Here is a 144,179-nt window from a genome sequence, read left to right on the forward strand (position 1 = left end):
GGGAAGTAGTAGAGTGTGGGGTAGTAGAATAGAAAGGTCAGTAGTAAAGTGGAGTGGGAGGAGGGGTGACATCAAATGGTGAAGGTGAGAACAAGGAGGATTGAACAAAATACCCATATGAACCGTTGTTACCAAAAAGCAAAACCCCTATGCACTCTTGTGGGGTGGAGAACCTCCTAAACTTTATTAATAGATACAAACACTCTATTCATAGTTCTTATGTTAAACACTTCATTCCTACTTCTGTCTTTTCACCAGAGATATCTTTTTGTTGGCAGATCAAAGACACTGCACAACAATTCTCCAATTTTCATAAAACAATATTTACTACAAATTCAAAAACACATGTAAAACAATGTGTAAGCAACATTACAATCAGTCGTCATAGTTCCAATTTCACCATAACAGACCTTTTAACCAAGTTGATTTGAACTAATAGTTTCTCATCAAACCAACGTTCGCTTATTTTTTGTCCATTAAACCAACAAGTTTCTTTCCTTGGTATGATTATAGTACCATTCCTGGTCTTTGTCAGAGTCCCAACATTCAGTTTCTGGTCTACGCGTTTCGGATGTCAAATCCATGTAATTATCGATGATGCGGGGCAAGCCTATACGGAAGAAGTACGAGGGGCTTAGTACTTCTTTTAACAGTCTTGCTCACACATACACGCCCAGGGTGAAGGAGACAATACAGAATTGGTCAAGGGAAAGGGGCCCATCAGAGAGAGGAGAGGGAGATTTAAGGTGAATCAGCGAAGCAGGAAGTGGGGTTTTTCCAGGTGAAGGTGGAGAACAACCAAAAGAGCAACAGGAGAAAGGAAGAAGAAGCAGCCTGTGAAGGAGACTATTGGAAAGGTATTAGTATCAGGGTGGCAGTGGTTCTGCCATGTGAATGGGTGTGGGTATGAAAAGAGTGGGTAGAAAAGACAGAGTAAGGAATGAGTGTGAGATGACCAGTACATAGTGAAAGGATATTTGTGTAGAAGAAGGGTAGTAGGAGGAGAGCATGGGTAAAGCACAAACCTGATTCCCTTAGAACGCTAACATATGGATAGAGCAGGGACAACTAGGAAAGCCCTGAGGGAGTCAGTAAGCCAGCGCCTTAGGGAGAAAACTATTAGTAAAGACAGCCCTTTGACAGTAAGGGTTACTGATCGTCGGTAGCATCAACCTGAGATTTAGGACGCCTGGACTAGGCATGGAATCTTGAGGTGTACGAGAGAGAGAGGGGGTGGACACAGGGCCTACAAATCAATAATAAAAACTTTTGGACCATCCTTGAGACTCTGATACTGTGCAGCTCTGCCAGAGATGGTTTCAGAATAGGATCAGACAACCCTGAAACTGAGGTCAACTAAAGCTGAAGGAATGGACAAGCTGACAGCACACACCCAGTCTTTGGTTATAGTTGATTCTAGACCCTGGGACAAATAGGTCTGGGAGCAAGTCTGGACCCCGAAGGAGGTGAAGGCCAGTTCAAGGCAAATAGAGACGGATAATTTAACATGTCAGTCCACCCTATTTGAAGGAAAATCCATTTTGACAAAAAGGAGTGGTAGGGAATTGAGGGAATCAACATCACAGATCCAAGAAAAACCCCATCAGGCAGGCCAGGCCCAAGTGGAGGGGACTCAAGCATCAGATCTTTGCTGAGACAACACATTCAGACCAGGTCAACTGAAATCAGAAGAACAAATATTTGTTACCACACCAGTGGTCATAGGAAGAACAACCCAAAGGGATCCTGGCCAAAAGAGGATGGCAGGCCTACTATGAGCCCTAGTGAAGGGCTAGTTACATATTAGTCACCAGCACAGGGAGACATTGGCAGCCGTACAGAGTATGATGGCAGAGAAACATGAACAATGCACAGTACCCCTGTCTATCCCACGGAAGATCAGACCTGGTGAGGAACCAACACCCTTCTTTATTAATTTTGAGAGGGTAGCATGACAGCGGGGTGGCACCCCAATCACTGGACCAGATATATCACTACATTACTAACATGAGACAAGCATTTTAACTATAACACCTAAATTGAGATTTCAATCTCTACCCTGAACAAACCTGACAGTAGGAATTCTGATTCTTGATTTTTGATTAGCATTGCTTTGATGTCGGTTAAATGGCGGTTAAATCATAGGGCATTAATTTGCCCTGTGTTTTTCCTTCTAGTTTTCATAGTATTGATTTGTTAAGGTCTAAACATTCTCCTGGTGTTGCTTTGATAGATGAATTCTTAAGTTGGTCCAAGTGCTTTCTGGGTGTGCCTTGCTAAGAATTCTCTTTGGAGGCAGGTTGGGTTGCTAATCTTGCGAGCCAGAGTGTGTGAAGAGGGAATTATAAGGGTCAGTGTTTTGGTCTAACTCGATTCACTTCTTTCATAATTTTGCTGATACAGGTGGCGTGTGCTGAATTATTGAGGACAGCAGGGGAGCAAGGGTGTAGAGGTCTGCGGTTGATTTTCTTTGCTTGTGTTTTCTGTGGATTCATGATTCAAGGAGATCGAAGGGGAACTTTTGGTTTCAACATTAGACATGGAACTATAGTGGTTAACCAATAGTGTTCTAGAGTTTTCTCGTCTGGTGGCCAGTTTACGGTTTTTTGATCGAATTATTTGAGGTCAAGTTGAGGGGGCATATTATTTTGAGCCCATGGTAGCCCAGTTTCTGCAACTTTTCCAAAGTGCTGACATATTGTCATGTTGAGGCTTTGTTTCTATAGTATATGGTGATAAAAGCGCTCCTGTTTAGAGGTTTCAATCAGGGCTTGAAGTTATATATAGCTCTGAGCCTTTTTTGGTCTGCACGGCAGGTGAAGTCATATTTTTCGTAAATGTTCCTGCTAAAATCAATGGACTCACTTTTTGATGGTTGTTGATTTTCCTCCGGCTAGGTGATCCTATTAGAGTGCATACCCAGACATGAGTCCTGCGCCTGATTTACCTAGAGAACTAAGCTACACCTCACTGATGAAGCCAAAACATGTGCAGGGTTGCTTGTGATCTTGTACAAAAGGTATGTGACCTGGCAGTTCAGACTGGACTGCCCCTTTTGGGGTGGGAGCAAGCCTGGTTAGCATATGGTATTTCCTCTTCTGTAATGGCATGGAAGGCTGAAAAACAATGGTCTGAAGGGTTGCCCTGATCAATGCCAGAAGTTATGGCTGCTCCAAAACCTTGCAGTCACCAACATTGCTGAGAAAATAAAAAACATGTGTCAGATGTAAATAAATATTATTTGGTGCAACAAATCTGAAGTTAATTCTATTGGCCCAAATACAAACCCCTGCTCTCAAGAATTGAATTTGGAGGAAAACCTAACTTTGAAATCTTGTTAGATCCTAAATCCTGAAAATTAGTGCAAAAATGGGGGAAACAGAATACTGTCATTTCTCAAATTGTTTTGTAATAGGTGTCTGCCTGATTTTAAAATGGACACCAAATTGGGCCTTATCATTTGTGTCTAGCTATGAGCAACATGTTGTCAACCGGTGGAGAAATATGTACCAGACTGTAGAAGACCATACATAAGTCGCCCGACAAGCTTTGCTCTCAGTGATGAAGAAGTCACGGGAGGAGGAGGACATACACATAAAAATCAACTCTGGCATTGACATTGCTTTGTTTCTACTTTTCTCCAGATACAAGAATATGGAGTGATGCAGAGAAACTCAATTGTTTGGATTTGAATAGAATGCCTGCTCTTGAAATGGCTCCCACCATTGTATGGAAATGGATTTCTGCTTGAGTGACTAATTATAAAATGTCCCCTCCTGTTTTTGGGAATAAGATCCTCAACATCAAATGGACAAATAGGACCTGACATTAAAATGGCCACCAGGTATTGCTTTATAGCCTGTCTATGCCTGTAACTGAGAATTAGGAAGCCCAATTAAAAATGGCCCATTGGGGGAATCAAAGTCATGCCACACACAGGCAAGGTTAATAGAAAATAGACCTGGCATCTGAATGCCATCTTCCCAGGGAACTATATAACCTGGCACCACAGTGAGCACATGCACCTACTGTTAGAACACAAAGAGGCGTTGCTGGCAGTCCTTTTCTTGGCAAAAGCTAAATCTACTGCTCTCAGCCAGTAGTAGCCCATCTGCACCCACCGAACAGTAACAACCTGCTGCTCTCAACTCTCTAAATCAGACGTGGCGTGGCCCACTAGAACCGCTATAGTTTGCTGACCAGGACACAGGCATGCAGGATCAACTCAGAGTCTCTCAGTGTCAGTCCGAAGAGGCAAAATGAAGCCTATTCAATCACCTGGGCCAAGTCATAATAAATCCTGTCTCAATTTTTGCTGATCTAGCATCTTTGGAATAACATATGGCCACAGGAAGTTCTCCCGCCCCCCCATCCGATTCCGGGATGCACAAATAAAAGGAATCATATGGATGTATATGTTATCATGACGTTTATTTATGTATTTATTTATTTATTTATTTATTATATTTGTTTGTAGCACCCAGACGCGAAGGTATCACAGCGCTAAAGGTACAACGTTAGGATTCGATGGACACAGTATGGTAAAAGCATACATCATAGAACGTGAGTCATACAGAGCATGGTAGTTCCGTTACATCATAGATTGTGAGTCAGGTTCAGAGAAAGTAGGGAAGTCCATCTTAATTACAGATATTTGTTGAACAATGAAGTTTTTACTTTCTTATGGAAGAGTGCATAAGCAGGTTCGTCTTGGATCTGCTGAGGGAGAGCATTCGAGTGTGGGAGCGATGGTGGTGAAGCAGGAGCCCCAGCTCTCTTTTGAACAAATCTGGATATGTTCAAGGCTGATGTGGTGGAAGAGTGGAGATTGCGCAGGTTGTGTTTCCTGTTGATACAGTCGGTGAGGTAAGAGGGGCAGTGTTGTGTAAGCAGCAGTGGGTGATGGCCAGGAGTTTGAATTCGATGCAGGCTTTGATGGGAAGCCAATATGCCTCCCGTCTGATGTGGGAGATGTGGTCGGAGTGCTTCAGGCCCCATACTGCTCTGAGGGCGTTGTTTGGAGCAGTTTAAGTTTATTGATGTTTTTGGTGGAGGTCCCTATTAGGATATCATTGCAGTGGCCTAATTTGCTACCTATGATGGCTCTCGCTAGGGTGAGACATTTGTTAGATGTGAGGAATTTCCTGGAAAGGTTTATAAGTTTGTTAGAATAGGCTGCAGAGGAAGCTATAGCTTTGACATGTTTTTGCATGTTAAGTTCAGCCTAGTATTTTACATGGGCGGAGAAGGGGATGGTGTTGCCATCTATGCAAAGGAAGAAAAGGCGGGGCTGAGGAGTCTGAGGCGGTATGGGGAGCCCACAATGAGGAGCTCTGTTTTTCCATCATTCAAGCAGAGACGATGGGTGGCCATCCAGGCCTGTATGATGCTGAAGACGTGATTGATGTTGGTGGAATCTAGGTCATGGTTGCCAGTGATTTTGAGGAGGACCTGCGTATCATCGGCAAAGTTCGTATATGGGATGTTGAGGCTGTCAAGGTGGTCAAAGAGGGGTTTGGTATGCATGTTATAGAGGGTGAGGGATAGGCAGGAGCCCTGTGGGGCAGTGTAGGAGACAGGTATGGGGTCATCAGACTCGTGGCCCGCAAAGACCCTCGTGGATCGGTCAGAAAGAAAGGATTGGAACCATAGGGTGGCTTCAGGGGCGAGGTGGAAGGTGGTGGCGAGGTGTTTACAAAGGATTTCATGATCTACAAGGTCGAAAGCTACAGGGAGGTCTAGCAGTAGGAGGATAGCGAGCTCACCATTATCCTTAATGTGGTCCAGCTGGATCTTGAGGTTAAGGAGGGCAGATTCACTGCTGTTTCTAGATCTGAAGCCTGATTGGTGGGTACCTAGTAAATTATGGCTTTCCAGATGTAATTGCAGTTGCGAGTAGGCAGTGCGGTCGAGGATTTTGAGGAGGTATGGAACGGTGGTGATGGGGTGGTTGTTGGTAGGGATGGCAGGGTCTAGAGTGGGTTTCTTGAGGAGAGGCGTGACCCATGCTTCTTTGATGGCAGTGGGAATGGAATTGGACTTGAAAGATGCTTTGATAAAACTAGCTATGGTAGGGGACAAGGGTTCTGTGCACATTTTGACGATGTTGCCCGCACAATTGGAAGCTTTCAGGTGCTGAATGGTGGTGAGGAATTCAGGGGTGGAGATGGCAGAGAATTGAAATTGGGGAGGAGGAGTTGTAGTTGTGGAAGCACTGACAGGGGGCAAGGGTAGCAGGGGTCGTAGGAGGGATTTTTTATGGATAGCTTTGTTCTTTAGCGTCCGTGTTTTGGTGTCCAGGGAGGATTGGATGAGAGTGCACCAAGCTTTATCCTTTGGGAAGTTGTCAGAAGGGGGTACTAGGGAATTGAGCTCTCTAAGAATTTTAAAGAGTTCTTTGATATCGGAACTTGCATGGAGATTTTGGTGTTAAGGATGTTAGCTTTAGTGTCCGTGATGGTTAGTTTACAGATGTCAGCTGAGCGCTGGAAGGTTGCTTTGTTAGCGGGAATAGGGTTGTTTCTCCAGAGATGTGCAAAGGCACATTTCATTTTCCAGAGGTAGGCTATGTCCTTGGTGAACCAATTATTATTATAATTCTTTTCACAGGAGGTGTTTTTGAAGTGTGCAAGTTCAACAATTGCAGAGAGCGAAGTGGAATTGTAGGATGCTAAAATGACTTTGGGGGGTGAATTGTTTGGGACTGGTTTGTGAGTATTCTTCCTTTTTCGTGGGTTGCAGAGTGGACTAATAGAGTGAAATTCATCTCCTCAAGGAGATACAAGGGCGGATGCCATCTGGTCGAAGGGGTCGTTGTGGCCAAGATTAAAGTCACCTAGGAGGAGAAATTTGGTATTAGGCTTGAGGTGAGGGGAGATGAGGATGGGGATGTCAGTTTCAGGATTACCAGAGTGTGAGGGTTGGTGATAGAGGAGACGTATGTTAATGGTGGACTGTAGGGAGGATTCAAGTTTGGCCAGGAGGATTTCATAACCTAAGTCTGGTATGTCTACCCTTGAGACTAGTTGGGAGGGTTTGAGGTAGGGTGTATCCTGTTTGTAGATGGACACTATCAATTGGTAGTGCAGATTTGCTTATAGAGGCAAAAAGCATGGGACGAACGCTAAGTGGAATGAGCTGGTCATGGGGTATAGGCAGGTGGGATGTTTGTGCATGAAAACGGCGAGGATGAAAGTATGTGGGGTCCTTATTCCTAAGGTAGTGCTGTGAGTGGGCAACACTGTGCTTATGGAAATGGCAGTGGTTTGGGGGTGAGCCAGAAGAGGGCAGAGCTATCATAGTAAGCTGACATACAGGAGCCATGACAATACGTTCTGGGGCAGATGGTGTGGCGAATAGAGTTTTGAGTGGCCTCTTGTTGCATGGGAGTTGTAGTGTGGGGTCAGGGTTAGTTTCGCCATGCAATAGCGGAGTGTATCTGGAGCCTGCAAGGGCAGGCAAAGTTGGGGCTAGCCGCGGGCACGGCAGTTCAGCGCGGGTGAAAGTGTGGGAGCTGGCACCCTCATGCAGCGAGGCGGGCGGGCTCCCGCGGGACTGGTGGTGAAGAAAAACAGTGTCATCTGTGCTGCGCTGGGTAGGAGGAAGGCCCCTGCATGACCCGGCGGGTCGAAAGAGCTCAAGCACGCCTGGTTCCAGTAAGGGAGCAGTGCTGAGTCTGGGCAATGACGTGCAAAGGTTTGGCATTGAGGTTGTGTTCGTGGGTGGTCTCGGTGGGGTGCGTATTTCTTTTAGGTTTCTCGTTGCAATGTTCTTGATATATGCTAGAGGGGGAGGGGCATGAGGTGATTGTTGATAGCAGGCTGTAGGCATGGGATGAATCACTACGTGTGGATACCTGGGCTGTGGAAAGAGGTGGCAGGGGGTCTCATAGATATATAGTGTGTGCGGGCATAGCAGAGTCAGTCAGTGTTCACTTAAGTGTTGCCTAGGATACTGCGCGGCATGGCTTGCAAGGCAGGGGGTTGAGTGGGCGGGTAATTCAACGAAACAATAGAAGTCGGCTTCGGACAGATGGCCGGTTTGGGGAAGGAACTTGGTCGAGGTGGGTTCATGTAATTACGGCAGTGCAGGCCAACAGAAGTACTGTTCAAATCAACACAGCGTTCAGTACAGATTTGTTCATGTTGTGCATGCAAAACGTTAGCTATGCGCTGAGCGCTGAGTGAAGCAAACTCTGCAGTGTACAACAGATGAGTGGGGACTATTTGAGTAACACAGTGTGGATAGTAATGTGAAGCATCACTAGTTGTACACAATGAAGGCTGAACAGTACACGTGCCTATGATAGCAACATCATTCTTATCTTGGCAGGCTGCAAGGGAGATATCTTAGGGTGGAAGCTCATATAAATTAGTGACGTCAATACCGTGCAATAAGTACATTAGGCAAATATTATTGTCAATGTGGGTCTCAACCCAGGGTTCAATATCAGTTTTGGACAGTACCTGATGCTAAGCTTGTCTAACTTCGCGGTCAACGTGGCTGAGACCAGCAGAGACTGATGGCAAAGGCCTTGAGTGTAGGCCTTCACTGGGGGCTGGCTTCGCCTGCCGGCGCAGGTGGTTGGCTCCTTCTAGTGGGGACACCAGCCAATCAAGGTGTTGCAGGCCCAGGGCAGCCTTTGATTGGCTGGTCTCTGCTCTCAACCCCTCAAGTTATAAACGACATGTTACAGTATAATACTAGGATACGTTTTCATGACTATCCATATTATATGAAAATTAGAACAGCAGGATATTCACAATGGAAAAAAAAAGATTACTTTGTATGTGTTACAATCATTTTCAGAGGCTTTCGTTTCTACGAAACATGGAAAATGGCCATGATTCTATAAACTATGTATAAGTAAATGAAGAAATAATTGCAAATCAGCTTATCCTAATGATTGTGAGCATTTTCATTCAAAAAGCCTCCTGTGGTTTCTATTAGGGTATTTATGTCCAGGTGTTGTAATGGAAGACTTTCCTTTAAAAAATGACACACTAGCATGCTCTCTAAATAACACGTTGAATAAAAGAGTATTGCAACTATGTACTTTGGTTTAGAAAGAGGCAATCTACTATAAAACATTAATTTTTTGAATAAGCGGCTGGGTCTGCATGCCACATCCTTTATGATCTCACCTCACAGCTATGTGTGTTATAGATTTATACTTCCACATATGCAAGGTTTTATGTTTCCTTCAAGGACCATAAAATGCTCTAATTGGTTTGAAGGTCAAGGTTGGAATTAAAATGCTCACTGGGTTATTTCGGCATCACGACAAACCGGATGTACATGTTGTCCTGTAGCTGTTAATGAGATAATTATGTGCACTTGTGCTTTCCCTGCTCCCAGCCCCTCGAGTAGTAAACTACATGTTAGAGTATAATACTAAGAAACAAGAAATAGACCCATGGAAACTCGGGGCCACGTGTGTACTTTTAACTCTTTGGCGTGGATGTTTCGTAGAAAATGCACCCTAAATACCCTTTTCACAGAACCCCACTGGAGAGAAATGCGCAAAGGAAGCTTTTGGTGTTTGTGGCAAAGTGGCATTACTAAAACAAAGCCTTACATACTTTGTCTCAAAGCGTTGTTCCTTCTGATCTTGTAAAACCAGGTTTCTTGCATATGGCTAAGCTTCGTCTCGCTTTCGTCTCGCACTGACTAATCTTCCACCGCTTTACTCCTTTCTCGATGTTGCAATGTCTCTCTGTCTTTGCAAGTCTTTTGCAATTCTCCGCCCCCGAGGCCCAGAGGGGAGTCTGTAGCCCAGGACATCTGGTCTGCTATGGTGCGCTAAGCAGAGCCATGAGCTACCTGGGGGCTGTGCAGGGTGGGAGCTGCAGAGACCACCGTCCCCTGGCCCCCAACTTCATGGCCCTGCCCAGACCTAAGTGATCCCATCTTGGACTCTGAAGAGAGAGTTTTGCCTGTAATGTGTGGCCAATACTCCATCCCTAATGGTTATATGTAGATCTTGAAGATACAGAAACTCATCACAGAGCTATAGGCTTTGGTAAGAAATGCCAGTAATGTGCGATATAAATACCAGTAACATAACAATAGTGGGGAAGCCAGATACCCAGGGGATCACATTTTATCCCAGACCCTGTCAATAGGGAAGAGCCAAGCATAACATCATCTAGGTGGACTTAAACATCACAGGAAGTGGGTGTGGCAGTGGGGGGGTGGGGGGGTGAACACTACCTGGAAGGTGTCATTGGCAAGGAGGAAACAGTGGCAGAGAAGGCACGCAAGGCCCTGTTCTCTTGCTGGGTGGCCAGCGCAAACAAAGTCATATAGCACAGAGGATATGATGACAGGACTCAGTGGAGGGGACCAGCTGAAGAGTAAGCCCCAAAGGTGGATGGAAATCTAGAGCTCGGTTTCTAGACTGCAAGGAGAGGCCGAGGCAAGTAAGAGTCTGGACTGGACTTTAACAAGCTTGTCAGGAGTTGTATCACATCACTCAGCTGTGGAACCTCAGCAAGAGGGTCTACTGACATTGGCATGAGGCTCAGCCAATCACAAAAACCTAAAAATGTTACCAGCACTCTGGGCCAATAGGTAGAGGAACATAGCCACCGCCAGCCCTTGGCTCGGGAAGGCTGAAGCCCTCCCAGTTTTAGGCAGAAGGCAGCACTGTGGGGCAGCACTGTGAGGCTGCGAGGCAAGAGGCTGTCAAACCTTTCACCTTGGAAAGCAAAGCATTTGAATTTGCACGGACATAAACATGGCAGCAGCAGCAACAAGGTAGAGAGGCCGAGGACAAACACCTGCCCATATCCACTACGATGAAGCAAAAGGTTAACCACTGGGCTCGGCTTTTAGAGACCCTACGCCCCCAACGATTAGCATCTCTTTGTGACTTAGATAGACACTGAATTGGGGTGAAAGATGCATCTAAAGGACCACAAGCAGCTGTACAAGCTATCAAGACTCCTGTGTCTCATAGGAAGGGGGCGAGGGGGGTGACAGGGAGGTGGACGGCCCAATGGGTTAATGACCCAACTCATGATCAGCTTTCAAAACAGTCATTCAGCCCCCTCCCCAAACCCCACAATGTTTAGGCTTGATCGCCCCCAGAAGAGGAAGTTGAATTACTAACCATCAGAGAGGCTTATAAAAGGTCAATAGAATAAGGCAGAGTGCATGGTTAGAGAGGGCATTACAGGAGATAGGTGGGAAGAGTATTGGACAGGGGAATTGGAGAGAAACAAGTCAGGGACGATCAACCATCACGAGAAACAAGAGGAATCCCAGGAGGACCAGAGGGGCCTTTGTACAGCAGCCAATGGGAAAGGAAGTCTCACGAAAGACCAAAGGACAGGCCATGAGGGCTGAATATGAAGACCAGGACTCTGGAAACAGCGCTGGGAGAGTCTCAAGAGTCACGCCCCCTTGAGAACTCTGACAAGAGCTACAAGACTTTCTGGTAGTAAATAAGGCAGTAAAACCCTAGTGAGTAAGAAGTTAATCATATATAACCCGGAGAGGGGCGGGAGATCCCTAATATGGTGCGAACGGCACCATACCCCTTGCAGGGGTAGAAGGCATCTAAACCCCAAGTTATGTTGCAGAGAATCAGCTCACCACTGCACCCCTGTGAAGGGAACCTATGGCAGAGAATCAGCTGGGTGCTATATCCCTGAGACTCTGAGTTTTGAGCCAAGAAACAGCTGGGTGCTATATTTCTTGACACTATATTGTATTTAGAGAAACTGGGGAGAAGATATTGTAAATGGAGTTAATACCATGACATTTCATGATTTTACCCTTCCTGACAGTGTTGCTCGAGAATAGTGCCAAGATGGGGCTTCTCATTCTGTTATGAACGCCCAGACCTCACAGGCGTTTGTCCAATGACATTCTACTTGTAAATAAAATTGCGTTGGAACTTTTGTTCCTTACGTCAAATGTTTTGTCTATACACCACAGTGTATTTCAGTATTTTCAGTGCCCTACTCAGGCTTTTAGTGCTTTCTAAAACTTCCCACCACCTCGTACTGCAGGTGTTGTCTTGCAGAATTCTTAGTGCCCCTCACAGTCTCTCAGCAATTTCTAAAACTTCTGCCTTTCAGATTCTAGGCACCTTCCAGACTTCTGAGCTCTCTCCGCAGAATCTAGCCATTATATATTTGAGTTCTCAGCAGCCTTATATTCTAATGACTTTTCAGGGTTCTCAGCACCTCTAGGTTCTAGGTAATTCTGAGGATTCTCAGTAGTTTCTTTCAGCATCTGCCTTCCTGCGTGGCACACAGGTGCTGAGAGCAGCCAACAACTTTTCAGTACAGCTGCCCAATGTTTCCTGCGGCTGCTCCGGGTCATAAATCACCCTCCTTCAGCAATCCTGATCTTATACCAATCCTCTTGAGCCCTGCTTGGTAGTGAGCTTTCCTCCTCTATTGTTCAAGTTCCAGTGGCTCTTGTCTTTCTAGCTCTGCACAGTTTACCATCATGCTCTTCTTTCTGGCAGGTGAAACTCAAGTGGTATAAATCAGGCCAGCCAGAAATTGTATTTTCTGAGCCATGATCTTTTGCAATGGTTGCACTTAAAGGAAGACCGAATTTAAATACTAAGATATTGACAGGCCGATTCATGGAATAATTAGTGCGGCGCAAGTGGCCAAAAACGTGCGAATCGCAGTGGAATAGCGAAAATCGCAGTGCAAGTGCGAAAATCGCACGAAAAGCAGCACACATCGATTCATGGAAGGCCGTGCGCGAGAAAACCATCGGATGTGCGATAATAAAGTGCGTGGCGCACGTTAGCGCACAGGCCATCTAACTGCGTGCGCCAGGTCACAGCGAAAATCGCACAGGCCACAGCGAAAATCGCACATAGCGCGGCGCACGCAACAAAAGTAGGCGGAACACGGGGCGTAACACTCGGAATGGGGAACAACTTGCCAAAATGTGGGCGTCACGGGGGAAGTACAGGGTACAAGTGCGTGGAACGCCCACACGCTCGCCTACAACACGTATTCATGGAATAGAATAGGGCAAAAAAGCGCACGCTCAAACCAGCGCACAGGCACAAACACGACCGCCACAAGAAAGCAGGCGGTAGCGTCTCTGCGCCTGTAAGAAATGTGCGCCAAAAGGTGCCGCAAAAAATAGCACCTATATACTGCCATGATGAATGTCCCATACTGTGGCCCTCCAGGACAAATGACGTGCAAAGGGGTACCCACAAACACGGACACCCGCTGACAAAAAATACGTGTGCGTGTATACCGGGGTGCGTGGGAAGTCTCACACGCGAATTGGCAGGGCATGTGAATTCCAGGGGTTTGCGGGAAGTTCCACACGCGATTTGTCAGGGTACGTGGATTACAGGGGTGCGCGGGAAGTTCCACACGCGATTTGGCCGTGTACGTGGATTCCAGGGGTGCGCGGGAAGTCCACACGCGATTTGGCCGGGTACGTGGATTTCAGTGGTGCGCGGGAAGTTCCACACGCGATTTGGCCGTGTACGTGGATTTCAGGGGTGCGTGGGAAGTACCACACGCGATTTGGCCGGGTACGTGGATTTCAGGGGTGCGCGGGAAGTTCCACACGCGATTTGTCAGGGTACGTGGATTTTAGGGGTGCGCGGGAAGTTCCACACGCGATTTGGCCGTGTACGTGGATTTCAGGGGTGCGCGGGAAGTCCCACACGCGATTTGGCCAGGTAAGTGGATTTCAGGGGTGCGCGGGAAGTTCCACACGCTATTTGTCAGGGTACGTGGATTTCAGTTGTGCGCAGGAAATTCTACACGCGATTTGGCTGTGTGCTCCCAGGTATTCCCTGTACACCCTGCACGGCCCCTGCAGGCAGCACACACGACAGGGGACTACCCTGCACACCTGCTCATGTCACCCAGCACCCCCATCCCCCAGCATCCAGGGGCACCCTCCACCAGGCCCCCACTCATGTCTCCCACCACCCCCACCCCCCAGCCACCATGGGCAGCCCCCACCAGGCCCCCACTCATGTCTCCCACCCACCCCCACCCCCCAGCAGTGCAGGGGCACCCTCCACCAGGCCCCCACTCATGTCTCCCACCACCCCCACCCCCCAGCCCCCAGCCACCAGGGGCACCCTCCACCAGGCCCCCACTCATGGCCCCTATCCCCCCCACCCCCCCGCCACCAGGGGCAGCCTCCACCAGGCCCCCACTCATGTCGAGCACCCACCCCCACCCCCCAGCCACCATGGGCAGCCCCCACCAGGCCCCCACTCATGTCTCCCACCACCCCCACCCCCCAGCAGTGCAGGGACAGCCTCCACCAGGCCCCCACTCATGTCTCCCACCACCCCCACCCCCCAGCAGTGCAGGGGCACCCTCCACCAGGCCCCCACTCATGTCTCCCACCACCCCCACCCCCCAGCCACCAGGGGCACCCTCCACCAGGCCCCCACTCATGTCCCCCTGCACCCCCACCCCCCAGCATCCAGGGGCACCCTCCACCAGGCCCCCACTCATGGCCCCTATCACCCCCACCCCCCCGCCACCAGGGGCAGCCCCCACCAGGCCCCCACTAATGTCCCCTATCACCCCCACCCCCCAGCCACCAGGGACACCCTCCACCAGGCCCCCACTCATGTCTACCACCACCCGCACCCCCCAGCCACCAGGGGCAGCACCCACCAGGCCCCCACTCATGTCTCCCACCCACCCCCACCCCCCAGCCACCATGGGCAGCCCCCACCAGGCCCCCACTCATGTCTCCCACCCACCCCCACCCCCCAGCCACCATGGGCAGCCCCCACCAGGCCCCCACTCATGTCCCCTATCACCACCACCCCCCAGCCACCAGGGGCACCCTCCACCAGGCCCCCACTCATGTCTCCCACCACCCCCACCCCCCAGCAGTGCAGGGGCACCCTCCACCAGGCCCCCGCTCATGTCTCCCACCACCCCCACCCCCCAGCCACCAGGGGCACCCTCCACCAGGCCCCCACTCATAGCCCCTATCACCCCCACCCCCCCGCCACCAGGGGCAGCCTCCACCAGGCCCCCACCCATGTCCCCTATCACCCCCACCCCCCAGCAGTGCAGGGGCACCCTCCACCAGGCCCCCACTCATGTCCCCCTGCACCCCCACCCCCCAGCATCCAGGGGCACCCTCCACCAGGCCCCTACTCATGTCCCCCTGCACCCCCACCCCCCAGCATCCAGGGGCACCCTCCACCAGGCCCCCACTCATGTCTCCCACCCACCCCCACCCCCCAGCCACCATGGGCAGCCCCGACCAGGCCCCCACTCATGTCTCCCACCACCCCCACCCCCCAGCAGTGCAGGGACAGCCTCCACCAGGCCCCCACTCATGTCTCCCACCACCCCCACCCCCCAGCAGTGCAGGGGCACCCTCCACCAGGCCCCCACTCATGTCCCCCTGCACCCCCACCCCCCAGCATCCAGGGGCACCCTCCACCAGGCCCCCACTCATGTCTCCCACCACCCCCAGCCACCAGGGGCACCCTCCACCAGGCCCCCACTCATGTCCCCCTGCACCCCCACCCCCCAGCATCCAGGGGCACCCTCCACCAGGCCCCCACTCATGGCCCCTATCACCCCCACCCCCCCGCCACCAGGGGCAGCCTCCACCAGGCCCCCACTCATGTCTCCCACCCACCCCCACCCCCAGCCACCATGGGCAGCCCCCACCAGGCCCCCACTCATGTCCCCTATCACCCCCACCCCCCAGCCACCAGGGGCACCCTCCACCAGGCCCCCACTCATGTCTACCACCACCCCCACCCCCCAGCCACCAGGGGCAGCCCCCACCAGGCCCCCACTCATGTCTCCCACCCACCCCCACCCCCCAGCCACCATGGGCAGCCCCCACCAGGCCCCCACTCATGTCTCCCACCCACCCCCACCCCCCAGCCACCATGGGCAGCCCCCACCAGGCCCCCACTCATGTCCCCTATCACCCCCGCCCCCCAGCCACCAGGGGCACCCTCCACCAGGCCCCCACTCATGTCTCCCACCACCCCCACCCCCCAGCAGTGCAGGGGCACCCTCCACCAGGCCCCCACTCATGTCTCCCACCACCCCCACCCCCCAGCCACCAGGGGCACCCTCCACCAGGCCCCCACCCATGTCCCCTATCACCCCCACCCCCCAGCAGTGCAGGGGCACCCTCCACCAGGCCCCCACTCATGTCCCCCTGCACCCCCACCCCCCAGCATCCAGGGGCACCCTCCACCAGGCCCCCACTCATGTCCCCCTGCACCCCCACCCCCCAGCATCCAGGGGCACCCTCCACCAGGCCCACCCTCATGGCCCCTATCCCCCCCACCCCCCCGCCACCAGGGGCAGCCTCCACCAGGCCCCCACTCATGTCTCCCACCCACCCCCCAGCCACCATGGGCAGCCCCGACCAGGCCCCCACTCATGTCTCCCACCACCCCCACCCCCCAGCAGTGCAGGGACAGCCTCCAACAGGCCCCCACTCATGTCTCCCACCACCCCCACCCCCAGCAGTGCAGGTGCACCCTCCACCAGGCCCCCACTCATGTCCCCCTGCACCCCCACCCCCCAGCATCCAGGGGCACCCTCCACCAGGCCCCCACTCATGTCTCCCACCACCCCCACCCCCCAGCCACCAGGGGCACCCTCCACCAGGCCCCCACTCATGTCCCCCTGCACCCTCACCCCCAGCATCCAGGGGCACCCTCCACCAGGCCCCCACTCATGGCCCCTATCACCCCCACCCCCCCGCCACCAGGGGCAGCCTCCACCAGGCCCCCACTCATGTCTCCCACCCACCCCCACCCCCCAGCCACCATGGGCAGCCCCCACCAGGCCCCCACTCATGTCCCCTATCACCCCCACCCCCCAGCCACCAGGGGCACCCTCCACCAGTCCCCCACTCATGTCTACTACCACCCCCACCCCCCAGCCACCAGGGGCAGCCCCCACCAGGCCCCCACTCATGTCTCCCACCCACCCCCACCCCCCAGCCACCATGGGCAGCCCCCACCAGGCCCCCACTCATATCTCCCACCCACCCCCACCCCCCAGCCACCATGGGCAGCCCCCACCAGGCCCCCACCCATGTCCCCTATCACCCTCCACCAGGCCCCCACTCATGTCTCCCACCACCCCCACCCCCAGCAGTGCAGGGGCACCCTCCACCAGGCCCCCACTCATGTCTCCCACCACCCCCACCCCCCAGCCACCAGGGGCACCCTCCACCAGGCATCACTCATGGCCCCTATCACCCCCACCCCACCGCCACCAGGGGCAGCCTCCACCAGGCCCCCACCCATGTCCCCTATCACCCCACCCCCCAGCAGTGCAGGGGCACCCTCCACCAGGCCCCCACTCATGTCCCCCTGCACCCCCACCCCCCAGCATCCAGGGGCACCCTCCACCAGGCCCCCACTCATGTCCCCCTGCACCCCCACCCCCCAGCATCCAGGGGCACCCTCCACCAGGCCCCCACTCATGGCCCCTATCACCCCCACCCCCCGCCACCAGGGGCAGCATCCACCAGGCCCCCACTCATGTCTCCCACCCACCCCCACCCCCCAGGCACCATGGGTAGCCCCCACCAGGCCCCCACTCATGTCTCCCACCACCCCCACCCCCCAGCAGTGCAGGGACAGCCTCCACCAGGCCCCCACTCATGTCTCCCACCACCCCCATCCCCCAGCCACCAGGGGCACCCTCCACCAGGCCCCCACTCATGGCCCCTATCACCCCCACCCCCCCGCCACCAGGGGCAGCCTCCACCAGGCCCCCACCCATGTCCCCTATCACCCCACCCCCCAGCAGTGCAGGGCACCCTCCACCAGGCCCCCACTCATGTCCCCCTGCACCCCCACCCCCCAGCATCCAGGGGCACCCTCCACCAGGCCCCCACTCATGTCCCCCTGCACCCCCACCCCCCAGCATCCAGGGGCACCCTCCACCAGGCCCCCACTCATGGCCCCTATCACCCCCACCGCCCCGCCACCAGGGGCAGCCTCCACCAGGCCCCCACTCATGTCTCCCACCCACCCCCACCCCCCAGCCACCATGGGCAGCCCCCACCAGGCCCCCACTCATGTCTCCCACCACCCCACCCCCCAGCAGTGCAGGGACAGCCTCCACCAGGCCCCCACTCATGTCTCCCTGCACCCCCACCCCCCAGCATCCAGGGGCACCCTCCACCAGGCCCCCACTCATGTCCCCCTGCACCCCCACCCCCCAGCATCCAGGGGCACCCTCCACCAGGCCCCCACTCATGTCCCCCTGCACCCCCACCCCCAGCATCCAGGGGCACCCTCCACCAGGCCCCCACTCATGGCCCCTATCACCCCCACCCCCCCCCCCGCCACCAGGGGCTGCCTCCACCAGGCCCCCACTCATGTCTCCCACCCACCCCCACCCCCCAGCCACCATGGGCAGCCCCCACCAGGCCCCCACACATGTCTCCCACCACCCCCACCCCCCTGCAGTGCAGGGACAGCCTCCACCAGGCCCCCACTCATGTCTCCCACCACCCCCACCTCCCAGCAGTGCAGGGGCACCCTCCACCAGGCCCCCACTCATGTCCCCCTGCACCCCCACCCCCCAGCATCCAGGGGCACCCTCCACCAGGCCCCCACTCATGTCCCCCTGCACCCCCACCCCCCAGCATCCAGGGGCACCCTCCACCAGGCCCCCACTCATGTCTCCCACCACCCCCACCCCCAGCAGTGCAGGGGCACCCTCCACCAGGCCCCCACTCATGTCTCCCACCACCCCCACCCCCCAGCCACCAGGGGCACCCTCCACCAGGCCCCCACTCATGGCCCCTATCACCCCCACCCCACCGCCACCAGGGGCAGCCTCCACCAGGCCCCCACCCATGTCCCCTATCACCCCCACCCCCCAGCAGTGCAGGGGCACCCTCCACCAGGCCCCCACTCATGTCCCCCTGCACCCCCACCCCCCAGCATCCAGGGGCACCCTCCACCAGGCCCCCACTCATGTCCCCCTGCACCCCCACCCCCCAGCATCCAGGGGCACCCTCCACCAGGCCCCCACTCATGGCCCCTATCACCCCCACCCCCCGCCACCAGGGGCAGCCTCCACCAGGCCCCCACTCATGTCTCCCACCCACCCCCACCCCCCAGGCACCATGGGTAGCCCCCACCAGGCCCCCACTCATGTCTCCCACCACCCCCACCCCCCAGCAGTGCAGGGACAGCCTCCACCAGGCCCCCACTCATGTCTCCCACCACCCCCATCCCCCAGCCACCAGGGGCACCCTCCACCAGGCCCCCACTCATGGCCCCTATCACCCCCTTCCCCCCGCCACCAGGGGCAGCCTCCACCAGGCCCCCACCCATGTCCCCTATCACCCCACCCCCCAGCAGTGCAGGGCACCCTCCACCAGGCCCCCACTCATGTCCCCCTGCACCCCCACCCCCCAGCATCCAGGGGCACCCTCCACCAGGCCCCCACTCATGTCCCCCTGCACCCCCACCCCCCAGCATCCAGGGGCACCCTCCACCAGGCCCCCACTCATGGCCCCTATCACCCCCACCGCCCCGCCACCAGGGGCAGCCTCCACCAGGCCCCCACTCATGTCTCCCACCCACCCCCACCCCCCCAGCCACCATGGGCAGCCCCCACCAGGCCCCCACTCATGTCTCCCACCACCCCACCCCCCAGCAGTGCAGGGACAGCCTCCACCAGGCCCCCACTCATGTCTCCCACCACCCCCACCCCCAGCAGTGCAGGGGCACCCTCCACCAGGCCCCCACTCATGTCCCCCTGCACCCCCACCCCCCAGCATCCAGGGGCACCCTCCACCAGGCCCCCACTCATGTCTCCCACCACCCCCACCCCCCAGCCACCAGGGGCACCCTCCACCAGGCCCCCACTCATGTCCCCCTGCACCTCCACCCCCAGCATCCAGGGGCACCCTCCACCAGGCCCCCACTCATGGCCCCTATCACCCCCACCCCCCCCCCCCCCGCCACCAGGGGCTGCCTCCACCAGGCCCCCACTCATGTCTCCCACCCACCCCCACCCCTCAGCCACCATGGGCAGCCCCCACCAGGCCCCCACACATGTCTCCCACCACCCCCACCCCCCTGCAGTGCAGGGACAGCCTCCACCAGGCCCCCACTCATGTCTCCCACCACCCCCACCTCCCAGCAGTGCAGGGGCACCCTCCACCAGGCCCCCACTCATGTCCCCCTGCACCCCCACCCCCCAGCATCCAGGGGCACCCTCCACCAGGCCCCCACTCATGTCCCCCTGCACCCCCACCCCCCAGCATCCAGGGGCACCCTCCACCAGGCCCCCACTCATGTCTCCCACCACCCCCACCCCCCAGCAGTGCAGGGGCACCCTCCACCAGGCCCCCACTCATGTCTCCCACCACCCCACCCCCCAGCCACCAGGGGCAGCCCCCACCAGGCCCCCACTCATGTCAACACCAAATCCAAAAAAAATGTACTTCAAAGTCACATTAAAAATGAAATCAATCCGACAGAAAAAAAATAAAATCCAAACACCATTGCTCCATGGAGAAGAAAAAATAAAATTAAAAAATAAAACAATCCAATGAAGAACTATGTACAAAATATCCAAGGGTCCATGAGCCCAACTGAACAAAGGAAACCTACTAAAAACCCTAACAAAAAAGCAACTATATACAAAAAGTGGAGCTGTGTCCGTCGACTCCAAATCATAAGAATAAACAAATGAAACCTAAAACTAAAGAACTATATACAAAGGCGGTGGGCAACTCCAGCGGCTCACTCCGTAGTGTTCCGGGCCAGGGCATCATCAAACTCCTCCTCTATGTCCCGGAGGCGGTCCTGTTCCATGGCCCGAGGGTCCGCAGGGACGACGCCATCTGCTCCTCCAACCCCCTGCGGATTGCCTCGAGGCACTCGGCCCGCCTCAGGGCCCTCCGCATGGAGTTCTCCGCCCTGACCATCGTGAGCCGCTCCTCTTCCGCCTGCCGCCGCTCCGCACCTATCTGCTGGCCCAACCGCAGCCACACGGAAGACACTTCCTGTCCTGGGTCCTCCTGCCCTCCGGCCGATGCCTGCCCCTCCGATGTTGATGGCCCCGAGCCATGATGCCTCCCACGTTGACTCTGCTGCTGCCTCCGACGCAACTGCCTCTGCCAGCACAACGGCATCCAGGCTGATGGAATCCACCGACGCCGTCGTGCACGTGCCCTGCCTGATGATGCCGGCACATCCTCCATCTGCTGGGGTACAGTTGCTGTGGTGTCCACCCCTGCTTGACCTCCGACTCCCGACTGTGGCAGGGATGGGATCCCCACCGAGCTGGCTGCATAGGTCAGGGCAGGTCCACAGGGGGCCCTGGTGGCATCTGGGCCGGAAGACGGCAAGGAGAACGACTGGCGTATAGCCTCCACAGAGGAGGAGAGGGCCGCCAGATTGGCCGACACATGCAGGAAACCCCCGAACATGGAAGATCCCAATTGGGCCACGTCGGCACGGTGCTCTTCGTGATGATGTGCGTGCTCCTCCCGGGAAGCACGCATGTCATCACGAATTGCACCCGCGCGCATCGCAACCCCAATCAGGACCTTCTCCATACGGACACGGGTCCCCTCGTCCGCAGGTGTAGGGGAGTCAGGTGACATGGACATCCCCTCTACCTGCGGACGGGCCTGGGACGGGGCAACCCTGCTGGTGCATGGTGGTGCACTCACAGGGTCAGGGACAGCGACATGCACAGGCCCCTCCACGGTGACCTGTGCTGCCTCCTGCCCCTGGCCCTGGACTGCACCACTTGCACCAGCAGGGATGCCCCCACCAGGCCCCATGTGTGCCCCTGTGGCGGCCTCCTCCTCCTCTGTGGAAACCACCAACCTGGATGGCTCCTCACCGTCTTCCACCGTAGCAGGCCCCTGTGGGGGCTCACCCACCCCTTCCGCTGCAGCCGTGGGGGCATCCCCGCCCCCTTGCTCCACAGCGCCGTCTCCGCCCTCTTCTTCACTAGCCGCTGCGTAGAGGGAGACAAAGAACACAAGCATCAGGGTACTGTACAATGGTCCCCTAGACAGGAAGCAATAGCAGATGAGTACCACTGTCAAAGTACACTTCCATCATGTCCCTCCACAACACATGGGTCAGTCCAGGCAAAACACACACAGTAACAGGCATGGTGCATGCCATGGACATTTCCATACATGTCCAATGGACTCTTGAAACATACAATGATATGGAACTCACATGCATCATGGGTCATGCCTATCACATGCACACACTTCACCTCAGTCACATCCATCTGGCCCCATACACCCCAAACACAGCGGATACAAGGGTAACTAGGCTGCATCAGTGAATCTGTGCATTGTCACACACATGTGTCATGCATCCATGGCATGCACAAGACACAGACACGCAGGTCAGGCACACAGACATGGCTACCATATATGTACCTGCCATCAGCACCCATCCCTCACCCCCACCCATGTCCAGGAACAGAGACTGGCATGCTCTCATGTCTAAAATCTGCATAGGGCTCCCCATGTGGCATTTAAACACATGCAACAACCATGTGGTTCACACATCACTGGTCGCACAGGCATTACCATGATGTCCCTGCACACATACATGCATACATGGCCTATGTCACACATACAGGCAAGTATCAGAGAACCAGCACACCGCAACATGCCCTGTCTCACACAGCAATGCTTGGACACTTACCGCTCAACTCCAGACGGGTCTCCCTCTCAAGGATCTGGGTGTGGAGAGCTGGGCGTACGCGTTCCAGGACCCTCATCTGGATGGAACTCATGCGGCCCCGGCCCCCCTCCACGAGGCGCCGGGCCTTCACGAGGGTCCTGGACCTCAAGTCCTCCCAGCGCTTCTTGATCTTCTGGACGTCGCGGGTTGCCACCCCCTCCGCGTTGATGGCAACCACACAGTCGGCCCAGATCCTCTCCCGTCCTTCCTTGCTGGCGCGGGACGATCCAAAGAGGGCATCATACTGCCCCAGGACATGCTCCACCAGGACACCAACTTCGGTGGCAGTGAAGCTGGTGCCCCTCTGCCCCTCTGGCCTGGGGTTGCCACTGGTGCCAGATGTGGAAGTGCCCGACATGGCAACCCCAGAGGCAGGTGTGGGTGGGCAACTGGGTCCTGGGGCTGGGCTGTGGAGCGATGTAATCCCAGTCGGGAGTCTTCAGTTCCAGCAGGGGTGGACACAGCAACTGGACCCCTGCAGATGGCTGATGTGCAGGCACCAAATGGCAAGGCACGGTGGCAGCAGGCAGGCAGGCAGGCAGCAGCAGATGGCACGTGGGAGGCTGCTCGGGGCACTGGGGGGCAGTAATTCGGCCTTCTGGGCAGGAGCGTGGTCTTCCGTGTGTTTTCGCGTGGCCAGCTTGATACGGAGTGATTTGGCACGTGAAAATCCTGCACGTCAGCGTGAAATTCGAGGAAAGGCCCTTAGCGCGTAAGCGCGTCAGCACGCATACGCGATTCTATTGGACCAAAGGCCCTCAGCGCGTAAGCGCGTCTGTGACGTGACCCGCACGGGTGTTTCCCACACAGCACGTGATGACAGAGCACACGTGGAAAGACTGCACGTCAGAGTGTCATCGCGTGTAATTGGACAGCACGTCAGAGTGTCATCGCGTGTAATTGGACAAAAGTGCGCGTACACGCGATTGGCCTATGTACGTGTATATCAGGGGTGCGCGGGCACTTACACACGCAAGTACGTCAGCGCACCTGTATCCTGGGGTGCGCGGGAATTTCCACACGCTATTGGACTGGGTACTGGATTTCAGGGGTGCGCGGGTCACACGCTCGCCTACAACACGAGCAACGCATAAATTTGCGCGCTAACAAAATAACAAGCTCAGACCCAGGATGAACATACCGTTCCTAGCAGCAGTGGGCGTGGGCTACCAAAGGAGGAGGAGGAGGATAGTCAGGGCCAGAATATTCACACCCAGAACCAGCCTTTTCGGGATGCCTGATGACCAGGTGTATGGGAGGTACAGGTTTCCACCACACATAATACTGGACCTGGTGAGTGAGTGGGGGGATGACCTCACATCACCCACCCTGTGCTATCAAGCACTCAGCCCCCTGGAAAAGGTCCTCAATGTACTGCACTTCTTAGCCACTGGATCATTTCAGCGGACAAGTGCCATTGTGGGTGGGGTATCACAGGCCACCCAGTCACGCTGCCTACACCAGGTCTTGAACATCATCACTGCACGCCCATCAGTCCGCAGGCACATATACCTGCCCAGAACACCTGCAGAAAGGCATGCTGCCGCCCTGGATTTTTACGGTGTGGCACGATTCCCCAAAGTGCTAGGTGCCATCGACTGCACCCATGTGGCTCTACGTCCCCCCAGGGCATCAGAGCACATCTATAGGAACCGCAAGCACTGGCATTCCATCAACGTGCAGTTAGTATGTAATGCCAAGGGAATCATCACCTCAGTATATGCCACATATCCCGGGTCCACCCACGACAGCTTCATTTACCGAATGTCCACCCTAAGCCGGGACCTAGAAGCTGGGCGGCATGGCGATACATGGCTGCTTGGTGGGTATGAATGCCACTGCACATGCATGCATGTCAGATACTGAGCAAGGTCACAACCCCACCAATGATACCAATCACCACCTCCACAGGGGACAGTGCCTACCCTCTCAGCCCCCACATGATGATGCCAATTCGGAACCCCACCACGCCACCCCAGGTAAGATATAACACAGCCCACATTACAACCCGGGGCATAGTGGAGCGCACATTCGGAGTGCTAAAGTCACGCTTTCGCTCCCTTGACCGTTCTGGCGGCCAGCTGTTGTACGCTCCCCCAGTAGTGTGCAGGATCATAGTGGCAGCATGTGTCCTGCACAACGTTGCAACACGCTGGGGCCTGGCCGTGGACATGGTGGTGGCCCCACATCCCCAACCACATGCACAGCCGCTGCGCATGGGAGGGGAAAGGGCACGGGGGGAGGCAGCCCGTACACAGCTAGTGGCTAATTACTTCACATAGAAATCACACCCCTGTGGAGTGCACACTGCCCTGGCACATTCCATCTGACAATCAATGATGACTCTACCTGACACTGATCCTGAATGTCTGGAGAATCAACCGTGAAAACCATATCAGCCTGAGATTGTTCACCTGGAAGTGTTACAATGTGTGCATCCCTACCCACACAGACACCACCAATGCAGTTTTGTGAAGAAACACATTCAAGCAGCTAAAATGAATACCCACTTGCAAAATGCAACAAGAGGACAGTGCCATGTCAGCCAACCCATCCCCAGCACCGCCACACAACACACCGTGCCATGTCATGCTATTTGCAGGTAAACGAAGTAATCCCCACAACATGACACTAGTGTCACAATGTACAGTGTCCCTAATTGAAACTTGCAACACCTGAAATGCTCACAGTAATGCAGGACCAACAACAAACTTGAGCAGGTACTACCATTAACATGACATCACAAATGTAATAAATTAGTAGTCTCACCACCTGAAAATGCCTGCACTCCCACCACTACCAACTGTGCAGTGTTGGCGCCATGTAGAGTTGTAGGTGCACTGCTGCCAACATGGACCCCATCTCCAAACTAGAGGGCCTTGTGTAGACATGAGGAAGGGACCTGCAAATTGGGAGGTAGACACAGATGATGAGTTACACATCAATGCAACATGCAGTGTACAACACAACAGCAATATGCACTAGGAATGTATACACAGTATTGACTAGACTACCCACACATGTAGTGGGAGTCCAATGTCACCATGTACGTCAATGTCACTTGGGCACACCCTTTGCAAGCCCATGGAAACGGGAAGCAGGAGGGGTGTGTGTGACTCAAACCCAAGCATCTGAACCAAATACATGAGAAGCCTGCATGTGCCCAGCCACAATGCAGCGTGTGCCCACAGGAACCACGGAAGGCAACAAATTGTCCCAAAAAAATTGGGAAAAAATAATTAAAAATAAAAATAAAAATAAAAATAAAAAAAAATAAAAAATGGCCATTGATGGGCCTGGGGGGGTTGGGGAGGCCACCCAGGAGGTCCGAGGACAGGGTGCACACCAAAACCCACCTGTGTGGATCCTGGGAAAAAAAAACACCTCCATGGGCTCATGGCCCACACGGCTACCCTATTGTGGGAGTATCACTGCTGTCGCTATTATCACCCTGTGCAGCTGCATCCGGAGGTGGTTGCACTATGGGAGGCAGCCCACGCAAGGCCCTAGTCTGCTCCTCCATGGCTGCAAGCATGCGGGTGTGGTAGGTCTCGTTCTGGAGGATGAGTGTGCGGAGGTCCCGATGCAACAACTCACGGGATGCCCGGACCTCCGCCCTCGTTGCCTGCATCTCAGCTGAGAGCGTACGGGTGAGACGCTCCAGCTGCTGTTCTGTCCTTTGGTGTGTTGAAGCCTCAAGCTCAACAAGAGTCGTCCTGAGGTGAAGGAGCTCCTGCCTCAGGGCTTCCCTGTGGCCCTGGGACTCTATGGAGATGGCCTCCTGCAGAGTCGCCAGTGCCGCCCGCCTGTCCCTGTTGGACGCCAACATGTCCTCCCTGTGTGACTGGCAGATGGGGTCGGTTGCCTGCTGTAGTCACTCCATCAGCCTTTCAGGGGGGACAATGGAAGTGGCCACCCTATCCATGGCCTGAGCCATCATCTCGGATGATGCTGCCTGTTGGGTTGCCATACCGTAAATGGATTGCTCCCATGCGGTATTGCCAGGTGGCGTACGGCCACCACGTCGGCGGGCACCACACCTGTCTGGGTCACACGCAGCCTAGAATGACCTCTGAAGGGGTAGGTGACACACGGGGCAAGCACAGATGTTAGATACGTGCGTGACTCACCGTCTGCCAGGTAAAAGAGCGTGAAAAAGGAGCGCGTTTGGTTGGCAACACCCCCGCCAAAAGAAGATTTGTACGCTGTCTGAGGAGACAGGACAACAGTAGAAGGGAACACTGTTTGAGGGAACAGGCCCAGGTAAACCAGTAAAAGAGAAAAAAGAGAAAAAGCTGTCAGAGGTAACAGGGAATACGAACTTGAAACGCCGTGAAGTAAATCGCGTGTGAAACGACAAGAAGTACAGAATTCACCCACTCGCTCTCCACGAAAAGCACGTACAAGGAAATGGTGTTCTACACGTACCATTTATACAGGCCCACACGTCCAGCGTCACTTACGCGGCGTGTACGCGCTAGGGCCATTTCCACCAATTACACGCTTTGTCACTGCCGCGTGTACGCGCTAGGCCCATTCCCACCAATTACACGCTTTGACACTCGGATGTCTCTTTCATTTTTTTAACACGCAACATTTTCAAACGTGTGCCCAATTCAACGTGCATGTGACTTCATAGACGCGCATACGCTGGCGACGCCTTTACGCGCTAAGGGCCTTTGGTCGAATGACATCGCATATGCGTGCTGCCGTGCATACGCGCATGGCCCTTTGCTCGTATTACACACGGACGTGCAGTTTTTCACGCTCGCTGAAATGCACATGCACGTCTGTACGCGTCACGTCACAGGGGCGCTTGCGCTTGAGGGGCCTTCTGTCCAATGAAAATGCGTATGCGTGCAGACGCGCTTACGCGCTAAGGGCCTTTCCTCGAATTACACGCTGACGTGCAGATTTTTCACATGCCAAATCACTCCGTATCAAGCTGGCCACGCGTATGCACACGGAAGACCACGCTCCTGCCCAGAAGGCCGAACTACTGCCCCCCAGAGCCCCGAGCACGCTCCCACCTGTCATCTGCTGCTGCCTGACTGCCTGCTGCCCACGTGCACTGCCATTTGCTGCCTGCACATCAGCCAGGGGTGCTGTTGCTGTGACCACCCCTGCTGGAACCGAAGACTCCCGACTGGGATTCCATCGCTCCACAGCCCAGCCCCAGGACCCAGTTGCCCACCCACTCCTGCCTCTGGGGTTGTCATGTCGGGGCAAACACCATCTGTGACCACTGACAACCCCCGGCCAGAGAGGCAGAGGGGCACCAGCTTCAGTGCCACTGAAGTTGGTGTCCTGGTGGAGCAAGTCCTGGGGCAGTATGATGCCCTCTTCGGAAGTTCCCGCGCCGACAAGGAAGGACGGACTTGGATCTGGACTGACATCGTGACTGCCATCAACGCGGAGGGGGTGGCAGTCCGCGACTTACAACATGTCAGGAAGCGCTGGGAGGACTTCAGGTCCAGGACCCTGAACAAGGCCCGGCGCCTCTTTGAGGCAGCGGATGCCAAGGGGCGCCGGGGCCACTTGTCGGAAGAACAGATGAGGGTCCTGGAACGCATATCCCCAGCGCTCCACGTCCAGGTCCTAGAGAAGCAGACCCGTCTGGAGTCGAGCGGTGAGTGTACATGCATCCTGATTGTGAGCAGTGCGTGTGGTGATTATTCGGTAGTGTGCAGGTTGCACATCTGTTTGTATGGGGTCGAGTATGGCTGGGGGTGTACAGGGCCGTGGGACTGACACATGCGAGGGCTGTAATGTGTGAGACATGGATGGTGCTTGTGTGTGTAGGCTTGCATGCCAAATGCAGTTGTGTGGGCACACATGTTTGGATGAATGTGTATGTAAGTAGACATGTCCGTGATGTCATGCATGTATGTTGTTTTCGGCTGCATGTATCAGCACTGTGTAAATGTGCATGTGTGTGTATTTGACAAGGGTGCAACAGTGATGCAACATGGATGCATGTGACAGCGGTATGTGGAAGCCTGATTGGCAGATGTGACATGGATGCCCGTCTGAACAGTGCGACACTTGGCAGAGGTGTACACATGCATGCAAGTGTGGTGGTGTGTGTACATGTGTGGTGCACTTCCTGTGTTGCATGTGATGTCGGGCTCACCTTTGGCTGCTCATGCTGTTGTATGTGTAGGGATGGTGGTGGCAGTTGCGATATGGCTGTGGTATGGCTCATGTGTGCGAGTTGTAATGACATGTGTGTTGGGGATTGTGATGACATTTCTGAGGTTTGCCAATGCCACTCATGTGCAACTGTCATGTGTGTATGTGTCCATTGTACAGTGCCCTGATGCCTGTGTTTTGTTTCTCCCTGTCTGCAGCGTCAACTGATGAAGAGGGCGGAGAAGGTGCTGTGGAGCACAGCGGCGGGGATCCCACCGCCAGCCGGAGACGCAAGGCCCGGCTCCCCTCCCGTGTTGTCATCTCGTCGGGGAGTGAGGAGTCCGGTGCCGCGTCCCAGGCCGCAGCTGCCGGGGGGAGGTCCAAGAGGCGGAGGTTGGAGTTGGACTCCTCGGCAGCAGAAGGGGCAGCTGGGACCCCACAGGGCCCAACAGGGGAAGATGGCACGGAGTCATCCAGGTTGGTGGGGGGTTTGGTGGAGGAGGAGGCCGTGCAAGCACCAGAGACGGGGTCTGGAGGTGGGGATCCCACTGGTGCTAGTGGTGCAGTGCAGGACCAGGGACAGGAGGCAGCACAGGCCGCCGCGGAGGTGCCTGTGTGCAATCCTGTCCCCGATCCTTTCCCTGCATCATCTTTCACCAGCAGGGATGCCTACGTCCAGACCCGTTTTCAGGCAGGGGATGAGCTGACGTCAACTGGCCTTCCTCTGCCTGCGGACGTGGCTATCCAGGTCCGGCTTGAGCCTGTCCTGGCTGGTGTGGCGTTGCGTCAACGGGCCATGTGAGGTGACCTGCAGTCTTTTCATGGAGAGACTGCACGTCATCTCGAATGGCTCGTTGACCACGTCAGCCTGCTGGGACAGGTCACCCAGGCCGGATTCCTCTGCCTGATGGGGCTTGCTCCGACCCCCTCCTCAACTGGACCCCCTACGCGCCAGTCGTCCTCTGTGCCATCTTCCCACCCATCAGTCACCTGGGTGCCCTGTGGAGCTGCCTCTGACGGTGCGGCCAGGCTGGTGGAGGAGGCATCCCTGCCACAGTCGGGAGTCGGACGTCCAGCAGGGGTGGCCACATCTACGACTGCACCCCAGCCGGTGGAGGATGTGCAGGCAGCAGGAGGCAGTGCACGGGCAGAGGCAGAGCAGCAGCAGCAACATGGTGGGAGCCATGAAGGCTCGGGGCCTTTGACATCGGAGGGGCAGGCATCGGCCGGAGGGCAGGAGGACCCAGGACAGAGAGTGTCTTCCGTGTGGCAGCGGTTGGGCCACGCCATAGATGCGGAGCGGCTGTGGGTGGAAGAGGCGCGGCTCACAATGGTCAGGGTGGAGAACTCCATGCGGAGGGCCCTGAGGCGGGCCGAGTGCCTCGAGGCAATCCGCAGGGGGTTGGAGGAGGACACAGCGTCGTCCCTGCGGACCCTCAGGGCCATGGAACAGGACCGCCTCCGGGACATCGAACAGGAGTTCGATGATGCCCTGGCCCGGAACACCACGGAGTGAGCCGCTGGACTTGCCCGCCGCCTTTGTATATAGTTCTTTAGTTTTAGGTTTCCTTTGTTTGTTCTTATGATTTGGAGTCGACGGACACTGCTCCACTTTTTGTATATAGTTGCATTTTACTTAGGGTTTTTTGTAGGTTTCCTTTGTTCAGTTGGGCTCATGGACCCTTGAAAGTTTTGTACATAGTTCTTCATTGGATTGATTTTATTTTTCATTTGACTTTGGACAACATTTTTTTGGATTAGGATTTGGTGTTTTTATTTTTTTATACGGACATGCAGCTTATCTTTTTTTCATTGCCATTGTAGTTTGTTTCACTTCTTTTGCATTCTTATTTTTTTTAATACAATTTTGTTTTCATACTTCACTGTGTGGTATCATCTCATTGGTTTCATGCATGTCATGTTGGGTGTTTTCCCATTCAATTGCAACCATTGTGTGTGACGGACATGGGTTCATTAGCTTTATGAACATTGGGGGTGTAACATGTAATTTCCATTTCCATGTGGGTGAATGGGTTACTTGGTAGGGCTTTTTGGCTGTGGAGGCTGACCATAACGCACATGATTGGGGATTGTGAGGACCTGGTGGAGGCTGCCCATGGTGGCTGGGGGGTGGGGGTGGTGGGAGACATGAGTGGGGGCCTGGTGGAGGGTGCCCCTGCACTGCTGGGGGGTGGGGGTGGTGGGAGACATGAGTGGGGGCCTGGTGGAGGGTACCCCTGCACTGCTGGGGGGTGGGGGTGGTGGGAGACATGAGTGGGGGCCTGGTGGAGGGTGCCCCTGGTGGCTGGGGGGTGGGGGTGGTGGGAGACATGAGTGGGGGCCTGGTGGAGGGTGCCCCTGGTGGCTGGGGGGTGGGGGTTGTGGGAGACATGAGTGTGGGCCTGGTGGAGGCTGCCCCTGGTGGCTGGGGGGTGGGGGGGTGGGAGACATGAGTGGGGGCCTGGTGGAGGGGGGGCCTGGTGGCTGGGTGGTGGGGGTGGTGGGAGACATGAGTGTGGGCCTGGTGGAGGGTGCCTCTGCACTGCTGGGGGGTGGGGGTGGTGGGAGACATGAGTGGGGGCCTGGTGGAGGGTGCCCCTGGTGGCTGGGTGGTGGGGGTGGTGGGAGACATGAGTGTGGGCCTGGTGGAGGGTGCCCCTGCACTGCTGAGGGGTGGGGGTGGTGGGAGACATGAGTGGGGGCCTGGTGGAGGCTGCCACTGGTGGCTGGGGGGTGGGGGTGGTGGGAGACATGAGTGGGGGCCTGGTGGAGGGTGCCCCTGCACTGCTGGGGGGTGGGGGTGGTGGGAGACATGAGTGGGGGCCTGGTGGAGGGTGCCCCTGGTGGCTGGGGGGTGGGGGTGGTGGGAGACATGAGTGGGGGCCTGGTGGAGGCTGCCCCTGGTGGCTGGGGGGTGGGGGTGGTGGGAGACATGAGTGGGGGCCTGGTGGAGGGTGCCCCTGGTGGAAGGGGGTGGGGGTGGTGGGAGACATGAGTGGGGGCCTGGTGGAGGCTGCCCCTGGTGGCTGGGGGGTGGGGGTGGTGGGAGACATGTGTGGGGGCCTGGTGGAGGGTGCCCATGCACTGCTGGGGGGTGGGGGTGGTGGGAGACATGAGTGGGGGCCTGGTGGAGGGTGCCCCTGCACTGCTGGGGGGTGGGGGTGATAGGGGACATGGGTGGGAGCCTGGTGGAGGGTGCCCCTGGTGCCTGGGGGTGGTGGGAGACATGAGTGGGGGCCTGGTGGAGGGTGCCCCTGGTGGCTGGGTGGTGGGAGACATGGGTGGGGGCCTGGTGGAGGGTGCCCCTGCACTGCTGGGGGGTGGGGGTGGTGGGAGACATGAGTGGGTGCCTGGTGGAGGGTGCCCCTGCACTGCTGGGGGTTGGGGGTGGTGGGAGACATGAGTGGGGGCCTGGTGGAGGGTGCCCCTGCACTGCTGGGGGGTGGGGGTGATAGGGGACATGGGTGGGGGCCTGGTGGAGGGTGCCCCTGGTGGCTGGGGGGTGGGGGTGCAGGGGGACATGAGTGGGGGCCTGGTGGAGGGTGCCCCTGGTGGCTGGCGGGTGGGGGTGATAGGGGCCATGGGTGGGGGCCTGGTGGAGGGTGCCCCTGGTGGCTGGGGGGTGGGGGTGATAGGGGCCATGGGTGGGGGCCTGGTGGAGGGTGCCCCTGGATGCTGGGGGGTGGGGGTGCAGGGGGACATGAGTGGGGGCCTGGTGGAGGGTGCCCCTGGTGGCTGGGTGGTGGGGGTGGTGGGAGACATGAGTGGGGGCCTGGTGGAGGGTGCCCCTGGTGGCTGGGGGGTGGGGGTGGTGGGAGACATGAGTGGGGGCCTGGTGGAGGGTGCCCCTGCACTGCTGGGGGGTGGGGGTGGTGGGAGACATGAGTGGGGGCCTGGTGGAGGGTGCCCCTGCACTGCTGGGGGGTGGGGGTGGTGGGAGACATGAGTGGGGGCCTGGTGGAGGGTGCCCCTGCACTGGTGGGGGTGGGGGTGGTGGGAGACATGAGTGGGGGCCTGGTGGAGGGTACCCGTGCACTGCTGGGGGTGGGGGTGGTGGGAGACATGAGTGGGGGCCTGGTGGAGGCTGCCCCTGGTGGCTGGGGGGTGGGGGTGGTGGGAGACATGAGTGGGGGCCTGGTGGAGGGTGCCCCTGGTGGAAGGGGGTGGGGGTGGTGGGAGACATGAGTGGGGGCCTGGTGGAGGCTGCCCCTGGTGGCTGGGGGGTGGGGGTGGTGGGAGACATGGGTGGGGGCCTGGTGGAGGGTGCCCATGCACTGCTGGGGGGTGGGGGTGGTGGGAGACATGAGTGGGGGCCTGGTGGAGGGTGCCCCTGCACTGCTGGGGGGTGGGGGTGATAGGGGACATGGGTGGGAGCCTGGTGGAGGGTGCCCCTGGTGGCTGGGGGTGGTGGGAGACATGAGTGGGGGCCTGGTGGAGGGTGCCCCTGGTGGCTGGGTGGTGGGAGACATGGGTGGGGGCCTGGTGGAGGGTGCCCCTGCACTGCTGGGGGGTGGGGGTGGTGAGAGACATGAGTGGGTGCCTGGTGGAGGGTGCCCCTGCACTGCTGGGGGTTGGGGGTGGTGGGAGACATGAGTGGGGGCCTGGTGGAGGGTGCCCCTGCACTGCTGGGGGGTGGGGGTGATAGGGGACATGGGTGGGGGCCTGGTGGAGGGTGCCCCTGGTGGCTGGGGGGTGGGGGTGCAGGGGGACATGAGTGGGGGCCTGGTGGAGGGTGCCCCTGGTGGCTGGCGGGTGGGGGTGATAGGGGCCGTGGGTGGGGGCCTGGTGGAGGGTGCCCCTGGTGGCTGGGGGGTGGGGGTGATAGGGGCCATGGGTGGGGGCCTGGTGGAGGGTGCCCCTGGATGCTGGGGGGTGGGGGTGCAGGGGGACATGAGTGGGGGCCTGGTGGAGGGTGCCCCTGGAAGCTGGGTGGTGGGGGTGGTGGGAGACATGAGTGGGGGCCTGGTGGAGGGTGCCCCTGGTGGCTGGGGGGTGGGGGTGGTGGGAGACATGAGTGGGGGCCTGGTGGAGGGTGCCCCTGCACTGCTGGGGGGTGGGGGTGGTGGGAGACATGAGTGGGGGCCTGGTGGAGGGTGCCCCTGCACTGCTGGGGGGTGGGGGTGGTGGGAGACATGAGTGGGGGCCTGGTGGAGGGTGCCCCTGCACTGGTGGGGGTGGGGGTGGTGGGAGACATGAGTGGGGGCCTGGTGGAGGGTGCCCGTGCACTGCTGGGGGTGGGGGTGGTGGGAGACAAGAGTGGGGGCCTGGTGGAGGGTGCCCCTGGTGGCTGGGGGGTGGGGGTGGTGGGAGACATGAGTGGGGGCCTGGTGGAGGCTGCCCCTGGTGGCTGGGGGGTGGGGGTGGTGGTAGACATGGGTGGGGGCCTGGTGGAGGGTGCCCCTGCACTGCTGGGGGGTGGGGGTGGTGGGAGACATGAGTGGGGGCCTGGTGGAGGGTGCCCCTGCACTGCTGGGGGGTGGGGGTGGTGGGAGACATGAGTGGGGGCCTGGTGGAGGGTGCCCCTGTACTGCTGGGGGGTGGGGGTGATAGGGGACATGGGTGGGGGCCTGGTGGAGGGTGCCCCTGGTGGCTGGGGGGTGGGGGTGGTGGGAGACATGAGTGGGGGCCTGATGGAGGGTGCCCCTGGTGGCTGGGTGGTGGGGGTGGTGGGAGACATGGGTGGGGGCCTGGTGGAGGGTGCCCCTGCACTGCTGGAGGGTGGGGGTGGTGGGAGACATGAGTGGGGGCCTGGTGGAGGGTGCCCCAGCACTGCTGGGGGGTGGGGGTGGTGGGAGACATGAGTGGGGGCCTGGTGGAGGGTGCCCCTGCACTGCTGGGGGGTGGGGGTGATAGGGGACATGGGTGGGGGCCTGGTGGAGGGTGCCCCTGGTGGCTGGGGGGTGGGGGTGCAGGGGGACATGAGTGGGGGCCTGGTGGAGGGTGCCCCTGGTGGCTGGGCGGTGGGGGTGATAGGGGCCATGGGTGGGGGCCTGGTGGAGGGTGCCCCTGGTGGCTGGGGGGTGGGGGTGATAGGGGCCATAGGTGGGGGCCTGGTGGAGGGTGCCCCTGGATGCTGTGGGGTGGGGGTGCAGGGGGACATGAGTGGGGGCCTGGTGGAGGGTGCCCCTGCACTGCCGGGGGGTGGGGGTGGTGGGAGACATGGGTGGGGGCCTGGTGGAGGGTGCCCCTGGTGGCTGGGTGGTGGGGGTGGTGGGAGACATGAGTGGGGGCCTGGTGGAGGGTGCCCCTGGTGGCTGGGGGGGTGGGGGTGGTGGGAGACATGAGTGGGGGCCTGGTGGAGGGTGCCCCTGTAATGCTGGGGGGTGGGGGTGGTGGGAGACATGAGTGGGGGCCTGGTGGAGGGTGCCCCTGCACTGCTGGGGGGTGGGGGTGGTGGGAGACATGAGTGGGGGCCTGGTGGAGGGTGCCACTGCACTGCTGGGGGGTGGGGGTGGTGGGAGACATGAGTGGGGGCCTGGTGGAGGGTGCCCCTGCACTGCTGGGGGGTGGGGGTGGTGGGAGACATGAGTGGGGGCCTGGTGGAGGGTGCCCCTGGATGCTGGGGGGTGGGGGTGCAGGGGGACATGAGTGGGGGCCTGGTGGAGGGTGCCCCTGGTGGCGGGGGGTGGGGGTGATAGGGGCCATGAGTGGGGGCCTGGTGGAGGGTGCCCCTGGATGCTGGGGGGTGGGGGTGCAGGGGGCCATGAGTGGGGGCCTGGTGGAGGGTGCCCCTGGTGGCTGGGGGGTGGGGGTGGTGGGAGACATGAGTGGGGGCCTGGTGGAGGGTGCCCCTGCACTGCTGGGGGGTGGGGGTGGTGGGAGACATGAGTGGGGGCCTGGTGGAGGGTGCCCCTGGATGCTGGGGGGTGAGGGTGCAGGGGACATGAGTGGGGGCCTGGTGGAGGGTGCCCCTGGATGCTGGGGGGTGGGGGTGCAGGGGGACATGAGTGGGGGCCTGGTGGAGGGTGCCCCTGCACTGCTGGGGGGTGGGGGTGGTGGGAGACATGAGTGGGGGCCTGGTGGAGGCTGTCCCTGCACTGCTGGGGGGTGGGGGTGGTGGGAGACATGGGTGGGGGCCTGGTGGAGGGTGCCCCTGGTGGCTGGGTGGTGGGGGTGGTGGGAGACATGAGTGGGGGCCTGGTGGAGGGTGCCCCTGGTGGCTGGGGGGTGGGGGTGGTGGGAGACATGAGTGGGGGCCTGGTGGAGGGTGCCCCTGCACTGCTGGGGGGTGGGGGTGGTGGGAGACATGAGTGGGGGCCTGGTGGAGGGTGCCCCTGGATGCTGGTGGGTGGGGGTGCAGGGGGACATGAGTGGGGGCCTGGTGGAGGGTGCCCTTGGATGCTGGGGGGTGGGGGTGCAGGGGGACATGAGTGGGGGCCTGGTGGAGGGTGCCCCTGCACTGCTCGGGGGTGGGGGTGGTGGGAGACATGAGTGGGGGCTTGGTGGAGGCTGTCCCTGCACTGCTGGGGGGTGGGGGTGGTGGTCGACATGGGTGGGGGCCTGGTGGAGGGTGCCCCTGGTGGCTGGGTGGTGGGGGTGGTGGGAGACATGAGTGGGGGCCTGGTGGAGGGTGCCCCTGGTGGCTGGGGGGTGGGGGTGGTGGGAGACATGAGTGGGGGCCTGGTGGAGGGTGCACCTGCACTGCTGGGGGGTGGGGGTGGTGGGAGACATGAGTGGGGGCCTGGTGGAGGGTGCCCCTGCACTGCTGGGGGGTGGGGGTGGTGGGAGACATGAGTGGGGGCCTGGTGGAGGCTGCCCCTGCACTGCTGGGGGGTGGGGGTGGTGGGAGACATGAGTGGGGGCCTGGTGGAGGGTGCCCCTGGTGGCTGGGGGGTGGGGGTGGTGGGAGACATGAGTGGGTGCCTGCTGGAGGCTGCCCCTGCACTGCTGGGGGGTGGGGGTGGTGGGAGACATGCATCGTTGATCAGTAGTGCAAGGTGACATGTGGGTTGGCTGGGGGGCATGCCCATGGTGGATGGGCTGCCTGCGGGACATGAACAGGGGTGCAGGGTAGTCCCCCGTGGTGTGGTCTGCCTGCAGGGGCCGTGGAGGTTGTGGAGCGTACACCTGGGAGGACCCACACGGCCAATTCACGTGTAGTACTCCCCAGAACCCCTGAAATACACATACCCTGCTGAAATCGCGTGTGGAACTTCCCGTGCACCCCTGAAATACACGTACCCTGCTGAAATCGCGTGTGGAACTTCCCGCGCACCCATGGAATACACGTACCCTGCTCGCACTGGGCCAATCGCGTGTGGAACTTCCCGCGCACCCCTGAAAGACACGTACCCTGCTGAAATCGCGTGTGGAACTTCCTGCGCACCCCTGAAATACACGCACCCTGCTGGAATCGCGTGTGGAACTTCCCGCGCACCCCTGGAATACAGGTACCCTGCTGAAATCGCGTGTGGTACTTCCCGCGCACCCATGGAATACACGTACCCTGCTTGCACTGGCCCAATCGCGTGTGGAACTTCCCGCGCACCCCTGAAATACACGTACCCTGCTGAAATTGCGTGTGGAACTTCCCACGCACCCCTGGAATACACGTACCCTGCTGAAATCGCGTGTGGAACTTCCCGCGCACCCATGGAATACATGTACCCTGCTCGCACTGGGCCAATCGCGTGTGGAACTTCCCGCGCACCCCTGAAATACATGTACCCTGCTGGAATCGCGTGTGGAACTTCCCGCGCACCCCTGGAATACACGTACCCTGCTGAAATTGCGTGTGGTACTTCCCGCGCGCCCATGGAATACACGTACCCTGCTCGCACTGGCCCAATCACGTGTGGAACTTCCCGCGCACCCCTGGAATACACGTACCCTGCTGAAATCGCGTGTGGTACTTCCCGCGCACCCATGGAATACACGTACCCTGCTCGCACTGGCCCAATCGCGTGTGGAACTTCCCACGCACCCCTGAAATACACGTACCCTGCTGAAATCGCGTGTGGAACTTCCCGCGCACCCATGGAATACACGTACCCTGCTTGCACGGGGCCAAACGCGTGTGGAACTTCCCGCGCACCCCTGAAATACACGTTCCCCGCTTGGCGTTTGCTGTTTGCCAGCCCGGTGAACTGGTCCAGGGTTAGCGCAGCCCTTTGCGATGATTTAGCGATTTTGATGGCTTTTCCTTGCGCGAGGGCGTTCTTGGGGGCGTTACTGGCGCTGCTGCAGGGTCGCTGCGATTCTCTGCGCCACGGCTGGTTTGGGAGCCTAAAATCCATGAATACGCTGTGCGCGGAAATCGGTTTTAGCGCACGTGCCTGGCGCAGACAATCGCACGCGGACACTCTGCGCCAGCCGCTTGCGACACTTTTCTGCGAAATTCTATGAATTACCCTGTGAATGTTTAGGATGAATAAGCAGTAGAATATGTGACACTAAAGACGAGTATATTATTGAGATTGAGCTAGAAACAACCACACAGGCAACTATTCAAAGAGAGAAGTACTTTTATTTCCAGAATATTCATCTTTATTTGACAGTTGTATGGTCACTCCCACTCTGGCGCATAGTCCAGCTGAGGAAGGATAAAAAAAAAAGCAGTGGCATATTGCAATTTTATAATCTGCACTTGGCACAGTGCACACAGAACTTTCTGATAAATGGAACATAGACGTTGTGTTGCTCTTCCTCCATTGTAATACGTTTCATGTGGAGCTAAACCGGACCTTTAATCATTGTGATGTGGTCTGCTGCTGAGGACCACCAAGGGGTAAATCATGCAGCCGGATGCTTCCCTGAGTCAGTGGATGAAGATCCCTGTTAACTGTCCCTTGGTCCCTGTCACAGAGCAGGAGATAATCACAGGAGGCAATCCTGGTAACACTGACCCTCTCCAGTCTCATCGCAGTTTAATCTAGGGACGATACAGCAATAATTAACCTTTCCAAACTGAGCCTTTAGGTCTCTATAAGCAGACCTATGACTGTGCCGGTCCGGTAACAACGGTGCTGGTAAGCCTACCAGTATATAATGTATATAATGTCCACTGTCTACGGTGATTGCCATGGTGGTCAGTCATTTTTTCGAAAAAAAAATGTCGAAAGACAATTTTTTCGGAAAAATAATGTAAAAAAAAAAAAAGGTCGAATTACTTTTTTTTAAATTATATTTTTAATTTGGGGTCCAGGAATAAAAAAAAATGGGTAAAACAAAAAAAAAATTAAAAAGGGAGGTTGGGGGGAACCCCCCCATTTCGGATAAAAAAAACGTATTAAAAAGAAATTAGACTTTTTTTTTCCACATTATTTTTTCTAAAAAAAGACTTTCGATATTTTTGAATTCAAAAAAATTACTATGAAACGATTGCCATAGTGAAACTTGTCCGTATCATGCCTATATTCTGCATATACTGCCTACAACTTCTTGTATTATATGTATGATCTTGTACAGTAATGTAACCTAAGATGAACAACCCTCTTGATGCCTATTGCGTCCTGATACCCTCGGGTCTGGCACGCATTACAAATATTAAAACAAACAAACAAACAAGGTGCAGACACTCAATTAAAGCCCAACAGAGAGAATAGAGGGAGAACACTGTGAAAACCAGAGAGCCCAGTCAGTGAGGGGGCAAAGCAAGAGGCTCAAGTTTAGAAATGTGCAGAGATCGTAAACAATTCGAGAGAGCAGAGACTGGATAGGTTTGAGAATTACCAGGACTGGAGAGGAGTAGGTGATAACATAAAGACCAAAGGCATCAAGGAGGATGGAGGAAGTGGTAGCATCAAAAATAAAGGAAGAGTTGGTAACATCAAGAGGAAAAGAGGAGGTGGTTGCTTCAAGAGGGAACGAGGAGGTGGTAAAGTCAAGAGGGAACGAGGAGGTGGTAATGTCAAGAGCTAAGGAGGAGGATGGAACATCAAGAGCGGAGAAACAAGTCCTAATGTCAGGAGCTGGAGTAAGAAGCTGGGAGGAGGTGGTAACATAAAGAGAAGAGAAGGAGGTGATAAGAAGAGGTGAAAGTGGTGTAGCAAATGAAATAATGACACCCCTACCTGATGACAGCCTAGGGGAGGAGGTGAGCAATCCAGTAGTTGGATAGAGCAGTAAGGGCAAGTGGGACCTCACCTGGAAAGACTGCCCCTTTGGGAACAAGGACTCCCATTCCTGTGAAGAATTCCCTACGCCATTTCCCATGGTGGTATATATGGGACTATCAGATATGCAGAAGCCAGAGATTGTGCAAGAGCCAAAATTGAAATAGACATCTGCAGACAAGAAAGAAGATTTGTCTCTTTAAGGAGAGACCTCCACATAACTGAGACTCGTAGAATGATAGAGATGAAGGAGGAACAGGATTTACTGAGACATAGCGAAATCCAGAGAGAGAGCGGAGAGCAGACAGCATAACTAGGAGAAGCCCCCTGACGCTGTGACACCTGCTAGAGGTGGAGCTGAGGAGAGCCGCTGAGCCCATGGCTTTCAGAAGTGGCCTGAATGCGAGAATAAGATGCTGGAGACCCAGCATCTAACATGCAGTGAGGAGAGAGGGAGACAGGAATCAGAATCCCAGTGGTGGCGTGACCACGAAGACTTCGTGGCGGGCAGTGCACCCGTCTAACGATGCATGAACCACTATCCTGAGGAGGCAGGAAGACTCCACTTACCCGCAGCCGTACCTACTCCTAGGGTGAGAGAGGACCGAGAACAGGACTCCAACAGAGTTGACAAGATGGCGAACCAGAGCAAACAAACAAAACCTGAGCAACTACAGGCCCTGGAGACATTCCCCTGGAGATGTGGAGGTTACAGTGAGAGCAGGAGAACCGGGAGGCCATTGAGGAATTGTTATAAAGCAAGAGAAACTCATCCCAGTGAAATTGACGAGACATTGAAGTAGAAGTCGATCAAGTGGAGCTGTATTAGTGTGAGAAGGAGGTTCAGAAATCAACCTGAAAGAGAGATCACTATGACAGGGGCACAAAAGACCCTGTGAAGAGGGGAAAGCACAACAACAAGACCAAGGCCGACGGTCAGCGGTGAGGGCTGCACTCCTTTTGTCTAGCTACATTACTTGAATTTACATGCATATGTCATCCTGTTTAAATCATAATAAGATTTATTACACAAACAGTCTTAAAAAAGAAGAGAAACCTTTCATTTAATCAGCAAATATTGAAGGCAAATGCCAGCATGCCAATTCATTTTGTACAACTTTGTCCTTCATCAGGGCAAAATCCTGGCAGTGCGTCTAATTTGCTGAACTCCTCCTCTGGATCATATACACAATGTAACATGTCAGGATCTTCCACAATGGTACAGCCTACAGAACTGCTCCCCAAACTGGAGGAAAATGGTGCACGCATAAACTACTGAGTTTCATAATCTGTAATTGAAGACATCAGCACTCAAGAAGCATGGGCTACTAGAACTCGAAGAGGGGAAAGCAACCCATAACTGAAGAATTAAAGAGGGGAGAATTTCACAGAGAAACGTATATAAATAAGAGAGAGACTTATATGAATACAAAGAGAAGTCAAGTGAACCAGTTAAGGGGAACCAATACTCAGAGTTAACAATACAAGAAAAGGGGGAATCCTAAACCCCAAAACAGCATATCCTAGATAAGCAGTTATATGTTACCAAGCTCAAAAGAGGATAGCAACCTGACCAATGAGAAGAAAAAAGCGACCAAAAGGCTGGACTGGAAACATTTCCCTATATAGTGAGGAAGACCCAAAGGCATTGATACAGAAAGCGACAAGAGACTATTTAAAAGTATCCTACTTACAAGGTGTCCTGAAGACAAGGAGAGATATTGGTATAACATAATCAGGAGGAGGGAAGCATCCTCCAGATCTGATTTATGTTGGTTAGAATAGTGGTAGGGACAGATAGAACTAGCTTTGTATGGCAGACTGATTCATTTGAGTCATTTTGATGACTGACAAGCACCTTGGTTATGTATGTAGGCAGGGAACACTAGTAATAGCAAAAGATAGGCCTTCTTATTTAATAAATAACTAGTGAAAATGTCATCACAGTGTCCGCATCCTTCTGACCCAACAAAGAGGGCATGATAAAATCAGAGAGCTATATAGGGAAAGAAACAGGGGGTGACCTGGAAAGGAGAGGTGGAAAGGGGATTTATTTTATTTATTTTATTTTATTGTGCATTTGTTAGGCACCTATACAACAGAATTGTGTTTCAAGGCGCCACAAGGCTAAGAGGGGAGGGAACAAGGGAATAAATAACAGTCGCAAAAACAGTAAATAAATTGTGGTCCTACTAGGCTTTTTGGCATTCAGACATGCAAGTGCAGTAAAGAGAAGTGCGGGAGATGGGGGGGGCTTAGAGGGGTGGGGGAGAGGGAAATTGGGAGTGCTGATGGGAGCCCGGAAGGGAAGTGCCAAGGGGAGCCAGGGAAGAGGTCACTGGCTAAGTGCTAAGGCGGAGGATTCCAAGAGCGGATGGACAGCCACCAGGCATGGGGTTCGTAAGGGTAGTGCTGAGGGTGGGTGCTGGTGTCCACTGGGTAGAGGGCCTGGTAACCTGTGGGATTCATAAGGACCAGGCCACCAGTCTCAGCAGCAGTGGGGTGATTAGCAGCTAAGGGAAAGAGGGAAAGAGGTAGAGAAAAGCAGAGTTTTGAGAGGTTTCTGGAACTTAAGAAGGTCCGGCTCAAGTCTGAGATGGGCAGGGATGCTGTTCCAAAGAGAGGCAACAGCTGAGGGGAGAGACCTGCACTCTTCTTGGAGAGGCGTTTGACAGGCAAAGAGTTGGGAGTTAGGGGAGCACAGGGCTCGAGCAGGGAGGTATTTAGGGAGGGGGGTTGCAGATAGCTTGGTCCTAGGCCACGGAAAGCCTTGTGGATGATACAAAGGGTTTTATATTTGATCATTGCAGCCACTGTGAGCGAGGAGAGATTTTAGGGCTGGAGAGATACGGTTCCTGGGCTTGAGGCCAAGGATAAGTCTTGTAGACATATTCTGGATTAGCTGAAGGGGGCATAGAGAGGGAAGGCAGAGATTGCGGAAGAGGCTGCTGCAGTAGTCCAGCCTAGAAAGGACCAGAGCTCTGGAGACTTTGAACTTCTGGGGAAAGGTGAGGAAAAGGAGAATGCCTCTAAGGAGGTGAAGCTGAAAGTGGGACTTCTTGGCAAGATCCAAGGTGTGAGGGGTGAAGGAGACAGCAGAGTAAAAGATGACCCCAAGGTTTTTGGCCTCACACGATGGTGAGGGTAGAGGGCCCAAGAAGGAAGCCCAGAGGGTAGAAGGGGAAACAGGGCACTGTTAACCCACTGAGAAGGATCTCCATCTTACTGCCATTGAGTCAGAGGTCATTATCAGCACACCATGTCTAGATGGCGGTCAGACAATAAGGGATGATGGAGGAGGAGGAGGATGAGGAGGTGGTGGAGGGAAGTTTGATGGAAAGCTTTGTTTCATCGGCATAACACTGGAAATGAAGAGAAAAGAAAGAGATACCCCTCCATCACTCCCTGACATCTACTCCAGCTGACCCGCTTGCTGGCAAGACTACAAGGTAGAGGTATTCTTTGGGTACACGACTCCAGAAAGCCCACAACTAAATAGTCATCTGAAGAAGAGTTTATAAAATCCTGAAACTAGCAATGACCAGTGAAAAGCAAACGACTGAGGCAACTGTAAAATTAACTGATAAAGATACCTGGGAGTGACAAGAAGCTCGGAAGGCCTGAGAGCCCTGAGGTAACCAGGGAAGACATTGTGGGGGCTCCCATAGTCAGAGAGGCTCCATCAAGATGGAGAAGAACCGTTTTGACGTTTTGACGGGTTTGAGTTTGGGAACATCCTGTTTTTACTTTTAGTTGGACCAACTTGAAAATATTTCTCTGAATAGAGATTTCAACGTGAACATATTGTTGTGGCTTGCTTCTTGGTCACAGGAAACCCTGTGACAGCACGTTAGGGAAACGTGTTTTCCGAATAATATTTTGTACTGCTTCCCTCACAGCTTACTGTATTGGCTGAAAATGGATTAAGGAAAAAGGGGGAAAACATTTTTTGAGAGACATCAAAAAAACTCCCTAACAGGTACATTGAGATATCAGAGACACTCTACTCATATTGACACAACTAAAATGTGCAGTAGAGGCCCATGCATTGTTCAACCAAGATTCAACCAATCTCAATACCCAAAATTATGGGACGTGGACCAGTGTGTTTGCCCCCAGCAAAGCATAAAAAATGCCAGAAAGAAAATTCAAATGAAAACAGCCATCTAGAAGCCACACTTCATAGGAAATGAGGAATGGTACAAGGATTAGCAGCTAGCCGTGGAAAACATAGCACCCTCTACTAACAATTCTAAATAACTGGCCCTTACATCAAGATGTTCCATACAACAAAAGGTCACACGCTGAATCCTAGGGACAACCAGTGTGCAAGGCAGCTACACAAAATTATTAAAAAGGGTGCCAATGGTCAGGATCCACCTGAAATGTTAATCCCACTATATCAGACTTATGCACAAGTGATCCTTCTTCCACAACAGATGGGGCTTCTTCTCAATCTATACATGTTTACAATCAGGAGAGAAAAGGTAAACAGGAAGTGGACTCTAAGCACATTCCAATAACCGGGGATGAGGAATTACCTTCAGTAGCACTTCCTCCCTAGGCAATTCTTCAATGTCCCAATGAACTCCAGTGGAAACTATTCTCAAGGGTCGTCTTGAGACACTTTTCCCATCATTGGAATAATTTCTTCAAGGACACGCAGAACGGAGCACTCCTTTATCACTTCACTAAGCAGAAAAACCTTGAAAAGATGCATGATATCCTAGTTGAGTACCAAGATGAAATTAAAATGCGTAAATTTAGGAAGTTCTTCCGAGATGACAAAGACTATCGACAGGATAGAGTTTATACATTTCAACCGAAATATAATAACATTAATACCAACATTAAACCTACCTCAGCTAATACCACTCCCGCTAGTTCTGACCCTGACTCAGAAACTGAACCAGGAGAACCAGATGAAAATGAGATTCAATCTGATGATACGCCCAATCAGAAAGGAAAACATTTTTTAGGTGAAATCAGACATTTCAAAAAAGGCAACGTCAGATTTGCCAATACCAAACAGGTACGTTTTTCCAAAACTCCCACTGTGTATACTCCAACTCCGCCAACCACACAAGGGGCAGGAGGGGGGCAAGCGGAAGCGGAAGCTGGGACGAAGACAGCACTCGTCCGGGGATCTTGACTCGCTCAAAAAAACATTTGGGACAATAGAAGATTCAGATTTGGTGATCAATCTTTCTAGACGGGTTCTCACTCTCGATGAAAAGTCTGCTCTTAATAACGGTTTATCTTTCTCAAGCAGTATTGGTACAAACCTTGTCAATTTTCAGATTGATTTATTTAAATTTTTGAGGAAACTCAAGCTAAAAAAATGTTTTGCTACTCAGGTTACCATATTTACCCCAAAGCCCAAACCTCATCCCCCAAGCACTTTCACCATTGAGACCTTAGTTTCTTTTGACCAAGAGGCCAGCACACAATCATCAAGTGTATTTAAAGATCTGAATATTAACACACTCCAACTCGAATTAAAAGAACTTAAAGTGAAGTCCAAATTTACTCCACAATTTACTTCTGACAATGTTATTGAGACTTTCCACCAAGCCCTAACTAAAGACATCCATATGTATCTAGATAGGCGGACGAAACCCAATAAGAAATGCAATCTCACCATCAATCAACATAAAGCTCTTCGAAATCTAGCTAAGGACAATTATATTGTCATTAAAGAGGCAGATAAGGGGGGAATATTGTGATTCTTAACACGGAGGACTACATCACTATGGGTCTGAAACACCTTAATACCCCAGACTGCTATAAGATCTTAAAATCTGATCCTACCAAGCGTGTAATAATGGATCTCATTGAGCTAATTGATTTTTGGTATACCAAGGGATATTTAACTGATGAGGAAAAGAACTTTCTGCTAATTACCGATCCCACCTTACCCACTCTGTATTTTCTACCAAAGATTCATAAATCCTTTGATACACTACCTGAGGTACGGCCAATCATGAGTGGAATCAATTGGGCTACGGAAGGCCTATCCAAATACTTGGATGAAGCACTTAAACCCTTTGTGGTCCAAATTAAGTAATTTATTAGGGACAGTACACATATACTTCAGGGTTTGCAAACCATTACCTGGGAATCAGACTATTTGTTAGTCACAATTGATGTTGTTGCTCTTTATACAAATATTAATTACAATTTAGCACTGCAGATGATTGATTATGTTTTTCGAAATACTTCAGCATCATATTTGGATCATGTTCTTATGCTCAAGGCATTTTTGCAATTCGTCCTGGCTAACAATGTGTGCATCTTCAATGATGAGTTCTTCCTTCAACTGAAGGGAGTAGCCATGGGGGCCAAGTTCGCACCTCTTCTGGCTAATCTCTTCATGGCATATTATGAAGAAACCCACATAATCAACAACAATTTGTCTCGAAGATTATTGTGTGGCGGCGCTTTATCGATGATATTTACTTGATCTGGAGAGGTACTAAAGATTCTTTCTTGGAATTTCTAACCTATGCTAATAGTAATCGATTTGGGATCAGCCTAACAGGCAAATGTGATTCGAAACAAATTGATTTCTTGGACTTACATATCTTCAGTGAAGGTAAACACCTGTATACCACTACCTTCAGGAAACCGACAGAGCTTAATTCGATTCTGGCAGCACAGAGCAATCATCAACGTGCTACCATTGATAATATACCAATGGGTGAATTCCACCGGGCCAGACAAAACTGTAGCAACCCCAAGGATTATGACAAGGAATGTAATATACTTAATCACGTTTTTTAAATCGAGGTTACAAGAGCCATGTCATCGATAAAGCACATGCCAAGTTCGCAAATGTAACACAATCTGACCTCTTGGCTCCCGCAACTAAGTTTAAAGATTCCCCACAACATATTTGACTTTTCACTCAATTCACTAAGGACTCTTCACTACTATATAAAATGGTTGAAAAGCACTGGCATATTCTGTGATTGGATCATGACCTTGAACCATATTTGACACCCAAGCACAAACTCACTTTTACAAGAGCACTAACGATTAAATCAATGGTGAGTCCATCCTTCTTTGACAACAAAGTGACCAAAACCGCTTGTTTACAAAAACCGGTGGGTTTTCATAAATGTGGGAATTGCAATCAGTGTCCATGGGCTCACGCTAAATGCAAAGTCTTCTCTGATAAATTTGGCTCAGAAGTGGTTATTCGTGATTTCATTAATTGCAAGACCACCTACCTGGTGTATGCCATAGTGTGTATCTGTGGCAAGCTCTACGTGGGGAGTCCTATTCGCCAGCTCAGAGTGTGCATTGGGGAACATCTGGACAGTCTTAAGATATGCGAACCTAACTCGCCCTTAGCCGTTCATTGGCAACTTGAACACCAGTTGGATGATATCTCTGACCTACGCTATATTGGATTAATCAAAGTGCATCGGGGAAAAGGGGAGATAATCTCAAACTCAAACTCAGACAAATTGAAGCCAAACTTATTTGTTTCTTACGCTGTACAACCCGAGGTCTCAACTCTGATCATGAGATGTATGTATTTCTGTAACATCAGGGCTCATCCGTCTGTAATAGACCAGTTGTATGTGTTCCTTTTTCTCTAACTATGTACCCAGCCATAATTGGGACCTGGTTGGCCCACACAGGGGTCCTCCTTTCCTTGTGTTCAAGCACCAGCACCTATCGTACTAAACATTAGTTGTCTCATCTTTTCCATCACGCGGCTTACACTTTATATAGTCATCTCCATTTGCATCACAGTATAGTGGCAATGGGCTTCTGCTGGCATGACGGTTTATGCCCTTTATATATTTTTTGTTCAATATTCTGTCACTCGTTCCTCTTACCAATTGATGTCGGTGGCAAACCACACTAAAATGTTTTAATATGTAGTTTCATGCTATAGTATTCTGCACTTATAATAATTTTTCCATCATTTTGTTGGAATAATGTACCCATGAGTGTCCAGTTGCAAGCTGATTTTACTTGCATGATAGGACATGTTTTAGATTATGCCAAGCCAATTTGTTTTGGAGCCTCCAGTCCGAGGGAGGTGACACGTGCTTACTCGTCATTTCTGCTTTGCTAATTCTTCTCTCAACATGCTTCTGCATTTTTATCCTTGTTGTATTTGCTTGATGCTGCATGCGCCACTACATTATCTCATTTACCCACCATAGCATTAGGTCCAGTGTCTAACGTAACCGTCAGCTACGTTAATTCCGGATTCACATTGTTTTTGTGTGATGTCACGAATGTGACACATCACGTCCCCGCGTAGCCTACGTCACTTCCGTATTTCCTTACTGCCCGCTGTCTCTGGTGTTGCTCATTGGGATCTCCCTGTTACTCGTAACGGTGCTCGATTTTACGAGTGAGTAATGTTTCAGTATGAGTGTGTTTATTCCCCGGTCTAACCAGATGTAGAGAGTCCTTGTTAGACTCTGGACCTGAATGTTTGCTTCTTTTATTACTATTTTTCAGGCGATATAGTTGACTTAGCCAATACAGAGTTTACTAACCCTCAGACGGTCATTTGTATGACAATTCTGATCCCTTCAGCTCTATAGTGTTCACTGCCTCCTATTAGGTATGTGACATGCTCTTTTTGATTCAGACCTACTGAATTGTTTCTCCAGCCACTTGGTCTCTGATAGCATTGTTTTCCTAATTTAGGAGTTTTCAGATTTCTCTTAAATATTATACTGTGCGGTAAGATTATTTCATTTGCTACTCATTGCACTTATTCGTACCAGTCATTTATTAGGACTGGATAACTTTTGGGTTCACACGTGCTGTCTGCTAACAACCTCACATCACAGGTACCTAGTATCTACTTAGCACTGTGGCGCTTCTTTTATCTTTACTCTCATTATTTGTGCTTGGAGAATTTCCTCAAGGAATCCATTCAAGGTGGCTGGTACTTGAATCACTTGAGGTTTGACTTCGGTGTTAGGGTGAACGAACACAGGACACCCCTAATTTATGTGGTATTATAGCATGAATCTTAATAATTATCATGTCAACTTTTTTTGACATGTAACATGCCTCGAAAAATGCTAATTACCAAGTAAGTGCTCATTGTGATTCTGTTCTTTTTTGTTTTGCAACCGCCTGCGCAACTCTTGCCCTCTACTCTCAACCTGACATGTGGTATGCAATGCCTTTTTAATTTTCATTTGTATTATTTGAATATTGTCATATATCATTTTTTTAATGATCTTTATCTATTTTCTGTGATGTTATGACTTATACCTTGCTTACAATGTCAACATATGATTGCATGTTCTGAATTTATTATTTGTTTTAATAACCCAGCCTTGAGGACGACCTGTGTCGAAACATGTGTCGGCTATTTATGATCTGATTAAATATATATATACTACTGTTGTGCCTTACTGTAATGGTGTAGAGTGCATCACCAACCCATCTCTCATTAATTTTCTCCATTAGTACCAACCAGGGTGGATTGGTTGGCGGGATTAGAGTGATTGCTGCTTACACCAATCTTATTTTCACCATTCCACAGTCCATTCGACCATAATCTAATCAGTGATCACTAGCGCACGGATACCCAGTTTCGAATCCACTCCCATATTCTCACTGAGTTTATAGTGAATCTCACCATTCCAGCACAGTAGTCCAATTCTTGTCTTATTCCATGAACACTATACGTGTTGTCAGGATTGTTTGTTGCGTTTCTATGAAGGACTAACATTTGCAAACACAATTGGTCTGTACTGTGTAAGTAAATGTTGTTAACAATAGGTGGCAATTGAAATAGAATATTCATTGCTACATTTGCGTAGCAACTTATACAAGTTTCATTTGAAAATTTGAATGGAACAGATAGTTCTGTGTCCGAGGGATTTTTTCGGAGTTTCTGTTCCTTCTTTGAAGAAGTACCTGATTTCCTTTCACTGATAGGTACTTCTTTGCTTGTGGTAATTGATGAAGTATTAGCTTCTTTTGCTTTCTTTGCAGGATTTGGACTAAGATCATGTGGCATTTCTGTTTGATTTAGTTTTCTTTTACAACGTTTTCCTTTTTCTGGAACAGGATATGATTTTAGATGGGGGGTGTACAGTGAACGCAGTCTATTGTATTCTAAAATGCAAAGAATATCAGCGTTTACTTTACTTGCATCAAAGTTGATTAGAAACAGACCGTCAAGTGTACGTAAGCGTGATAGTGCTACGTAGCTCATGCCTTCTTTAAAGACTGTGTTTCCAATATCTATCAATGCTTTGTCTAGGGTAAGACCTTGGGATTTATGAATGGTGACAGCATATGCAAGAGTTAGAGAAAATTGTTCTCTACGTACATACATGGCTTTGAAGAGAAGGAATCGAGCTGTTGAGCGTCCTATCCTTTTTACTTCTGAAAGTTTGTCAAAGCGAATATTGACAAACTAAATGTTGTTGTTGTCACGTGGGTATGTTTGAAAGTGTCATACCATTTACGCCCAGTTTGTCTGTGGAGCACATTTCAATTATTGGTTGCATTTCTTTTTTTAACATTATTTAATTGAATTTGAAACAGCTTGCAAGAGTTGCCATTAAGGCCATACAATTGACATTTTTGTGCGCTAATTGTTCCATAACATCAGTAGCACATGCGTTATCACCACAAAGTGCATGGATGTGCCAGTTTTTCATGTTTCTTGTGCTTCTTGCGCTAGTACACTGATTCTAATACTTTTTAAAATGTTGGCGTAAGTGAGGTCTGCAGATTGACGCATGTTTTCTGTTAATTCTCTGTATTGGAAATGTTGCCAAAGTTTGACATTTCCTATGCTGCCAACAGTTTTATGGCAGAGTTTGTGTCCCAAGGTTAAACGATCTGCAGCTTCATAGGCGCCACATTCTCTACGAGAGAGCACTTTTATGCCCAGGCTGTACAATTTCTGAGATAGTGTTTTGTCTGATGAAAGGTCATTCCACAGGTCTTGGAGCTCTGTTTTTTCTACTTTTGTTAAGTAGGCTGTAACATATCGTGCAACTGCAGTGGAATTGTCTGCAATGTACTGCACATTTATGTTTGCATTCCATAAGAGGGCAATGCCTGCATTGTAATCATTGATATATTTTGATTCCTCTGTTCTTTTTATGTAATATGTGTTCTTAGGTGAATTACCTTTAACACTATGGCGAACTGAAGACATGAAGTTGTTCACTTCACCTGTCTCTGTAACTGGTCTAGGGAAACCAAAGCAGCATTTGGTATAGTATTTCCCTTTGCTTTTGTATTAGCGACGAGAATATTTGCCACATTTGTGTCTTTGAAAGTGTACATGAAGGTCACTATGTGTCCTTTGTGAAGGGATTTCACAAGTGACATATTTTTGGATGAACTGAAAAACAGTAGCATCACTGTCCTGACAAATCTAGGAGCATCTTTAATCCATAAACGCATGTGGATATATGGTGCTCCTCTGGCTTGGTATTCTTTTCTCCAAAAGAAGTGTTGCACTTCTCTGAGGGGAGGAACAGTTTTATTACAAATAAAGTGTAGCATAGCAATGAAATGATGGTGGAAATATCTTAAAACATTAACAGGATCTAGAGAGCAAAGTTCTCCAGGTGTTAGTATATCTATGTTGGTTTTGTTGTTGTTTGATATGCATAGGAAATCATGTAAATCTTCCCATGCATATTCTGCACAACTTAATGTAACAAACCAAGTGGGTGGTCCAAGGTTTCTGATCATACAACATACATCTACGTTCCGTCGGAACCAGTACTCTTTCGTACCACGCATGTTTGCAAACAGATTTGTTATGCTTGATTGTAAAACTTCATCATTTTCTTGCACTTTTTGTATTAATTGCGTAGCTGACATATTTTGAAAGTGGGTTCCAGATTTCAATATGTGTGCAACTCCGTAACATAGGGTTGCTAGTTCACTTTCAAAGAGTAGGTGGAATATGTATTCTACATTTTGTCTAAATCTGGGATCTTCAGAATACATTCGCAATGAGCGGTATTCTGATGCCGTTATCTGAGTGGGTCTATCATCGTATCTTCCTCCTTTGCCAGTAGGGAATAGCAGTGGAAAAGCATGTGCTTCTATACTTTTTTCCCATATGCTCATTGGTGACCCTTTGATTTGTCACATTTGGTAAGTTTATAGTGCATCATCTATGCTCTCATTAGAGTGCAATGGATAAATGTTGTCACGTGGGTATGTTTGAAAGCCAACAACTGTACCCAGTGCCCCATTAACTAGTCCTTGCTCCACGTCAAGGTTACGTTTAAGCATTACTCTACAATTTAAGGCTAATTTTAATATTTTTTCCAAACCAGCTGTGTTGGAGATTGAATTTTCTACAGTATTTAGTCTTGTTGTGGCTTGCAGACACATGGGTAGTGTCATACCATTTACGCCCAGTTTGTCTGTGGAGCACATTTCAATTATTGGTTGCATTTCTTTTTTTAACATTATTTAATTGAATTTGAAACAGCTTGCAAGAGTTGCCATTAAGGCCATACAATTGACATTTTTGTGCGCTAATTGCTCCATAACATCAGTAGCACATGCGTTATCACCACAAAGTGCATGGATGTGCCAGTTTTTCATGTTTCTTGTGCTTCTTGCGCTAGTACACTGATTCTAATACTTTTTAAAATGTTGGCGTAAGTGAGGTCTGCAGATTGACGCAGGTTTTCTGTTAATTCTCTGTATTGGAAATGTTGCCAAAGTTTGACATTTCCTATGCTGCCAACAGTTTTATGGCAGAGTTTGTGTCCCAAGGTTTTAAAAATAGGTTTACCTTTCACTGGTGTCAATTGTAGAAGATCTCCGAAAACGATAATGTGTTTTTCTGAAAAGAGTTCTTTGTAGTTTGTTTTCAGTACTTCTTGCAATCTGAGGTGAATCAAAGCCAAGATTAGGTTGGAGACCATGCTCACTTCATCTATTAGTAGCATTTTCATTTGTTTCAATACTTTGCGTAGTTCCATTGCAGCTTCTGTAGAAAGTTTGTAATAGTCTAATTTGTTTTGGTGTTCTACTGGAAGGAGTAGTAATCAGTGTAAAGTCACACCGCCTATGTTGTAGGCAGCTAAACCTGTGGGGGCAGTTACAACAGCTGACAGTTTGTTGTTTGTCAATTGTTGAAATAATTTGCTGATGATGTTGATTAAGAATGTTTTTCCTGACCCAGCTTCACCACTGACATACAGCAGTATAGGTTTGTAATTTTGGCAGGTACATTCTTTATTTTCGTGTTTCACTCCATGTGCAATTTCTTTTGTTACTTCTTCAAAAATGGTACGCTGATCTTTGTTAAGTTTTGATTGTAGTACAGTTAAGTCTTCCATATCTTCTTCATAGTGACACATGGTGTTTTCCACTTCTGTCATAGCTACTTCTGCCTCATTTGTTATTAGTGTCTGTCCTAGTGGTTCTTGACTTCCTGTTACAGAAGGTTGACTACTGTCGGAAGTGTCCTTATCTAGTTGGGCCTGGAGTTCTTCTTCATGTTGCTGTTCATTGAGCAACATTGTTTTGTACTGCGTAAAGATCACATCGGTGATAGCGCTTTCATTTGCTTTGAAAGCGTCTTCATAGCAGTCATAGTTATCTAGTATCTCTTCCTCTTTTCTCCATGGTTTAAAAAGTTGTAGCAGGGACATGTAATATAGTTCTTTCTGTTGAGGAGTTTTTAATGACAATTTCACATGATTAATTAAGCTTTGTTTGGTAAGTTTCACTAAGCTGCCTTCACAAGCTGTCACTCTATATCTACCTTCTTTTTCATCAGGTTTTATATTATTTTTGCATGCAAAGTTTTGGGCTATGTGGTATAGACACATGGTTTCCAAAGTGGTACTCCTGTTCGGGTAGTATGTGTTTAGTAAATAGTTTTTTTTAAAATGTCTTGGCTGTTGGGATCATTTTTGGCAATTGTTTCTATGTCCTCATATGATTTGAGAACTCTTTTTCTAGATTTAGCTGGACCAAGACTTAGCCATACTATATTTTCAGATTTTCCATACAAAGCAGTACCGGTTAAACGATCTGCAGCTTCATAGGCGCCACATTCTCTACGAGAGAGCACTTTTATGCCCAGGCTGTACAATTTCTGAGATAGTGTTTTGTCTGATGAAAGGTCATTCCACAGGTCTTGGAGCTCTGTTTTTTCTACTTTTGTTAAGTAGGCTGTAACATATCGTGCAACTGCAGTGGAATTGTCTGCAATGTACTGCACATTTATGTTTGCATTCCATAAGAGGGCAATGACTGCATTGTAATCATTGATATATTTTGATTCCTCTGTTCTTTTTATGTAATATGTGTTCTTAGGTGAATTACCTTTAACACTATGTCGAACTGAAGACATGAAGTTGTTCACTTCACCTGTCTCTGTAAGTGGTCTAGGGAAACCAAAGCAGCATTTGGTATAGTATTTCCCTTTGCTTTTGTATTAGCGACGAGAATATTTGCCACATTTGTGTCTTTGAAAGTGTACATGAAGGTCACTATGTGTCCTTTGTGAAGGGATTTCACAAGTGACATATTTTTGGATGAACTGAAAAACAGTGGCATCACTGTCCTGACAAATCTAGGAGCATCTTTAATCCATAAACGCATGTGGATATATGGTGCTCCTCTGGCTTGGTATTCTTTTCTCCAAAAGAAGTGTTGCGCTTCTCTGAGGGGAGGAACAGTTTTATTACAAATAAAGTGTAGCATAGCAATGAAATGATGGTGGAAATATCTTAAAACATTAACAGGATCTAGAGAGCAAAGTTCTCCAGGTGTTAGTATATCTATGTTGGTTTTGTTGTTGTTTGATATGCATAGGAAATCATGTAAATCTTCCCATGCATATTCTGCACAACTTAATGTAACAAACCAAGTGGGTGGTCCAAGGTTTCTGATCATACAACATACATCTCCGTTCCGTCGGAACCAGTACTCTTTCGTACCACGCATGTTTGCAAACAGATTTGTTATGCTTGATTGTAAAACTTCATCATTTTCTTGCACTTTTTGTATTAATTGCGTAGCTGACATATTTTGAAAGTGGGTTCCAGATTTCAATATGTGTGCAACTCCGTAACATAGGGTTGCTAGTTCACTTTCAAAGAGTAGGTGGAATATGTATTCTACATTTTGTCTAAATCTGGGATCTTCAGAATACATTCGCAATGAGCGGTATTCTGATGCCGTTATCTGAGTGGGTCTATCATCGTATCTTCCTCCTTTGCCAGTAGGGAATAGCAGTGGAAAAGCATGTGCTTCTATACTTTTTTCCCATATGCTCATTGGTGTCCCTTTGATTTGTCACATTTGGTAAGTTTATAGTGCATCATCTATGCTCTCATTAGAGTGCAATGGATGAATTGTATAAAGGTCCAAAAGAGTGGATACTGCAGCAGAATCCAGAAGTTCAAATTGACCAGTTTCTGATGACTCCTGAGTATTCATTATTGTCTTTCAGATAATGCAAGGCTTGTCTAACTTAATGTAAGTCCACAAGTTGTTGCCAATTCTTTTTGTCTTGTTGGTGCACCATTTACTAAGACAATTAAAGAATGCTGTATTGAACGTTGCACTCCTAAAGTGTGCACATTTTCTGTCAGATGTAATGGCAAATAAACTACTTTGCCACACATGCCTTTGACCAAATAGAGGGAGGTAATTTATCTTTTTTTGGTTGAAGGCGTATTATTGCTTCAAATGGGTGTACTGTTTGAATTATGATGCTTTCATACAAATTGAGTTGTTGCAGGGTTTTTGGTAGTGGGAACAATTCCAAATTATTTGTGACAGCTCGTGAAGGAGTTTGGTTGTTGTCAAGTTTTGTAGTGCAGTACCTGCAACATATTAGGTTTTCCCTTATTTCGTATTTGTTTTCAGCTAAAAGGTAGAGAGCTAATTCAAACCATTTGGAATCTTCATTGTCTTCTATTTTGTATGTTACGTCTATAGTTTTTGTCTTTCTTTTGTAAAAAGTTCTGCAGCAACTCACGCACACATGGTTTGGTACTTCAGCGGATGTACTTTTATATTTTAGTATTTCTGGAGGGGGCGCTGTTGCGCGCGAAACAAAATGGCCGCCTAACAGCAGAGCTCCAGACGGGAAGAGCATTCAAATTTGATAAAAACCCTTCAACGGCACCCATCCTGCACTATATCGACGGTGCACCATCATAACAATCTCTGCTGCGGCCCTGAGAAGTTTTGGACCTTGCCGCCGTCTGGGAGCTGTGCGGCAGCCCTGCATTCCCTGCGGGACGTTGGGGACTCACCTTGGGCCGTGTCGTGGCTCCGGCACCTGCGGCTCTCCTCTTCACCCGAGCGCGCAGTGCCGCGGCCTGGGGTGGGCGAGGGGCTCCGTGGCCCTCCTCGGCGGCACAGCCCTCCCGGCCCGGGGGCCGCTCTGCACTACATCTGCAGGCTTCCAAGCCCCCCTGTGGGACCCCACACATCCTTCTTCAACCCCTTACTGCTTGGTCCCGTGAGCTTCGGTGGGGGCTGCGGGCCAGATTCTCCTCCGCTGACAGCCTCGTGCCGCGGTCGGTGGGAACACCGTTGCAGACTCCAGCGGCTTCTCGCCGCATTTCAGACATCCTCCGCTGCCCCCCCTTCCGCGGAGCACAAGCCACAGCCCATGACAAGGTAGGGGGGCGCTGGGGGTAGAGAGCCCCCTATTTCACCTGATTTCTGCTGCTCTGGGCGATCACCCGGTGGCTGGCAGCCCTCCATAAACTTCTGCTGCCGACGCCACTCTCCCGGTCGAGGCTTCCCCCTCCCGGAGTCCCTGGGGTGGCGTGCGGTGCCCGATCCACGCGGCCTTGCTCCATTACCTTTGGATATTTTGCCCCCTGGCTCCGGACACGTGGTGTGGTCCCGGTTCCACGCTGCTGTCCCACATCAGTTAACTCAGTCTGCCCTACACCATCATCATGGATACAACGCCGGACTGCTCCCCCTCAATTCAATCATAACAACATCAGGCCTGCTCATATAGTCAGATCTCTGCCAGCCCCCCGCTGACTACATCAGCTGCGGATTGGGGTGCCCAGTGACCCTGCGGCCTGGTTGGGCAGATGGTGGCCCCCCTGGGCTGTTCTTGCAACCGCTCTGTGCACTAACCACCTGGTCAATACCCGCAACCTCTCTGTGCACTGACCACCTGGACAATACCCGCGTCCCCCCTCCTGCTGCCGCCTCCTCTGCCCCACTCACCGGGGCCAACATCTGATCAGAGCTCACCTTAGAGCTACAATACCTGTACCTGTTGATCGGCTGGCCCTCATCCCTGGGGCCCCTCGGCGTCATCGCCTGGTGCCCCTCTGGTTACATTGCTCTTGCAGGCTCCGGACTCATAGTGCACGATAACGCACGTGCTTGCCCGGCGCCGCCTGGTGTGTGGGGCCTCGGGGTGTGGATAGTTGCTAGGCAGGCGCTGATTGGCCGACCCTGGTCATTACTCTCCTGGTGTCTTGGAGCTCTCCCCCCTTGGTTGCTGGTACTCCTGAGATCCTTGGTGCCGCGCGCTCGCCGCCACGATGACAAAGGGGGCCGGAGCTAGCAAGAAGCAGAGCTCGCTAAATATTTTCATCAAGACACTGTCCAGACCGCCGCCTGAGCCTCCCGAGGACACTTTGATGCCTTCCACCTCTGACGACTCACAGAAAATGTTTGAGTACATACGGGAAGGGTTTACCACCCTACATACTAAATTGGACGACATGAACGGCACCATCTCTTCTATAAAAGCCCATATTGAAAGAACTGACAGCCGAGTCGCCGAGGTCGAAACCAGGGTCGGCAGAGCTGAGGATGAGCTTAGTGCCCTTTGGGCTGCGGTCTCTACACTTGGCAATTGGATTTCAGCAGTCCAAAAGAAGAATGACGATCTCGAGTCTCGCTCCAGACGGAATAATCTACGCATTGTCGGCGTCCCCGAGGATAACATCAACGAGCCCATGGAGGACTATGTAGAACGCATCCTCTTAACACTCCTGGACTCGCCGAAACTCTCTTCACAGTTTGCCGTCAAAAGAGTGCACCGATCTCTAACAGCCAGGCCTAGGCCGGGGGCGCCTCCTCGCCCCATCATAGCCAGGATCCTGAACTTTCGGGACTGTGATGCCCTCCTCCGAGCGGCCAGGTCCAAGGGTGAACTACTTCTAGGCTCGGCAAGGATACATCTCTATCCCGATTTCTCTGTCGCTGTACAGCAGGAGTGAAAAACCTTCCTGTATGTGAAGAGGAGACTTTGTGGATTGGGAGTCAAATATTCTATGCTCTTTTCTGCCAAACTAAGGATTGAACACTCGAACCGCACACACTTCTTTACCATTTCACAGAGGGCATCGAAATTTTTGGACAAGCACTTTCCTGGATGACTCTTCTCCTTCCACTATGGAGGCGAGGCTTGTATCAGTTTTTTGTTCAGACCCATGCTACATATGTGCTTGTTGCAGGTGAAGTCTCTGTTGCCACCTACATTTCAACGGAAATGCTTTGGTTACTAGTTGTGTTGTTGCTCCATTGATCCTCGTAATATGGCCTTCTGTTCCTGCATACTCATGGCAATCAGGGTGGTCCGACACCCAGTTGCGGCCCCAGGTGGGATGCTACCCTACAGCCGTCTCCAGTTCCCCTTTGGTGACTGGTCATTGTGATCCTTGAGGGCCCTACGCTATTCTGGGCTGATTACTTACGTGCATACCACCACTCTGGGTTCATGGTTAAAGTTTCTTGCTTAGCTGCCCCTTTTCTTATGGCTCAGTGCTCTGTTCGCCCTCCCACTGCACTGGATAATATGGTTTATTGTTGCTGTATTGCCTAAACCTCCTTACACTCTCCCCAGTCCGGCGCACCATCGCCAGGCTAGCTAACGGCCCCCCAGGCGCTGATGCCGTCTAAATTGTTGTTGTTATGGGTTTGTTGGGGTTTCATCTTTGTAATTGGGGGAGGGCTGTGGGTGGGGGTTAGAAGGGGGAATGTTATGTTTAAAAATCTCTTGACAATCCCGGTGATACCACGTACGCTACAGCAGCACATCATGAACACATTGGCGGAGTACCGCTTACACCCAGAATGTCCGCCTTCTCTTCTCTTGGCAGTCTCTGTCCAGAATCCCAAACAACTCATCCACACTTATGGCGAATAATAATTTGACGTTTATGAGCTGGAATGTCCGTGGCCTGGGCAATTACAAAAAGATGCGGCAGATACACCTACATGCTGAACGCCATGGAGTAAAAATGTTATGCCTACAAGAAACCCATGCTCGTTCCGAACAATGTGAACGCTTTGCTAATCAATGGGGCCCCAAAAGTATTATACTAACTATTCCACGCAGAGCCGTGGTACGCTCACTTTAATTCATAGAAGTCTGAAATTTGTGTGTAGCCATTCCAGTATTGATCCCCTGGGTAGATATGTACTGACCGTCGGCACTTTACAGCACCAGGAGGTAGCCATTTTGAATATCTATGGCCCAAACGTTGATGATCCCGAGTTCTATCTACACTTGGCCTCTATCTTGGAAAGTTATCCCCTAATCCCGATTATTTGTGGCGGCGATTTTAATACAATATTTGATGTCACCCTAGACAGGTCGGGCTCTTGTCCTTGCCAACTAACCAGAGCAGCTTATACCATACTTACCACGCTCCCTTGTTTGGCATTAGTGGACGCCTGGCGCCTAATTTATCCCGACTCCCGCACTTACTCATTCTATTCCTCAGTCCATGATTCCCATTCTAGAATTGACCGGTGGCTCATAACTGACATGATAGTTAGATCCATATCTTCCCAGAACGTTATCAGAACACTCAGCAGTACTTATTTCACTAAACTGGGGCCCTGATGCCGAAAGGTCGAGACTATGGAGGTTGGGTCCCCATGCCCTTTTGGATCAAATTTTCGCTACCAAACTCAAATGCTCTATTGAGGAGTTTTTTTTTCAACACAATCCGTACTTTCGGAGTCCTTTAAAGCATATACTACAGGTATCGCCATCTCCAAGGGAGGTGGCATCCTAAAGGGAATCCGGGCAGACATCTCTGTTAGTGAATCGACCCTAGCTACTCTCGAGGCCTGGTATCCACCTGACCACTCCCCGGCCACTCTGTCGGCATTGGGCTCGGAACTGGACAAGTTTCGCTCCCTGGCGGAGAGAGAGGTTAAATTCCTGGACTCCCCCCGTTCGGTGAGGAGATACGGAGAGGGTGAGCGCCCTGGCCGTATGTTGGCAAGACTGCTCTGTCGCGAGCTTGGTGCCCCTAATATCCCGGGCTATATTGAGGTCCGATGGTTCATTGGCCACTTCCTCTCAGGACATCAATTCCGAGTTCCTCTTGTTTTATACCTCCCTGTACTCAGAGGTCGATGTACTCCTTCCTAGATGGACTCCCTCTCTCGGTCCTGTCCGAGGAGGCTTGCTGCTCTCTGGAACGCCCCATCACCACTGATGAGCTCATTGAAGCCATCGAGTCGTTGCCGTTGGGCAGGGCTCCTGGCATCGATGGGCTCCCCACAGAGTTTTATAAACAATACAAGTCACTCCTGGCCCCGCACCTCCTGGCCCTGTGGGAAGAGTCGTGTGAAAGGGGTACACTTCCTCCCTCCCTTCGCGAGGCATTGATTACAGCCCTCCTCAAGCCCGGTAAGCCCCCTACTCAGTGTGGCTCCTACCGCCCCCTCTCATTGATTAACAGTGGTATTAAAATATACGCTAAACTCCTTGCTAACCGCATAGCCCCGATCCTCCCCCACATCATCCACCCTGACCAGGCTGGATTTGTTCCGGGTAGATATACGTCACTAAATGTAAGAAGGCTCTTTAATGTGATTAGCAGGGTCAATCCTACCACTCAGGCGGTGGCAGCCACCCTTGACATGCAGAAGGCATTTGACTCAGTGTCTTGGAAATACCTTTGGCGGGTCCTCGAGAAATGCGGGTTTGGTCCTACCTTCCGGACCTGGGTGAGGCTGCTCTACACAGCACCCTTAGCCAGAGTCCGCACAGAGGATAGGTACTCTACTCCATTCCAGATATCCAGAGGGACGCGGCAGGGATGCCCCTTCTCTCCGCTAATATTTGCTGTCGCCATTGAGCCCTTTGGCGACATGATACGTCAACTACACTCTCACAGGGGGTTACGCACGGCGGGCCAATCCGACATAATTTCCCTCTATGCGGATGATGCCCTTCTGTACATCCGCTCTCCTGATACCAACCTTGCCCCTATAATTGCTGACGTTGCCCGTTTTGGTGACATATCCGGATTGAAGATTAATTGTTCCAAATCTGTGAGTTATCTGAAGAGCCTGACCACGAAAACCTCCAGCTGGACTAGGCTTCCCTTATCGCTTGCTGGCAGGATTGGAATACTCAAGATGGTGGTGTTGCCTCAACTCCTCTATCGTTTCACCAATCTGCCCATATGGCCAGGGGACACATTCTTCAAATCACTAGGCCAAATCTGTAATACCTTCCTCTGGCATTCGGGCGCAGTCTGCCTTAAACTTTCCACGCTGACCACCCCTAAGGAACTAGGGGGGTTTAACGCCCCTGATTTTACTAGATACTGGGTAGTAGCCCAATCCCAATATGTATCTCATTGGTTCAATACTTTTGACCCCCGTCCGCATGTTCGTTTGGAGAAACTGGCGGTCTCTGACTGTGTGATTAGCTCCCTTATCCTTAAACCCCTTCGCCCCGACCCCGACTCTTCAGACCCCATTGTTACTACATCCCTGGCGTTAGCCAAACTATGGGCTATGGTGGGTGCACGGAACCCATTCCATGGTGACCTGCCGTTATGGAACTTCATTCCTGATGTCCCATCCGCCCCACAATCCATCGTTACCTGCTGGGCAGATGCTGGCTTCCTGACGCTTCGTGATATATATGTACAGGACAATTTTACTGATTGGCCTGAACTTCCCTCCTCTCTTAAGCGCCGGCCCACTGCATGGTTGCAATACTCCTCCCTCCGCAAGAACCTGAAATTGAGATACCCGGATTTCCCCACGCTACCTTCTGATGAACCTATAGTCGCGGAACTGTGTTCCTACCTCTCCTTCAGGGGCAAAGTTTTGAGGCTTTATTCCCTGTTGCAGATTAGGGCAGCCCCGCCCTTTACTGCGCTGTGGGGCACCTGGGAGGCGGACCTGGAGGTTGAGATCACTGAAGAGAGATGGTCCCGAATGTGTGCTCGCACCCAGGAGGTGTCTTATAACTCGAAATTCAAGCTAATTCTATTCAAGGTACTGCAAAGGTATCATCATACACCTCAGAGAATACAAGTATGTTCAGTGATTCCCTTCCCTCCTGCCCCAGGTGCGGTTCCGATCAGGCAACCTACATCCATATGCTCTGGCACTGCCCGCACCTGTCTCAATTCTGGTCTGACATCTGCTCCACACTATCGGATGTATTAGAGCACATTATCACCCCCACCCCACTGCATTGTCTCTTCCACGATTTCCCCCAATTGGGGCGTGACTCAAAGAAATTGGCGGGCTGTGTATGTTATTAGCTGTCCGCTGCATATTGCTATGTTGGCTCCGGCCTAGGGCACCTACGTATGCACAGTGGCTTAGAGCAGTTACATGGGCACACGATACGGAAGAAGCCTGGTGCGCACTACAGCACCCACACTCAAGGCCTAGAGACAACTGGCGAAGGTTTCGTGATTACATGTCTGCCATGGCTTCTCCATCAAACTCTGTGCACTCTTCTCCTGGCTGTTCCCCATAATATGATCACTCGGTTTTTGGTTACCTTTGCCTTCAGTGCTAATGTTTCATATGCCAACTGTATCTCCTTCCTGCTTCTATAGATGTTCAGGGTGTACTGTTAATGATGTATGTGTAATGTTACTGCTGCTGAGTCATGTGGCTCCCTCTGTTTTTTATGTGAGTTGTCAAGACCAATAAAAAAAGGTTTAAAAAACAAAATTTTAGTATTTCTTTTTTTGGATGTGTGTAGTAGAAGGTTGCCATGTGCAAAATTGTTGCTAGTCTGTTCTAACACTATTGCATTTTGTAAGTGGCTTTCACTTCCAAAATATTTTCTCTGGATACAGTCGATTTCTTCTTGTAGGTATTTGGGTGTACCATGCAGAAGAGTGTTATTTAAATTGGCTAGTTCTAAAGCTGGACATTTAGCATGGTATATTTTATACACTAGATTTCTTATATTTGAATGATGTGTTGATATCATTTTGATATCATGGAAGGTGCTTTTGCAAATAGGTCCTGAAATGCAGGCTAATTAATGTCCTTGTGGTCTTGTGTATTTGCGCACTGGACAGGTATCCTTATTTTGCAGCACTTTCATTTTCTTTTTGTCTTTACCTTTCACATACTGATTGAGGAACTGGCGTAAAGATTTGAAAGATTTGTTAGCAATGTTACACACTGACGTGCATGGCCATTTGTATACTGGACGGTCTGGTTCAGTCGAATGGAGAGGTAATTCCGAGTTTTCTGGGGATTCTTTTGTAAGCAGTGTTTCTTGTTCCATGATGGTATTATTGATTTTTTCATATCCTCGTCCACTGCTATGGATGGCAATTGTGTGTGTTTGATTTTGTTTGTATGCTTCTTCATTAAAATATGGTTCTGTAGTCGTTGTGCGACTCCATTCACCTCCACAAATATTTAAGAAGTTATTTTTGTTGACATTCCATTTATTCAGAAGTTTCTTTCGTAGTTTAGTACTTAGTTTTGCTAGTGGTTTCATCCTATTTAATACTAAAATAAATAACTTACTTTTGAGAAGGATATCACTGTCTATGAGAGCTTCTAGGATTCATTTTCTACGGTAGGTTTGAAGGGTTGAGGAGGATTTTGCTCCTCTTCTTATTAGATTCTGAAGGACTCTGTGGCAGAACATTTTTGCTACAATACTTTTTTTATTCTGGTGTCTTGCTAGTATATCAGGATTTATAGGAGCATTGTTAGCAGTAGTGGTAGACAAATTCTTGTAAAGCATTTTTTGTTCTGTGCCACATTTTGATAGAGGAGGCAAAGTTTCTGTAGTTGAAGCTTCCTTCGTTTCGCTAAATGACTGCATTAGCTGTTTTGTTTCAATGTTTTGTACAAACTCTGGTAGTGGTGGATGCTTACTTTGGACACTTTTATTTTCAGTTGCTCTATTTCTGCGTTCCTTTCTACGGACTTGCTTTTTGGTAGGCATTCTTTGGGGTCTGTTGAAAAAAAATAAGGTATGGGTTGGTCTATTTTACAATGTATGTGTGCTGTGTGCATGCGTGTATGAGTTTGATGGGGAAGATGTTTGTGGTGTTGTGTGACTGTGCATTGGGCAGTTAAAATGAGTTGGGAAGGCTATTTTTATGTTTGTATGTTACTACACTGTGCTTCAGATGAGAGTAGAAAGTGAGCTAGTGGTGAGGAGAAGCATTAATAGTAAACGTAATGGAATGAAATTAAAATAGCTATTTGTTTTGTAGTACTACCATTCTACGGCTTGTGTATGTCATTTGTGTTCCAAAAACACAGGGATTTGTGTGTCATTCTGTCTGTTAATCTTTGTTTAATAAATGGCGATTTTTGGCAGAATGGTTCAGAAATCGATGTTTTTTTTGGTGCGCAAAATACATAAATAACCCACACAGTCTATTTGAGGAACAGTAAAATTATAAAGGTAGTACTGTACTTACTTTTTTTTGTGGAATGACCAGTTTTCTTTGGATATGTTGTTTGCAGTGTAGATGCTCTTGATTTTCAGGAGAGTGGTCTTTACTGCAATTGTAAAATGATGAAGTTAGTAATTTTGTGTGTTTAAAGCAGTGCTGTTAATGTACACTTTCATTTTTCAGCTTTCGTAGGGATATTCTCGTTCCATATGTGAACACAGTGTATGCATATATTTCATTTGACTATGTGCAGCCTTTATATATTATTTGCAGTATGTTAGTTGAACCTGCTTAGCAAATGAGTACAATTTTAAGGTCATGAAATTCCCTAGTTTTTTTTCAGCTGTGCTGTACATAGCAGAGAGGTTCGGAAGTGATAGGTCATTGTAGTACATGGGAAAAATTTGAATACTTTTATATTATAAGCAGGAATGCGAACAATCGGGACCACCTGAGAGGGAAATCTCACCACAGCAATCGTGAACGTTTACTTTTCTCATACGATCGCATTGGAAGTAGCATTAATATAGGCAGAAGACAGTAAAAATGGTGACATTTTTAATGGAAAATCGATTTTCGCGCGCAAATCGGGAGGGTTGTTACGTATGTATAGGTTATGCGGGAGATAGTCAGAAGTAGTACGATTTTTCAATGAAAAATCCGAAGTCGCTCCCTTAAAGCGGGAGCGTTGGTATGTATGTATTGGCTATGCAGTTTTAGTGGCATTAATTTCTTTAAATGGAATCAAAAGAGTTGCACATGTAGTCGGAATAAAATATGCATACCTGTACTTTGTAATCATGCATGTGGGTATGCATGCAGCTGTAAGTAGAAATCTGCAATACTTGCACAGTAGTTTTTTGTAGTAGGTGCTTTGCAATGATATGAGACTTGTATTCAGAGTGATCAACAGTACATTTAAAGTGTGGAACTCTCATGACGGAGTTAGATGTAGAGGTCTTGGATGTGATTGGCGGATGGTTCTGTGACTGCTTAGCTGTGTCCAATGAGGGAATGGATTCGCAAGTGATGTGGAAAGGGTAGAAGGACTGGCTAAGAGTCACGGGCCGCTTGTCCGCGGTTAGGGCGTGCCACATACGGGGTTTTACAGCAAATCGAGCATGGAAAGGGGACTGTAGGCATCAGCCAATCAGATGTTAACATTGTTGATTTGTGCAGAAAGAGAGTGTTTGTAGTGAAGATGGCAGAGGTGGAGACAGTCAGGGTGTTGGTGCTCAGAGATATTTTTGTCCATGGTTTACAGCACTATTCAGAATGTAGGCATGTGGCAAACAATTTTGATGTCAGAGGGGTGGAGGTGGTGTGGAGCGCTGCGACTGATTGCAATGTAGCGGCAATTCTCCAAGTTTGCGAGATATGCGTAGGATGACCAGTCCCCATGTGGTAGTTTTGCACTATGGTGCCTGCCATTTGGGCTACGTGACTTCAACTTCTTTTTTGGGAGATTTGGAACAGTTGGTTCAAGCAGTCATTAACATCTTTCCAACTGCGACCAAAATGGGACAACAGTTCTGTTTTTTGTCCTGATCAAAGTATTGGTAGGTGTGCCATCAATCGCGGCATGCAAGCTTCCATGTTAAGAGCTGTTATGTTTTTCTGGAGCCACAAGAACATTGTTTCCACTAATGCGGCTTATTTTGAAGCAGATGGTGTTTCTTTATCTTTTTTGGGAAATGCCATGTTCTTTAGGAATGTAAGGCTTGCTTTGGAGAAGGTTCTGTGATGATTGTAGGAGTACACTAAGAAGAAAACCCCCCCAACAAAAAAAAAATAAATAACAGGTGTCTGTCAGGTATCTGCAAAAAAAACCCCCAAAAAAACAACTCTTTTCCGAGGCCCCCTTAAAGGGGAAAAGGGGAATACTATTTAAATGTACAGTCGTCACGCTCAGATCCTGTACATGTCCAAGTTTTCCAAACCCACAAAACACCACCAAAAGGCTACCACTTACTCCAAGAGAAAAGTGCATTGGTTTTGCTACTGTTGCAGCCTACAATTTTGTGTGTCCTAGGACTGTCCGCGGACTGTTGAAAAATGCACAGGGCCCTACACATTTCACTTGATAGTTCCATTTTTATACTGAGAAAGGCAGCTCTGAAAGAAGCCTTTGTTTTATCATTTTTGTTGTTTTACATTTTTTAGGCTTTTTTACACACAAAAATGAGGGTAAGGAAGGGACAACAACCACGGTGGTAAGAAAGGGCAGGTGGAGAGAGAAAGATGTAGGGTGGGCCTTATTTAGGTAGGTAGCAGTTCTTAAGCATTGCTTAATGAACTACGTGGCATATCTGAATTTTTCAATCATCTCTGATACTTTTCTGCCAATAATATAATTACAATCCCTTGTGGAGGCTCTGCATAAAAACTAAGTGAACTTGTGATGTCATTAGTGATGTCATCAATGACATTTGTGATGTCATCTTTGATGCTCTCAGTGTTAGTGTTAGCAGTGCACAGTGGTGGGGCAAGTTATGGTTGCTTAGCCTACCATAACTGGTGAATTTCAGGGGTTTTTCGGTTTTACTTCGAACCAAAACGTCACGTTTATAAAGGTTTTTTTAGCGAATTTCACAGGTTTTTGGTAGTACAACTTAACCATAACGTCTCTTTAACAAAGTTTTTTTTAGTGAATATATATATATATATATATATATATAACACAACCAAAAAGATATGTAATGGTAAAGACTTACAGGGTAATTCATAGAATTTCGCACAAAAGTGGCGCACGTGGCTGGCGCAGTGTGCGCGTGCTAATGTCTGCGCCAGCTGCGTGTGCTAAAATCGATATCCACGCACAGCGTATTCATGGATTTTAGCCTCCAAAACCAGCCGTGGCGCAGAGTGGCGCAGCGACCCTGCAGCAGCGCCAGTTACGCCCCCAAGAACGCCCTCGCGCAAGGAAAAGCCATCAAAATTCCCAATTCAGCGCAAAGGGCTGCGCTAACCCTGGACCAGTATACAGGGCTGCCAAACAGCAAATGCCGAGCGGGGAACGTGTATTACTGGGGTGCGCGGGAAGTTCCACACGCGATTTCAGCAGGGTACGTGTATTTCTGGGGTGCGGGGAAGTTTAGCACGCGATTTCAGCAAGGTACGTGTATTACTGGGGTGCGCGTGAAGTTTCACACGCGATAGGCCCTGTGCGAGTGGGGTAAGTGTATTTCAGGGGTGCAGGGGAGTTCTACACGTGAATTGCCAGTGTGGGTCCTCCCAGGTGTTCCCTCTACAACATCCGCGGCCCCTGCAGGCAGCCCACACCACAGGGGACTACCCTGCACCCCTGGTCATGTCCCGCAGGCAGCCATCCACCATGGGCATGCCCCCCCAGCCAAGCCACATGTCACCTTGCACTAGTGATCACCAACGCATTACCCCCTTGGACCCTCACCCCCCAGCCGTGCAGGGCACCTGCCAGCAGGCCCCCACTCATGTCCCACTCATGTCCCCTTGCACCCCCACCCCCCAGCACTGAGGGGCACCTGCCAGCAGGCCCCCACTCATGTCCCCTTGCATCCCCAGCAGTGCAGGGCACCTGCCAGCAGGCCCCACTCATGTCCCCTTTCACCCCACCCCCAAGCAGTGCAGGGCACCAGCCAGCAGGCCCCCACTCATGTCCTACTCATGTCCCCTTGCATCCCCACCTGCCAGCAGTGCAGGGCACCTGCCAGCAGGCCCCCACTCATGTCCCCTTGCACCCCACCCCCCAAGCAGTGCAGGGCACCTGCCAGCAGGCCCCCACTCATGTGCCCCAGCAGCCCCACCCCCCAGCAGTGCAGGGCACCTGCCAGCATGCCCCCACTCATGTCCCCTTGCACCCCCACCCCCCAGCAGTGCAGGGCACCTGCCAGCAGGCCCCCACTCATGTCCCCTTGCACCCCCAGCAGTGCAAGGCACCTGCCAGCAGGCCCCCACTCATGTCCCCTTGCACACCCACCCCCCAAGCAGTGCAGGGCACCTGCCAGCAGGCCCCCACTAATGTCCCCCAGCACCCCCACCCCCCAGCAGTGCAGGGCACCTGCCAGCAGGCCCCCACTTGTGTGTCCCCTTGCACCCCCACCCCCCAAGCAGTGCAGGGCACCTGCCAGCAGGCCCCCACTCATGTCCCCCAGCACCCCCACCCCCCCAGCAGTGCAGGGTACCTGCCAACAGGCCCCCACTCATGTCCCACTCATGTCCCCTTGCACCCCCACCCCCCAGCAGTGCAGGGCACCTGCCAGCAGCACTTGACACATGTCCCCTGCACCCCCACCCCCCAGCAGTGCAGGGCACCTGCCAGCAGGCCCCCACAAATGTCCCCTGCAGCCCCACCCCCCACCAGTGCAGGGCACCTGCCAGCAGGCCCTGACCCATGTCCCCCAGCCAACACATCATCACAATCTAGATCCCTGGCCCTTATGGCCAGCCTCCACATGCCAAAGACCCACCCAAGTATTGCATCCACCCACATAGAAATGCCAATTACATGATACAACCCCAATGACAAGTATGTAAATGAACACATGTCCGTCACACACACACAATGGGTGCAAGTGAATGTCAAAACCCATATCATGACATGCATGAAACCAATGAGATAATACCACAAATGGAAGTATAAAAACATATATATTAAAGATAACATGAACGTAAATCAAATCAAACACACAACAAAGGGAATAACAAAAGAAATGGTCCCTGTCCGATAAATAATGAACATCAAGAGAACATAAGCAAAAAAAATCCAAAAAGAAATGTTGTCCAAAGTCACAGTTCAAAAAATCAAATCCAAGGGAAAATAAAAAGTAAAAACCATTGCTCCATGGTGAACACAAACAAAATATTAAAAAAGATGAATCCAATGTAGAACTATGTACAATTGAAGAATCCAGGGTCCATGAGCCCAATTTAAGAAATGAAACCTACCAAAAACTACTCCCTAATGAAAAAACTATATACAAAAATGTGGTGCATTGTCCAAGCGGTCCAAAATAAAGAAAAAACGAAAGGAAGCCTAATACTAATTAACTAACTATTTACAAGGGCAGCGGGCAAGTCCAATGGCTCACTTGTTGATGTCCCGGGCCAGGGCATCATCGAACTCCTGCTCGATGTCCTGGAGGCGGTCCTCTTCCATGGCCCCGAGGGTTCGCAGGGATGATGACATCTGGATCTCCAGGTCCCTGTGAATGGCCTCGAGGCACTCGGCCCGCCCAGGGCCCTACGCATGGAGTTCTCCGCCCTGACCATTGTGAGCCTTGCCTCTTCCGCCCGCTGCCGCTCCGCATCTATCGCATGGCCCAACCGCTGCCACACGGAAGACACTCCCATTCCTGGGTCCTCCTGCCCTATGGCCGATGCCTGCCCCTACGATGTTGATGGCCCCGAGCCATCATTGCTCCCACCTACAGCCTGCTCTTGCTGCTGCTGTCTATGTGCCCTGTCCGATGGTGCCTGCACATCCTCCATCTGCTGGTCTCCAGTTGTGGTGTCCACCCCTGCTGGACCTCCAACTCCCGACTGTGGCAGGGATGGGATCTCCACCAAGCTGACTGTGTTGGTCAGGCCAGGTCCACAGGGGGCCCTGGTGGAATCTGGGCCGGAAGACGATGTGGAGAACGACCGGCGCATAGCCTCCACAGAGGAGGAGAGGTCCGTAAGAGTGCGCATCACATGTAGGAACCCACCAACCAGGGCCCCTCCCAGCAGTGCCACATCACGACGCTGCTCTTCGTGATGGCGTGCGTTCTCCGCCGAGGAAGAACGCACGTCATCACGAATGTCACGCGTGCGCAACGCGACACCCACCAGGACAGATCCCATATGGTCGCGGGACCCCTCGCCCACAGGTAGTGGAGAGGCAGGTGATATGGCACTCTCCCCTACCTGCGGACGGGCCTGGGATAGGGCCTCCCTGCTGGTGCATGATGGTGCAGTCACAGGGTCAAGGACAGCGACATGCACAGGCCCCTCTGCGGTGACCTCTGCTGCCTCCTGACCCTGGCCTTGGACTGCACCACTTGCACCAGTGGTACTACCCCCACCAGGCCCCATGTGCGGCTCAGTAGCGGGCTCCTCCTCCTCTGTGGAGATCACCAACCTGGATGTCTCCACACCGTCTTCCACCATTGGAAGCCCCTGTGGGAGCTCACCTGGCCCTTCCGCCACAGCCATTATGGCAGACGCGGCACCAGCCCCCTCGCTCCTGGATGATGGTAATTCCTCTGAGGGTGGTTGGGCCATGCGTCGCCGCCCGTTGGAGGCATCCCCGCCGCTTGGCTACAGACACACACACACACACACACACACACACACACACACACACACACACACACACCCTCCCCCCCATTCCTCACCCCCCTCCATGTCCAGGAACACAGACTGGCATGCTTTCAGGTGTGCATTCTGCATGGAGGTCCCCATGTTGCATTAAAACACATGCACCTACCATGTGGTTGACACATAACTGGTCCCACATGCATGACCATGATGTCCCTGCACACACACATCCATACATGGCCTATGTCACACATACAGGCAAGTATCAGACTACCAGCATACTGCAACATGCCCTGTCTCACACAGCAATGCTTGGCCACTTACCGCTCAACTCCAGACGGGTCTGCCTCGAAGGATCTGGGCGTGGAGCGCTGGGCCTACGCGTTCCAGGACCCTCATCTGGATGTTGCTCAGGCTGACCCGGCCCCCCTCCACGAGGCGCCAGGCCTTGTTGAGGGTCCTGGACCTGAAGTCCTCCCAGCGCTTCTTGACATGATGGAATTCGCAGACTACCACCCCCTCCGCGTTGATGGCAGTCACGATGTCCGTCCAGATCCTGGTCCGTCCTTCCTTGTCAGCGCGCGACCTTCTGAAGAGGGCATTATACTGCCCCAGGACTTGCTCCACCAGGCCACCAACTTCGGTGGCAGTGAAGCTGGTGGCCCTCTGCCTCTCTGGCTGACGGTTGCCAGTGGTCTCAGATGGTGGTGTGCCTGACATGGTAACCCCAGAGGCAGGAGTGGGTGGGCAACTGGGTCCTAGGGATGGGCTGTGGAGCGATGGAATCCCAGTCGGGAGTCTTTGGTTCCAGCAGGGGTGGCCACAGCAACAGCACCCCTGGCTGACGTTCAGGCAGCAAATGGCAGGGTACGTGGGCAGCAGGCTATCAGGCAGCAGCAGATGGCAGGTGGGAGCGTGCTCAGGGCTCTGGGGGGCAGTAATTTGGCTTTCTGGGCAGGAGCGTGGTCTTTCGTGTGTGAACGCGTGGCCAGCTTGATATGGAGTGATTTGGCACATGAAAATCTTGCACGTCAGCATGTAATTCGCGGAAAGGCCCTTAGCACGTAAGCGCGTCAGCGCACGTACGCGATTTCATTGGACCAAAGGCCCTTAGCGTGTAAGCGCATCTGTGACGTGACACGCGCAGGTGTTTCCCTCATAGCACATGACAGATCACACGTGGAAAAGCTGCACGTCCGAGTGTCAGCGCGTGTAATTGGAGGAAAGGGCGCGTACACGCGTAAGTGACGTGTACGTGTGGGCCGGTTTAAAAGGTATGTGTAGGACGCCATTTCCTTGTACGTGCTTTTTGTGGAGAGCGAGTGGGTGGATTCTGTACTTCTTGTCAGTTCACACGCAATTACTTCACAGCGTTTCAAGTTCGTACTCCCTATTACCTCTGACAGCTTTCATTTTTCTACTTTTTTTGGGCCTGTTTACTCAAACAGTGTTCACTTCTACTTGTGTCCTGTCTCCTCAGACAGCGTACAATTCTTCTTTTGGCGGGGGTGTTGCCAACGTGCACACGCATGTATTTTTCATTTTCTTTTTCCAGGCTGACGGTGAGTTCCGCACTTACTTAGCCACTGTGCTTGCCCCGTGTGTCGCGTGCCCCTTCAGAGGTCATTGTAGGCTGCGTGTATTACGCGTACGCTTATTTTTGTGTTTCTGGGTGCCACAGCGGAGTGCGGGTTCATTTTTCCACGCACGTGGTCTACGAGGGGTTGCATGCATGTTTATTTTTGTTTTTGGGCTGCCTGTGCGTTGCGTGACCCGTCATCTTCCCCCAGGGGTCACAGACAGCCTTGTTAGAGCACTAGGGTACGAATTCCATCTAGTACCCTACCCCTTTGTCCCGCAATTGCCCAGGACAATAGTTTACTGCTCCTCCCATACGCACAACAACATCAGTGCCATGGTTGGGAGGCGACCAAGCGGTAAGGGAGGCAAAGGTGGCCGACCTTCAAAAGGTGGGCATGGTGGGCGCGGTAGGGGACGTGGCCAGGATTTGCAGGATGCCCGTAGACCCCCATGTGTGGAGGACCAATCAGGGACACCCATGCCCCCCCCATGGTTGAGGGAAACATGGCTGAGACCATCCCAGCTCAGCCCCTGTTGGACCAGCCCATTGTGGCACCTGACCTGGCACAGGATGACTCCCTGGCTGACTTCCAGGTCAGCAGGTCTAGGCCACGTGTGGTGGTGCAAGTTGTCACCAAGGCACATGGATCTGGGGCAGCTATGTCATCTGCTGCCCCAAGTATGCAGGGTGGTGAGGCTGCAGGGGCAGCTGCAGCTCCATCCGCCCCAGCTCTGACTCTCCCAGCCAGGACAGTGTCGGTCCTGGTCCATCATACTGATGTTCCCCCTGCCAACATCACACTTCAGACAATGCCTGTACCAAGTCCTATGGTCAGTGTGCATTCGCACACTCCAACAACCCAGTCAACCGGTGATTCTGCCCTACTGACCAGAGCAGCGTGAGCCACTCTGGCTCTGCTCCACCTTCTAAAAAGAGGAAGAAGGGTGCTCTGGCACGACAGGCTGAGACCCCAGGCACAGCTACACACTCCGGCACGTCAAGGAAGCCTTGCTTTAATGACGCAGAGCTTAATGCACTTGTGAGCTATGTGTCACAACATAGCCACAAAATGGTGGTGACTGCAGGGTCCAAGACCACACATGGTCAACGTAAGGCACACTGGCAGACCATCGCCAACAACATAAGTACCCTTGGATTTGTGAGGCGCTCAGCTGATGATTGCTACAAGCGGTGGAACGAAGAGCAAAGGACAAGCTGGCCTCAAGTCATGCCGCTACTCTGGTGACTGGCGGTGGGTCTCCACAAGAGGACAACGAACTCACTGAACATGAGTCTGTTGCTGCGACCTTCGTCACAGAGGAACAGATCCGAGGTGTGGGAGAACTACCCGATTATGAAACATTGTCCAGTGAGTGCCCATGCGTGTGTGTGTGTGTGTGTGTGTGTGTGTAATGCATGTGTATGTTGTTTGGGTGACGGGTTTTGATTGAGTGGCAGGAGAGGGTGTGTGTGACTGAGTAGTATGGGTCACCCATGTGCTTCATCCAAAACATTCTGTGGCCTTGAATTTGGGTGTGACACTATCCCTTCTGCCCACAGTACTAATTTAGCGCAACATTACCGCAGTTTCCCTTGAGGTCCATCTGTGTGATGGCATGTGTCATTTATGTGTATAGGACATGCCACTCACAGGCCAATGTGTGATGGCAGTGCTACCCAGCATGCAGCAAATGTGTTGATTTTCCATCTTGGTGTCATCAGTGTCTGCCATTTGCCTCCCCTTCCAACTCTGTGACAGTGCATGCATGGGAGGGTTATAGTCATGTGGGACATGTGTAAATCATGTACTGGTTCTGTAGCTTGTCAGGCCTATTTGTGTGCTATAGTGCTAATGCCTGTTTCCATTTTTTTCTTTCATGTTTTTGCAAGGGATGACGCACTTGATGCTGGTGAGGTTGAGGAGATGGTGCAGACCCAGGAGGAACCTGAGGCACAACCGGCCACCAGTGGGGGACATGGTGTGGTGGTGGGTGAGAACCCACACTTGCTGCAGATGATACTGTCAAGGGGTGTCTCTGGGTGCACCTCCCCAGACCTCTATTCAGGTGTTGATTCGGATGATGAGACCTGTGTGGCGTCGCAGGTAAGTGTTTCTGGAAGGGGTTCTGTTCTGTCCAACCCCCCTGCACCAGGGGTACAACCCTCTATGGGGATGTCAGTGTTGGTTAGTCAGCCTTTGGCGGTTACGGGTGCAGGGTCACACTCCACAACATCTGATCCTGTTCCTGGGCCAGCAGATCAGAGGGGGAATGCAGTCCTGCAGCCTCAGGCAGTGCCGGCACAGAAAGGCGCAGATCGCCTTGCCCCAAACAGGTGTGGTGCCCGCCGACGCGGTGGCCATACGCCACCAGGCAATACCGCATGGGAACAATCCATTTACGGTATGGCAACCCAACAGGCAGCATCAGTTGAGATGATGGCTCAAGCAATGGAGAGGGTGGCCACTTCCATTGTCCCCCCTGAAAGGCAGATGGAGCTACTACAGCAGGCAACAGACTCCATTTGCCAATCACACAGGGAGGACATGTTGGCGTCCAACAGGGACAGACGGCGGTACTGGAGACTCTACGCCAATCGATTTCAATAGAGTCCCAGGGCCACAGGGAAGACCTGAGGGTAGAACTCCATCACCTCAGGGAGACTCTTGTTGACCTTGAGACTTCCACTAACTTGAGGACAGAAAAGCAGCTGGAGCGGCTCACACATTCACTCTCAGCTGAGATGCAGGCAACTCGGGAGGAGATCCGGGCATCACGTCAGGTGCTGCATGGGGATCTCCGCACTATAATCCTCCAGAACGAGACCTTCCACACCCGCATGCTTGCTGCCATGGAGGACCATACCAGGGCTTTGTGTGGGCTGCCTCCCATAGCACCACCACCTCCTGTGGCAGCAGCAGAGGGTGTTCAGAGCGACAGCAGCAGTTCTCCCACATTGGCATAGCCGTGATGGCCATGAGCCCATGGAGGTGTTTTTTTCCCCAACATCCACACAGGCGGCTGTTGGTGCGCACCCTGTCCTCGGATCTCCTGGGTGGACACCCCCCCCTTACCCCCAAATGGCCATTTTTGATTTTTGCTTTTTTGATTATTTTTTGACAGTGTGTTGCCTTGTGTGGCTCCCGTGGGCATCCACTGTATTCCGGCTGGGCACATGCAGGCTTGTCCTGAGTTTGGGTTCGATGCTTGGGTTCGTGAGACACACACCACTCCTGCTTCCCGTTTCCATGGGCTTGCAAAGGGTGTGACCAAGTGACAGTGATGTTGGGCTCCCATGAGCTATGTGGGCAGTCTGTAGTCAATACTGTGTAGACATTCCTTGTGTATATTGTAGTTGTATTGTACACTGCATGCTGGAATTATGCATGCTTCTGCTTCCATGTCTCCCTCTGAATTTGCAGGTTCATTCCTCATGTCTTCACAAGGCTGTCTACTTTGGAGATGGAGTTCATGTTGTATGCAGTACACAGACACGTTTTGAAGCCTGCAAGACTACAGTTGGAAGGGGGCGATGTGGTGGCATATTCAGGTTGTAAGACTATGGGCCTCATTACGACCCTGGCGGAAATCGAAAAACGATGGCGGAAATGCAATACCGCCATCGAATAGCGCTCGGTGCGACTATGACCCGTCACCGCAAAGTACGAAGCCATTAGCGACACCGTAGTGAACGCCAACGCTAACTGCACCAAGTACGCGCGCGCGCGCCATGCCAAACCGTAAATACCACCATGGCGCAAGGGTACGCGAATTCCGACCCTAGCGGACATGTACCTAACGCCATCAAGCACGGCGGAAAGTACCATTCCGCCCTGGTGAGAAGTACGGCATCGCGAATCAACCGTAAACGGCCCCACTGAGTGCCTGTACACCGCTCCCTGCCCACAAAGTACAACTCCCCGTAGGTGCAATGAAGCCACAATGCAACCAGTGAAATGTACAAGTCACCCATGCATGCCAACGAACAAAAGATTCACAAGAGGGGCCAATGGGAGCTGCAGGGCACAGATGGCACGAATACAGAAGCCATTCCAATGGACATGACCACAGTCCCCCCCCAAGAAACGCACGCAAACACAGGCACCTGTGACCAGCAATATTCCGAAAATCACATCATTCCACCAGTCCACCTGGCTGACCGGCATCTGTTACACAAAACCCAATCCCCCGCCCCTGAGCATGACAACATTCAAACTGTCATATTGGCAGCCCCCATCCCTGACCTCACTGAGCTTCGTAGGCAAACGCGCCCAGCACAGTACCACGCAACTAAACTCCGAAGCTGGAACCCAATGCAGATCTCCTCACAATACATCGCTCCCCAAATAGGAATATGCCACATCACTCGCAAAGAAGAACGCTACACGGCCCATATCAGAATAGAAATTTAATGCACAACAAAATCACCAAGCCCATACAGCCATTAGGCCATGAACTCCAAAACACATTTCACCATTGTGGGCTGCATCCGCAAGAAATGACCAGCTACTACTTGTGTGACGCCCTGTTCCATCATGGTACACAGAGCCACATTCACGTACGAAAAGGCAACATGGAAGCGCACAGAACCGCAGGGCCGTCCCAATGGGGAGGCACTAGTCCAGCTGAAAGGCCGAAATGTTGCTCCGAGCCACTAGTACTGCGTAAGGGCATGTGGCCCATTGGCGATCGTCCCATAAGATCGTAATGCTGCTCCACTGATTAACACGAAGCAGCAGGTGTCGGGAGTAAAAGCCATCTGCAGGAGTGGCATACAGATGGCAGTGGCAAAAGGGGAGGAGATACCTGTCAACCAAAAGAAAAGAAAAAGAACAGAATGGCCATCAGAACTACATTCGAACAACTCACTTCAATGATCACACTAAATCCACAGCCATATGCATGCTAGCCCACTCCAAAGGATCATCACCACCCCAAAACCACTTGCGACGCATAACCATCTATATCGAGGTGTAAACACCATCACAAACGAGTGTACCTGTGCATGCGTCTGTCAAAACAGAATCCATCAGATGGGAATGTTAACGTGCATGGACACAAGTGTCTGAAGGCGCGTCGAGACAGGGAGGGCTCAACAAGGCCAGATAGACGATGGTCCCACTATGGCAGCCCTGCATCACATAGCGCAGGGGAGGCGGATAGATTCCAAGAAGCCCTGTACATGGCAAACTCTGTATCAAATCATCTGCCCATGCATCCATTCATCATTCCCTCATCCCGGTATAAAAATGCCTGAATATTTACTCACATAACATTAGAAATATCCATTGAGTCTGTGCGTTATGCAGCCTGCAAAATCCACAGTGCCCCAGCCCGTAATTCCAGTGTTGGGAAGTAACATGTATTTGGGAACGTCCGGCCTCATCGCCCACGTCGCTATTGCGCATCCCAAACTATTCATATCAATCATTGCATCCTCGCCATGGCCCCTGTCTCAAGGACATTGAACAATAGAACGTTATATTTGCAGTCAGACCTGTGGGCATCTCCTCGCCGCTAGCTGAAAACCGAAAGCGCCGCCCTTCGAATTCCTCATTTGCAACATCACGTCGAAAAGGCATCTGTGGCCGTTTGAAATCACAAATTAATCCATCTAGTGCGGCTGTGTGTGAACATGGCAACTGCCTCCACCCACAAATGGGACGCCCCGCCCGTCGGTGCAACTCGGTACAGTGATGCATGAGGGCCCACCGTTACTCGAGTACTACGTTCCACTGACCCTTCACAAGTCTGTTCGCGACTGCAAAGATTGTATGTGAAACAATGGGACCATAGCCGAATGAACATATCAACCAATGTTACACTGCCATCGGGTACAAATACATGATTGCAATAGCAAGATGCCATTCCTCGAATTGCAGCGTTGTGTGCGGGACGTGCTCGCCCAAAGGGGAGAGCAGCTTGCACAGGTGGAATGAATCACCACAGGTGGAGGCCATACAGCCTGAAAACACATAAATTGCACACCCAGTCTCCTCCCACAACCACACCCATTCCGAAATGCTACCGGCAGGACTCGCGATGTTGGCCCTGGGGGACCTGATAGCATTGCAAGTACTCCAACTCCAAGAAGAAGACGAACACCAACTACAACCGGCCGCACGGAGGGGACGCAGGAGGAGGAGGAGGCCAAGGCAGGGCCAGCAAGGGCCGCCAGCACAGCCACTACCACCACGCAGGCAGCCCGCAATCCCACGCCTCCGAGCACATCCGTTCAACCTCACTGATGAGCAGATCCACACCCTCTACCGTTTGGACCGGGACACCATAGCCGCCATTGTGGACATGACACAGGCTGACCTTGTCAGCATGATAGATAGCCCAACCGCCATCCCACCCCTACTGAAGGTGGTGTCTGTACTACACTTCCTGGCCACAGGCACCTACCAGCACACAGTCGGACAGTTGCATGGCATATCACAGCCACTGTTCTCACGGACACTATTGCAAGTGCTCGATGCCCTCCTGCAGCACGCAGACGACTACATCTCTCTGCCACGCTCGGAGCAGGAAATTACCAACACAAAAGTGGGATTCCATGCACTTGCCGGCATACCGGGTTGCATTGGTGCCATCGACTGCACCCATGTGGAATTGGTCGTCCCACATGCCATGGAGGCCCAGTACCGCAACCGAAAACAATTTCATTCCCTGAATGTACAAATGGTGTGTGACTCCAACAGGATCATTACACATAGTTGTGCCCGATTCCCTGGATCAACCCATGATTCTATGGTCTTGAGGAACTCTACAATACCACGCTACATGGAGCGACACGCAGGGAACAGATCCTGGCTACTCGGTGAGTCTCATTACATGCATGTTAATGTGGGGTATGTGATTCGGCAATGACCTGGCAGGAAGGGGGGGGGGGGTGTGCGTACGTAGCAATGGCATTCCACATCATACGTTTATCGTCCACATACAGGTGATGCTGGATATCCACTGAAGAGATGGCTCCTCACACCAGTCCGGAACCCACGGGACCAGCATGAGGAGGACTACAACCATGCCCACTCACGTACCCGTGTAGTCATTGAACAGGCATTCGGCCTACTGAAGACTCGTTTCCGCTGCCTCAGCAGGTCTGGCGGGGCACTCCTGTACCGCCATGAGAAGGTTGCAAAGATGGTGATGGCATGTGTCATGCTCCACAACATGTGCGTACGTAGAAATGTGCCCATGCCCCCTGACGCAGAACTGCAAGCACCTGAAGATGGTCATGATGAGGGTGGGGATGTGGCAGCACCTCAAGGAGTCTGCGAGGCACCGGAGGGCCGTGACATTCGTCAGCATCTCATTGATGCATGCTTCTAGCACTCATGCCTGGTGGCTGATACATGGACACGGTACTCGTGGCACTGTGTGTGTCTGGTACATGCACAATATGGACTGTACGCCTATGATGGCCTAGTACACAAAGATCATTGTCCACACATCTCATTGGTTGATCGTGCACTGTTTATGGCATATGTGATATCATGTTGAACACCCTATCGACCCGCCACCCAAGTGAGCCCAAAACACCCCCTCCACCCTCCTACCTCCCCCCCGAACACCAGTGTCCAAAGATGCTCATTGCCAGTGGGCAGTCGCTATTGCAAGCCCCCTCTGCGGGTATCAGGGGCACCCCTGCCTGTGGAGCGCAGGTTCCTCCCAGATCTACGTTGGGGGCTGCCCTGGACGGAACTTGCAACGGATGATGTCTCTGCCTGCTCACGTCCATGCATGTCCCTAAGTGTTTGTGAGAGCTCAGTGAGCACACGGCGCACTGCGGCAAGTTCGGCACATACGTCTTTGGACGTCGCATGCAGTTCCCCCCTCAGGCTCTCGGTGCTTCTCTCCATTTGGACTCTCAGGCTCTCGGTGCCACTCTCCATTTGGACTCTCAGGCTCTCGGTGCCACTCTCCATTTGGACTCTCAGGCTCTCGGTGCTTCTCTCCATTTGTGCCCTTAGTGTCTCTGTACTTCTCTCCATTTCTGCCCTAAGTGTCTCAGTTGATGTTTCTATGTCTGCCTTAGTGCCCCCACATTCATCGGCATGGTCCTTGAGGAGCGTGGCCAGTTGCTGCTGTTGCACGATTAACTGGTCGAGGGACTGTTGCCTCTGCTGGGCCATGGCCATTTGCGGGGGTGTCACAGAGGGGCTGTTGACCTCATGTTGCCTTGCCACAGGGCTTGTGGGGGATGGCCAGTCGTCGTCTTGTGGGTGCCCCTGCGTGGTATCCTCATGTTGTACGGGATGGGACAGACAGGGGGATTGGGACAGGTCATGGATGGATCTGACTTCGACATCCCCGTCTTCTGTGTCGGAGCATGCTGCCATCAATGGGGTGTCACCTATGGTGCTGCTGCCACCAGAGGCAGTGCCTTCTGTGGCATCCGTTGGGGGGACCTGTGGTGGTGGTGTTGTGGGCATGCTGGCTGCTGGGGTGCCTGTTGATGTTCCCTCCTCTGTGCTGCCACCTGATTTGTGCTGCTGCCGTGTCTTGATGCGTGCAGCTGAGGTGGAGGGTCTTTGGCCGTTGGTCTTGGCCCTCTTTGCAGGTGTGCTGGTAGGGGTGTCCTGATGCTCGTCGTTTGGATCGGACCCTGTGGTGGAGTAAAGGAGGGCGAGGGTTATTAATGGGTCTGTGGGTATTGGAATGGCATTGTATCACATGCATTGGGGTGGTACCTGAGGGTGATTTGGGTCGGGGCCTTGGAGGTGCTTTCATTTGTGTGTGGAGTGAGGGTGCAGTTGTTTGGCAGCCTGCAGTTAGGGTGTGCCTGCTGCACGTGTAGTGGGTGTTTTAGGGGTTTTTAATTATTTATGTATTTATTGTGAGTTTTAAAGTGCGCTATCAGGCCGATGTGTGTGGACGTTCTCCTGGACATGTGTTTCTGTTGCACTATGTGGACACATGGTACTTCACATGATTGGACATTGTGGATTTAGCATTGTTTTATTTGGCCCACCTACCTGAATCTTCGGATGTCTGCACTCCTTTCTCCATCCCTCCGACTCCCTCTATGCTCTCCATTCCAATGGTGGAGGCACAGATTTCTTCCCAGGGGGTCAACTTGATGGGTGATTCAGGACCTCCCCCGGTGGCTGTGGCAATGTTGCGGTTGGCAGAAAGTATGCTGCGGACGCGTATCCGCAGGTCGTCCCATCGCTTTCTGCATTGCTGTGGGTTGCGGGGTGCGGTCCCCACCGCACTTACCCGCTGTGCCACCAGAGCCCATATGGCCTTCTTGTTCGCAAGTGCCGTCCTGGTCATTTGCGTGGAGAAGACGATGGCAGCATTCTCCTGGAGGGTCAGTTCCTCACGGGAGAAGTGGACCTGCCGCTTGCGGTCGCACGCTTTCTTCGCTACTTTTCCCATTTTTCTTGGTTTCGCTAGGGTGGATGACGGGTTGGGGTGTGTCTCAGGGTAGTGTTTTTAGTGGTTGTGTGGATTTTGTGGTTTTATAGGTGTACGGCGGGATGTTTCCCGTTCCGGGCCCATGTTTTTACTTCCGTTTCCGTATATTTACGGTCACCGTACTTTCCGGTTGGCGCTCACTGCGGTGTCCGCTGTGATGGGTGGCGGTATTGCACCTAGGGCGCCGTACGGCGGCGGTGTGGGCCGTTTTGGGGTCATTTCCGCCATCGCGGACTTTGCACTTCCGCCATGGCGTGGTGCTCGTGCCCGATGGGTCGGAATGGGCCGTACTTTGCTCCATCGTGCAATGGCGGAAACGCTATTTACGCTGTGGCGGTCCGGTCAGTCACTTTCCGCCAGGGTCGTAATGAGGGCCTATGACTATTTTAACTTAGTACTGTCATGTTTTAGTTATGTTTGAGCTTGTGTAGCTGCATTGTATTGTTGTTAAGTATTTGGTCATGTGTGTTGTTAGTTCAACATTACTGGGGGCATATTGTTTGTGGCCAGTTTCCATTAGGGACACTGTACTTTGTGACACTTGTGTCAGGTTTTCGGGATTGCTTTGTTTGCTCTCACATAGCATGACATGCCATGGTGTGTTGGGTGGTGGTGCTGGGGAGGGGTTGGGTGACATGGCACTGTTCTCATGTTGTATTTTGCAAGGGGGTAATGCATTTAGCAGCATATGTGTCTTTTGATGACACAGCATTGGTGGTGTTTCTGTAGGTAGTTATGCACACATTGTGACACTTCCAGGTGACCAATCTCAGGCTGGTATGGTAGTGACAGTTGACTGTCCCTTGAGTCATCATCATTGATTGTCAGATGGTATGTGCCAGGGCTGTGTGCACTACACAGGGGTGTGATTCTAAGTGAAGTAATTAGCCACCAGCTGCGTACGGGCTGCCTCACCCCGTGCCCTTTCCCCTCCCATGCGCAGCGGGCGTGCATGTGGTTGGGGATGTGGGGGCACCACCATGTCCACCGGCAGGCCCCGGCGTGTTGCAACGTTGTGCAGGACACATGCTGCCACTATGATCCTGCACACTACTGGGGGAGCGTATAACAGCTGCCCGCCAGAACGGTCAAGGGAGCGAAAGCGTGACTTGAGCACTCCGAATGTGCGCTCCACTATGCCCCGGGTTGCAATATGGGCTGTGTTGTATCTTACCTCGGGTGGCGTGGTGGGGTTCCGAATTGGCTTCATCATGTGGGTGCTCAGAGGGTAGGCACTGTCCCCTAGGGAGGTGCTGATGGGTATCATTAGTAGGGTTGTGACATTACTCTGTATCTGGCATGCATGCATGTGCTGTGGCATTTATACTCACCGAGCAGCCATGTATCGCCATGCCGCCCAGCTTCTATGTCCCGGTTTAGGGTTGACATTCTGTAAATGAAACTGTCATGGGTGGACCCTGAATAGTTGGCATATACTGAGGTGATGAATCCCTTGGCATCACATACTACCTGGACGTTGATGGAATGGCAATGCTTGCGGTTTCTATAGATGTGCTCTGATGCCCTGGGGGGACGTAGAGCCACATGGGTGCAATCAATGGCACCTAGGACTTTGGGGAATTGTGCCACCCTGTAGAAATCCTGGATGGCAGCCTGCCTTTCTGCAGGTGTTCTGGGCAGGTATATGTGCCTGCGGACTGATGGGCGTGCAGTCATGATGGCCAAGACCTGGTGTAGGCAGCATGACTGCGTGGCCTGTGACACCCTTCCCCCACTATGGCACTTGTCCGCTGAAATGATCCAGTGGCCAAAAAGTGCAGTACATTGAGGACCTTCTCCAGGGGGCTGAGTGCTTGGGTGCAGAGGGTGGGTGATGTGAGGTTATCCTCCCACTCACTGACCAGGTCGAGTATTATGTGAGGTGGAAACCTGTACCTCCCATACACCTGGTCATCAGGCTAAAAAGGCTGGTTCTGGGTGTGAAAATTCTGGGCCTGACTATCCTCCTCCTCCTGCGGTATCCCACGACCACTGCTGCTAGGAAGGGTATGTTCATCCTGGCGTCTGAGCTTGCTTGTTGTTTGCGTGCACTTTTATGCTGTGCGGGTCCACGTACGGCTGCTTCCTGCTTGCGTACGTGTTTCCGGATTAGCGCGTCTTTTTTGACGCATGCGTGTGGCCGTTCCGCGCATTTGCCTCCTGTACTTCGCCGCCAACCCAGTAATACACGTACCCTGCTCGCCCAGGCCCAATCGCGTGTAAAACTTCCCGCCAGCCCCTGAAGTACACGTACCCCGCTCACCCAGGCACAATCGGATGTAAAACTTCCCGCGAGCCCCTGAAGTACACGTACCCCGCTCACCCAGGCACAATCACGAGTAAAACTTCCCGCGAGCCCCTGAAGTAAAAGTACCCCGATCGCCCAGGCACAATCGCGTTTGAAACTTCCCATGCACCCCCGCAATACACGCTATTTTTGACAGAGCGGGTGTCCGTGTTTGTCCCGTACCCCTTTGCACGTCATTTGTCCTAGAGGGCCACAGTATGGGACATTCATCAGAGCTGTATGTACGGGCTTTTTGTTAGCGCAGGGATTCTACCGCCTGCCTTCGTGTGGCGGACATGTGTTGATGTACATAGTTGACTTTTGGTTTGTGTCATCAGATTGCCATTTCACTGCTGGGGGGTGGGGGTGCAAGGGGACATGAGTGGGGGCCTGTTGGCAGGTGCCCTGCACTGCTGGGGGTTGGGGGTGCAAGGGGACCTGAGTGGGGGCCTGCTGGCAAGTGCCCTGCACTGCTGGGGAGTGGGGGCACAAGGGGACATGAGTGGGACATGAGTGGGGGCCTGCTGGCAAGTGCCCTGCACTGCTGGGGGGTGGGGGTGCAAGGGTACATGACTGGGACATGAGTGGGGGTCTGCTGGCAGGTGCCCCTCAGTGCCGGGGGCTGGGGGTGCAATGGGACATGAGTGGGGGCCTGCTGGCAGGTGCCCTGCACTGCTGGGGGGTGGGGGTGCAAGGGGACATGAGTAGGGGCCTGCTGGCAGGTGCGCTGCACTGCTGGGGGGTGGGGTGCAAAGGGACATGAGTGGGGGCCTGCTGGCAGGTGCCCCTCAGTGCTGGGGGGTGGGGGTGCAAGGGGACATGAGTGGGACATGAGTGGGGGCCTGCTGGCAAGTGCCCTGCACTGCTGGGGGGTGGGGGTGCAAGGGTACATGACTGGGACATGAGTGGGGGCCTGCTGGCAGGTGCCCCTCAGTGCTGGGGGCTGGGGGTGCAATGGGACATGAGTGGGGGCCTGCTGTCAGGTGCCCTGCACTGCTGGGGGGTGGGGGTGCAAGGGGACATGAGGGGGGCCTGCTGGCAGGTGCCCTGCACTGCTGGGGGGTGGGGTGCAAGGGGACATGAGTGGGACATGAGTGGGGGCCTGCTGGCAGGTGCCCCTCAGTGCTGGGGGGTGGGGGTGCAAGGGGACATGAGTGGGGGCCCGTTGGCTGGTGCCCTGCACTGCTGGGGGTGGGGGTGCAAGGGGACATGAGTGGGGGCCTGCTGGCAGGTGCCCCTCAGTGCTGGGGAGTGGGGTTGTAAGGGGACATGAGGGGGGCCTGCTGGCAGGTGCCCATCAGTGCTGGGGTGTGGGGGTGAAAGGGGACATGAATGGGGGCCTGTTGGCAGGTGCCCTGCACTGCTGGGTGGTGGGGGTACATGGGGGCCTGCTGGCAGGTGCCCTGCACTGCTGGGGGGTGGGGGTGGAAGGGGACATGAGTGGGGGCCTGCTGGCATGTGCCCCTCAGTGCTGGGTGCTAGGGGTGCAATGAGACATGAGTGGGGGCCTGCTGGCAGGTGCCCTGTACTGCTGGGGGGTGGGGGTGCAAGGGGACATGAGTGGGGGCCTGCTGGCAGGTGCCCTGCACTGCTGGGGGGTGGGGGTAGGGGTGCAAGGGGACATGAGTGGGGGCCTGCTGGCAGGTGCCCTGCACTGCTGGGGGTGGGGGTGCAAGGGGACATGAGTGGGGGCCTGCTGGCAGGTGCCCCTCAGTGCTGGGGGCTGGGGGTGCAATGGGACTTGAGTGGGGGCCTGCTGGCAGATGCCCTGTACTGCTGGGGGGTGGGGGTTCAAGGGGACATGAGTGGGGGGCTGCTGGCAGCTGCCCCTCAGTGCTGGGGTGTGGGGGTGCAAGGGGACATGAGTGGGGGCCTGTTGGAAGGTTCCCTGCACTGCTGGGGGTGGGGGTGCAAGGGGACATGAATGGGGGCCTGCTGGCAGGTGCCCCTCAGTGCTGGGGGGTGGGGGTGTAAGGGGACATGAGTGGGGGCCTGCTGGCAGGTGCCCCTCAGTGCTGGGGGTTGGGGGTGTAAGGGGACATGAGTGGGGGCCTTTTGGCAGGTGCCCTGCACTGCTGGGGGGTGGGGGTGCAAGGGGACATGAGTGGGGGCCTGCTGGCAGGTGCCCCTCAGTGCTGGGGGGTGGGGGTGCAAGGGGACATGAGTGGGGGCCTGTTGGCAGGTGCCCCTCAGTGCTGGGGGCTGGGGGTGCAATGGGACAGGAGTGGGGGCCTGCTGGCAGGTGCCCTGCACTGCTGGGGGGTGAGGTTGCAAGGGGACATGAGTTGGGGCCTGCTGGCAGGTGCCCTGCACTGCTGGTGGATGGGGGTGCAAGGGGACATGAGTGGGACATGAGTGGGGGCCTGCTGGCAGGTGCCCCTCAGTGCTGGGGGCTGGGGGTGCAATGGGACATGAGTGGGGGCCTGCTGGCAGGTGCCCCTCAGTGCTGGGGGGTGGTGGTGCAACGGGACATGAGTGGGACATGAGTGGGGGCCTGTTGGCAGGTGCCCTGCACTGCTGGGGGGTGGGGGTACAAGGGGACATGAGTGGGGGGCCTGCTGGCAGGTGCCCTGCACTGCTGGGGGGGTGGGGGTGCAAGGGGACATGAGTGGGACATGAGTGAGGGCCTGCTGGCAGGTGCCCCTCAGTGCTGGGGGTGCCATGGGACATGAGTGGGGGCCTGCTGGCAGGTGCCCGGCACTGCTGGGGGGTGGGGGTGCAAGGGGACATGAGTGGGGGCCTGCTGGCAGGTGCCCCTCAGTGCTGGGGGCTGGAGGTGTAATGGGACATGAGTGGGGGCCTGCTGGCAGGTGCCCTGCACTGCTGGGGGGTGGGGGTGCAAGGGGACATGAGTGGGGGCCTGCTGGCAGGTGCCCTGCACTGCTGCGGGGTGGGGGTGCAAGGGGACATGAGTGGGACATGAGTGGGACATGAGTGGGACATGAGTGGGACATGAGTGGGGGCCTGCTGGCAGTTGCCCATCAGTGCTGGGGGCTGGGGGTGCAATGGGACATGAGTGGGGGCCTGCTGGCAGGTGCCCTCCACTGCTGGGGGGTGGGGTGCAAGGGGACATGAGTGGGGGCCTGTTGGCAGGTGCCCCTCAGTGCTGGGGGCTGGGGGTGCAATAGGACATGAGTGGGTCATGAGTGGGGGCCTGCTGGCAGGTGCCCCTCAGTGCTGGGGGCTGGGGGTGCAAGGGGACATGAGTGGGGGCCTGCTGGCAGGTGCCCCTCAGTGCTGGGGGGTGGGGGTGCAAGGGGACATGAGTGGGACATGAGTGGGGGCCTGTTGGCAGGTGCCCTGCACTGCTGGGGGGTGGGGGTGCAAGGGGACATGAGTGGGAGCCTGCTGGCAGGTGCCCTGCACTGCTGCGGGGTGGGGGTGCAAGGGGACATGAGTGGGACATGAGTGGGACATGAGTGGGACATTAATGGGACATGAGTGGGGGCCTGCTGGCAGTTGCCCATCAGTGCTGGGGGCTGGGGGTGCAAGGGGACATGAGTGGGGGCCTGCTGGCAGGTGCCCCTCAGTGCTGGGGGGTGGGGGTGCAATAGGACATGAGTGGGTCATGAGTGGGGGCCTGCTGGCAGGTGCCCCTCAGTGCTGGGGGCTGGGGGTGCAAGGGGACATGAGTGGGGGCCTGCTGGCAGGTGCCCCTCAGTGCTGGGGGGTGGGGGTGCAAGGGGACATGAGTGGGACATGAGTGGGGGCCTGTTGGCAGGTGCCCTGCACTGCTGGGGGGTGGGGGTGCAAGGGGACATGAGTGGGGGCCTGCTGGCAGGTGCCCTGCACTGCTGCGGGGTGGGGGTGCAAGGGGACATGAGTGGGACATGAGTGGGACATGAGTGGGACATGAGTGGGACATGAGTGGGACATGAGTGGTGGCCTGCTGGCAGTTGCCCATCAGTGCTGGGGGCTGGGGGTGCAATGGGACATGAGTGGGGGCCTGCTGGCAGGTGCCCTCCACTGCTGGGGGGTGGGGGTGCAAGGGGACATGAGTGGGGGCCTGTTGGCAGGTGCCCCTCAGTGCTGGGGGCTGGGGGTGCAATAGGACATGAGTGGGTCATGAGTGGGGGCCTGCTGGCAGGTGCCCCTCAGTGCTGGGGGCTGGGGGTGCAAGGGGACATGAGTGGGGGCCTGCTGGCAGGTGCCCCTCAGTGCTGGGGGGTGGGGGTGCAAGGGGACATGAGTGGGACATGAGTGGGGGCCTGTTGGCAGGTGCCCTGCACTGCTGGGGGGTGGGGGTGCAAGGGGACATGAGTGGGAGCCTGTTGGCAGGTGCCCTGCACTGGTGGGGGTGCAAAGGGACATGAGTGGGGGCCTGCTGGCAGGTGCCCTGCACTGCTGGGGTGTGGGTGTGGAGGGGGGTCATGCGTTGGTGATCAGTAGTGCAAGGTGACATGTGGCTTGGCTGGGGGGCATGCCCATGGTGGATGGGCTGCCTGCGGGACATGACCAGGGGTGCAGGGTAGTCCCCTGTGGAGTGGGCTGCCTGCAGGGGCCGTGGAGGGTGTAGAGGGAACACCTGGGAGGACCCACACTGTCAATTCACGTGTAGGACTCGCCTGCACCCCAGATATACACGTACCCCACTCGCACAGGGCCTGTCGCATGTGAAACTTCCCGCGCACCCCCGAAATACACGTACCCCACTCGCCCAAGGCCAATCGCGTGTGAAACTTCCCACGCACCCCAGATTTACACGTACCCAGGCCAATCGCGTGTGAAACTTCACGCGAACCCCAGGAATACACACACCCCACTCCCACAGAGCCTATCGAGTCTGAAACCTCCCGCGCACCCCCGAAATACACGCACACGCTATTTTTGACACAGCGTGTGTTCGTGTTTGTCGCATACCCTTTTGCACGTCATTTGTCCTAGAGGGCCACAGTATGGGACAATCATCAGAGCTGTATATACGTGCTTTTTGTTAGCGCACATTTTGGCGCACATTTTTTTCATGCGCAGGGACGCTACCGTCTGCCTTCGTGTGGAGTACGTATTTAGGCCTGTGCGCGTCTTCGCCGGTGCGCTGGTTTGCCCTATTCGATTCCATGAATACGTGTTGTAGGCGAGCGCGTGGGCGTTCCGCGCACTTGCCTCCTGTACTTCCTCCGTGACGCCCACATTTTCATGCGTTGTTCCTCATTCCGCATGTCACTCCCCGTGTTACGCCTACTTTTGTTATGTGCGCTTTCGCTGTGGCCGTAGCGCACGCCGTTAGATGACCTGTGCGCTGGCGTGCGCCACGCAGATTTTCAGCGCACATCCCACATTTTACTCACGCACGGACTTCCATGAATCGATGTGCGTGGGTTTTGCTGCGATTTTCGCACTTGCACTGCGATTCGCACGGTTTCGCACGCTTGCGCAGGAATTTTCAGCGCACATTCATTCCATGAATCGGGCTGTTAGTTGAAGTGGGAAAAAAGATGCCTTTGGCCATGAATGAATAAACTTAAAATAATTATATATCTGCAATGATATCTTTCCCTCGCTACTACCTGATAAGTAAAAAGACCAAATCATGCATTGAACAGGTTTATTTGGACAGGAAAAGTCACATTAACCAGAAACATGTGTCAAAGAACGAAAAGGGATAGCATGGAGATTAAAGGATTGTGAAATATATTACACTTCTGCTGTGCCATTTATCAGATGGATTTTGACTATAACCCTTTGCCAGCATAGTGTAAAATTCTATGCAGCTCCTGGTTTCCTTTTCAAGCTCACAGAATCCCACTTTTTCCCAAAAAAAAGATTTAAGCTGAGCCATGAATATTGGAAAATATGGAGAAGGACTAAACAGAAAGGTAGAATGCCAGTAGCACATCCCAATATGGGGAAATACAGCTTTGCAAGAGGAATTTGGTAAGAAAGACTAAGCGGTTTGATTCGGGCATCCATCCTATTGGAGACCGAGTAAATAATGGGGACGTTAATGGGTAAAAAGGATTTACAGGTGAGCAGTGTCATACTGTTTTGATGGAATGTCTTCTGCTATTTACACGAGGGATGCTGTATGGGTAAATCCACCCGAGATAGTCTGATAGCATTTTACAAAATAGTCTTCTGATAACGGTTGAGAATAAAAGTACTAATCTCGAAGCTGCACACTGTACTGCAGAGTACAGAAACTGAGGGGCACGTCACAATTTGCAGAAAATGGGGGTAGTCATGTAGTAGCATAGCAGAGAAACAAGTTGAAACCATGTGGACACAAACTCCTGAGCTCCCAGTGGGTGCACATCCCAGGCCAATACAATGCTACTGTAATGACTGTGATCGTAAAAATAAAAATAAACAAAAAAAGAGTGAGTAAATCATGTGAACGGAAGAGTAGTCGACTGCTTGCATAGCTTAAAATGTTGTCTTGTTGCGTTATCTGCAGAATGTAGCAACTTTGTGTAATACGTCTCTTCATGGTTGACATGCAGGCTTATATAACCTACATGGCCTTACATCTCAGGCAAGAAGAGGCTTGCCAACAACACTTAACAACATTTCAGACGCCTCACTTACTGTTTAAAGAAGGTGAGCACCGAATTGTGCCAATGATCTTTTACTTTTGTGTCCAGTTTCTGTCTATGTAATTCAAATAGGCAGACAGAATATAAGGTCTGTGTGATAGCAGAACAGGTTTAAGTTAATTACCTGTAGCTCTTGTTTTCCAGCACGGGTCTTGCATGGATGCACATGCTCATGAATATTCCCTGTCGAAAGGCTTGAAATCCCTGGTAAAAAGAAGGCAGTTTTGCTTTAGACTGAAAACTGCTTGTCTCCTCTATATCCAATCATTGTCCTTTGGGTCATACTGCCCCCAGCCAATGGCACTCGTCCTCCTAAAATCCACCCCTGGTGGCCACCTTCAGATTTTTACCCCATGTTTCTAGTGTTGGGAGTCCTCATGCTACCTTCTGCTGGACAATAGATGTGGCAAAAGGATGTCCATATCAACTCCTGGATTATTTTGAACTTCATGAGTGGTGTAACTATTATAGCAGATGAAGGCAAACACACACAAAATCAAAAAGCCTTCTGTAATGTTTCTGATCAGGGGAATGGGCATCCACTTCGGGGCGCATGTGTAGTTCTGATAGTGAAAAATGAATGTTTGATTAGTTTACCAGTGGTGAGGATATCCTCATCTTAAATCAGATGAATTTTTAAGCAGGCAGTGTGAACAAGACCATCTAATTGAGGGAAAAAACATAAATGACTAATGCCAATTAAATAATCTTTTTGCAGCAAAACTGTTGCCAATATCGGCATGAACAGAAACATGGCCTACTAAGAGAATGGGACTGGGCACTGAAAGAAACCTAAAAGTGTCTCACCCGCTAGTCCACGGGGGTATGTCATCCAGGTGACTAGGACACGGCCATCGCTTTTGGATCCAGTTCCTGGGGGAGGACCAGCATGGGAGGATCACCTGGATGAGGGATCTTCGGGCAGTGGAAGTGGGACACCGGAAGGTGAGACTTGGTATCCCCTTTTCTGTAACACCCTTTCTCCATCCTACCAGGTAGGATACCTAGGAACTCAATCCCCCACCCTCTTTCCCGAAAACAAATGCTTCCTCACGGACAGCTCACAATGAGCGAAAACGAACTAACACTAAAGCCGTGTACCTGACATGTCCCAATACAATGGCCAGGCAATGTCAGGCAATTACTGATTATTACACACACCTGACTTCCATCACACTTCCCCGCATGGATAAAAGGCGGAGCCCAAAAGCACACTCTTGGCATGGCAAAGCACACAAGGAAACAGCGGTTCCAAGATGGCAGTTTAATATGAGGAAAAAGAGGGCGAGACCAGAGAGAGTGGCAAGGAGGGTAGTCCCCTTGACCTTTTCAGGTTGTGTGTCAGAAGTACCCAGAGCTCTCTTGCGTCGATAACCAAGGCGGAAGGAACGGCTGCCGCCGTGGTACTGTCCTTGGCTCCTGCAGCAAAGCAGCGCCAGTATAGACAGCACAGCCGGTGAGTCAGAGAGACCGATACCAAATCAGCTTGTGTTAGAACCAAGGTTGCAAACGACAACATTGTATAAATAAATCTAAAGATTATAGCATGCGAAACGTATGTGACAGATGACGCAAAAACAATTGAAAACAGGAGGAGTGATTGAACTTTGGGGGGGCCAAACAAGATACCATAGACAGAGTGGTCCAGCGCCACGTGGGTGCTCACTCGAAGGTCTCTGTCAGGTATCCAGTTAATTGGCAACTATTTAAATGGAATACTTGAGATCAAAGTGGTCCTGCAACGGGTCAAGATTAATCCTGTGCACATTCGAAAGTCTTCGATAGTTGAATGCGTGCTACAATTGGTCCGAGCCCAGCTGAGGGAGACTAATTGTGACGGAAAAGGGATCTGAGCCCGGCTGAGGGGGATCCTGGGTGAACCGTGATTCACCGGAGAAAGAATATTCTATAAACATTGGACAAGGGGGATCTGAGCCCGGCTGAGGGGGATCCAGGGTGAGACACCCGAATTGAACACTTGAAAGAGGAAAGGAACTTTTTGTTTATTTTGTTCTTGTACATCAGGCCTTCTGGGTCAAGAGACTTTGGAACAACAAAGAGACTTGCATCAGAGAAGGCCCTGATGCTGGTAAATGGAACTGTGTCCTCGTGCCGAAGAAGCCAGAGTGCATGCTTTGCTCGAGTGAACTGCCTTGTCCCGTGCTGAAAACGTGGGGAAAGGAGGCCAACGGCCTAAACATCCTGACATATCATTTGTGAGCACGTCTTTCTTTTTTTCATGAACACTACCCTTCACAATGTATGTTTAGCAGTAAGGATTGGCAATAGATTTTATTTTAGTATAGGCCCTTTTATTTTGACAAGACTACACTAGGACTGCATTATTATTATTTGATGGTCGTAGCTTGCTCCCATCTATAGATTTAGGTTTAGGTAGGTGTTTATCACAGCCTTCTGAAAGTTCAATAAACACCCTCGAACTGTGGTCACTTGTGTCTGTCTTACTGTTGATACCATGCCTTCCTTACAGCACATGAAATTGTTCCTCACAGTGTCCTAACAAACAGCTAACAAGTGAGTAGGATGCAGGATCCACTTCTGGGACAAGTATGGCACAAACTGGTGAAAATAGGTGCCAGAGGAGGGAGACTAGAAACCAACATTTAAGGTTTGGACCAAAAGCAACATGCAAAAACAGCAAAAATATTTGATGTTTTGGACAGTCTAACCCAGCTCACGACCAGAAGGTTAGTCCCCCCCTAAAGACATCCTTTAAAGTACACCCAGGGATGTAGGTTCTGTGACAACCTCATTCTGGCCACACCAGCAAATGGAGAATGGGAAACTCTGAGGGTCTTAGGGAGAGCCACCAGTTCCATGATGTATAAGCATTTAATGGGTTATCCCCCAGGGCTCCCCAGTCCTCCCAGTGCCTGCAAAATAGAGCTAGAGTACCAGTTCCTCCTATAGATATCCAGCTATGTCTCCATAACTGGGTCAGAACGTTCAGAGACAAATGCAGATGCACGAACATGTGTTACAGAATTGTGAGTGTCCTAGCCTGGATCATGGACTGGGCTTCAGAGAAAAACATAAAGCAGTAAATCCGAATCAGGGGATCGTGCTGGACATGTGATAGCAGACCACGTTATTTAGTTATAGAAGGACGATCAGAGATGGGAGAGACAATTACTAACAAAGCAGGCAGGTGGAATGCCGGCACGTGACACTGCTATAATTCTCTTGCCTGATTCTACCGTGGTGGACCTGCTCAAGGTCCCAACTACAAAAGTTTCCAACTATCCTCAGCTGGAGATAAGGAAAGGGGATGGGTCTACTCGCTAGGAGAGAAGGTAGCTACAAGATCCCAAGGCCAATCAGATGTACTGAAACCCAGGAATGAGCTGGGTAGCCAATCAAAGTCATTATTGCACCCATCACTTTATTGCAGTTAAATGATCGGAAGGAGCAGCACTAGTTTGGGGGGGGAACTAATACTGGCTAAAGAAGGAGGCCTGCTGAGGACCTGGGGACAGCAGTTTTTAGCGGCTGGACAGAGAGTGCTAGAGAGATTGCTGAAGTGAGCCAGGGGCTCTATATCTCATTAAGGTAGCTGACCCGAGCCAGGAGTGCTTTGTCTGCTCAGGGCTGCACAGTCAGTGGGGCTTTATAGCCCTACGATCAGTAATACTAGAATATCAGGGTGCGACTAAGGCCTGCATGCCAGGGAACAGACCATCGGCACTATCTTCAAGACACTAGGGTGAGTACCTAGGTGATGGGAGTGAAAGATTCGTATCCAGAATTGCCCAGGTAGGAGGCATATCTACCCAAGTTGTCCCAGGTGGGACTACGAAGCATAGGAGACCCCTAGGAAAGGGAGAACTGTGCATCCTCTCATTCCAGACCCCTCATTGCAAAAGGGTTCCAACAACCACCTGAGAACATCTTAACATCCTGAAAAGCAACACAGCTAAGGAACTGACATCAAACCATAACCAGGGTCTTGAAGGACTAGAACAACCAAGACTAAAAGGGACACGCTTACCCGTATGAGCAATTTGTTGGACACTGCCCTGAAGGGACTCAGGAACCTTGCTCTCTACAATAGGGCCTGGACTTTTTGCCTCAATATTCTTGGTTGTTAGAATGGGCATACACCATATTGTTTGACCTATCCTTAGACTTGATTTTGACTATAGAAACGTTCCTCTAAGTATGGACATGTCAAAGTTCCAAGGTCGGTTTCCTAATGCACCCTGTCCTTTTTGTCCATCCTGGCTGGGTGCCCAGGCTTGCAGTTTACTTCCAGTTACCCAAAGGTCTCATTTGTATTATTTCCAGAGGTATGCAACCTCGTTCTGAGTGTAAGTAAAAACCAGTGTAAGGACTCCAAATGCTCAACTGTAGATGCTGTGTTCTCTCTTTTGACAGCCCTCTCTTGAATGTTAAATAGTGATGAGCAAGCTGCCTTCTCTTCTGATGTGTAGATCCCATTGTCCTGGAGACCATGCTGGTTCCAAGATTTGCTATGGAGATACAGGGGGAAAGCAAAAACAAAGAGGTGATGGCTGGAAGGTTTAGAATGAATCTTAACCTCTAGCATTGCTCTGGGCAACCCTCCAGACCATCGTTCTTCATCTTCCAAGCCATTGCTGAAGGGGAAACACCATAATTATTTATTTATTTAATAGTTCTTTATAACGTGCCTAATACCATACCTGAGTTTGGTTTCTAAGCGCAGATCAGGGATTCAAACCTCTGTTGCTCTGCGTGGTCTTGCAAATCAGGCTTGGTCCCACCCCAAAAGGGGCAGTCCAGGCCAAACTGCTAGGTCATATCCCTTCTGCACGAGACTACAAGCATCCCAGACATGTTTCGGTCATGTGGGCTTCATCAGTGAGGAGTAGCTTAGGTCTCTAGACCCAGCAGGCACAGGACCCACGTCTGGGCATACCTGTCCCGCTTGGGGTGATATGATTATGATATGATATTAAATGGCATTTATGCTTATACACAAGTGTTTCAAGGTGCAAACATGGTGACAAAGCAAAAACAAAGAGGTGATGGCTGGAAGGTTTAGAATGAATCTTAGGCTCCGTCATTGCTCTGGCCAACCCTCCAGACCATCGTTCTTTGCCTAGCAAAACATTACAGAAGGGGCAAAAAAACAGTGGTGTGGAAGGTTGCCCAGAGCAATGCCAGTGGTTCAGATTGATTGAAAACCTTCAACCGATCACTTTTTTGGTTTCAGTTTGTCACCCTATGTGAGAGGGGGTATGCCCAGACGTGGGTCCCTTGCTCGTTGTGCCATAGGAAACCAAGCTGCACCTCACTGAGGAGGCCCAACGAGGCCGAACAATGTCTGCAGTTGCTTGGCGTTCCGTGCACAGGGGACCTGCACTGCTGGGGGGTGAGGTTGCAATGGGACATGAGTGGGGGCCTGCTGGCAGGTGCCCTGCACTGCTGGGGGGTGGGGGTGCAAGGGGACATGAGTGGGGGCCTGCTGGCAGGTGCGCTGCACTGCTGGGGGGTGGGGTGCAAAGGGACATGAGTGGGGGCCTGCTGGCAGGTGCCCCTCAGTGCTGGGGGGTGGGGGCGCAAGGGGACATGAGTGGGACATGAGTGGGGGCCTGCTGGCAAGTGCCCTGCACTGCTGGGGGGTGGGGGTGCAAGGGTACATGACTGGGACATGAGTGGGGGCCTGCTGGCAGGTGCCCCTCAGTGCTGGGGGCTGGGGGTGCAATGGGACATGAGTGGGGGCCTGCTGTCAGGTGCCCTGCACTGCTGGGGGGTGGGGGTGCAAGGGGACATGAGGGGGGCCTGCTGGCAGGTGCCCTGCACTGCTGGGGGGTGGGGGTGCAAGGGGACATGAGGGGGGCCTGCTGGCAGGTGCCCTGCACTGCTGGGGGGTGGGGTGCAAGGGGACATGAGTGGGACATGAGTGGGGGCCTGCTGGCAGGTGCCCCTCAGTGCTGGGGGGTGGGGGTGCAAGGGGACATGAGTGGGGGCCCGTTGGCAGGTGCCCTGCACTGCTGGGGGTGGGGGTGCAAGGGGACATGAGTGGGGGCCTGCTGGCAGGTGCCCCTCAGTGCTGGGGAGTGGGGTTGTAAGGGGACATGAGGGGAGCCTGCTGGCAGGTGCCCATCAGTGCTGGGGCGTGGGGGTGAAAGGGGACATGAATGGGGGCCTGTTGGCAGGTGCCCTGCACTGCTGGGTGGTGGGGGTGCATGGGGGCCTGCTGGCAGGTGCCCTGCACTGCTGGGGGGTGGGGGTGGAAGGGGACATGAGTGGGGGCCTGCTGGCACGTGCCCCTCAGTGCTGGGTGCTAGGGGTGCAATGAGACATGAGTGGGGGCCTGCTGGCAGGTGCCCTGTACTGCTGGGGGGTGGGGGTGCAAGGGGAAATGAGTGGGGGCCTGCTGGCAGGTGCCCTGCACTGCTGGGGGGTGGGGGTAGGGGTGCAAGGGGACATGAGTGGGGGCCTGCTGGCAGGTGCCCTGCACTGCTGGGGGTGGGGGTGCAAGGGGACATGAGTGGGGGCCTGCTGGCAGGTGCCCCTCAGTGCTGGGGGCTGGGGGTGCAATGGGACTTGAGTGGGGGCCTGCTGGCAGATGCCCTGTACTGCTGGGGGGTGGGGGTTCAAGGGGACATGAGTGGGGGGCTGCTGGCAGCTGCCCCTCAGTGCTGGGGTGTGGGGGTGCAAGGGGACATGAGTGGGGGCCTGTTGGCAGGTGCCCTGCACTGCTGGGGGTGGGGGTGCAAGGGGACATGAATGGGGGCCTGCTGGCAGGTGCCCCTCAGTGCTGGGGGGTGGGGGTGTAAGGGGACATGAGTGGGGGCCTGCTGGCAGGTGCCCCTCAGTGCTGGGGGTTGGGGGTGTAAGGGGACATGAGTGGGGGCCTTTTGGCAGGTGCCCTGCACTGCTGGGGGGTGGGGGTGCAAGGGGACATGAGTGGGGGCCTGCTGGCAGGTGCCCCTCAGTGCTGGGGGGTGGGGGTGCAAGGGGACATGAGTGGGGGCCTGTTGGCAGGTGCCCCTCAGTGCTGGGGGTGCAATGGGACAGGAGTGGGGGCCTGCTGGCAGGTGCCCTGCACTGCTGGGGGGTGAGGTTGCAAGGGGACATGAGTTGGGGCCTGCTGGCAGGTGCCCTGCACTGCTGGTGGATGGGGGTGCAAGGGGACATGAGTGGGACATGAGTGGGGGCCTGCTGGCAGGTGCCCCTCAGTGCTGGGGGCTGGGGGTGCAATGGGACATGAGTGGGGGCCTGCTGGCAGGTGCCCCTCAGTGCTGGGGGGTGGTGGTGCAACGGGACATGAGTGGGACATGAGTGGGGGCCTGTTGGCAGGTGCCCTGCACTGCTGGGGGGTGGGGGTACAAGGGGACATGAGTGGGGGGCCTGCTGGCAGGTGCCCTGCACTGCTGGGGGGGTGGGGGTGCAAGGGGACATGAGTGGGACATGAGTGAGGGCCTGCTGGCAGGTGCCCCTCAGTGCTGGGGGTGCCATGGGACATGAGTGGGGGCCTGCTGGCAGGTGCCCGGCACTGCTGGGGGGTGGGGGTGCAAGGGGACATGAGTGGGGGCCTGCTGGCAGGTGCCCCTCAGTGCTGGGGGCTGGAGGTGTAATGGGACATGAGTGGGGGCCTGCTGGCAGGTGCCCTGCACTGCTGGGGGGTGGGGGTGCAAGGGGACATGAGTGGGGGCCTGCTGGCAGGTGCCCTGCACTGCTGCGGGGTGGGGGTGCAAGGGGACATGAGTGGGACATGAGTGGGACATGAGTGGGACATGAGTGGGGGCCTGCTGGCAGTTGCCCCTCAGTGCTGGGGGCTGGGGGTGCAATGGGACATGAGTGGGGGCCTGGCGGCAGGTGCCCTCCACTGCTGGGGGGTGGGGGTGCAAGGGGACATGAGTGGGGGCCTGTTGGCAGGTGCCCCTCAGTGCTGGGGGCTGGGGGTGCAATAGGACATGAGTGGGTCATGAGTGGGGGCCTGCTGGCAGGTGCCCCTCAGTGCTGGGGGCTGGGGGTGCAAGGGGACATGAGTGGGGGCCTGCTGGCAGGTGCCCCTCAGTGCTGGGGGGTGGGGGTGCAAGGGGACATGAGTGGGACATGAGTGGGGGCCTGTTGGCAGGTGCCCTGCACTGCTGGGGGGTGGGGGTGCAAGGGGACATGAGTGGGAGCCTGTTGGCAGGTGCCCTGCACTGGTGGGGGTGCAAAGGGACATGAGTGGGGGCCTGCTGGCAGGTGCCCTGCACTGCTGGGGTGTGGGTGTGGAGGGGGGTCATGCGTTGGTGATCAGTAGTGCAAGGTGACATGTGGCTTGGCTGGGGGGCATGCCCATGGTGGATTGGCTGCCTGCGGGACATGACCAGGGGTGCAGGGTAGTCCCCTGTGGAGTGGGCTGCCTGCAGGGGCCGTGGAGGGTGTAGAGGGAACACCTGGGAGGACCCACACTGTCAATTCACGTGTAGGACTCGCCTGCACCCCAGATATACACGTACCCCACTCGCACAGGGCCTGTCGTATGTGAAACTTCCCGCGCACCCCCGAAATACACGTACCCCACTCGCCCAAGGCCAATCGCGTGTGAAACTTCCCACGCACCCCAGATTTACACGTACCCAGGCCAATCGCATGTGAAACTTCACGCGAACCCCAGGAATACACACACCCCACTCCCACAGAGCCTATCGAGTCTGAAACCTCCCGCGCACCCCCGAAATACACGCACACGCTATTTTTGACACAGCGGGTGTTCGTGTTTGTCGCATACCCTTTTGCACGTCATTTGTCCTAGAGGGCCACAGTATGGGACAATCATCAGAGCTGTATATACGTGCTTTTTGTTAGCGCACATTTTGGCGCACATTTTTTTCATGCGCAGGGACGCTACCGTCTGCCTTCGTGTGGAGTACGTGTTTAGGCCTGTGCGCGTCTTCGCCGGTGCGCTGGTTTGCCCTATTCGATTCCATGAATACGTGTTGTAGGCGAGCGCGTGGGCGTTCCGCGCACTTGCCTCCTGTACTTCCTCCGTGACGCCCACATTTTCATGCGTTGTTCCTCATTCCGCATGTCACTCCCCGTGTTACGCCTACTTTTGTTATGTGCGCTTTCGCTGTGGCCGTAGCGCACGCCGTTAGATGACCTGTGCGCTGGCGTGCGCCACGCAGATTTTCAGCGCACATCCCACATTTTACTCACGCACGGACTTCCATGAATCGATGTGCGTGGGTTTTGCTGCGATTTTCGCACTTGCACTGCGATTCGCACGGTTTCGCACGCTTGCGCAGGAATTTTCAGCGCACATTCATTCCATGAATCGGGCTGTTAGTTGAAGTGGGAAAAAAGATGCCTTTGGCCATGAATGAATAAACTTAAAATAATTATATATCTGCAATGATATCTTTCCCTCGCTACTACCTGATAAGTAAAAAGACCAAATCATGCATTGAACAGGTTTATTTGGACAGGAAAAGTCACATTAACCAGAAACATGTGTCAAAGAACGAAAAGGGATAGCATGGAGATTAAAGGATTGTGAAATATATTACACTTCTGCTGTGCCATTTATCAGATGGATTTTGACTATAACCCTTTGCCAGCATAGTGTAAAATTCTATGCAGCTCCTGGTTTCCTTTTCAAGCTCACAGAATCCCACTTTTTCCCAAAAAAAAGATTTAAGCTGAGCCATGAATATTGGAAAATATGGAGAAGGACTAAACAGAAAGGTAGAATGCCAGTAGCACATCCCAATATGGGGAAATACAGCTTTGCAAGAGGAATTTGGTAAGAAAGACTAAGCGGTTTGATTCGGGCATCCATCCTATTGGAGACCGAGTAAATAATGGGGACGTTAATGGGTAAAAAGGATTTACAGGTGAGCAGTGTCATACTGTTTTGATGGAATGTCTTCTGCTATTTACACGAGGGATGCTGTATGGGTAAATCCACCCGAGATAGTCTGATAGCATTTTACAAAATAGTCTTCTGATAACGGTTGAGAATAAAAGTACTAATCTCGAAGCTGCACACTGTACTGCAGAGTACAGAAACTGAGGGGCACGTCACAATTTGCAGAAAATGGGGGTAGTCATGTAGTAGCATAGCAGAGAAACAAGTTGAAACCATGTGGACACAAACTCCTGAGCTCCCAGTGGGTGCACATCCCAGGCCAATACAATGCTACTGTAATGACTGTGATCGTAAAAATAAAAATAAACAAAAAAAGAGTGAGTAAATCATGTGAACGGAAGAGTAGTCGACTGCTTGCATAGCTTAAAATGTTGTCTTGTTGCGTTATCTGCAGAATGTAGCAACTTTGTGTAATACGTCTCTTCATGGTTGACATGCAGGCTTATATAACCTACATGGCCTTACATCTCAGGCAAGAAGAGGCTTGCCAACAACACTTAACAACATTTCAGACGCCTCACTTACTGTTTAAAGAAGGTGAGCATCGAATTGTGCCAATGATCTTTTACTTTTGTGTCCAGTTTCTGTCTATGTAATTCAAATAGGCAGACAGAATATAAGGTCTGTGTGATAGCAGAACAGGTTTAAGTTAATTACCTGTAGCTCTTGTTTTCCAGCACGGGTCTTGCATGGATGCACATGCTCATGAATATTCCCTGTCGAAAGGCTTGAAATCCCTGGTAAAAAGAAGGCAGTTTTGCTTTAGACTGAAAACTGCTTGTCTCCTCTATATCCAATCATTGTCCTTTGGGTCATACTGCCCCCAGCCAATGGCACTCGTCCTCCTAAAATCCACCCCTGGTGGCCACCTTCAGATTTTTACCCCATGTTTCTAGTGTTGGGAGTCCTCATGCTACCTTCTGCTGGACAATAGATGTGGCAAAAGGATGTCCATATCAACTCCTGGATTATTTTGAACTTCATGAGTGGTGTAACTATTATAGCAGATGAAGGCAAACACACACAAAATCAAAAAGCCTTCTGTAATGTTTCTGATCAGGGGAATGGGCATCCACTTCGGGGCGCATGTGTAGTTCTGATAGTGAAAAATGAATGTTTGATTAGTTTACCAGTGGTGAGGATATCCTCATCTTAAATCAGATGAATTTTTAAGCAGGCAGTGTGAACAAGACCATCTAATTGAGGGAAAAAAACATAAATGACTAATGCCAATTAAATAATCTTTTTGCAGCAAAACTGTTGCCAATATCGGCATGAACAGAAACATGGCCTACTAAGAGAATGGGACTGGGCACTGAAAGAAACCTAAAAGTGTCTCACCCGCTAGTCCACGGGGGTATGTCATCCAGGTGACTAGGACACGGCCATCGCTTTTGGATCCAGTTCCTGGGGGAGGACCAGCATGGGACGATCACCTGGATGAGGGATCTTCGGGCAGTGGAAGTGGGACACCGGAAGGTGAGACTTGGTATCCCCTTTTCTGTAACACCCTTTCTCCATCCTACCAGGTAGGATACCTAGGAACTCAATCCCCCACCCTCTTTCCCGAAAACAAATGCTTCCTCACGGACAGCTCACAATGAGCGAAAACGAACTAACACTAAAGCCGTGTACCTGACATGTCCCAATACAATGGCCAGGCAATGTCAGGCAATTACTGATTATTACACACACCTGACTTCCATCACACTTCCCCGCATGGATAAAAGGCGGAGCCCAAAAGCACACTCTTGGCATGGCAAAGCACACAAGGAAACAGCGGTTCCAAGATGGCAGTTTAATATGAGGAAAAAGAGGGCGAGACCAGAGAGAGTGGCAAGGAGGGTAGTCCCCTTGACCTTTTCAGGTTGTGTGTCAGAAGTACCCAGAGCTCTCTTGCGTCGATAACCAAGGCGGAAGGAACGGCTGCCGCCGTGGTACTGTCCTTGGCTCCTGCAGCAAAGCAGCGCCAGTATAGACAGCACAGCCGGTGAGTCAGAGAGACCGATACCAAATCAGCTTGTGTTAGAACCAAGGTTGCAAACGACAACATTGTATAAATAAATCTAAAGATTATAGCATGCGAAACGTATGTGACAGATGACGCAAAAACAATTGAAAACAGGAGGAGTGATTGAACTTTGGGCGGGCCAAACAAGATACCATAGACAGAGTGGTCCAGCGCCACGTGGGTGCTCACTCGAAGGTCTCTGTCAGGTATCCAGTTAATTGGCAACTATTTAAATGGAATACTTGAGATCAAAGTGGTCCTGCAACGGGTCAAGATTAATCCTGTGCACATTCGAAAGTCTTCGATAGTTGAATGCGTGCTACAATTGGTCCGAGCCCAGCTGAGGGAGACTAATTGTGACGGAAAAGGGATCTGAGCCCGGCTGAGGGGGATCCTGGGTGAACCGTGATTCACCGGAGAAAGAATATTCTATAAACATTGGACAAGGGGGATCTGAGCCCGGCTGAGGGGGATCCAGGGTGAGACACCCGAATTGAACACTTGAAAGAGGAAAGGAACTTTTTGTTTATTTTGTTCTTGTACATCAGGCCTTCTGGGTCAAGAGACTTTGGAACAACAAAGAGACTTGCATCAGAGAAGGCCCTGATGCTGGTAAATGGAACTGTGTCCTCGTGCCGAAGAAGCCAGAGTGCATGCTTTGCTCGAGTGAACTGCCTTGTCCCGTGCTGAAAACGTGGGGAAAGGAGGCCAACGGCCTAAACATCCTGACATATCATTTGTGAGCACGTCTTTCTTTTTTTCATGAACACTACCCTTCACAATGTATGTTTAGCAGTAAGGATTGGCAATAGATTTTATTTTAGTATAGGCCCTTTTATTTTGACAAGACTACACTAGGACTGCATTATTATTATTTGATGGTCGTAGCTTGCTCCCATCTATAGATTTAGGTTTAGGTAGGTGTTTATCACAGCCTTCTGAAAGTTCAATAAACACCCTCGAACTGTGGTCACTTGTGTCTGTCTTACTGTTGATACCATGCCTTCCTTACAGCACATGAAATTGTTCCTCACAGTGTCCTAACAAACAGCTAACAAGTGAGTAGGATGCAGGATCCACTTCTGGGACAAGTATGGCACAAACTGGTGAAAATAGGTGCCAGAGGAGGGAGACTAGAAACCAACATTTAAGGTTTGGACCAAAAGCAACATGCAAAAACAGCAAAAATATTTGATGTTTTGGACAGTCTAACCCAGCTCACGACCAGAAGGTTAGTCCCCCCCTAAAGACATCCTTTAAAGTACACCCAGGGATGTAGGTTCTGTGACAACCTCATTCTGGCCACACCAGCAAATGGAGAATGGGAAACTCTGAGGGTCTTAGGGAGAGCCACCAGTTCCATGATGTATAAGCATTCAATGGGTTATCCCCCAGGGCTCCCCAGTCCTCCCAGTGCCTGCAAAATAGAGCTAGAGTACCAGTTCCTCCTATAGATATCCAGCTATGTCTCCATAACTGGGTCAGAACGTTCAGAGACAAATGCAGATGCACGAACATGTGTTACAGAATTGTGAGTGTCCTAGCCTGGATCATGGACTGGGCTTCAGAGAAAAACATAAAGCAGTAAATCCGAATCAGGGGATCGTGCTGGACATGTGATAGCAGACCACGTTATTTAGTTATAGAAGGACGATCAGAGATGGGAGAGACAATTACTAACAAAGCAGGCAGGTGGAATGCCGGCACGTGACACTGCTATAATTCTCTTGCCTGATTCTACCGTGGTGGACCTGCTCAAGGTCCCAACTACAAAAGTTTCCAACTATCCTCAGCTGGAGATAAGGAAAGGGGATGGGTCTACTCGCTAGGAGAGAAGGTAGCTACAAGATCCCAAGGCCAATCAGATGTACTGAAACCCAGGAATGAGCTGGGTAGCCAATCAAAGTCATTATTGCACCCATCACTTTATTGCAGTTAAATGATCGGAAGGAGCAGCACTAGTTTGGGGGGGAACTAATACTGGCTAAAGAAGGAGGCCTGCTGAGGACCTGGGGACAGCAGTTTTTAGCGGCTGGACAGAGAGTGCTAGAGAGATTGCTGAAGTGAGCCAGGGGCTCTATATCTCATTAAGGTAGCTGACCCGAGCCAGGAGTGCTTTGTCTGCTCAGGGCTGCACAGTCAGTGGGGCTTTATAGCCCTACGATCAGTAATACTAGAATATCAGGGTGCGGCTAAGGCCTGCATGCCAGGGAACAGACCATCGGCACTATCTTCAAGACACTAGGGTGAGTACCTAGGTGATGGGAGTGAAAGATTCGTATCCAGAATTGCCCAGGTAGGAGGCATATCTACCCAAGTTGTCCCAGGTGGGACTACGAAGCATAGGAGACCCCTAGGAAAGGGAGAACTGTGCATCCTCTCATTCCAGACCCCTCATTGCAAAAGGGTTCCAACAACCACCTGAGAACATCTTAACATCCTGAAAAGCAACACAGCTAAGGAACTGACATCAAACCATAACCAGGGTCTTGAAGGACTAGAACAACCAAAACTAAAAGGGACACGCTTACCCGTATGAGCAATTTGTTGGACACTGCCCTGAAGGGACTCAGGAACCTTGCTCTCTACAATAGGGCCTGGACTTTTTGCCTCAATATTCTTGGTTGTTAGAATGGGCATACACCATATTGTTTGACCTATCCTTAGACTTGATTTTGACTATAGAAACGTTCCTCTAAGTATGGACATGTCAAAGTTCCAAGGTCGGTTTCCTAATGCACCCTGTCCTTTTTGTCCATCCTGGCTGGGTGCCCAGGCTTGCAGTTTACTTCCAGTTACCCAAAGGTCTCATTTGTATTATTTCCAGAGGTATGCAACCTCGTTCTGAGTGTAAGTAAAAACCAGTGTAAGGACTCCAAATGCTCAACTGTAGATGCTGTGTTCTCTCTTTTGACAGCCCTCTCTTGAATGTTAAATAGTGATGAGCAAGCTGCCTTCTCTTCTGATGTGTAGATCCCATTGTCCTGGAGACCATGCTGGTTCCAAGATTTGCTATGGAGATACAGAGGGAAAGCAAAAACAAAGAGGTGATGGCTGGAAGGTTTAGAATGAATCTTAACCTCTAGCATTGCTCTGGGCAACCCTCCAGACCATCGTTCTTCATCTTCCAAGCCATTGCAGAAGGGGAAACACCATAATTATTTATTTATTTAATAGTTCTTTATAACGTGCCTAATACCATACCTGAGTTTGGTTTCTAAGCGCAGATAAGGGATTCAAACCTCTGTTGCTCTGCGTGGTCTTGCAAATCAGGCTTGGTCCCACCCCAAAAGGGGCAGTCCAGGCCAAACTGCTAGGTCATATCCCTTCTGCACGAGACTACAAGCATCCCAGACATGTTTCGGTCATGTGGGCTTCATCAGTGAGGAGTAGCTTAGGTCTCTAGACCCAGCAGGCACAGGACCCACGTCTGGGCATACCTGTCCCGCTTGGGGTGATATGATTATGATATGATATTAAATGGCATTTATGCTTATACACAAGTGTTTCAAGATGCAAACATGGTGACAAAGCAAAAACAAAGAGGTGATGGCTGGAAGGTTTAGAATGAATCTTAGGCTCCGTCATTGCTCTGGCCAACCCTCCAGACCATCGTTCTTCGCCTAGCAAAACATTACAGAAGGGGCAAAAAAACAGTGGTGTGGAAGGTTGCCCAGAGCAATGCCAGTGGTTCAGATTGATTGAAAACCTTCAACCGATCACTTTTTTGGTTTCAGTTTGTCACCCTATGTGAGAGGGGGTATGCCCAGACGTGGGTCCCTTGCTCGTTGTGCCATAGGAAACCAAGCTGCACCTCACTGAGGAGGCCCAACGAGGCCGAACAATGTCTGCAGTTGCTTGGCGTTCCGTGCACAGGGGACCTGGCCTAGCAGTTCAGGAAGGGCTGCTCCCATTGGTGACAGTACCTGACTGATTTGCATATGGCTGGACGCTTTTTGCAATGGCGTAGACAGGCTAAAAACAGTGGTGTGGAAGGTTGCCCAGAACAACGTCAGTGGTTCAGATTGACTCAAACCTTACACCCATCCCTTTTTTGGTTTCAGTTTGTCTCCCTACGTAAGAGAGGGTATGCCCAGACGTTGGTCGCTTGCTCGCTGCCCATAGGAAACCAAGCTGCATCTCACTGAGGAGGCCCAACAAGGCCGAAACATGTCTGGGGTTGCTTGTGTTCCCGTGCAGGGGGACCTGGCATAGCAGTTCGGGCAGGGCTGCTCCCATTTGTGGCAGTACCTGACTGATTTGCACAGGGGAGTTGCTAGGTCTGGAAAAGACCCGGGGCTAAACCGATGTCGGAACTGTTGGGACTGGGGGCTAGCTAGTCTTTTGGCTGTAGCTCCTGAGATTCTATCCGGGGCTACAACCAAAAGATCAGGGGGCTATAGCGCCCTAAGCACCCCCTAGCAACGCCCCTGGATTTGCATATGGCTAGACACCTTTTGCAATGGTGCAGACTAGCTAAAAAACAGTGGTGTGGAAGGTTGCCCAGAGCAATGCCAGTGGTTCAGATTGATTCAAAACCTTCCATCCATTTGGATGCAGGGTGCAGCTCACTGATGGAGTAGATGGAAAGTTAAATACTCTCAGCACCACAGGAAGTGGGTGCACACAATCAATGTGGAGGGCTTGATGCATTGGTCTGATCAGCCACAGCATGTTCTTCTGGTGTGCGGTTATGTGATTATGGAGTTACACCTGGTCCTAGGCTTTACAATACAGATGCAGGTGGAATAGCAAGTAGTGTGTGCAGGAAAGTCCTATGACACCATCAACTGTCACCCTACCCGGTCGCCTCACAGAGGGTGGTGTTGTTAGCACTGACTTAACCTGGCTTACCTCTTGTATTTGTAATGTAATATGGCATTTGTATAGCACCTTTACCCCTTGGCATAGCCTCAAAGCGCTGTAGATGAACACCCTTGGAGGACCAAAACCTGATGTATGAGAGGTTTGGCAGAGGAATTTAGAATGCATTTTAGCCAATATGAAGGTAGGTAGTGGTGGCTAAATTCCTGCTAGCGACCCATATAGAGCTTGGTTGTGGATGGGTGCTGTGAAGGCTGTCGGGAGATTATGCAAGTCAAGGAGACTGATTATATGTCCAGCTAGACCAAATTCTTATTGTGGTTCTTACCTGCATTCTAGTGGCAGAGGTGTTGTGCAATGTGTCTTCAAGTAGCGGATGATTGCAGATGGGTGGGGGTGGGTGGCCATGCCTTCAGAGGGATACGGCTATCATCCATCAAAATGAAGTGTGATACATACATGTGAGTCATGGCAGATTACTTGTTTCGTTGACAGAGTGCAGGTCCTGTCCACTGGGTCTATGGGAGTCTTTTCTGTGTTTGCTCAGTACTTTTCTTGGAGTAACTCATCAATGCCAGTCTACCTATCTGGGGATGAAATTCACCTGAGAGGTAGATTAAGTCAATCAAGACAAAGGGGGAAGAGCAAGGTCTTGAGTGCCTTCCGGAAGGCGAGGCGATCCTCTATGGGGTGGATGCTGAAAGGGATAGAGTTCCATATTGTAGGTGCTTGGATGGAAAAGGACAATCCCCATGTTCTGGTCCATTTTGGCAGGAGGGATGACAAGGAGGAGAGTGGTGCCTGATCTCAGGTTTCTGTTGTGTCTGTAGAGGGTGAGCTTGTGCTTACCCTGCAGCTAGTTAGAAAGGTAGGAGTGGCATGTGTTAGGCAGAGACTCTCCTCCACCCCGCAATCCTCTCCTTATAGTTACACTTAAACTTAGGTGTGTTTTCTCCCGGAAATTGCATTGTGTCAATACTTAAATCGTAGCGCCAGTTATCTTGCCCATTGTCAACTTTCTAGTCTGATTTGGCTGTCTCGTCTGCTTGCACTCTGCCCTGTGTCCGCTCCTAGTGTTCTCCCCTTCCCACTCTCTTCCTCCTCTCTCCTCCTTACCTACTCTATGGTGCTCTCTGTCTCTTCCATCTTTTCCAACTGCTTCTCTATCGACTATCCTGCTCTCCTCTCTAAATCTGGTAGGAAGAAATTTTAAAAAGGACATCCTGGTCTCCAACCCAGGCCTCCCTATCATTGACACCTATACCAGTGCCTCCTCCAGGCAAACTTTCACCAACATCCTCTTTGTTGTTCCCTCACTAGACGTATGGACTCTTCATATGGTCTCTGTGCTCTCTCCTTTCTCTTCTTCTCCCATTAATGGTGGCACCTGGTGGGAGGTCCTCCTGGCCATGGAGGTCATCATTAATGTTTATGTAAATGGCACCATCTTGGCCCAAGGCCCTCAGGCCAACCTTCTTCTCTTCGATAGACGCTTCCTTTTGTCTACTGCTGTCCCCTCTCTTCCCTCCAGGGCTTCCTTGCCTCCCCTGCTCCCTCATCCTTGGCTACCTTGCCCTCTCCTCCTTCCTTTTCTGCCCCCATTCAGGCTTCTAGTACACCTCCGCAGGGCTTACCTGTGATTTGTACCCCTCCCCGGAAGTCTTTCAAGGACGGCAACCTTCTCTATATTGCCACTCTAAACTCTTGCTCAGCTGTCAAACACTCCTCTGACATCTTCCGCCTTCTGGAGGAACTTGACCTTGATGTCCTCGGTCTCACCGAGACATGATTCACAGCCACCTCTGTCACGAGCTTTGACACTCTACTCCCTGACGGCTACAAGATCCTATTCGTGCCCAGGTCCAAACGTCCTGGAGGGAGTGTAGCCCTGATCTTGCCCGAGTGGATTCCTGCCTCTGACATTCCTACACAGGAATACTCCTCTTTCGAATGCCTCATCTGCAGGCTATCTCTCTCTCCTAGCCATTCCCTTACTGTGGCTACTATCTATCGCCACCTGGTCAGATCTCCTCCTTCCTCTCTGACTGGGCGGACCTCTCCTCTTCCCTCCTGGTCTCAACCACTCAACTCCTCCTTCTTGGAGACTTCAACAACCACCTGGATGCTTCCTGTCCTTCCTCTGGACTCTTTTGCGACCTTTGCGACTCTCTCTCACTCACTATTCTCTGTCCGCACCAAGAAGAGAGCCCACAACCAAGCCTGCGTCTCTGCGGCATCTAACAACTCGGCTGAACTCTTTAAAATCTGCAAGGAACTGGCCAATCCTGCCGCAGTCTCCACCTCTCCTGTCCCTTCCCAGGTCCTCTGCATGGCTCTGGCTTCCCATTTCATCTCTAAAACTCGGGACATCCTGTCCTTTCTCTCCTCCTCTCCCCTTCCTCCCTCAACTCCCTGCTCTTCCTCTGGCCCTTCCTCGGCTACCTCTCCTCCCTCCTTCTCTGCCTTTCCCCTGTTCTGCCCAGGTGAGGTTTCCAGACAAGTGTGATCTATGAAAGTCTCATCAAAACAGGTTCACCCCTGCTCCTCCAAAACGATCAAGGACCACATTGACTCCCTGGCTCCTGCCCTGGCCGACTTCTGCAACCACTCCTTTGCCACTGGAGTCTTCCCTTCCCCCCTGAAGCACTCCCTTGTGCACCTTATTCTTAGGAAACCCTCTGCCGACCCATCTTGCCCTGCCAACTATTGCCCAATCTCCATCACTCCTTTCCTGGGCAAACTCCAGGAAAAGCTGGCAATCTCCCAGCTCAATCTTCACACTGAATCTGTTGGCTGTCTCCATGATAATCAGTCTGGCTTCAGAGCTGCCAGAAGCACGGAAACTGCTCTACTGAACATCCGTGAAGACCTGCCCCCCAACCTTGACTCAAACACCCCCTGTGTCCTCATCTTACTTGATCTCTCTTCTGCCTTTGATACGGTCAACCATGCCATTCTGCTCAATCGTCTCCATGATAACCTGGGTATCACCAGTCAGGCCCTGGCGTGGCTGACTTCTTTCCTCTCTGATCGCCCCTCCCAGGTTCAACTTAGGTCCTTCCACTCCTCTATCTCTATCTCTACCTGTGGTGTTCCCCAGGGGTCTAAACTCTCTCCCTGGCTGTTTAACCAATACCTGGCACTTCTTGCCCACCGCATTGCCACGCTCTACCCCAACTTCCAGTGCTATACTGATGACACTCTGCTCATATCTAGGCTACCCTCAGCCACCTCTTCTTCCTCTCTCATCTCTGTCTGTCCACCATCCAGGAGTGGTGTGCCGCCAATGACCTCTGCCTTAATGCCAGTAAGACCGAGATTCTCTTCATCGGCACACCCGCTCCCTCTTTTCCTGTCACTCTCTGGCCGGCCTCTCTTGGCCCTCTTCCTGTGCCCACCTGTGAGGCTAAAATCCTTGGGGTCATATTCCATTCCACACTCTCCTTCTCTCCTCACATCTCTGACATCAATAAGAAGTCACACTACCAGCTGCACCTCCTCAGAGGTATTCTTCCTTTCCTCTCCTTCCCCCAGAAGCTTACTGTCTCCAGAACTCTGGTTCTCTCTAGGCTGGACTATAGCAACAGCCTCTTTCTAAATCTGCCTGCCTCTACTCTCCGCCCTCTGCAACTTATCCAGAACAGGACTGCAAGACTTGTCCATAGCCTCAAGATCAGGGATCGTATCTCTCCAGGACTGAAATCTCTGCATTGCCTCCCAGTGGCTGCGAGGATTAAGTTAAAAACACTCTGCATTGTCCACAAGGCATTCTGGGGCCTATGGTCTCAATATCTTCAACTCTCTCTTCCTAAATATTTTCCTTCTCGAACTCTTCACTCATCCGCCTCCAACTCCCTCACGGTCAGTCGCTTCTCCAAGCAACAAGTTGGTGGTAGATCTCTCTCTTCTGCTGGGGCCTCCCTCTGGAACAGCCTCCCTGCCTCACTGGAACTTGAGGAGAATCATCTCCGGTTCCGGAACCACCTCAAAACCTTTCTCTTTGCTTCTGCTTTTTCTCCTCCTCGCCCCTGCTGAATTCCTAGTTGGAACTGCACTGGTTACCTGGCCACTCTCTAATTTCGGGCCCAGGTCCCTCCACTGCCAGTCGCACACGTGCACTGCCTTCCTGGCTGGCAACACCGGCACTCGGGAATGTCCCTGTATCCCTACAGTCCCTCTACCAGCAGTTGACACCAGATGTCTGCACTTACCTTTGCACTGCCACCAGCTGGCCGTACTATACTTATTGTTATTAGTCTATTATCTCATGTACTGCACTTTCCTTTCCCCTCCCCCTCTCCCTTGCACTCTTCGCCTTCCCCCTTTCCATGCACTTGCGTGTTCTGAATGACACCTGGCCTAGTAGGATCGCTGTCTGTCTTCCCTCTGTTCCCCCTCCCTTGCCTCGTCGCGCCTTGAAACACTTGTGTATAGGCACATTATAAATGCCATATCATATCATATTCCGGGCCTGTCTTGTGCTGAGCATGGGGGTGATGCACATAGCCTTGAAGGTGGACTGTTGCCCGACATGGAGCCAGTGCAAGACACGGAAGACAGGTGCGATGTGCTCTCCAGGGCTTAGGGCTAGCAGGAGCCTGGAGGCAGTGTTTTGGACCCGTTGGAGTTTTCTGAGTTAAGATGTAGGCGCGCCCAGGTATAGGGAGTTGGCATAGACTAGGCGAGAGAGGACGATAGGCATGATTGTGGCAACTCTGTGGGGGCAGGAGAGGTAAGGAAAGATGCATCTGAAAATGCACAGGTGTAGATAGCATGATTTTGACACAACGTTGATGTGATGTGAGAATGTCAGACCTGCTTCCACGTTGCAAAGTTCTTTTCTGTGTTGAGGTAGGGGGTGGTGGGCATAGAGAGTACAGCCACGGGTGGATTGGGGAAATAGGGCATAAAGGATTTTCAGTGGAGGAAAGCAAGGGGGAAGGAGCAGTGGATTACATTTCACGCGTTGGACAAAAAGATTGAGTCAGGCACTAGAATGCAGGGTTTGAGATGGATCATAGAGTAATATAGAGGAAGATAGGAGGAGCAATGCTGTGAATATATTTGAAGATGGGAATAAGTTTGCAGAGGGGCTGGTTATGCATGGAGTCAGTGGGAAGAGGTGGGGTACATTGAAGAGGGTGTGTGAGAACGAGTTTGGCTTTGTCAAAGGGGTAATAGGAGAAGACATGAGGCCCAGGAAGAGGCTTGAGCAGTAGTCAAGACAGCAAAGGAGCAGGGAAGACAGACATTTTTAATGGAATGATAGGTGGGGGGACGATTTTATGGATGTTGAAGAGATTGCACCTGATGGCCGTGGATGTGGAGATGATAAAGTGTTGAAGTTTAAGAAAGTTATCAAAGAGGAGCCCATGCTTGCATGCCTATGGGGAGGTTGTGGGGAGGTTGGGGCAAAATGAGCTAGCAGAGGAGAGAAGAGGTAGTGTGTTAGAGGCTGGAAGTTAGATGGCTTAATTTTTGGAAGTTACGTTTTTAAGCAACAAAGGGCCATACAGTTTAGATGTGGGAGAAGCAGTTGATGATTTTTAGGAACAGGTGAAGTGTGGAAGGAGAAGAATATTTGAGTGTTGTTTGAGAACAGATATAAGGATGAGATGAAGAGCATGAAAAGCAGTTGAACTAGGAATGAGCCTGAGGGACCCAGAAAGGCAGAGTAGGATTAGCGGTGCCTCTGTTCCATGAAATAGAGAAAGAATGATCAGAGAGGCAGGAGGCAATCCCGATTAGAGCAGTTTCCTGCATTCAAAGGCTAAAAGGGTTAATGTAATGTAAAGTGGACTTATATAGCACCCTTTGCCAATAATGTTGGCCTCCCTGCGCATGGCTCTGTAATAAGTGACGGCAGGGTGTTCTAGTCAGCAGGAAGGTAGATGCAGAAACATTTGGTGTTGATGGAAGCAGGTCGGAAGTACCGTTACCTGTGCAGCGATATGAAAATCTCTATGTTTGGGGTTAGTACTGTGGTAGCTAAAGCGGTCCCTCCCCAAGGGTCACTTTGGCCTCAGCTTCGGCGTGCAGCAAATAAGGAGATTAGACACAGACTGGTGGGTAAAGCAAGCTTCTTGTATTAGCTAGAAAATACACAGCATACAGAGTGATCTCTTGATAAGCAGGAAAATACACCAGGACAAGTGGTGGGCATTCGTCAAGGGACAGCCCTTAGAGCACGGGTTATATAGCATATCATATGCAATCACTAATATATACTAGCATTTGCACAATGGTGGGAGGTACTGGGCATGAAATAGCAGACATTTGGCATTAGCTATCAACATATCACTAATAACCTTGTGATAAAGCCTTGCTGGAACATGGGCTAGGTACATTGTGTTGTCATTTGGATAAGCAGTATTCGCAGAAAAACTATAGTTATCTACCATATATGGTGTTCATGCTATACTTGTAGAGAGCAAGTGCGAGAGAAGGTCTGACGTGTCCCTCTGCCTTGTTACAGGGTCTTGGTCCAATCAGCACTACCAGGGGTTTGGGCAAGACTAAATGGAGGATCTCAGGCCTAAATGTATGAGATAGCCTAATTTAGCATACCATACCATAGCATAACCTAGCATAGCATACCATAGCATAGCATAGCATAACAATCCTGCCACATCAACTCCCTGTTTGGTCATCCATGAGACAGGGCATAGACCACAGGGAGCAAGTTGTGGGCATGGCATCAATCAAAGATGCCCAGGTGCACGGGCGGCATAGGGATAGGGTGGATAGGCACAAGGATTGTTACAGAAAGGATGTTGCTTCAGAGGCATAGATTGTTGGCCTCCAAGGTCCCAATCCAAAGATTCATACAATTTGGCGTCGAGCATTTGTCCTAACACATCTACCATTTCCTGTTCATTGGGGGCATCATTGGAGGCGTCCTCCTTAATTAGAGATGTCTCTATTTTAAGTGGCAGCAGTCTGACCCCGGTGGGCAAGTGAGACACATGTTTAGCACAGTTTGACAGAAGGCAACAAATAAGAAAAACTATCATTGCAAAGGCAGCAATTATAACAACAATGATTCCAATACCATGTAGAATGGAAGAGCGCAGTAAACCAAAAGTGTTTTGAATCCAAGTTTACAGTGAGCCGGCATAACCTTACTTTATATCGTGTAAGGTGGTCCCAACCCCTTGGAGGTGTTTGACGTCCTCAACCTGGAAGGAGTCATCGGGTACCCAGGTGCAGCATTCTTGTCCTATAATTTTACAGGTACCCCTTGGGCAGCTAATAAATAATCAAGCGCCATTCTATCCTGGAGGACCATAGTTCTGGGTGCAACCTGTTCGCTTTTAAGATTCTGTATTCTTTTTGTGGTGTTGTTGGCTACCTGTTCTAGGAGGAGTGATAGGGAATAAAGGTCAGCCCTGTTGATAGCAGTGCCAATGCTCGGGACCAGGAACCCTAGGAGGCCTTTTAACCATGTCCAGGTGTTGCATTTGGAACGACAGGTGTGTTGTGAGCTTATGTGGTGACTGGTGGTAATAGGTGATGCTGCTCGGGACTGCTCCTGCGTGGAGAATAGGGGGCATGAGCATGCTAGCTTGTGCGCTTGATCCGCTTCCAGACCCCTTCTCCCAAACCGTGGTACCCGTGGGATACTCTGCCACTGGAAAGCTCATCTGTTGATTAGTTTTGGCGAGCACTCCGTCCTGCTGCTTCTGGCAGGGGTGCTTGTATGTTCTGGATCGAGTTCCTTCACTGGTCCCTTGCATGTGGTAGTCCAGTCCTGCTGTGACTAAGCCACTCTACTTCAGGTAAGTATTCCTGTTTGCCTTTGTCTTTCCTCATCTGTTTTTGTTGTATTGTAAAGTTTGTTGTCTTATATTGCTGTCGGTTCCACTTTTGATGTTTGTTCTTTTGCTTTCTTTCCTTGCAGGTGATGTTGCCGGCCCGGCGGAGCTCGAGGTGGCAGCCGGAGGGAACGAGGAACGAAGCAGCAGCTGTACAGTAACTGGTAAATTGCTAACTAGGGGGCGCGCAGGGTTGAAATGCGGCGCGGCCCTAGGACGGATGTTCTAACCTTGTCTTTCTTCTTCTTCACAGAGTCCGAGTTTGTGGCTGCGGAGTGCGGTGCTGCGGCATCGGGATCAAGGTCACTGGATGTCAGGAGAAGAGTCTGCAGTTGAAGCAATGAAGCACCGGTTTCCTGGAGGTGAGTATGCAGGAGAACGCCATGTTTCAAAAGTAAGTAAACTGGTCCAAGCGGCGGTGAGCATCACGTTGCACGCGAGTGCACAGGAATGCGAAGCACCGGCCTTAAGGATGGAGCAGCTTATATAGCTGAGCTTCTGAAGCTACGCCCACCAGGTTCAGCCTGCCTGCCACACCTTGCCACACCCAATGAGTCCGCACATGAAGACCAGGCCTAGGGAGCCACACCCGATGAGTCAGCACATGAGGATGTTCTCTGGAATAAAGGCTTTCAGCTCCTGGAAAGTTCTTGTAAAATAAAAGCACTCCTTCACTGAAATAAAGTAAAAGCACCCCTGCAATGAAATAAAGTGTTCCTGCTCACATCTCTATATGAGCCTGGTGCCAAAGGCACCAGGACTGAGTCCAGCCAGGGCCCCTGTGTTTATGTGTCCAATAGGAACATAAGTGAGTCAAGTGGCCCATTGTTCCCATCACTAGATGGTGTGGTTTTTGTGTTCTCGGGCCTGTGGCCATGACACAGAGAGCTCCAACATCATCAGGAGGGCAGGTTTGCCAGTGTCCTTCATGGCATCGATTTGAATTTTCAAGTCAAGTAGGGCAATTTCTGTTCTGTGTTTGGGTCGGAAACCTGATTGGCGAGTGTCCAAAATATTGTTTTCCTCGAGATACTGTTGATCCTGGATGTAAGCAACACGATTCAGGATCTTCAGGAGGTAGGGTACCATAGTAATGGGGCAATAGTTTGTCAGTATGGAAGGATCAAGGGAGGGTTTCTTGAGAAGCGGTCAGACCCATGCTTCCTTCAGGGATGTTGGCACTGAGTTGGTGGAGAAGGAGGCGTTGGTGATGGCCTTAGAGATAGGTCTGGCGGGTGTGCATGTTTGCTGAGGTTGCAATGGCTGGGAAGCATAGAGAGGGAGGTGAGGGATGAACTGCGTGCAGAGTCTGAGGAACCTATTCCTCGTGGGAATCGGAGGGGGCAAAGCAATGGCAGAATTGGTTGCGTGAGGCCTGGTCTGCGAGTCTGCAGTGGGTGGAGTGATTGAGGAGCGTGGTGTGGGATGCACGCGGTGAGCCAAGTGCGTAGCCTGAGGAAGCTGTTCCTCGTAACGATCGGCAGGGGCATAGTGATGGCAGAGTCAGGGATTTTGGTTTGCGTTGGGCCTGGTCTGCAAAAATGCGGTGGGCAGAGTGATCGAGGTGCGTGCTGTGTGACGCACGCAGTGAGCTGAGTACATAGCCTGAGGAAGCTGTTCCACATAAGGATTAGCAGTGGCGCAGCGATAGCATAGTCAGGGATTTCCTGCTTCAATTACCATTTTTTAGAATCTCCTTATGCCCAAAAGTTCCAAAGAGTGTCAGTCGTTACAGGACCTAGTAGACAGGAGTGAGGATGATGCAAAAGTTCAGGATCCCTGCACTAATAACAATGACAGACGTGTAAAGCTGGAAGAAGTCAGCTGAGGCATTGGGCACATTAAGCTGTCTCCCAAATGCCTGGGGCTGGAGGACTTATGCATCTACACTCCAGGTGCGCAGCGTTATTGTAGCTGCTTGGTGACAAAAAAACATTGAGAGCGATGGGCCACCCATAGGAGAGAAGAGTTGCAAACGTTTGAGAGTGATGGGCCACCTGTAGGAGACAAGTGTAGCAGTGGTGTGCTTCTAGTAGGTGTGGTTCACCTGCTGATGTCAGGTGAGATGGTGGCCACACTCCGCATGTTGTACCTTGGGACCAGTAGTGGAACTTCATCGTCAAGGGGTGCTGAATGAAGAGTCACCGGGGTTTTAGCTGCTGGGACCCCAGAGGGCAGCTGTAGAGGAGTGTCGTTATCCTGTACCCCTACAGATTTCAGTTTTGCTGCATCTTTGAAGCAGGCAGACGGCGGGTTGTCCTTGTCCTGGACCCCTTGCTGTTCATCGTTGATTGGAGGTGCTGTTTTTACACACTGGCTGGTGTGCACCCAGGAGTCATGGCCTCTACAGCATACTGCGGTGTGGGTTGTGAGCAGGATCTGGAAAGGACCCTTCCATTGAGGATGCAGGGATGATATTTTCTGTTGCACTTTCAGGACCACCCAGTCCCCAGGCAGGTGGCTGTGGCATGGTGTTTCAGGTGGTCGAGGAAGGGCTTCTTGGATTTTCTGGAAGAGAGAACTGACAACAAGCATTAGTCTTTTGCATTAGGAAACAACAAGATCATCATTTAGTTGTAAATCACAGAGTTCAGGAGAAGGTGGCAGAATAACTGGCATTCTCATGGGCCTCCCCATGGGAATCTCATGGGGGATAGGCAGTGTGCTCTATTTACAGTGTTTCTTATGTCCATGGGTACAAGAGGGAGGGCTTCAGGCCACTTTAGACCTGTTTCCTGGCAGACCTTGGCAAGGCAGAGCTTCACGTTGACGTTTCAGCATTCCACCACCCCTGCCGATTGTGGGTAAAAATTACAATGAAAGTTCTGAAGAATCCCTAAAACACTGTAAATGTTCAATACAATCTGTCCATTGAAATGGGTGCCTCTGTCAGAGTTTATGGAAACTGGAAGACCAAAATGTGGGATGCATTCTTTCAACAGTTTCTTAGCCACTGTAATGGAATCATCATATTTACAGCGGTGGGCCTCAGTCCACACAGAAAATGTGTCTATCACTACAAGGAAATAGTTGAAGGAGACACACTTGGACATACTAATGAAATCAATTTGGCGAATCACGAAGGGGCCATAAGGGACTTCATGTGCCCGTGGAGTGGTTTTCACAGGCTTTTCAAGGGTTGAACGTGAGACATATTGGACAGTGAACACAGTATTTCTGAGCAGTAGAGGGGAATTTAGGAGAAAACCAGTATCTCTGTACCTCTGAGGTCATTGTTCCCTTGCTGGAACGGGACACAGAGTGAGCAATACATGCTAGATAAGGTAGTAATGCTAGTGGGGCCACTAACCGGCCTGAGTGACCACACCATTGGCGATCAGAGCAACAAACATTTCCTTTACTTTACCAGCCCTGTTTCTCGTCCTTGGGGGCCGCATCTTGGAGGTCCGACCAGGATGAAAACAGATGCTAGGGGGTCCTCAAATGAGAGGAGAAACAGCAGCACATAATCAGGAGCTTGAGGACCATGGAGGGATGCATTTTTCACATGGCCATCACCAACGCGTTACTCTACGAGGTGCTGTCATAAAATTGAGTGTGGCCCTTACATTTCACAATGGCCAACTTAGTGGGCATAAGAATGGCGTTAAGCAGTGCTTCAACATAAGGTGCATTAAGAATGGGAGTATATTAGGTACGCAGGTAACCTCTCTGTTTCCAGAGGGTCCTGTAGTTGTGTGAGATACCAAAAGCGTAACATGAATCAATGTATATAGTGGCTGTGCATTGTGTGGTGATTGTGCAAGCTTCTGTGAGGGCAATGAGTTTGGCAACTTGTGCTGATCGTATTAATGTGAGCTGAAAAGCTTCTAACACTTCAAAGGAGATGCATATGGCAAAACCTGCTTGGAGACTACCTATTGAATCTCTATGACAAGACCCGTCAACGAAGATAATGAGGTCTGCATTGGGAAGGGGGATATCCTTGAGGTCAACTCTTGGTGATGATACATCAACCGCTGCAAGGCAGTCTTGCTGGGGCCCGTCATCAAGTGTGGGTAGGAGGGAGGCATGGTTGAGTGGGGCGCATCTGATGAGAGTGATGTTTGTGGCAGAGAGGAGCAGTTTTTCATATTTGTTGAGACGTGCAGCAGATAGGTGTTGTTTTACCCCTGAGGAGGAGTGCTAATATAGTGTGGTACTGCTATGTTTATATGGTATGCTATGGCAATATTGTCAGCTTTTGTACGGAGAAAGGCAGCGTCAGCTACCGCTCCGAGACATCTGGGGAGAGCGAAGGCAACAGGGTCTAACTGTGAGCTAAAAAAAAAAGTTACCTGGCATTGTAGATGCCTGTGCTTCTGTGTGAGTACGCCTATGGCATACCCCTCTTTCTTAGAACAGGGTGAATGATTTAGAGTAGTCAGGTAGGGTGAGGGCTGGGGCAATGGAAATTGCAGTATTGATCTTGGGCCTGCCTACGAACAATTCTATTCAATTACATTATACTTACTGAATCATTTCCAGAATCTTGGCATACAGCTTTAGTGGTGCTCATTTTTAAAAGGGGCGTGAAGACTGACCCCAGAAAATATCGACCTATAACAATAATGGATGCAGACAATAAAGTCTTTGCGTCCCTTTCATTGTCACATTTGGAGGAGTGGGTGAAGAAGAACGATAGGGTAAGCGTGCTCCAAACTGGATTTCGTAAAAAGGGCATTGTACAAATGTAAATGGTTTTATTTTTTGTTAGATACAGGAAAATGCTTGGACGGAGAAACAGGATCAGACATTTGCGACCTTGATTGAGCTCTCTCCAGCCTTCGATTCTGTAGTACGACCTCAACTGTGGGCTAAGCTAGTGGATTGGGGAATTCCAGAAGGTCTTCTGAAATTAATTAAAGGCTTTCATAATTGATCCAGAATAAGTATTAGGCTGAGTAAAGAAGTTGAACTTTCGAAGAGGATAGACAATGTGACTGATTTTAGGCCGGGCTGTGTCTTAGCTCCCTGCCTTTTTAATCTTTGCCTGTCGGATGTGAATGACTACCTAGCCCCTGCTGCTTTTATTTTGCCAAAAATGTGAACTATGTGTACACTGTAGATAGAGTATGCAGATTACTTTTTTCTTTTTGATAAGACACACATTGGTTTGCAACGTTTACTGAGGGTCTTTGAAGTCTTTGCAAAAGGCAATGGATTAATGATTAACCCTAAAAGAAGAGAAATCTTAGAATCTTCTCATTTTTTTAAACATAGTGCGTTTAAATGAACCTTGAATAAGGTTCCTTTAAATAATGAAAAGGTGATTTTATACTAGGGTTTTATGATTTTTAGTCAGTCACAAAAGAAACAGTTAATTTCCAGTTTAAATCGTGAAGCATTGTTATTAGCTTATCAAATGTTGAAAATCATTAGTAAATATGGTCGGTTTTCTTTCAGGCCTGTGTTGAAGTACTTTGAAGGGAAAGTTGGCCCGACATTGCTGTATGGGACAGAGCTGTGGGGATCATGGCTGTATGAATACTAGGACAAAATTGAAACAATCATTTGGAGGAAAGAGTTAAGAGTACCCAATTGTATTCCTCTTGCAGTGATCCAATTTGAATTAGACATTTACTCACTGCAAGCAAAAGCCAAGTGTAGATCTACGGCTTGGTACCACAAGAATCAGTGTTCCTGCAGAAAATACATTATATTGTCATTTCCATGATACCATGCTGCTGTAAGACCAACTTTTTAAAGGAATTTCTAAAACATTGTGTAGACATTCTTGAAGAAATTGGAAGTAAAACTGCTGGCCTTGAATATGATTTATTAAAGGTGAAAATGGTATTGCAGCGTTGGGACCGGGCAAAGACAGTGGATACGTTTCATGGGTACCCCTCCTTATTACATCTTTCTTTAAAGCACAAGAAAGGGGGCTACGTTGCGCAATATTTGAGGCTCTTTCCAAATCGACATTAAAGAGAGATCGTTATGCGCTTTAGGTGGAACCTCTGATATACCCAGGAGGTTCTACTTAGGCGTAGGTTGATAGAAGCCAAAGATGCATATTGTCGATTTTGTAGAGCATTGGACGGAGTAGAAACACTAAAACATTTGTTAATGGGGTGTAGATATTGAGAATGAGTTACATTAGGAAATTGGATATGGATATTATATGGGTGGATAGTGAATTTATCTGTAGAAAATGCTGTAGTGTTAACTCTACCTCTATTGGTCTTGCTGTCGCAGGCTTTGTAATACATTTGGAATTAAATAAATTGGGGAATGGGGAGCTATCAGCATGAACCAGATCCTAACTGATTGCTATTTCCTTCTGAAATATGAGCTGTTGGGATTCTAAAAGCTTTGCACTGTTGCACTTTAAATTAATCTATTGTATTAACGGTTTAGATCTGTCAGCCTCTATTTGTGTGTACTTAATTATGAATTTTAGGGATGTTTGGTGACTTTCATTTTTAAAGACTCTGCTGGTTTTGTATTGTATCTGAATTTCTATCATAATAAATTTGCAAACCTGAGTATTTGTATGCAAATGTTTTATATTTGGAGGTCTGATTTAAGTGTAATCTAAGAAAGTAATGTAAAGGTGTTGTATTTTGGAAAAGGTTTGTATAAACCAAATCCAAATAAAAAAATAAAAATATCTTTGAACATTTTGCTTTATTCTTTAAACCCTGTTTTGGTTGCACCTGCTTAATAAAGTATTTTCTTTTAGAAGACCCTTTGTTCGCCATGTCGTCACACTCATCACAGTGGGAAAGTAGTGAAGGTAGGTCAGCGAGTGGTCAGAAAGGAGAGAGTTGGTGGGGGAGAATTTTAGAAGGTGGATGTCACCCAAGAGAGTGATGGGAGCTCCAGTGGGAAGGGAGTCAAGGAGAAGGCCAAGATCAGGGGAAAAAGTATTGTGTGGGCCAGGTGACTGATAGATAAGGAGGATGGATAGAGGGTTTGGGGGAGCGACTGAGTCGCATTACACTCAAAGGACAGAGGAGAGTATTCATAACTACACTGAAGTAGTCCATCTCCTTCTTTCACCTGTTTTTCTTGACCTCTGTACTGTAAAGTTCTCTGGGGCTCTGCACAGTTGCCCCTACTGTTTAATGCTTATACGCATCCTGTGATTCCTTTCTGATTCTTCTCCTATGCAGATGATACTTACATTCTGCTTTGACTGGTTCTGGGCTAGGGTCACACTGCCTCCCAGTTTTCAAGACTACACCGAGACCATAGAAAGTTCAATGAGCAACTACTGGCCTAAACTTCCCACGGACAAGACAACGATACTCCTGGTAGGTGTCATGGCAGAGTTATGAAACGCTACTTGCTGACCCTTTTGCATGGACACTCCACCCCACTCCTGTTCCCTCGGTCCCTAGCATGGGACACATTCTTCCTTTTTCTCCCTCACTATCTTTGCTTCCCTGTGGGTTCTGACGCTGTTTCCTTTCTAATGAACTATGTTAGATATCGAAATAATAATGTGTCCTTTGCACTGTGCTTCTAATCAAAGTAGTATACTTAAAAGATTCTTACATACAAATATTATTATTGCATGTACTTACATAATCATTATTATACTCATTCTTTATTCGGCTCAAAGCCATTAAGATTTCATCAAAAATACTATGATCAACATGTATCACATTAAAACATAAAATATTGTTGGATAAAAAAGGATAACAGCACTTTTCAAAATATGTTAAAAAAAATTTACATTCAATAAATATGCACTACATTGAGGAATAATAACAATCAGAGGGAGTAAACGAAGGGGGAGGACCAAAAAACCACTAACATCTAAGTGGCCAGATGAATATATTTGGCCACGTTGCAGACGACAGATGGATCCCGCGTATAGGCCAGACAAAGCATAGCTTCCGCAGTGGTCATTACTCCTGCCGCTCTAAGGGTTGGCTTTAGATACAGAGATCTCACTGCACTAAAGTTTTTACAGAAGAATAGAGAGTGGAAACTAGTTTCCATACTGGAAGTGCATCGCGGACAAAAGCCCGTTCTTTCTCTACTCCAAGATTTCATAAAGGAGGCCAATCTCAAGGTCCCCATTCAAACATTTGAGTGTAGGGCACGTGCATATGGGGCTTCAAGATAATCCAGATAACCCTTGAAGCCAAAATAAAGTTTGCAATCAAGATGGCTCAGGCCCAACTTCAGTTGTTGGCAGTGTGATATCATAATTCTCCTGCTGTAATCTACTATTGCTTTCTTTACTCTAAGGGTTGCAGCTTTATTTTTGGCATGGGGTCTGTCAACAGCACTTGTTCATTAAGTTCTATCAGAGTTTTCCTCACATGTCTAACCCACAACAAACCCTTTACCCCGTTCAAATTGATCAGATACACCAAAGCTGCACAATATAGGTCTAGGCTAGGCGTGCACCATAATCTCAGCCAATACAATACTGGTTTCATTTTAAGCTCAATACTAACAGGGCACAAGTCAACCATCATATGTTTGAGGGCATTAGGAGACACTTGAGCTGGCATGATTATACTTTCCAAAAATGAGTTTTCGACTTTGTCTACCTCGGAGACATTAGCATGGACCCAGATAGCTGCTCCATAAGAAGCAGGCATAACCGGCTGTTTCCGATGGACATTTAGTGTGGGGGAAATGGCTCTTCTACCATGTTTATTGAAGAATGACCTGACTCCGCCACTGTATTCTTCCGGGTTAAAACGTGCTTTTGCAACCTGACCTGACCCCAGGTAGTCATAGAATTTAACCTGCTCAAGAGCAAGGCCTTGAACCATAGCTATTAGTTTTCGGTGTTTGGTCAAGTTAGGCTTGAACACCATGGACTGTTTTGCCTATTTTCAGTGTGAGCTTAAGTACCCTGCCTTTCCTCAAGAACGACTCCAGTGTTGTCTGCATACCCCATGGCGCTGTTGATAGCAACCTGGCGTTGCCCGCGAAGAAGAGTGTCGGATATCTCTCAGTGCACAATTTGGGTGGATCCTGGCACTCCTCAAATAGGGTGGTGATAACTTCCCCAATGCAGATAGAAAACAAAAGAGGGGAAGAGGACGCACCCGTGCCTTACCCCTTTAGTCACATCAAACGAGGGCGTAACCTCCCCTGCCAGCCCAATATAATCATAACTTGAGTAGAGTGCACGACTGGTTTAAAACAAAAATGAACATGTTACAAAAACCTTGCCATGTGCCACTTTGGGCAGCCTATAACTTTGACTCCCAATGGCCAGTCTGCGCTAAATTTGCCAACAAATGGATTGGTGCAACTAAAATAACCCTTTGAGCCCTGATGCCCATGGGCTATGGCGCGGTATAAATAAATAAAACTTCTCTGTTAATTTGGAGAGTGAGCAAAGGTATAGGGGCGTTTGAAAAAACTCATGGTAAATGTTCAGCTCGCGTAGCAAAAGCAACAATAAATTTAAGTTCACAAAATTTGGAAGGAGGCGCCTGCCTGATTTCACCCATCCCTTATGCTGGTTTGGAGAATTTCTATTTAATATTGTTTTGAAAATAACCAAAATGGTTATTATGCACTGCCCATGTGTGAGTTATTAAGCCAATTGTAAATCAGGGATACGTTCAACATGCACTGGCAATGCCAACAGTTTGGGCTTTTGTGCAGGCATGGGAATGGCACTTGCCAGGCACTACCGTAGCGGTATTAACTGACCATTGATGGTAGCAGGTGGAAAATGGTGGGAGTACCTGGGCATGTAATGGCAGTGCCTGGCAAATGCCTATTACTTATAAACAAGCCAAAACTGTTGGCTTTGCCAATGCTTGTTTTTAACAGGACTTCACTGAAGGGACACTCATAGCGCTTATAAATCAAGTGGCTGAAGGCAGACTTGCTTAAGACATTTGTATTACACCAGTAGTGTGTTTACAGTACCAATTAAGTCATTAACTCTCAGAAGAATGCTTTGACAAAACACGGGCAGGCACTTCCGAGTGCAAAGTTGGATGGGAAGGCGTCATTAAAGTAAGCAGAAAGAGTTCCCATGAGGAGGTGTTTTGGGCGGGGAGGGACAGCAACTGGGTGGGAATGGCCATAGGTATTAACATTGCCATGGGCAATCAATGGGTGGACAAATAACCACACACTTTCAAGTCTTGTGTCCCTCCTCATATTGCCATTTCTCTGAACTGTAATGCAATAGTTTCGCCACCTAATAGCCCACACTAAAAACGGTCTTGGCATCCTCTCATTTGGCCATGCCATTTCAGACACCATTTATGTCCAGCTTTGTAGGCACATCACTCTCGCACAACTAGTGCACATTTGCCCTGCCTTTTGTGACTTGTTAAAGTCACAAAAAGTCACAAACATGGCCGATTTTATAACGTGTTCACGCAGTTTTCAGGCTCATCATGTTACAAATGATATCCTAAGAGGCCTATCCTGAATGTGAAAAGCGAAGCAGCCTTTCAACTGCGTCACTTTTACACTGCACATCAATGTTGATGTGAATGTAAAAATATTGAAGGGGGGGGGCACATTTTTGGCTGAAACGCTGGGGTGCCTCAATTCACCCTGACAAAGAGATGTGCCTGAAGCTACTAGATGGGGCGCTGGGTGTCAATAAAAGTACAGTAGCACCATGAGTTCTTTCCGCCCAGCATCCAAAAAGCATTGGATTAGTGACGCACGACGCGGGGACTGCCATATTAAAACACCAATGCAAGGCAAAAAAGTCTGGACAAGAAAGAGGCACCTGCTTCCCTCCTATATCACTGATCACAGGCAAGGATGGCTCCCATTATGAGAATAGTGCTATGCTGTGCTGGACCTCCCCGTTGATCCCCATGCAATACTTGTTCTAGGTCAAATTTGGGCTTTAGTGTGTAGGCCCTTTCTGAAAAACACACACATCCTTCCACTCATTTCCCAGCGGTCCTCACCGGACATTTTCAGCTGAGATGAAATGATATATAATCTGTTGGGTAAACATTCCGAATCGTGTTGAGGGCCTAGTTCTACCCTCAAAAACTATTTTCCAAAATTGATTGAGGAAATATTCCATCTCAAATAAGAAACAGTGGGGTCATTATAACTGAGGCGGTAGCTGTGCCCTGCCGCCTAAGTAATTTCTTTACCGGCACCCGGCAATGGGGATGTACCGGGGCATTCTGGCCCCGGCTGACTCAGTAATTCCCCTTTGCCGGGTGCCGGTAAAAATTACTCCACATTCCCATTGAGTCCCGTAGGACGGAATGGGGAGGCCGGTAGCACTGGTAACATTATTAACGGTGCCGGTGCTACCGTGTAGGTCTGCTCGCGGGTGCCGTTCTGCCCGGGAGGTCAGACCTGCCGGGCTGAAAGGCACCCGCAAATAGACCTCGTAGTTTGCCAGTCTGGTAACAACGGTACCGGCAAGCTTACCGGTACCATTGTTACCGGACCAGCAACCTTGTAATGAGGCCCAGTGACCCTCATTACAAGTTGGGCAGTAATTCCGCTGGATGGAAATACTGTTACTGCCGTGGTGTCTGGTGGAATCAGTGCCACATTACAGGATGACTGGAGCGTGCACAAACCATTGGCGGTAACAGTAATTCCACCAAAAATCTACTCCAAGCAGTACATTTCGTTAACACCGGAAAAGTTGTGGTGTTAATGCTGAGCAAAAATAACATCATTTGGTAAACTAGAAGCTCAGCGCGCAGTAATCTTTAAATTTCCCTTAGCCATCAAGCTACCAACCTCTCTTTGGAGACATGCCAGGATGCCAGGGCAAGACGAGAGTGCCAGAATTGAGGGTCAGCAAACCTAAATTCAGTGAGGGTGTACTGTGAGTATTAGATGAGGTGGTGACCAATGCTGATGATCTTTTCAGAACAAATCAACAGAAAACATCTGTCCACCAAAAGAGCACAATATGGAGCGACCTAAGGGACAAGGTAGTGGCAGTGGCCACTGTGCCACGAGATGTGGAAGACTGCAGGAAGAGGAGGAATTACCTCAGGATTCGTTTCCGCAGTCTCGATGCCTCTCACCCCCATGAGTGACTGACACTGGAGGAAGTACAGTGGAGCCACTGCACCTCACCCGTTGGGAAGCGAGAGTGGCAATCACCCTGCACCTGGAAGGGATAGAGGGAATTGGAGCAGCAGAGGTGGGAGCAGGTAGCCAACCCGAACCAGGTGAGTACGAAACCACACCATGGGATCAGGGATATGTGACACAGCCAGCCAGCCAGCATTGGCTCAAGCACAGGTGACAATGTTGATGTTAAGTCCCTTGCTGGCTCACAGTCAACAAGGCCACAGGAATACGCAGGACACACTTTTCCATATATACCTCTGAACGTTGTAGCATGTGGTAAAGAATTAAAATAAATGTGATGACTCTAGACATCTACAGAGTAGTCACCTCATGCACCCTTCAGAGGCAGACATTCACAATGTCATGACCAGCAACCCAGATATACCCCAGTCATGCAATATTCACCATGCTAGATGATAGTAATTACCAGCCCCCCACACATGAGCCAACACATACCCCATACAGCATCAAAAAAGGTATCCACCCCATGAGTCAGACTACTACCACAAGCATGGCAGGTCACATAGGGTTGGACAGACAACCTCCACAAAAGTAGTCCTATGACTGTAGCCACCTGTGCCAACAACTCAGGGGTCACACCAAGACAATGACACATATGTACTCTGTATCAGTCGTAGACCAGCTAATTAATGTTGAAGGTGCATAGATAACCCACACCCAATGCACTGTGAAGGCATGAGACCTACAGGCGTAGGTGTACCCAGGTCCCTGACGATTCCCTATGTTCTGTGCGTGTACACGCCCCAGTATACATCACAACTGAATCTAAGTCTTTCCGCTCATTACAGGCACACAAGCCAGGCAGGGTGATGATACCAGGGGCAGTGCTGTAGCGCCTCTACATGCAGTGCCCATCAACTCAACAGAAGATGCTGCAAACCCAAGCACCTCTTCTGCCACTCCTGCACTCCAGACATCAGGCAGTCACCGCAAGACCCCAACCAAAAAAGCAGGAACAAACGTGTACCCAGAAGCATCTGCTATCTCTACCGTCATTGTCATCGCTGCAGTAACCTCTGCACTGGCCACTACCATCAAGCTGCCTGCCCCCATATATGCTGCGCCGATCACCTCCTCAACTGCAAATCTGGCAATACCCTTGGGGGTTGGTCCATCCCTCACTTCAAATCCCAGCAGTGTGCATGGCTCAAGTGAAGCAGGATTACCACTGGCGACCTCTATCACCGGTCTCCCTTTATCAGTCTCCAGCATAGGCTCTTTGTCACCCATCAGTGGTTGGCCTGGATTTGACATGCCCTTGCTCAGGCCATGTGCTCCAGACCTTGGTTCTCCTGCTGCTGTTGGCGTGCAGTCGATGAAGATGATGCTTCAGACGGTGGCGATGCAGCAATGTTTGAGATTGATGTCACACCCACTCACCTGTTTGCCTTATCCGGCATCTGGGAAAGGCTCCCAAGGATGGAAGGGCTCACAGAGCTGCAGCTGCAGCATACACATGCAATGCAGGATGCCGTGCAAGGGGCGCCAAGGAGAATAGCCAGGGAAATGGCATGTCAGCGCTGATACCCATCTGAGGCCACAGTGGTGAGTACTTTGGTGGGCTAGAGGGTGCAGGAGCTTACAGAGAAACTGTCACTAAGGTCAAGAGGAGATGCAGAGGGCACTTCTCATCACGATGCAACACATGCGTGCCCTGGAGCCTGTCAACTCTGCCTCAGTTACCCCAACAGAAGGGTCAAAAGCAGGGAGTCCCCATAGGACGTGCATACGCACTGCCACATACACATCAAAGACTCTTCTGACCAAAGAAATGAAATAAAAAAGAATTGCCCGAGTCCAAGGTGACATTGGGGATTTAGGGAGGTGGGAGGGTAAGGGTGTTGGGGATTGAGGGAGGTGAGAGTCAGTGGGTGTTTTGCACTGTACTAAATAAATCAAATGTTAACTTTCACACATGCAAGGACAATGCTTTTTGAGTGAGAGTGAACTATTTAATATGTGGCTCTGTACAAATGAGTGACGTTGGTGCAAAGAAATATGCCTAAAATAAAATGGTCTGAGTTCTTGCGGCACCAGACGGCCGTCCCTCATGCTTACTGCATGGCAGCACTTCCTCAGCAGCATGTGTGTCATCCTCTGGAGGAAGCATGTCGACATCCAGGGCCGGGAGGACATGTTGGCTGATGCACATATTCCGGTGGCATTTCCACTTGCTATACAGTTGAATTACCATATTTATTTCTCGGACTAAATCCGCCAGTTTTCAGCAGTAATTCCACTAGGGCTAATTCCGCCAGCAGATGTATTGCCCATTTTCTGAAATGTTTAATTTAGCAGTGATAAATGTGGCAGTAATTCTGCTACCACTACTTTTTCCACTTACTGCCGTTCTCTTAATGAGGCCCAGTGTACCTGCATGGGGAAGAGCAACTGTTCAACAAGATAGGTAAGGCTTTGGTTCATATATAATCTAAAAAAGTCTCACCTTTGGAACTCAATTTCTCCCCCTATTTTTCTATGTGTAGCCCAAGCAGACGCCAGAGAATGCTAAAAACATTTAACACCGACATTTGCTAAAACATAACCAATCATTTTATTTGACCTCCTAGGGTTCCGTTTTTTCTAGCTTGCACACTTTAGTTGGAAAACCAAAGATGCTGAACTGGGCAGTATGTCTCCGGTTAATGTGGACGACTTCACTGTAACCCACCATCTCACGGTGATGCTTTTGTGAATGGTGTGAATTGCATTGGTCCATGGCGCTATTTCGTTATTCCACATTAAAATTAGAAATATCACAAACAGAGCTAAGGGGTGCATTTATAAGTCCCTCTAGGGTTTGCTTAATTGCATTTGTAGTTGGCTGTTGTCCATTTGACCCTGGGGTGCACTGATTCAGGTATGCAGTTCAAGCCAGATGGTTCACACTGCACCCCATAATTCACGTACTCGCCATATCTAGAGTCTAATAAACATATTATGGAATGTGTATTGCTCCATTTAAGAGCAATTGCCTTTCCACCCCAACCAAGGACGTGAATTGAGTGAGAACATTTGGTTTAAAAAATAAACGCAATAGATTCAAATAAAGAGTTCACAAACACTTTGTACAAGATATCAGCCATCTGTGCAATACACACAATGACCTATATTTAAGGCAAAACCAAGTTCCCTCGACTGTTGCTAATAACGTTTGACTCATTTGGCATAGCAGCTTGGAATTTGCCGAAGATGTTTTCTCGCCCGGGCCCCACAAATTTGGAAAGTTTGATGCAAATTCGTTTAACTGTTTCATAATTATAAAACATAGAACAAAGGGCTATTTTTCAACTTTTGCATTGGTTTTTTTTCCACAAGCAAGCATGTGCACAACCTAAACTGCTGGACGGATTTTCTTGAAATTAAATACAAGTTGGGCACAAAGAAAGTGATGAGGTGGGCATTTTCAAGGTTTGGTGCAAATCCAACAATTAGTTTAAAATCTGGTGGAGAACAGCGTGCACACGATAACATTTTTTTAATTTCACCAATGGGACATTTTGTTTCTCAATGTGAACCATTCTCTTGGGGATTTTGTAGTAAATTCACTGTAAATTCATGGTAAATTTGTAATAAATTCTCATGAGAAAAGTTGAGGGCACAAACAACTAATTTCAAAATGAATGCTAGAATACCAAACATTGCACCCTTTCTCTTCTCGTTTTCTCATCATCGCAAAGTGGCCCCAGGTTCTGGCCAGTGGGCCAGGGGCCCGAAATGGTGAAAAATGCCAGTGTGTAGCTTGGAAACACATTTTGAAAATGACATCTGTGATGTAAAAAGAAAAAAACGTAAGTAGAACCGGTGGTGTGAGATATAGTATAACAAAAGAGTTACGTTGAAAGAGTTCTACACAACAAAACCCTTGATTTCAAGGGTCTTGTTGTTAAATCCTACCCCAAGGTAATCAAAACATTGAATTTGTTCTAGGGAAATACCATTAATGTACAGTTGGATTTTGGTAAACCTTTCGAATTTTGGCCCGAATTTTTTTCCCTATATTTACCTCGAGTTGGAGCTCGGTACATTTTTCAACAAAGACTCAGAGCGTCATCTCCAGCCCCCTTACTGATGTTGATAGGAGCACAGCATCATCTGCAAAAAGGAGCACTGGAATGGCTTCTAGCCCAAGTGTTGGTTGGTCAAAGCATTACGATCTAAAATGGCGGTGACTTCATGAATATAAATTAGAAACAGCAGAGGGGCCAGCACACATCCCGTCCTCTCCCCTCTAGTCACCATGAATGGATCCGTCAGCTCTCCCCCCAAATCCCATCGCAGCGCAGCTTTGTTGTGCGAATAGAGTTGTGTAATAATCTGCAAGAGATTTACAGGTACCCTCCTTCTGGTCAAAATGGGCCACAGAGTTCCCCGTGATACACAGTCAAAAGCAGTCCTGAGATCCACAAACCCCGAATATAGGTTCATGTTTCTCAGGACTGTGTATTTCTGTATGACTAGTTGCGAGCAGAACACCTGGTCCATGGTACTTATTTTTGACCAAAACCCTGATTGAAGATGACCAACTATTTCCTCCTGCAAAACCCATGTCCGGCGGTACTCGTAAATAATTCTGGCGATTACTTTCCCCACACCATCCAGCAATGATATTGGCCTGAAAATCCACAGGGTCCTCCTTTTTTGTAAATTGGGATGATAGTGGCATTTTGCCAGTACGGGGGCACTTTGTTGAGCCTGAGGATCACATTAAACAATTGCCAAAATGCTGGTGCCCATATGCTCGGTTCATCCTTGATTAAATCCGTGGGGATGAGATCCGGTCTGAGCGCTTTACCTCACTTTTGGACTTGAACAGTATTAGTAGTTTACTGTAACTCCAACTGAATGGGGCCTGTGTTTCCCCCTCTATTTTGGTTACCACATAATATCTCCCATGAGCCCATGAGGTTATTCCGTGGGACTCAGCTGGGGCTGTCATTCCATAAAGATTCTGGAGGTGGTCCCTCCATATGCTCGGGGTAATCTTATCAACCGGGTCATTGCCACCACCTTCTTTATTCCCACTGACAATTTCCGAAAACAATCTGGTATTGCCTGATTTTGAAGATTCCTCTAGCGTTTCCCTTTCTTGCCGTACTTGACTGTCTTTTTTTGCCTTAGTTAAGTGTCTATTCCGCGCTCTTAGGCACCTCAGTTCGGCCCTGTCCATGGCCGGACCACTCTTTAGGCAGACTAAGATGTCGCACTTTGCTATCTTACAGTCCTCATCATACCAGCTAGTGCTTTTATTTTATTTTAATACATTTTATTAGTTTAATTGAATGATAATGGTACAAATATCCATACAGTGCAGATGTCAATATAAACAAAGAACAGATAATTAACAGAAGTGCTAGATAGCTACTAGTGGCAATATTAATAATATAATAAACACTTGATAAAACAGTTATATTACTATACATGAATGAAGGATCAAAAATGTATAAGACCATATTGTTACACAAAATCTGCAAATATTGTGGTTATGTATAGGGAGACGAACGAGGAAACAAACAGATACATACTAGAGACAAATGGGAGGAGAGGAAGGGGAAGGGACGGTATAATATGACAATGCATCAGTCAGAAATACATGCTAACTGTAATTGTAAAACAAGCCAAGCCAGTCTATAAAACTTTTATAAGATAGCTGTAAAGTTGGGAGTGAATTAGAAGATTCAGGTGCCATGTGCAGGTACATTGAAACAGTTGAGATATCGCATAAAAAAACATTTAGCATTATATTTAGTAGTAGAATTAAGATTGTTAGACATACAAAGTTCCATTCTTTGAATGTGAAAATAGAATTCCGCCATCTTCTAAAAGAAAGAGATCTGAAGAGTTTCCAGTTGGCAGTGAAACATTTCAATTCTGTAAAAATTAATAAATCATACAGTTTGGCTGATTCAGGTGAGATGTTGGTTGTTATAGCTAAACTTCCTAAAAAGATATTCAGAAAGGATAGCGGGATATTCACAGAAAAAAACAATTTTGATGAACTTCCATACATCTTGCCAAAAGCTGAAGGTAAATGGACATTCAAAGAACATATGTATATATGAGACAGGTGCCATGCTACAGGACCAGCATTTAGAATCACAGTTATTTTTAGACTTTGCTAGTTTTGCAGGGGTAATAAATGCTCTGTGAATAAAGAAGAAATAGTGTTGTGGAATATTCGCAGATGCAGATATATTGCTGGTTTTGGAGAACAGAAGGGACCATATATGATTATCTAGCGTGTCCAAGATCATTTTCCCACTTGAGACAAATTGAACAAACTTCAGATGTATCAGCAAGAATATTATAAAATGTTGAGGCTCTGACATCTTTGATCATGGTAAATTGTAATAGTCTAGAGGGATCTGGAGAAAGAACCGTATTAGAAAAGTGAGTGAGTGCATCTAGGCAGGAGTTGACTAGCATGTTATAGAATTTGAAATCTGACTTGGGGATATCAAATTGAAGTGATAATTGCCGAAATGAGAGAATGGATGGACCATGAAAAACTTGTTGAATAAATCTAATACCTTTTTTTAACCATGATCTCCGATTCAAGGCCTTGTTATTAATCACAATGTTCTTGTTACACCAAAGTAATGGGGAGAGGGACTCATTGAAATTTTAGATTTAGAATGAGGAAAGAGAAAGGTTTGTAGGGCTGAGACGGAGGCTTTGATGGGATCAGAGATAAACATGGATACACGTTTAAATATGTAAATAAGGTCAGTAACATCATAAGGGTGAGCTGAATGCTTCTCTAAAATCCACCATGTGGGGGTATCAGAAATGTGTGGGTCAGCAAACCAGTGACGGGATTGTTTTAGAAGAAATGCGGAGTGATAGAGTTTAAAATATGGAAATCTGACCCTACCCATGTTATAAGGTGCTTTCAACTTGGATAAGGCTATTCTTTTACTTTTCCCAACGCCCCATAAAAAGTTCAGTAGAATAGAATAGATGGATTTAAATAAGGATGGAGATAAGGGAACTGAAAGGAGCTGCAAGTAGTATAGAACAATAGGAGAAAGCATAATTTTAATAGTGTCTAATCATCCCCACCATGAAAGATAGAGGGGGGACCATCTGGAAGTTAGATCTTTAAGCTTTTCCAACAAAATCTGGATATAGAGGTTAATGGTATATTGGATGCTTGGGTCAAAACGAATACCTAATTATTTAATAGAGACAATACACCATTTAAAGCCAATGGAATCAATGTCGTGTTAATGGCAATAGGAATTCAAGGGCATGATTTCTGATTTATCTTTATTAAGTTTATCACCCGATACTAGGCCAGACTGAGATAACGTGTTAAGTAGGGTAGGGAGATGAAGTTTGGGATACTTAATAAGAATAAGGGTGTCGTCCGCATAGGGCAGCAATTTTGGTATGTGACATTCCCGCTTGAATACCCGGAATGTTTTTATTGGATATTATTAGCCCTAGTAATGGTTCTAATGAAAGAATATATAGGATGGGGAGAAGGGACAACCTACTCCGAGTGCCTCGGAGTAGAGTGAAGAAGGAGGAAGTTAGACCATTGAGATAGATAGAGGATTTAGGAAAAAAATATAAAAGTTTGACCAGGGAAATTAATTTATCACCACACCGTGCCAAAGTAGAACTTCAAACATAAAATCCCAACTAACCCGATTTAATGCTTTTTCTGCATCCAATGCAATGGCTGCATAGCCTTGTTTATCCTTTTTATCATTTGCAGCTAAATGAGTAGCATTGAGTAGCAGTCTGGCGTTAGAGGAGATGTTATGTCCTTTCACATAACCAGTTTGGTCTGATTTAATGAGGGCTGGGAGAGAGGATTCTATTCTATTAGTGAGTATCTTTGCAAAGATTTTACTTTCAGTATTGATGAGGGAAATGGGACGATAATTGCTGGGAATTTCAGGGTCCTTATCTGGTTTAGGGAATATGATGATTAAAGCTTCTGAGAATGAGCCAGATGTTGATTTTTGAGAAATAAAATAGGAAAAAAGTGTTTTGAGTGTTTGGGTTAAGGCACTTAGGGGGTCATTACAAGGTAGGGGGTAACCATGCCGCTATTAGTGGCATGGCTACCCCCTTACCGGGTACCAGGTACCGGGTCCGGGTTCCTCGAATGAGGAATTACCGGGCCATTGGAGGACCCGGTAATTCCTCATTCAAGGAACCCGGACCCGATACCTCCCCATTCGAGCCCCCATAGGGCTCAATGGGAATGGGGAGCATGCTAACAACCGGCCCGTTAATAACGGGCCGGTTGTTAGCATGTTGGTGTCCTCGCGGGACCCGCCAAGGTGCCTGATAAAACCAGGTGTCCCTACCGGGTCCCGCGAGGAGACCTCGTAATAGGGCAGTAGGGGGTTAACGGCTCTGGCACCTTTACCGGCGCCATTAACCCCTTACCGCCCACCTCGTAATGAGGCCCTTAGATAGGCTATCATAGAATTCGATGGATAAACCATCGGGACCTGGTGTTTTACCTTTGCCCAAGCCTTTAATAGCCTTAGTGATCTCCTGAAGTGTAATATCATTATCTAGATGAGAAAGGTCAGTTTTGTGGTATGATGATCTACTAATGTTATTAAGAAAAGATACAATGTTATTATGAGGAATAGGATTTTCAGGAGTATATAGATCTACATAGAACTTTTTAAAGCAGTTTAGTATATCGTCAGAGCGATGATGTGAAATGCCAGAGGTGTCTTTTATATGGCATGTGTGGAACTTTTCTTTTTTTGTTTTTTAGATAAGAGGCTAATGCCTTGCTGGCTTTGTTAGTTATTTGATAGATTTTTGTTTTATATTTAAGAATGGTCCCTACAGCAAGATCAGTGATATCTTTATTGATTTGGAAACGTAACGCTAATACCTGACGGAGGTTGGCCGGGCTAGCGTTCTGATAATAACGTTGCTCAGCTTGAGTGAGTTTGGAATAAAGATCATATAGGTGTTTTTTTCGTAGTTTCTTTTTTTTTGCCCGAGAAAGCCATGATGTGACCTCTTAGAGCTGCTTAAATGCATCCCAATTATTTACAACTGAAGTGTCACAATCTTGATTATCTGCAAAGTATTGTTGGGAAAATGTATGTACAGCTTGAATGAACAATGGGTCTGGTAGATAGAAGTTGTTGAGTTTCCATCGGGTAGAAGTTTTAGTTAAGTCTGAAAGACAAAAGGAGGTACTTACTGGAGCGTGGTCTGAAATAATAATATTGGACATTTTTGAATCAACGATAGAACCAGTAAGGGTTTTGGTGGAGAAGATATAATTCAGGCATGATAATGTGTTGTGAAGGGGTGAATGAAAGGTAGTATAATCAAGTTGTGTGAGGTGGGACAACCTCCAAGTGTCAATTAGTCCTGTTTCAGCGAGACAGTTCTTGAGGCTGCTTCAGGGCTGGTCGAAAGGCTGGGAAAGTTTTTCTGCGTTGGGCTGTGCTTCTAGCTACATCTTGGGAAATTGATAATTTGTTACCATGGTAGATGAGGGATTTATGATTTTTGGCAGTTGATATGATGAGCTGAAGCTGGGAGTATTCTAAAAGGTAAAAAATGAGTGTTCTAGATGAAGGACAAGAAGTGGTGGAGACTGTAGGTTAACCAATTCTGTGAGCATGCTGTATGTTAAATGCTGTATCCGGAGATAGATGTAGTAAGGCAGGCAGACATTTTTTCAGGAAAGCAATTGGGTTGGAGTATTCAGAGACTTCAGGGAGACCCAAAATTACAGATTGTTACGTCTACTATGGTTATCTAAGTCTTTGTTGTGTTTTTGAAGATCTTTTATGGACTTTTCCAGCAGAACAACTCTGGGGGATAAATCTTCCATCAACCCCACTCTTTTCTCCCCTTCTTCAACTCTATTGTCGAAAGCTATCCACCTGTCATCCAACTGCTGCAGTTTAAGATTTGTAGTCTCAATAAAAGGTTTGAGTGCTCTAATTTCAGCTAATGTGGCTTCAATGGCAGGGTCAGATAAACCAAGCGGAGGTGTCGAGTCACTTTTAGGTCTTTTAAGGTTTGTCGACGAAATATTGGATTCTTTTGTAGTAGATGTATTTTGTTGATTGACTTTGCTGGTAGCCATTTTGGTAGTGGTTGACGATTAAGTAATTGACAGAAATGGAGATGTAAAAAGGCAGTATTGCGATCTTAAGTAGAGATCGATTCACTGAAGCAATATCAGGAGGTTCACGTAGATCAATAATCTGATTTGTGATACCAATAGCAGGTTTAGATGTCTTTTTATAATTATTGGGAGTGCATATTCAGCTTAGAGTAAGTTTATAGTGCACCGCTAAGGTGTTTATAGTATCTAGTAGTATGCAATTATTTCCATATTATAGAGACTGTCTATCTCCTGTAATAAGAGATCAAAGTGAATAGACAGATAATAATAAGGAGCCGACTATAGATATTGAGGTGTAGTGCAGGACCACCAATTCAAATTCAATTCAAGGGCATATGGCAAAAATCCCATGCACTCAAGCTGTAAAGCCAGATGAGCAAAAGTTAGGAATGGGGGCTGCAGAGTTCAGACAAAAGCAGCAGGAGTTATGGTTGATAGAGGGAAGAGCAGTCTAACAAACTTTTATAGACATGAATGCCCACAGTAGAAGAGAGCCTGTGTTGAATGAATATATAATTAAAGTCATGTTACTTTTAGGATGAAAATATTGCTTAATGCAGTACTGCTTGCTTCTATTGAAGTATTATGAGAAGAGATAATATTTAGATGGAGTGTGCCGATATAATATAGATTTTGTGTTGCTGTTTTATCAAGCGTTGTTTGTCCATGAATATTAAATAGAAGAAAGTTGAAAAAAAGAAGAATCTGACTTATAATTTCGCCAATGCTGCTGGCCTGCAGGTGGCGTTGTGACAATGGGGAAATTCCAAGGGCCGAGCCAGAGCGTCACATACGACGGACGACGGCGTAGCTTCAGGAAAAGCAGAGCTGCCTCACCACCTACCGCAATATAGAACGGGGCGATAAAACAGCTAAATTCGATGAGAAAACAGGATGAATATGATGCGAGAGAGGTACTTAATGGCAATTAGAAAATATGGTGAGTCGGAGCGGCCGTGCTAGACGGCCATCTTCGTCGGCGTTCCACCACGCCCCCCCAGCTTGTGCTTTTAATAGTGCGTTTTTTACACTCTTGTAGGACTTTGTAACAAGGGGTTGTATGCCCAAAATATGCCTATCGTACCTGAGAAAAACTTCAGTATCAAGAGGTTCCATAGTCAATATCAGCCTCAAAATGGGCAGGATTGAAAGATAGATACCAGGCTTCACAGATGACAGATCAAGGTCAGACCACTTGATCCTTTGCTTGCATTGCCCTTGAATTTGAAGTGTGTTACTAGGGTTGCACTGGGTAACCCTCTCTTGCATGCCCATGCGTGTTAGCTTTAACGATGATGGCCTGTGGTCACTCCCCTGTCTGTCTAGGACCTCAAAGGCCTTTGCATACAACCACATCCCTCATAAATAGAAGGATGTATTCAATGTGCGAGGCACAAGTATTCCCCTGATAGGTGGGCTTAGCTGGCCGATCTTTCATAAAGCGCCCATTGCATGCCCTTAGATCCATGCCAAGGAGGGATGTAATGCAGCCAAAGGCTAGTGGGTGCTCCCTCCTTCGCATGGAGGATTCCAATGGGGGTATGTCCCACACCTCATCATGATCATCCCATACCCCCTCCATATCAAGTAGGGGTTCAATTTGAAGGTTCAAGTCTCCCACCTTTATGGTATGGGGGCCCAAGCCTTCTTTAACTTTCCTGGTCTCTCTAAGTCTTTGTGCCAATTCTTTTGTATTAGTCGATTGTTTATTTTTAACTTGATTGTATACATTAAACATGGAGATCAGTTGGCCACCTTGAGTATCGCACACCTAATACTGTGCATCTGGGGAGCTAGTTCAATGATTGTCATTTGCCAGTCAAGATCAGTGTTGATCCATGTTGCCAGGGCACTTGACGGTCTACCTTTTTTCCCTTTAATTGCCGGGACTTGAAAAACCTCATACACCTGGAATGGGATTGACCCCAGTTGTTTTCCCATGTTTCTTGGAAGCAGACTATGTTGTAACGCTGTATGAAGTTGCACCAATCGGGATCTGCCAAGCGTTTTCTTAGACCAGCTATATTCCATTAAATTAATCTAATTTCTCTCCTGTTGGATCGCTGCTCGACTACAGGGATAGGGGATTGTCAATCCACTTTGTCCAGGCCAGTGCCTGCCTGACCGATGCATGACTCTTGTATGGTACTTATAAACCCCATTTACAGTACTTGATGCATATTTTGTATTCGAGACACCCACAGATTGCTTTTTGATAGTTAGCCTAATTGTTATTCTTGAGCCTGGAGGGGATGGGGGGGTACACTAGGAGGGCAATAGACAAAAGAGCGTCCATGAGATGATCACTTTTCAGGGAAACCACAACCATATCATCACTGTTATTGGGGTGGCTCCGTCTCACACAATTTAGTATGCCGCTCCTGATTGATTTACACTTTCTTCTGTGCCTGATGTAAAAGATGCATTTGTTAATCAGTGATTCCTTTGTTTCTTATGACCCATGTTTTACTTTTTCTAAATGATATAATGTTACAGGGGGGTTGTTCAGCTCTACCCCATTCCTGCAGCGATCATTTGGTTAATTTTGGTGACCGGTGTAGGGAGCACTTTCCAAACCTCTACTGCTCCTATGCCCCAAGGGGATCGAGTTGGATGAGCTAACCCAAGACAAAGTAATTTTTGATGTGTTTGATTTCTTCATGTGCCAATTAGAGCAAGGAGATTGGGAGATGATCTTTGATCCCTTAAGTTCCCTCTATTCCCTTGATTAGATGTATTGTTACGCGCCTTACTCTGTAAACAAGGACTTGGCTTATACATGATTACATTTATTGGTGGCATAACGACTTTAGATATTAAATTGGACATTGTGCTGCTATTTGTCCTACTACCTTGGGTGCTACAAGCCTCCTTATTTATAAGTGCCATCAACAACCTCTCCTTGATTCTAGCCAGTTTGGTTCCAAAATGGTGGAAATTGTCAGATAGTTTTTTCCATCATTCCACACCTAGTTGTCAGGGATTGCATATACCCCAAAGTATCCCTAGGGTGTCCCCACCTATTCCCACCTGGGAATTGCTCAATTCATATGCCATATGAGTCTTTGTACTTTTGCTAACCACACTATATTTGGGTCGGCCTTGTGTTATCTTTTTTGTTCCTCCAGACATCCCCACGAGTACTTCTGTCCCCTTTTTTTTCGATAGCATCACCATCTATGGTTTCCTCATCCCCCAAGATCTCGAACCTATTGGCTGTAGGTACCAGAAATTTAACGGGTCCCTCACACACAACTGGGGTCACCGGGGGACCCCCCCCCCAACCTTTATCTCCTCCTGTGGTCTTTGGGTATCTTGGGCAATGGGTATTCTAATCGGGCTATCCAATATTAGCAAGTCTGTGACTTTTTGGTGTAATTCAATGATCTGGACCCCATTGTCTCTGCTAAGGATATGATATGGCATTTATAACGCGCCTATACACAAGTGTTTCAAGGCGCGACGAGGCGAGGGGAGGGGAAACAGAGGAAGACAGACAATGATCCTACTAGTCCAGGTGGGATTGAGATCGCACAAGTGCACGGGGGAAGGGGAAAGGGAAAGGTGTGGGGGGGGGGGAAGGGGAGGGAGCAGTGCAGTACATAGGATAACAGTAAAATAAATAAAGACAATAAATAAAAGTGCGGCCAGCTGGTGGCAATTGCAAGGGTAAGATCAGAAATCATGGTCAAGTGCTAGTAGGGGCTGTAGGGATAAAGAAACAGTCCCAGAGTTCAAGGGTTGCCAGGGAGTAGTGCAGGTGTGCAACTGGCAGGGGGGTTGGAGGGAACTGGGCCTGAGATCAGAGGGTAGTCAGGTAACCAGAGCAGTTTCAGATACAGTCAGGAGATTAGCAGGGGACCGGAGGAGAGAAAGCAGAAGCAAAGAGGAAGGTCTTGAGGTGCTTCTGGAACCGGAGATGGTCCTCCTCAAATTTCAGAGAGACAGGGAGGCTGTTCAAGAGGGAGGCCCCAGCAGAAGAAAGATCTACCACCAACTTGCTGCTGGGCAGGGCAAAGGTGCGCCCCCCTCTTGTCCTTCAAACTTCCCCATCTCATACATATCCAAGGGGTCTTTTAGTTTCCCATGTCGCCTGCTTATATTTGGTTTCAATGTTGGTTTTAAGACAGGGTCTACACTTCTGAGAGGATTGTGGTGCCTCCTATTTCAGAGACATAATTTAGTGCTGCCGCCTTTCGATGATTTTGAGCATCTTTTTTGTTTATGTTTGGGCCTTCAATGTCATTTATTTATTGGTCACTTATTAGGCACTTCTACAATTAGCAAAACTGTTTCAAAGCACCCACAGGGCAAATAGGGTGGGGACAGGGGAAGACAATCAATTATAGAAGGATATATAATTGCAATAATAGTACAAACTAATAATGAGAATAAAAGGAAGGGGAGATGAACCTACTATGCCTTGTGAGTGTTCAGAACATGCAAGTGCAAAAGGGGAGTGGTGAGGGATAAGGCGGTTTGATCCTCATGGAGAAGTGCTCAGGGTAAGTGCTAAGAGGAGAAGAACGTAAGTGAAACCACTGATGAGTGGGTGAGCCAAGTAAGTGCAGTAGAAAGACAGTGGTCTGGATGAGAGATGTGGGGGGGTGGGGGGTCAAGGCCCTGAGGACACAAGGGCCCTGCACATCAGTCATGCTGCTGTAAGATTAGCAGGGAAGAGAGGAGGAGAAGGAGGAGGTAAAGAGAAAGGTCTTGAGTTTTTTCTCTGTACTTATGGAGGTCTTGCTCAAGACGCAGAGGGAGAGGGAGGCTGTTCCACAGGAGGGAGCCAGCCGAGGAAAGTGATCAACCACCAGTTCTCTGTTTAGCAAAGTGCATAACACACAGGAAGTTGGTGCCAGAGGAACAAAGAAGTCTAGAAGCAGATTATTTGGTCAGGAAGCGTTGAAGATAGAGTCGTCTCTGGCCCCAGATAGCCTTGTGTATGATACGGATGGATTTGAATGTACTCAGTGCTGAGACCGGGAGCCAGTGAAGGCTTTGTAAAGCAGGAGAGATGCGGTCCCTGGGCTTGAGACCAAAGTAAAGTCTAGCTGTCCTATTCTGGGTTAGCTGGAGGGGTGGCAGAGTGGAGGAAGGAAGATTAAGGAGGAGGCTATTGCAGTAGTCTAGTCTGGAGAGAACCAGAGCACAGGTAACATTGAGTCTCTGGGGGAAGGAGAGGAAGGGTAGAGTCCCTTTGAGAAGGAAGAGCTGAAAGTTGGACTTCTTGACAATGTCCTGAATATGAGGGATGAAGGAGAGGGAGGAGTCAAAGATAACTCAGAGATTCCTAGCTACAGTGGAGTGGGCAGGGAGGGGGGCCCATGGAGGAAGGCCAGAGTGCAGGGAGGAAGTATGATGCAGGGGACCCAATAGGGAGAATCTCTGTTTTGCTAGCATTGAGGCAGAGGTCATTGGCAGTGCAGGCAGTCGGGGATGAAGGAGGTTGCAAGGGCATCAGTGGGAAGTTTCAAGAAAAGTTGTGTATCATCTGCATAGCACTGGAAGTTGGGGGAGACGGAGCAAAGGAGTCGTACCAGCAGAGAAAGGTGTATGGTAAAGAGCCAGGGCGAAAGAATGGAGGCCTTGGCGACACCAGAGATAGCGGAGGATGAAGGGAGGAGAAAGGGCCAAGAATGGTTTTGGAATAACGGTCAGTTAGGAAGGAGGTAAGCCAGTCCAGTGCCCGCTCCGAGATGCCAAGGGTGCCACTTCCGTTCAGCAGCCCTGCAATTAAGTTTTTGGTCTGCAAGATCGGATTCGTACCAGATGTTACGCAGGTCTCAAACGGATCCTCAGGACTGGGGCAAGGATGTCAAGGGTGTTGGTGTTAGACAGATAGAGGTTGCTGAGGGCAGAATCAGCGGAAATGTCTGTGTTTGGTGGGTAAGAGGGAATATAGGTGGAAGAGAAGGCAGCAGCTGACACTCGTTTCATCAGACAGATGTTCGTGAACGAGGTTGGCAGAGCTTTATGAGAAGTTGTCATAGGAACCCAATTGGAACGTGGGGAGAGAGTGATCAGACCAGCAGAGAGGGGTGACAAGGGGAGAAGAGAGTGAGGTTAGAGGGGATGATGGCATCGAGCGTGTGTCCAGCAGAATGGGTAGGGCCAGAAGGAAGAATGGAGAGGGAGGAGCAGAAGTCAGTGAAGAGGGTGGTTGCTGTGCAAGGGGAATATAGGTGGATGTTGAAGTCACCTAGTAGTAGCAGGTTGTTGGTGGTAGAGAGTAGGGAGGAACACAAGTCCACCCACTCAGATAGGAAAAGAACTGCCAGGGGGCCGATAGATGATAGCAGTGGTCAATGTGGAGGAAGGTGAGATGACCAATTTGCACACTAGATTCTAGGACGAATACTGCTGAGTGGGTAGGATGGTAGAAGGTATCCACTCTGGGAAGATTAAGGCAAATCCACCGCCAGCACGGTGGGGTCGAGGTTTAGAGGCGATCTTGTAGCCGTCCAGGAGGAGTGAGTCAAAGGAAGTAACTGAGCTGGCATAGAACCAAGTTTCCATGAGTGCAAGTATGTCCAGGCCAGTGTCTTCAAGGACAAGGCAGATGTCAGCAGAATGTTTGATGGCTGAGCATGAGTTGAGGGTTGCCAGATGGAGACGGTCGCTGACTTTGAAGGTTTTTTGAGGCGGAGTGTCAGGCAGTGGGGCATCTGCCTGGAGAGGTGGAGTGGAACAGGTAGAAGGGGGGCAGCCTGGGGAAGGAAGGAAGCTAATGAGAGAAGACAGGAGCCAGTCAAATAGGAGGAGGTTGGCTTGAGGGCCGTGTGGGGTGGCCGGCTTCCTTGCCAGCCGGTTTCAGTGATTGACAGCACCATAGTCACTG

This window comes from Ambystoma mexicanum, chromosome 5q (genome assembly GCF_040938575.1).
Source record: "Ambystoma mexicanum isolate Mex_15411 chromosome 5q, UKY_AmexF1_1, whole genome shotgun sequence".
NCBI lineage: Eukaryota > Metazoa > Chordata > Amphibia > Caudata > Ambystomatidae > Ambystoma > Ambystoma mexicanum.